The sequence below is a fragment of the Onychostoma macrolepis genome, chromosome 01 (genome assembly GCF_012432095.1).
Source record: "Onychostoma macrolepis isolate SWU-2019 chromosome 01, ASM1243209v1, whole genome shotgun sequence".
NCBI lineage: Eukaryota > Metazoa > Chordata > Actinopteri > Cypriniformes > Cyprinidae > Onychostoma > Onychostoma macrolepis.
In genome coordinates, this window is record NC_081155.1 from 10,109,985 (window position 1) to 10,254,163 (window position 144,179).

The following is a 144,179-nucleotide window of genomic DNA, read 5'->3' on the forward strand; positions in this document are numbered from 1 at the left end:
TCTGCAGCTGATTTCACCAGAGGAGGAACCAAGTCATTCCTTTCAAGTCACAAGCAAGTCTCAAGTCAAATCCCAAGTCCTCAAAGAGTTAAAGTTAATGAGATAATTAAGTGTCTAATTAAATTATGATTGTGCATTAATGATGAACACCTGCTATTATTGAGAATCACAGAGGATCAGATGTTGATGTTTTATTGGTTAAAATGATGCCACCATCATGGAGAGCAGTGTTTGCTTTAGTTGGGCTCTTGACCCTTTTAGTAAATCAAAGTAATTTGCTTTTAAGCAAGTGCAATATTGTTTCACAACAAACATTTGTGCATTGCTGAATCAAGAACTTGATGTAGCAGATTAGTTTGCGCTTTCTGCTTTTAAATAATTTAAATGAGCATCATGAAGGTGTCTTGCTTTGGTTTATTGAGTGATATTCAGCTATTACTGAATTTCAGGAAAAAAAAGTCCTACCAAACAAATGCTACTGTAGTGATTACATATGAAGAAGAACAGCATCAGCTCAGGCTTTTAGACATGAACACTTATCATATGATACTCAACGGTGGTGACAATAATAATTCATACTGCAGTGCATGATGGGAGTTTTTACTATGGTCTTACCCAGCATACATTGCAGCATGAAGAATTTTGTTGGTTGTCACCATTGTTGAGATTCATATTCTGGTTCATTATGTCTGCGTGCGTCTAAATAGCAGAAGAGTTAAGTGTTTATATGCATTAAATACAGTCGATTTCAAATGAATTCATCATAACTATTAGAACAACAAGTTCCTTGCACGCTATTTCACAAGATTGATTTTTCAAAACCTAAACATACAACACAAAGAATAAGAAAACAAACAATCAGTACAGCTGTAAAAGCATGGTTTCTCATTGTGCAGCCCTGATCTCTTTACTTTACAGCAACACATGTAATGCTGCAAAGAGAGATCTAACACAGGAGTCAAAGGCCAAGAGCCCAACTAAAGCACACACTGATCTCCATGATGGTGGCATCATTTTAACCATTAAAACATTAATATCTGATCCTCTGTAATTCTCAATAACAGCAGGTGTTCATCACTAATGCACAATCATAATTTAATTAGACACTTAATTATCTCATTAACTTTAACTCTTTGAGGACTTGGGATTTGACTTGAGACTTGCTTGTGACTTGAAAGGAATGACTTGGTTCCTCCTCTGGTGAAATCAGCTGCAGAGTTCATGGGTGGAATAAACACATGGCAGGACTTTTACTTTCTGACCCCTGGATTGTCCGCCTCTGACTATTTTACAATTAAATCCTAATCTAATCATGACAAACTATATATCGTTGGAAAGGTCTAAGACTCCTAAATAGGTATTTTACCACTTTTCTGTTAAAAATTATGTAGGAAAAGTAATAGATTAATTTATGACCAGAGGTGTCAAATCCAGGGTCAGAAAGTAAAAGTCCTGCCATGTGTTTATTCCACCCATGAACTCAGCAGCTGATTTCACCAGAGGAGGAACCAACTCATTCCTTTCAAGTCACAAGCAAGTTTCGAGTCAAATCCCAAGACCTCAACGAGTTGAGGTAATTAAGAGATAATTGAGAGACTAATTAAATGTTGATTGTGCATTAGTGATGAACACCTGCTGTTATTGAGAATTACAGAGGATCAGATGTTGATGTTTTATTGGTTAAAATGATGCCACCATCATGTAGATCAGTGTTTGCTTTAGTTGGGCTCTTGACCCTTTTAGTAACTGAGAATGGATTGCTTTTAAGCAATTGCAATATTGCTTCACAACAAACATTTGCACATTGTTGAATTAAAAGCTTGAGGAAGCAGATGAGCTTACACTTTTGGCTTTTATGTCACTTGAATGAACATCATGAAGGTGTCACTCTTTGGTTTATTTACTGACGTTCAGCTGTTACAAAACTGCAGAAATTTACTATTAAACAAATTGCATCGTAATATTAAATATTGGAAAAAATTAAGAATTATATTGCTCAGGCTTTTAGACATGAACACTTATCATACGATCCTCAACAGTGGTGACAATAATTATTCATACTGTGGTGTTACCCAGCATGCATTGCAGCATGAAGCATTTTGTTGATTGTCACCATTGTTGAGATTCATACGCTGGTTCTTGATGTCTGTGTGTGTCTGAGTAGGACTGGAGTTTAAATGCATTAGATTTAAAATTCTTTCTCTATAACTGCTACAGCAGTAAATTCATTGCGTACTGTGGTTTCACAGAGTTGTTTATTCAAAAGCAGAATATAAATTAAAAAAATTAAAAAATGTTGTATGTATATATATATATATACACACAGTATATTGGATGCAAACAGGTAAGCACCTAATGATTACCTCATCATATGAAAACAACTAACAGTTGCTCACTGCACAGCACTGATCTCTCCGCTTTACAACAGCACATGAATTGCTACAGAGAGATCTAACACAGGAGTCAAGGGTCAAGAGCCCAACTAAAGCAAACACTGATCTACATGATGGTGGTATCATTTTAACCAATAAAACATCAACATCTGATCCTCTGTGATTCACAGTAACAGCAGGTGTTCATCACTAATGCACAATCATCATTTAATTAGTCTCTCAATTATCTCTTAATTACCTCAACTCATTGAGGTCTTGGGATTTGACTCGAAACTTGCTTGTGACTTGAAAGGAATGAGTTGGTTCCTCCTCTGGTGAAATCAGCTGCTGAGTTCATGGGTGGAATAAACACATGGCAGGACTTTTACTTTCTGACCCTGGATTTGACACCTCTGTTTATGACAAGAGTGCACCTGAAAAAAATCTACATCATGACATGAATTCTGACCTTTGTCACAGAAAGTCTTCTTAGTTGCCTTTTTCTCTATCACGAATTAGAAATCATAAGAAATTATTTATCAGTAGAAAACTTAAAATTTCAAAATTCATCCTTTGAAACCCATTTTAAAATCAGACATTGCATTACCATGTAAATGGTACATTAAAATCATGTTACAAAATATTTTCATTCATGAATTATAAAAAAATTAAGTTTGGATAGTGCACTATAATGTCTCTGTTCAAAACTGTGGGTGACAGTTAAGGGGTTAAAGTACCAAAATGGACCCTTTAGGTACAAACATGTACCTTTTTGAAAGGGTACAGCCCCAGTGACAGCTTCTGTACCTTTATTTCTGAGAGTGTAGCAACAAGGAATTAATTTAAACAACAGAGCTAAGAATGAGTATTAAAACACTTACGCACTGCCGTCTGTCTCTTCTGGTGACTAATCGCCTTCTCCCGGGGTCTAACAGTGCCCGAACAGTTTAAATAGTTTTTACAGTCGCTGTGGTCGCTTTTAATTAGCACAACCACCAGCCAATCGCAGGGCAATGGCTCAAATCGAAACTAACACTTCGCACTTAAGTGCAGGAAAGGAGTTTAAGCTAAAGGGCAGTTATTATAATGATCAGTTAGTGCAATCAAAAATATAAACCACAACGAAAAAGCAGAATAGAAATAGGTAGAAAACGAACTATTCTTTCCTAGCAACAAGGAATTAATTTAAACAACAGAGCTAAGAATGAGTATTAAAACACTTACGCACTGCCGTCTGTCTCTTCTGGTGACTAATCGCCTTCTCTTAATCTGAACGTTTTAATTAGGACAGTTATTTAATTATACAGTATAGGGTCAAACAGTGTAATAATTTATGAATGATTTTAAAAACATAAATCACAAACATTTTGAACTACGGTGTCATTTATAAACAAAGAGAGACATCAAGAATTGGTGTATGAATCGGTGTATGAATCTCAACAATGGTGACAGTCAAAAGCTTCATGCTGCAATGCATGCTGGGTATCTAGTCTCTGTGCAGTGAGTGCACTTTGACCTTACACTGTGACCATAGTATGAGCTCACAGTGAGGACGCTGTGAGGTTACACTTTTAGTTCACATTTACCTCACATTGTGACCTCATCACGAGTATCCTGTGAGCTCATGGTGACATCACTGTGAGATCAAATTGTTGACTGGGATGACAGCTTTAAAAAAAAAAATCACACAGAAACATCTTACATACTGTCATTGTTGTTCTTGGCGATCCCAATGAGATCCATGTCCATAGAAGAATGTGTCGTCTCAAGTCGAGGGATTTTTTCTAAGGTGACCTGTGGTCCAACTATAAAGACTTGACCCTCTGATTAAACGCAAACATTGACATCTCACTGTAAGTGAACTCTTGTTTCATGATATATTTTCTTTTGGCATGTTTTTTTCAAGATGAGTGTTTTTTTTTTTTTCTGCAGACAATATGTCAATGTTGGCATCTGGTTAATTTAACAATTAGCAACAAAAGATACAGTGTTTTCTACTCTTTTGAAAAAAAGTTGATAACACTACATGATTACATAATGTATCTGCGTTTATCTTTTCTGCTGTCTACCCCACTGCTGCTCTCTTGAATATAAAGTCCCTGACATCATATAAAATCTCAGTTTCATCATCAATAATAACTTTCTCTACACTCAAAAAAATGATTTGGTCTAATTTGCGCCAGTGTTCATGTGTTTCCACACTACAGAGTGTTCAAGTAGAATTGAAGCAGTGCTGGAGTTAAGGAGATAATTATGTGATGATTGATCATTAATGATGAACACCTGCTGTTATCAAGAAGAATCACCGAAGGAAAGAGAAACACAAGAACTACAACTGACTTCAGCCACAGCTGAAAATGAAATCAACTGAAAAAAAAGAAGACATTAAATCTCTCAAGATCTGATTAAACAGCATCAGACTGACCAGATTGACTTTATTTCTGTCAGACTTCTAGAGAAGCTCTTATTGAGAATTAACAGAGGTTTAGATGCTTTATTGTTTTGTTTGAAATCACCATCAAAGAGACCAGTGTTTCCTTTTGTTGTGCTCTTGACCCTTGGTGTTAATATTATGCTGGTTGCTTTAATTGTGTGATCATTTAAAACACACTTAGCTTAACCAGCGAAGCTGAGTGAAAAAGAGTTGTGGGTAGATCTTGTCACTGGTCCCTGACCTCATTTCAAGTCCAATTTCTGATTATATAGACATTATACTGTTTTAGATTTTTTTGTAGCTTCATATTTTGCAGTATTGTAAATATCAGATAATTTTAATAATTTACAAATCACCTTGTGCACATAAAGTTTTCATCTGTATCAATACAAAGACTACAGACATCAAGAATCAGTGTATGAATCTCAACAATGGTGACAGTCAAGAAAATATTCAGATAAAACTCTGAACATCACAAAACAAGCTACTAAAAGTCACAACTATAACAGCATACGTAAATTAAATAGTAAGAATAAAAGAAAATAATCAGACAATTCAGCTGCGTTGTTTATTCATGCTGCAATGCATGCTGGGATACATGGGAGAGTCTTGTACTATGCTGCTACCCAGCATGCATTGCAACATGAAGCATTTTGTTGACTGTAACCATTGTTGAGATTCATACGCTGATTCTTGATGTCTGTGATCTTTGCATTGTTACAGATGAAACGTTTTTGAGCACAAAGTGATTTGTAAATTATTTAAATTATCTGATTTTACAAGACTACTACATCTGAAGCTATATAAAAAATCTAAAGCAGTACTACATCCATACAATCAGATGTTGGACTTGAAATGAGATCGGTGGATTATTTGCCCACAACTCTTCTTCTTTTTTTTTTTTTTTTGCCTTAGCTTTGCTGGCTAAGCGAAGTGTGTTCTATATAAACACACAATTAAAGCAACCAGTGTAATATTAACACCAACATGTCAAGGGTCAAGAGCCCAGAGCCCAACAAAAGGAAACACTGGTCTCTTTGATGGTGATTTCAAACAAGACAATAAAGCATCTAAACCTCTGTTAATTCTCAATAAGAGCTTCTCTAGAAGTCTGACAGAAATAAAATCAACCTGGTCAGTCTGATGCTGTTTAATCAGATCTTGAGAGATTTAATGTCTTCTTTTTTTTCAGTTGATTTCATCTTCAGCTGTGGCTGAAGTCAGTTGTAGTTCTTGTGTTTCTCTTTCCTTCGGTGATTCTTCTTGATAACAGCAGGTGTTCATCATTAATGATCAATCATCACATAATTATCTCCTTAACTCCAGCACTGCTTCAATTCTACTTGAACACTCTGTAGTGTGGAAACACATGAACACTGGCGCAAATTAGACCAAATCATTTTTTTGAGTGTACTTACCTACAGCAGGAAGAGTAAAACTGATGCTGTCATTTGTGTCTGTCAGCTTCACTAATGTAGAGATGAGTTTCTCACTAGCCCTTAACACAAAGTTTCCATTGGAGGCTAGTTCAGTTGGGTTTGCTGATGATAATGACTTGTGGGATTACAAATTTATTTAAATGTTTAATTTAGATTCCAATGTAATAGTGTACAAACTGAAGAAGTTATATACCTTGTATTTAGCATTTAAAATGGTGACATGAGTCAGATCACTACATCAGATGCAAGAGGTCCCTGCCAGTTCCTGTTCTCCTATTGTAAGTGAAATGAGCCAGACTCAAATCTTTTGTTCTGCAAATGGCTTTCGGAGCCCCCTGGCCCAGACATGAATCGTTAGACTGATTGGATTATCAATGCAATCGAGTGTTGTTGATTGGGTCTGTCTTTCTCATTTGCATGCTTTGTTTAAAGTTGTCACCCAGGTGCTTGGTCTCCATTCCTAAGCACTGCCCCCTAAAATGTATTTAAAACTACAATGTATCACTGCTTTAGTTTAGACTTGGATGACTACAGCGGCAGCGAGTTCTCAATAAAGAGTAACTTCTGGATGAAAGATATCCCAACGTCTCCTGGTCTCTGCTTCAGAGAAGATAAAAGTTCACAACAGATGGTGCCGTGACCGGATAGAGTTCCAGCTTCCTCACCTGAATCCAGATTGAAAACTTCAAGCTCAAACAAAGATCTGCTTCCAGACTGCATCTTTTGGAATCCAGCGAAAACTTCAAGCTGAACAAAAGATTTCAGACTGAATTTTTCTCTCAACTAAGGTTGTGGTGAGTGCTGTCTCTAATCCAAAAGAACCTTTAAGACCAGTACAAATTTAGTTATCCTCTGCGCCGACAGAGAAGAGTTAACAGACAGCTGTAGGGTTTGGTTAACTAAGTTTTCCTCTAAAAAATGTACTTTTAGAGATGAAGTTACCCTCTGTCCAGGCAGGGAAGTTTAGCATCAAGTGCTAATATTGTTTTATCCTCTGTTCTGTGTAGGCAGGGAAGATTGGCATTTACGTGCTAGTTATTTTGGTTTATCCTCTTTTCACAGAGAAGTTTAGCATTTCATGCTAATAATTTTGGTTTATCCTCTGTTCTTGTAGGCAGGGAAGTTAAGTGTGAAGTGTTGGTAATTTGGAAAGTTAACAATAGTTAAGCTGTGTTAACAAATGTACCCTCTGTTGATCAGAGAAGTTTTTAGTGTTTTTGATTGTGTGGTAACAAAGTTAACAATAGTTAAGCTGTGTTAACAAGTGTACCCTCTGTTGATCAGAGAAGTTTTAGTGTTTTTGATTGTGTGGTAACAAAGAAACTCACAAAATGGTTAGAAGGAATGCTAGGCTGATTCAAACAACAGAAAAGGATGGTCTTGCGACTCCATTGTGGTCAGATGGTGAATTCAAAACACTGTTAGGGGAACAAATGAACCTAATAATCACTGAGAAAGTTAGACAAGAACTAACGCAGAAATATGAGATCCATCCAGACAAGACTTGGTCTGTAGATGAGTGTAAAAAGGTGTTAGGAGCATGTATTCGCAAGAACAATGTTAAAGGCATTATCTGCTGCCACAGAGAATTTGGTTTAGCACTAGCTACACAACAGTCTCAGCGTAACTCAGAGCTAGAGAAACAGAACAATGAGCTTCAAGCTAGAGTATCCTCTTTGACTAAGAAATTGAACCGCAACAAAGCTTCAGAAAAAAATGATGTGGAAGAAGTTAGTCAACCGGATAACAATTATCTTGATTTACAAGCTTTCTTTGAAAGAGATGTAGCTCTCCAATCAGTAATTGATGTGCCTGTAGATTCAGTGAAGGTATGTGGCGTTAGATCTCAGGGAATTGAGGGAATTGAAAGTGTTGCTCCCAACTCTTCTGTTGTCCAAATACAAACTGTGGCCAAAGCGCTAGGACCTAAAGATATAGAGAGGCTATCCCAGAGCTTACCCTCAGCACGCACAGATTTTTCTGAATTTAGAAGAGCATTGATCAACAAAATGCGTCTCTACGACATGTCGTTAGCAGAAGTCACACAGCTGATGTCACAAATTCTAACTGAATCTGAATTCAACAGTTTTGAGTCTGCTGTTACTTCTGAACTACAACATGCCAGTAAAGGTGATTTGAGAGAAGGTGTTTTGAAAATTCTAAAGAATATCATGGGACCCAAAATAGACTGGTCCAGAATCACTAACTGTGTGCAAAGGAAAGAAGAAACTGTGAGTGAATACACTGAAAGGTTTTGTCAGTCAGCTGTAACTTACAGTGGAATAGTGGATGATTCTGAAAGTGTGCTTGATGACAAAGAACCACTAGTTCGAACATGGTTTGATGGCCTTTTATCAGAATACAGATCAGCTTTGCCGTTCTTAGATCTGACTACAGCGACGCGCAGCGAGTTCTCAATAAAGAGTAACTTCTGGATGAAAGATATCCCAACGTCTCCTGGTCTCTGCTTCAGAGAAGATAAAAGTTCACAACAGATGGTGCCGTGACCGGATAGAGTTCCAGCTTCCTCACCTGAATCCAGATTGAAAACTTCAAGCTCAAACAAAGATCTGCTTCCAGACTGCATCTTTTGGAATCCAGCGAAAACTTCAAGCTGAACAAAAGATTTCAGACTGAATTTTTCTCTCAACTAAGGTTGTGGTGAGTGCTGTCTCTAATCCAAAAGAACCTTTAAGACCAGTACAAATTTAGTTATCCTCTGCGCCGACAGAGAAGAGTTAACAGACAGCTGTAGGGTTTGGTTAACTAAGTTTTCCTCTAAAAATGTACTTTTAGAGATGAAGTTACCCTCTGTCCAGGCAGGGAAGTTTAGCATCAAGTGCTAATATTGTTTTATCCTCTGTTCTGTGTAGGCAGGGAAGATTGGCATTTACGTGCTAGTTATTTTGGTTTATCCTCTTTTCACAGAGAAGTTTAGCATTTCATGCTAATAATTTTGGTTTATCCTCTGTTCTGTGTAGGCAGGGAAGTTAAGTGTGAAGTGTTGGTAATTTGGAAAGTTAACAATAGTTAAGCTGTGTTAACAAATGTACCCTCTGTTGATCAGAGAAGTTTTTAGTGTTTTTGATTGTGTGGTAACAAAGTTAACAATAGTTAAGCTGTGTTAACAAGTGTACCCTCTGTTGATCAGAGAAGTTTTAGTGTTTTTGATTGTGTGGTAACAAAGAAACTCACAAAATGGTTAGAAGGAATGCTAGGCTGATTCAAACAACAGAAAAGGATGGTCTTGCGACTCCATTGTGGTCAGATGGTGAATTCAAAACACTGTTAGGGGAACAAATGAACCTAATAATCACTGAGAAAGTTAGACAAGAACTAACGCAGAAATATGAGATCCATCCAGACAAGACTTGGTCTGTAGATGAGTGTAAAAAGGTGTTAGGAGCATGTATTCGCAAGAACAATGTTAAAGGCATTATCTGCTGCCACAGAGAATTTGGTTTAGCACTAGCTACACAACAGTCTCAGCGTAACTCAGAGCTAGAGAAACAGAACAATGAGCTTCAAGCTAGAGTATCCTCTTTGACTAAGAAATTGAACCGCAACAAAGCTTCAGAAAAAACTGATGTGGAAGAAGTTAGTCAACCGGATAACAATTATCCTGATTTACAAGCTTTCTTTGAAAGAGATGTAGCTCTCCAATCAGTAATTGATGTGCCTGTAGATTCAGTGAAGGTATGTGGCGTTAGATCTCAGGGAATTGAGGGAATTGAAAGTGTTGCTCCCAACTCTTCTGTTGTCCAAATACAAACTGTGGCCAAAGCGCTAGGACCTAAAGATATAGAGAGGCTATCCCAGAGCTTACCCTCAGCACGCACAGATTTTTCTGAATTTAGAAGAGCATTGATCAACAAAATGCGTCTCTCGACATGTCGTTAGCAGAAGTCACACAGCTGATGTCACAAATTCTAACTGAATCTGAATTCAACAGTTTTGAGTCTGCTGTTACTTCTGAACTACAACATGCCAGTAAAGGTGATTTGAGAGAAGGTGTTTTGAAAATTCTAAAGAATATCATGGGACCCAAAATAGACTGGTCCAGAATCACTAACTGTGTGCAAAGGAAAGAAGAAACTGTGAGTGAATACACTGAAAGGTTTTGTCAGTCAGCTGTAACTTACAGTGGAATAGTGGATGATTCTGAAAGTGTGCTTGATGACAAAGAACCACTAGTTCGAACATGGTTTGATGGCCTTTTATCAGAATACAGATCAGCTTTGCCGTTCTTAGATCTGACTACAGCGACGCGCAGCGAGTTCTCAATAAAGATTAACTTCTGGATGAAAGATATCCCAACGTCTCCTGGTCTCTGCTTCGTAGAAGATAAAAGTTCACAACAGACTCTAAAATCTTCTCTGAAGTATTGAAGACCAGAGTCAAAAGGCTGGTCACAGTCTAATTCATTGACCAGAAAAATATAGCACTACATTACTGTACACGTAAATGTCAAGAGGGTGAGACAGCACGGCTATGTCAATCATGTAAAGTATGACTGAGAAAGATTTAATTATTTTATGATTTTTCTCTTAAAGACTTACATCCAAAGGAAGCACTTGAGCTGTAATGTTCTGCTCATGAAGATTTTGAAGACATTCTAGAGAAATCTGACTCTGAAATTACAATTGAACAACTCTGTGATTTTAATTAGGGATGCATCTGTACCACTTTTTCCTGAACGAGTCAGATACCAATACTTTTATTTTTACTGCTTGCTGATACCGATACTGATACCTGTATTTTCACTTATTATTATTATTTCTTTGCATTTGTTATCGTTTGAAAAGTGTCGTGATTTATATTCCAAGGAGACTCATATTATGCAATTAACATCAAGCAAACAAAACAGGTGCAGTGTGCGCACACATTTGTATTGGTGCAGAATGAGAGAGAGACATTTCACACAGGCTGAGATTTGCTTTTGCTTTAAATAAAGTCATGTTTGCCTGACGTTTAAAATTAATGTTGTTTATAGTGAATGTCCCCATATTTTTGTGCTACGAGTACAGGAGTGCAGTATCGGGGACGATACCAGTATCGGTATTGGTGCATCCCTAATTGTAATCACGATTTGCAATATTGATAGCAAACAAAGGTTAGTTTGTGCACAAAACCATAAAGAATAAATAAAAAGGCACATTCATATTTAAAATATCTGCCAGTGCACATCTTATTGCACTGCTCTTTGGATTATAATTGTCAGAAGCTGTGAGTCCACCTCTAAAATCTCAATTTCAGAAACTCAACTTACGGTGCATCTTTCCGGCAACGTTATATTCAACAAGTTGGGGTAACTCAAACCATTTGAGTAAACCGATTGCCTTCAAAACCTAACAAGTTAGGTTAACTCAACCCATTTGAGGAAACTGATTGCCATAAAACATTTAAGTTTCATAAAACTAACAATTATGAGTGCTCTGAACTTATTTCAGTTGAGTTCACTAAAATAAGATATACATTGCAGTTAAGTAATTAAGTGATTAATTAAGTGCTGATTGAGCATTAGTGATGAACACCTGCTGTTAACAAACAGAATCACTGAAGAAAAGAGAAACACAAAACCGACAACTGACTTCAGCCATAACCTTAGATGAAATCAATTGAAATAAAATACTTTAAATCTCTCAAAATCTGATTAAACAACCCCACAAACAGCATCACCAGCTCCACTTATTAATAACCAGACTGACTTTATTTCTGTCAGACATCTACAGAAGATCTTATTGAGAATTAACTAAGGATTTGATGTTGATTTATTGTTTCATTTGAAGTAACCATGTTAGAGATCAGTGTCTGCTTTACTTGGGCTCTTGACCTTTGACTTCTGTGTTAGTTGTTTTTTTTCTTTTCTCTAGTTGTTGTAACCATGTGTTTCTCGAACATATTTGTTACAACTCATAAGCCCAGAGGAAATGATTAGTAGTTATTATATATTTATAGTAGTAATCAACTATTAATGAACTGATCTCATTGAGAGTCTAATCTCTGATTAAACAGATGTTGTATTGATGAATAAAATGTCTTTGAAACTAAAAAATAAATAAATTACAGGCAAAATCTTTGACCTCGTTTTTAATACACTGCAGGTTTTGCAACTGTTTTCTCATCTTTCATTCGTTGAACTGTACTTACAAATGCACTTCCAGAGTTTTCATTTACGCTTCTAAAGTTTTCGTTTGCTATTCTGGCACAAAGCTCTTGTGGGGGAGGGGGGTTACAGCGGTGTGTTCTCATTGGCTACTGAGTTTTTGATTGACAGCTTCTTGACCTGGAAGTGAAAGCGTCAGTATCGTTGCGCCTGTGTGGATGTGAGCGTCAGTTAGCGGCTTCCTATTTCATTTTAATGATATAAAATGATATATAAAGATTTTTTATTATTATTTTATCAGTATTTTTCTGCTGCTACACTACATTGATGAGATGATTTCTTAGGAATAGCACAGATGAATGATATAATCACCATTATCATCAATCATAGTCGTTATCAGGATACTCACAGTAAGTTGTCTTGATTTAGTCCAATCACAGGACCTGGTTATCTACACACAGTTACAGTCTTCAATTAGATCATATTTTCTTCGATTAGTTCATATTTTCCCCCAGCACATAGTGTACAGTACTAAATTTACTCTATCTGACAATAACCAATGCTATTTTACAAGCGCGCTGTCAATCACTGCGCTGTCAACTTTAGCAAGGTAAGCCGTTTTACCATGCTTTTTCTGTTAATGAAAAAATAGTCAGATGAACTCGATGATAGTTCAGATGAACATTTCGGGGGGAAAGACAAACAAACTTTGACAAATAATGCCTAAATATATATCCAAATGCAAAACCTAATACATGCAAATAATTATGACTGAAAAGCAACTAGGGTATACACAGTCATGATTATATAGGCCTATACAGAGCCATCTAATGGTTACACAGCGGTATTACAGATGATTAATGGTACATAACTTTGAGGTATTTTAGTACCAAGTTAATACTAATATATATTAAATAATTATATTGTGTATTTATTTGTTTGAAATATTTTTAAGTTTGACATGTGCCATGGGAGTTCAAAGCAGTTTGTATTGTTAGACTATGATACATGTCCTTTCTCTGTTTCCAGGGAACGGAGCAACTTTTCCATGAACTTCTGATGCTGACCCAGAGGATGTAGTGATAGTACCAGAGATCCATTGCCCTCATCAGACAAGAGTTTTATTGTGTTCAGACACATCACCTTTGAATGACGGGGATCTTGATCTTCAGACACCTGATATTATGCAAATATTTTTACTTCTTTGGAGCTCTAGATAAAACAAACACTGTTCACAAGTACACAAGAGGTTGCACTTTATTCTTATTAGTCTATGCTGATCTTGGATTGGCATACCAACAGCATATGATTGTTAAGGGGATAGTTCAAAAATAAAATTATATATATTTTTAATTTTACTCACCCTCATGCTGTCTCAAATGCATATTACTGTACTTTCTTTCTACTGGACAGGTAAACACAAGTTAAGATTTTTAGGCAAATAATTAATCTCTGTGAGTCCTAAAGATGCTTTAAAAAGCACACACAGCGACCGTGACCGTAATCCATCTGACCTTAGTTTTTAAATCAGTATCTTTTGAAGTGAAACAACAGATAAGAAAAACACTAATAATATAAACTTTTGACTATTAATAATCGCTTCCACTCAACTGTCAAATGTGCATGGGTTACAGTTCACTTGTGTTATGTGGATTCTCAGAGATGGATTATTTTCTTAAAAATCTTTGTGTCAAGAAAGAAAGTTATATACATCTGGAATAGCATGAAGGTGAGTAAATGAAAGAATTTTCTTTTTTTGGCGTGGACTATCCCCGTAAAGACTGATATTGCACTCCAGTACATTACATACTCATTCACTGTTTTGTAACTTATACTGTAACAGGAACTGTTGAAAGGATCATTGCAGTGTTTAAAACATATGAATTTTAAACATTCTGTATGTTATGTTCTTGTGCATTTTGTGTGGTAATGTAAATTATAATAATACTGTGCATTATGTATACTATGCAGTTAGTGTTTTGTGGATTCTGGTCTTTCCTGTCACAACATAATTGCATCCAAGACTTTCACTTTGATACTTGTGTATATGCTATAGTGACAAAGAATGTAAATTTATTTGAATTAATTCATATTTTCATTTACATTCATTCAACTGGTTTATAAAAGTCACACTTGAAAGAGTTGATGATTGTTAAAAATGTATTTCCAATTTTAAATGTTAGATGATGATGTTAAGTAAATAAAATAACTAAACAAAATGATCAGCATGATAAAAACAATAGGCAGCAAGAACATTCATGAATATGTAATAAAATAAGCTTGATTGCCTGGCTGGAGTGAGACTTTCTTGACGCCTGAATATCACAGTATAGTATTATATTTCAAATGTAACAGCTCAACCTAATTAGACCCTATAATGCAAAAGAACCAAGAGCAATAAACACATATAATAAGAGAACACTGGACATTATACAATATTTCCAGTATTACAGTACTTTAATAATTAAACCTCAATATGACCTTTTCTCGCTTTTGCTTCCTAAAAGCTTATGTTGACAGAGTAGTAGCAACAGATTAATACAGATTGAATTCAAAAACAAAACTAACTTTAAATCATCAAAATGAAATAGGAAGCCGCTAACAGACGCTTCCAGGTCAAGAAGCTGTCAATCAAAAATTCAGTAGCCAATGAGAACACACCACTGTTAGCCCCACCCCCACAAGAGATTTGTGCCAGAATGGTGAACGAAAACTTCAGAAGCGTAAATGAAATCTTTAGAAGCATAAATGAAAACTCTGGAAGTGCATTTGTAAGTACAGATCAACGAATGAAAGACGAGAAAACAGTTGCAAAACCTGCAGTGTATTAAAAACGAGGTTAAAGATTTTGCCTGTAATTTATTTATTTTTTAGTTTCAAAGACATTTTATTCAGTTTCAATTGATATTTTCATAAGTTTCTTGAAAAAATACATTCATTTTATTTGGCACAAATCTAATTCCATACAAAAGTGATTCTAAGAGCCAGTGGTTCTGTGACAGTCAGTTAATAAAAAGGACTTTCTAAACAGTATGCCCACAAAAGGTTTTAATCTATGGATGCAATTAGACTCACAAAGACATCAAGAATCAGCTTATGAACCTCAACAATGGTGACCATTAAAAATAATAATAATAATAATTCTGCAATGCATGCTTAATAGTTAGTACAAAACTCATCCATGGCTCCCAGCATGCATTGCTGCATTTTTTAATTTATTTTTAATGGTCACCATTGTTGAGGTTCATAAGTTTGTTGATTCTGAGCTCTGGTTGCCATAGATTAAAACTTTTTGTGGACAAACTGTTTAGAAGGTCCTTTATATTAACTGACTGTCACAGAACCACTGGCTCTCAGAATCACTTTTACTATAATTAATACAACATTAATTTAACCAGAGACTAGACACACAATGAGTCTTCACTCTCCATGAGATCAGTTAACTTACAGATGATTGTCATTATAAACATACGATAATCAACTACCGATCATTTCCTCTGGGCTTTTGAGTTGTAACAAATATGTTCGAGGAACACATGATTGCAACATCCAGAGAAAAAATAAAACTAACACAGAAGTCAAGGGTCAAGAGCCCAACTAAAGCAGACACTGATCTCTAACATGGTTACTTCAATTGAAAATAAATCAACATCTAAACATTAGTTAATTCTCAATAAGATCTTCTGTAGATGTCTGACTGAAATAAAGTCAGTCTGGTTATTAATAAGTGGAGCTGGTGATGCTGTTTGTGGGGTTGTTTTTTATTTAGATTTTGAGAGATTTCATGTATTTTATTTCAGTTGATTTCATCTAAGCCTATGGCTGAAGTCAGTTGTAGTAGTTCTTGTGTTTATCTTTTCTTCAGTGATTCTGTTTGTTAACAGCAGGTGTTCATCACTAATGCTCAATCAGCACTTAATTAATCACTTAATTACTTAACTGCAAGTTTTAAAACTTACCAAGGGAAATTGGTTTACTCAAATGGTTTGAGTTAACCTAACTTGTCGGGTTTTACAGTGTACCTGCAATGACAGAAATCAGCATAAGGAGAATAATAAAACAAAACAACAAATTGTTGTTAGACAAAAAAGTCCCCATCCATTTGTACTGGGTTTAAACTTTTTTTTTTATATACCTGCTGTTTATTATTGAAATATTGTAAAATCAATTATCAAAAAAACTATAATTGATGTGGGCACAATGAAAAGCTGCTTGTGGAATTTTCTTCTTTTTTTTCCCCGCACATATGGACGTAAATGATCTAAGACATAAGTGTCTATAGACATAAACCTATCTCCTCTCAGTCTATTCACAAATTGTGACACTTAAGACAGCTTGTATTGTCAACCCAGATCCAGCTGCACATTTTAGAGTTGCCTTTTATTGTGACCAGCCTAAAACACACCTGTGCTTTATTCATGCTGTCTAATCAGCATCTTGATATACCACAACTGTGAGGTGGATGGATTAAAAATAAATAAAAGGCACAAAAAACTTACCTCTACCCAGGTGAAAAAGAAATATATTTAAATTGTGCTTTTTCAGACACACTTAATATATTTATATTATACTGTACTAATTGCATATTAAATGTATTATTTTGAAACAACTTTAAGTATATTAAGTGTATTTCAAGATGTGCTTAAGTTCAATTTTAATCTATTTGTAATATATTTAATATATTGAAATTGTGTTAAATTGGAACCACTTTAAGTATATTTAGTGCAATTTAAAGTGTATTTTTAAAAATACATTTAAAATGTACTTTTAATACTTCATGAACTACAGGTAAGGTAAATTTGAAGCATCGTTTTAATGTGCTTCAAGTACATTTCAATTGTATTTCAGCTTATTAGAAATGCATTAGCATTACAGTAATAGTATATTATATTATATTTATTAGTATTATATTTTTCAATATATACACACACGTACACTTTGATATTTAGAAAACTTTAATGTATTATATATTGTGTACATTACAAATATTCATGAAGTACATTAAAAAAAGTACAGCAGCATATATACTTTGGTGAAAAACAAAAAAACATACTATTAAATGTATTAAAAATCATTACTACAAACATACTCAAGTACATTTTAAAACATTATACAAAAAACAAATGAAAAAAAGACTGAAATGCTATGGAAGAGCCATCTTATCCATTTGTAGATCATTTCAGTTATACCTGTATTACTGAAAAGTAAAGAATTTTACATCAATGAATAAATAAAAATTACAATGCAATTTTCTGAAGAAAAAAAAAAACATGTAAAGTGAACAGATGTGTGTGCAAAGACTGAAGATGATAAAGTTCAAGCAACAGAATAGGGAGGGATGGAGGGGTTTTGGAGGTGGACGAGGAGATGGTGAAGGGATGGTGATGAGAGGATGACGATGATGCCCTGGCAGCTTAGATGGCGTTTGGCACATGGCACAGACCCAGAGCATCCCAGAGCTGACAACACACGGCGGAGTCGAGGGAGGGAGGAGCCAAGATGTAGATGGTGTGGCTGCCGACATCTGGGGGCCGACCGATGGAGACAGAGCTGGTGGATCCGAAGCCGCAGACTAAGGGCCAATGGAGCTGAGTGTCGTCGCAGGTTCCGGAGACCTGGGCACAGCCTAATCAGTAGTGTCTTGCAGCTTTAGAAAAAAAACAAAACAGAAACAAAATTAGATAACAGATTTTTACATGAATGACTGAAAAGAAGCACAAATTAGCTACCTGGAATGGACACATTGCTAACGTTTTTCTTCCAAGATTGACCGAATCCCCCTCTATTAGGCCTGATTCAAAAATCTCTATAACAGAGGTGATACGACATTAAAATATACTTACTATTCCTTTGCTTGTCTCTGCACTCAGATTTCAGTTTGTCTTCTATAGCAGCTGATCTGAAAAACAACAAATGTTAATATTTCTCACACGCACACACACAAAAAAGGCAAATGATGATTGATGATTTGTTTTCTATTTAAGAATGACAGAACAATGTACCTGGTCGGAAATATAGTCAAAAACCTTACCAGTCTCAGCAGTTTCAGATGTACTGTATGCTTTTATAAGCAGCCCTTCTTACAATTTAATCTTTGTTCTTATCTGTAATGAGAAATATATATATTAGAAAATAAAGTCATAAGGTTGTCTAGCTTGAACAAATATAGACACCAATCAACCAACACTACCACAGTTTGCTGATCAGCTCAAGACAAAGTAATTGTATGTTCATGTTTGGGTTTGGGTTTGGGTCCCCCTTGGCTAGGGGTGGGCGATGTGGCAAAAGAAAATCAAGATTTTTTTTTTAAATATCGCGATTCACAATATTATCACAATTCTTTGTCATGTTGGATTTTCTATTTTGCAAGCTGTTTGAGCATTAGAGCCAAACTAATTTCCCTATTATAAAGACAAGGCCTTTCAAGGTAACAAAATATAAAAAAGTATGGCAGATATTTAGGCCAAAGTGGGTGAAGATAAAAATCGTTGTTATTATTTTATCTTTGTTATTAAAAAATGAGAGGAAAGATACACATTACAAATACACATAATATACAAATAAAATAAACAGTGTTTTATTTTATTAACATTAAAGGAATAATTCACCCCAAAATTAAAATAGGCTAGTGTTTTATTTTTATACCTTCATTTACTCACTCAAAAGTTGTTTTAAACCTGAATGAGTTTCCTTCTTCTGCTAAACATAAATTCTATTTTGAAGAAGGTGGAAAACCAAACAGTTGCTGGTCTACAGTGTCTTCCATAGTATTTTTTTTTTCCTACTGTTAAAGTCAATGTGGACCAGCAACTGCTTGGTTACCCACATTCTTCAAAATATCTTCTTTTGAGTTCAGCAAAAGAAAGAAATTAATACAGGTTTGGGACAACATGTGAGTGAATAAATAATGACAGAAATTTAATTTTATGGTGAACTATCCCTTTAATTACAGTCGGCAACATGTTTAGTACTGTATGAAGGTAAAATGACGTCAAAAAGATTTGCATGCGCAGGGTAAGATTTGTGAAAGTGTACATAAGATAGCAAGCGTAAATTAATTTTGCATTCTCAAGAAGAGAGTTGTAAAAGTGCAAATTGCATTTCAAGCGTAAGAAAAAAGATTTGCAGCCTTTACTGTTTTTGTAAGTGTATATCAAGTATTGTGAAACTGAAACTTCATGCTAAGGCAAAATAAATATGATCTGTATTCTTCTGACTTTCATTTTTCCGCGCTTACACTTTTGGTATTTACACAAGTATTGCAAGCTGTGCCCAGTGTTTTGCAATTGAAAACAACCTTATCAAGAACTGCAAAACGGATTGACTGCGTAAAACCAATATGTGTGTAGAAAAAATCGTTGCAACTGTCTAAATGACTTCTTGCGTGCATAGAGCAAAATGTTTGCCAAATAACCCGCTGTGTACGCTCGCCTTTTGCGCTTGCAGTTTTGGCACGATTCTCTCACTGATTTCAGATTTGCAAGCGCGTGTGGAAGGCAGGACCTTCTTCTTTCAGCCAATCAGATGAAGCTCTTGCTGACTCTCGATTTACTCTTATCTGATTTGTTCAATAAAAACCCAGACGTGAGAACACATCTTTATTTTAATTTGACTCAGCGTCATTCTTATTTCGGGATGGTATTTTAATGCACAGATGTATATAAAAAAAAATCAATAAATAATTAATAATTAAACAAAAGTTTTTTCTCCCTTTTCAAATTTCAAATCACATCAAAAAAGCATTTATTTTCAATAAAATTAAGGAAATAATCAAAAGTTGTGAGGGAGGGCTTTATTGTCCCAATAAGGTGATATCCATTTAATAATTTGAATTAAAATTATAATTTACACTCAATAAGTTATTATTGCATACTGTTTTATATTGTAGTACAATACTGAGGTGCAGATAATTACCACTGTTTGCAATAAGTAGTTTAAATAGCAGAAAATCCTGCTATCACTTAGTGCAAATAGCTGCTGCCTTTCTTATTTTAATCTGTCCTCTGTCATGGTTCTTGTTTATTTATTTATTTAGTATAATTTTGGACATTTTTATTTTGCTTTGGCAATTCTGCATGTGAAACATTTAAGCCAATAAAGTAGTTTTAAATTCAATTGACTACATACAGTATATTTTCAGTGTCTGCATCCTATTTTATGCATGGTGCCTCCAAAAAACCAAACTGATAACAGTGATCTTTTTTTTTTATTATTATTTCAAAGAACAAAACAGAAAATATAATTGTATATACAAATATAGATTAAGACCATAGACTATAAACATGACACATGAGAAAGAAAAAAAAAAATTGCATCTACTCATTCTGAAATTCACCTCCATCACAATCAACAATCAACCGAGCAGTAGCCCTCAAATTCTTTGAATGAATAAAACCCATGCAGGACTCCCCTCCTGCCATTCTCGACATACCTAGGTGTGCAGTTTTAAATACGGTATCTCACTGCACCGTAGGCACTGGGTCTGTGAATACGGCACCGGCACTCCTGTCTGTATTGTGCAGAAAATGCACTCCAGTTCACGACACCTAATTTACATAAAATAACAAACAATATTAAATCATTTTCAGGAAAGGCAAAAGAGCCATACAAGGAAAATATTTTAAATGTATTTTTAAATATTATAGGATGGTGTTAGAAAAGAGTGTTGTTTGCTTTGTCTGTAAAGTACCTAAGAGATTTAATTTATAATCATCATTAACCAACTAAATTAAAAAGTTTGTCAAGTCAAAATTTAGGTTGGCTTGGCTTGAGAAAGCATAGCCTGGAACAATTTGAAAGTTTTACAGTTGAGGCAATACAGTCTATCAGGAAAAAAACAAAAAACAGATAGTTGAGATGAGACAGACAGAAAGATGAGAAGAGAGACAGACACTCAAATACTTTTTACAGTATTCGCTACATGTTAAGGAGTTAAAGAACTATCTGTCTAGCCATATGAAGTGTCACTGATAATGTCCCTAAAAAGTCATATGAACATGAAGGTAAATTTAAGAGGTAACACTTTACAATAAGGTGTCATTTGTTAACACTAGTTAATGTATTAATTAACATGAACTAACAATGAATAATACATTTGTTACAGTATCTATTAATTTTTGATAATGTTAATGAAAAAGATGACAAATATGAGAAACATACATACACATATACTGTGTATATATATATATATATATATATATATATGTGTGTGTGTATGTATGTATGCATGTATTTATTTATTTTTATTTTTTGCAATGCATGCAATTCATTACTTTATTAATATAAGTATTTCTGCTCTATTTTAATACATCTTTAAAGGCTAATTTTAGGCGAAATAAGACTTTTAAAGACCAGCACCAGAATCCCTGTCACTTCGAATACTAACACATATCATAAAGCATGTCATAAATGTTTGAAATCGCACACATTTGCAATGACACTGTCTATGATTAAGACCAAAGCATCCTTACAATTAAAAGTCAACACAAACGCACATTTATAAGAAAACAAAAGTAAGTAAAACCGAAAGTGAATGATCCATTATTGAACCGGCGTATTTACAGTAAATACATAGGTAACGAGGTACGCGATGGCGTCACCGCGCTACTGCGCATGCGTTTTATAGACATACCATACGTCCACTTTGCGCATGCGCGGTAAACACATACCTGACGTAGGTACCTGACGTCACCGCGCTACAGTCTGCAGCGAGGAGTACTTGGAACATTTTGCTCTATGCACGCAAGAAGTCATTTAGACAGTTGCAACGATTTTTTTTTCTACACACACATATTGGTTTTACGCAGTCAATCCGTTTTGCAGTTCTTGATAAGGTTGTTTTCAATTGCAAAACACTGGGCACAGGCTTGCAATACTTTTGGCTGTATTTGGGTGAAACAACAGCGCCAAAAGTGTAAGCGGAAAAAATGAAAGTCAGAAGAATACAGATCATATTTATTTTGCCTTAGCATGAAGTTTCAGTTTCACAATACTTGATATACACTTACAAAAACAGTAAAGGCTGCAAATCTTTTTTCACGCTTGAAATGCAATTTGCACTTTTACAACTCTTTTCTTGCGAATGCAAAATTAATTTACGCTTGCTATCTTATGTACACTTTCACAAATCTTACCCTGCGCATGCAAATCTTTTTGACGTCATTTTACCTTCATAGTACTGTCCCTTTAAGACCTGCACGCATCTAATATACAGGCACGCATGTGTTTCTCTCAGCTGTTTACCTTCATTTTAGACATACCCAGTCAACACGTGAGATCACGCGATGATCACAGTGACAACACAACATTCTCATACGGTGATACTCACAGTGTGAGTAATATGTGAGCTCATTGTGAACTCAAAAAGATGAGTGGGGTTCTTATTTCTGTCAGACATCTACAAAAGCGCTTATTGAGAATTAACAGAGATTTAGATGATGATGTTTTATTGTTTTGTTTGACGTTACCATCGTGGTGAGTAGTATTTGCTTTAGTTGGGCTCTTGACCCTTGACTTTCCAACATTGTATTTTTTGGGGCTGCTGTAACTGTGTTTGTAACGCACACTTGTTATGGCAAGGAAACCCAAAAAGAGACTGCAACCAGGTGATATTGGTTTGTTATTAATGACGACAACATGGTCATCACCTACACTCAATATGCTGTCTTGGTGAGGTTTTATTAATCTAAAGTTTCTAAATATAATAGCTCTGTGAGTCTGATAATAGTTTACAAAGGATTATAAAAGCATAAGCATCAAACATTATTAACTACCCTCTCATTTAAACAAAGAGAGACATCAAGAATCAGTGTATGAATCTCAACAATGGTGACAATCAAAAGCTTCATGCTGCAATGCATGCTGGGTACCTAGTCTCTGTGCAGTGAGTGCACTTTGACCTCACATTAGTATGAGCACGCAGTGAGGTTACACTTTTAGCTCACTGTTACCTCACATCGTGACCTCATCACGAGTATCCTGTGAGCTCATAGTGAGATCAAATTGTTGACTGGGTATCCAACTGAGTCTATACATAAACCTGGTGTGTTTTGACAGTATTAGCACAAAACATAACTTAGTTCAGTAATCAGGCGCTGTTTGACGGGCTTTTTAAAGTACGCGCTTTGGGTGTATGTGCTCAGAAAAGGCGCTCGTCAGAACAGCACACGAATGAATCGTTTAACCAGTCTCTGAAGCAGATGCAAATAATGTACTTTTGTGATTGCGAATATGTGCAGTGTCCCGTGAGAGTAACTCTACCGCTGAGTTAACACTGATGTGAATGTATGTGGCGTTGTACAGTATATGACGGAGGCGCCAGAACTGCAGCTGATAGAATGCGCGCTGAAGTACGATACTACGATATTTCTTCAAAAAAGCAGATCGTGGAGACATTTTTATAGTCCAAGATCAAAAATCGTCACATCGAACACTCCTACCCTCGGCAGAAATCGCATACCGGGGGCACCAGACCGCAAGGGCACTTTACCGTTGGACCTCAACCCTGATAGCACACGTACATCTCGGAGACGTCTATTTGATGTCTGCATTTACATCTGCAAGACGTATTTTTTAGGGTGTTTGCTCATCTGCAATACGTCTATAGGACGTCTCCTTTTAGATGTCAAATAGACGTCTATTAGATGTCTTTAAGATGTTTATGATTTAGAATGTATGTAAAACTGACATCTTACAGACGTCTGTCAGACGTTTATAGACAGCAGATGCTTTCCAGATCAAGAGATCTTTAACAGACATCTTGCAGACGTACGTGTGCTATCTGGGAAAGGGGCAGGGGCTCGAGCCTCCCTTGTGCACGCCACTGACCATGGCATAAACTGAATAATCAACGGCTAGCTGTGCATTAAACGATCTGAATGCACTCCGCTGCGCGTCGGGCGGTTCTTCGCCTCCACATCATGCATTCAAATCGTTTAATGCACAGCTAGCTAGCCGTTGATTATCCCTTACATATTTTCTAATTAATTTCATAATTCCCCCAAAACAATTTGAATTCTGCCATCACACCCTTAAGATGCTCCAAACCATCTAAGACTTTCGTTCATCTTCGAAAGAAAATCTGAGATATTTTAATGAAATCTTTGAGATGTATGTCCCTCCGATGAAAAGATTCATCAAAGATGTTCACGTTTCAAAAAGTTAATCGCAAAAAACATCACCAAAGTAATCCATATGAATTGCGTGGTTTACTGCAAGCGTCCTAAAGAGACACGATCGCTCTATATAATATAACACTGTTTAAATTTAGAATTATATTCACATTCAAGGGACATTTGCACGCACATATTTGATTTACGAAGCTCTCTGCTGCAAGCTCATTATCATACGAACCAATTAGTGATGTTACGTTCGTGAACGAATCTTTTAAGTGAACGAATCATTCTCGTTCACGTAATCCATTGACTCATATTTCTCGTTCACTGAAATTCCTCCGTCCGCAGCAGCGCGGCGCTATTAGCAGCGCATGCGCACATCAGTGAACCGGGTAGTTGTGTGGACTGTTTCACCCTGTCAAAGAATGACTAAACCTCGAGCCAATAGCCTTCGAGTATGAGATGTGACGGGAGCATGTGATTTGTTGAATGTAGTGAACAAATACGCCCATCACTGACCGAGTCGCTGTTTTGAGTCTGAACGAGAGAGAGATCTCGTTCGTGAACGAATTGAACGAACTGGTACATGAGTCATGACATGTCGTTGGTGAATGAGTTGAATGAACTGGTGCATGTCATTCGTGAACGAATTGAACGAACTGGTACATGAGTCATGACATGTCGTTCGTGAATGAATGTGTACTGGGTAGGTCGGTCATTTTAGCATGTGAGTCAGTCTCGTTCAGCAATCAGCTGAAAGTGGATGCAAAGTGCTGCAGGTACTGTGGCAATGTGCACATACGCTTGTTTATATATATTCATATTTAACATAGGCTACAGAACATAACTCCACGATTTATGAATGTGTAAAAGTCCGACCAAACAATTAAAAAAATACTTATGCAAGAAAACCTTGGTTACTGAACGAATCAGTGAACGAATCTGAACGAATCATTTTGGTGAACGAACTGAAAATGAACGAATCCCTGCAAATAATCAAAATTTCCATCACTAGAACCAATCAGAGCCGTCCAGTGGCTCTGGAACCAATCAGGTTTAGTCTGTGTTGTTTGAATTTAAACACAAATAAACGTTTTTTTTTTTTTCTCATTTCAGATATGATGTTGAAATCCTTGTGGGAATTTCAGAAATGTATATTAGAAAATAAAGGCATCAAGCTTGAACAAGTTTATAAACACCTAGCTTATTACAATTAATGTTTCATGTAATGAACAACAGCCGAATCAAAGTAGCATAACCCATATTAAACAACATATTTTAAATAAGTTTGTACATTGTAAATGTAAAAAATGTTTTTCAAAATATCATACTTTTCCAAATATTAAAATTATAAATACATAAATATTTAAAATATAACCATGTGTAGGCCTACTGCAATATAAAGTACATTAAAAACCTACTAGAAGTGTAATCATTTTATGTTCTTACATAAAATACACATAAAATATATTTTAAGTAAGAATAACATAAGTGTGTTTTTTGTAAATACACTAAAACGTAACTAAAAGTATGCTTGTGTTTAGTATATTCCTTAAAAGTGTAACTAAGAATATATTTATTACCAAAGTATTTCTAGTATACTTTTTAAAAACACATTAAAGGTATGCTTCTGTTTAGTATATTTCTTATAAGTATAACTAAGCATATATTTAATACAAAAGTACTTCTAATACACATTTTAGAAATATATTAAAATACAATAATTGTATATTTTTATATTAAGTATGTTTTAATGCATTTCAAATAAGCATGTTAGAAATACAAATGTATTATAAACATACTACTTGAATTTCAAGTATATTTTTAATACATTTAACATAACATCCTTTTCACCTGGGTAATAACACACAAAGTCATCATAAATCAACACATGAACCTCAACAATGGTGACAATAAAAAGTGTAATGCTGCAGTGCATGCTGGGTACCATAGAACAAAACTCCCAGCATGCATCACAGCATGAATAAATTATGCAGCTGAATTGTCCTATTATGTTCTTTAATTGTAACTTTGGTTCATGTATTTAATTTTATTTTTTGCTGGGGTTTTTTTTGTGTCTTTTAGTAGGTTTTTGTGATGTGCAAAATTGATCCGATTAGCTGAATATTTTGTCACCATTGTTCAGATTCATATGCTTATTGCTGATATCTGTGTGTCACTGCTGTTGTTTTTTTTTTCAAACTGATATTGTAACTCATGTTGTAATAACACAGAGTTCATGATGTGAAAGCATTAAATTACACAACTTCAGGATTCAAATAGTGTCAGTGAATCAGACCATTACATGATAACTCTAAAACCGTCAACAGCATACTATCATGTACTGTAAATGTGTTAGACACACTGTCACAGCAGTCAACGAAAAGCAGCAATTAATAATAAGAATTAAGATCCCAGCTAATGGAAACACCAGTCACCATTATAAAACAAACGTTAGATTTAAACTCCTGTTAATTCTCAATAAGAACTTCTGTAGATCTCTAACAGAAATAAAGTCAGTCTGGTTAGTAATAATTGAGGCTGGTAATGCTGTTTGTTGAGTTGTTTAATCCTCCTCGTCTTTTATCTTCAGCTGATTTCATTTAAGGCTGTGGCTGCAGTCAGTTGTAATTCTTGAGTTTCCGTTTGTCTCTTTTTTTCTGTTCTCTTCTTTCCTTCTGTGATTTTGATTCTCCCTTGTCTTTATCTAGAGACACAGACACACTCAATAACCTGGTCAGACCCACAAACATTCAGCCAAAACACTATCCAACAGAGGAAACATCAGGATACATTACCAGATGAGCTTGTCTCTGATGTGACTGTTGTATCAGTGCTGCTGATGTTAGAAACAGCTAAAAAAAAAAAAAAAAAAATATATATAAATATATATATATATATATATATAAAGACTGATAAATATTAATAAATCAATGCAAAACAATCAAAAAAGAACTAATGTAAATATACCTGCACAGTATGCTGTGTTGCAGATATTTGGACTAACCAGCTCATAGATATAATAATTGCCTGGACAGGCTTTGACTTTAATGGGAAAAGATCCGAAATAACAGCAATAATTGTTCCAGTGACCACAGACATCTCGAGTGACGACTCCGTCTTGAACTGTCGGATGTGCCTCATGAATCCATAGTGGGATAGAAGTACCACAGCTATCTTTTTCAACACATGTGTCTGGGATCTGAGCGCTCAGACTGTTAATGAAGAGGCGATACCAGCCGCTCCAGGTGACAGACTGGTCACACTTTCTGACTGAAGCATGTGTATTATTGATGGCTCTCAGAAATAAAGGTACAGAAGCTGTCACTGGGGCTGTACCCTTTCAAAAAGGTACATGTTTGTACCTAAAGGGTCCATTTTGGTACTTTAAAAGTACATATTAGCAGAGGCGGACAATCCAGGGGTCAGAAAGTAAAAGTCCTGCCATGTGTTTATTCCACCCATGAACTCTGCAGCTGATTTCACCAGAGGAGGAACCAAGTCATTCCTTTCAAGTCACAAGCAAGTCTCAAGTCAAATCCCAAGTCCTCAAAGAGTTAAAGTTAATGAGATAATTAAGTATCTAATTAAATTATGATTGTGCATTAGTGATGAACACCTGCTGTTATTGAGAATTACAGAGGATCAGATGTTAATGTTTTAATGGTTAAAATGATGCCACCATCATGGAGATCAGTGTGTGCTTTAGTTGGGCTCTTGGCCTTTGACTCCTGTGTTAGATCTCTCTTTGCAGCATTACATGTGTTGCTGTAAAGTAAAGAGATCAGGGCTGCACAATGAGAAACCATGCTTTTACAGCTGTACTGATTGTTTGTTTTCTTATTCTTTGTGTTGTATGTTTAGGTTTTGAAAAATCAATCTTATGAAATAGCGTGCAAGGAACTTGTTGTTCTAATAGTTATGATGAATTCATTTGAAATCGACTGTATTTAATGCATATAAACACTTAAACTCTTCTGCTATTTAGACGCACGCAGACATAATGAACCAGAATATGAATCTCAACAATGGTGACAACCAACAAAATTCTTCATGCTGCAATGTATGCTGGGTAAGACCATAGTAAAAACTCCCATCATGCACTGCAGTATGAATTATTATTGTCACCACCGTTGAGGATCATATGATAAGTGTTCATGTCTAAAAGCCTGAGCTGATGCTGTTCTTCCTCATATGTAATCACTACAGTAGCATTTGTTTGGTAGGACTTTTTTTTCCTGAAATTCAGTAATAGCTGAATATCACTCAATAAACCAAAGCGAGACACCTTCATGATGCTCATTTAAATTATTTAAAAGCAGAAAGCGTAAACTAAACTGCTACATCAAGTTCTTGATTCAGCAATGCACAAATGTTTGTTGTGAAACAATATTGCACTTGCTTAAAAGCAAATTACTTTGATTTACTAAAAGGGTCAAGAGCCCAACTAAAGCAAACACTGCTCTCCATGATGGTGGCATCATTTTAACCAATAAAACATCAACATCTGATCCTCTGTGATTCTCAATAATAGCAGGTGTTCATCATTAATGCACAATCATAATTTAATTAGACACTTAATTATCTCATTAACTTTAACTCTTTGAGGACTTGGGATTTGACTTGAGACTTGCTTGTGACTTGAAAGGAATGACTTGGTTCCTCCTCTGGTGAAATCAGCTGCAGAGTTCATGGGTGGAACAAAAATATGGCAGGACTTTTACTTTCTGACCCCTGGATTGTCCGCCTCTGCTAATATGTACTTTTAAAGTACCAAAATGGACCCTTTAGGTACAAACATGTACCTTTTTGAAAGGGTACAGCCCCAGTGACAGCTTCTGTACCTTTATTTCTGAGAGTGTACCAGCCGCTCTAGGTGACAGACTGGTCACACTTTCTGACTGAAGCATGTGTATTATTGATGGCTCTCCATGGATCATCCAGCACAGTGTAGTTGTAGCAGGGGTCAACAGAGGGATAAACTGCAATTAGTGTTACAAGAGTACAAGAGTATCACATCCCATTCAACAATTTGATTTCACAGTGATCTCACCATGAGCTCACAGGATACTCGTGATGAGGTCACAATGTGAGGTAACAGTGAGCTAAAAGTGTAACCTCACAGCGCCCTCACTGTGTGCTCATACACTCAAAAAAATGATTTGGTCTAATTTGCGCCAGTGTTCATGTGTTTCCACACTACAGAGTGTTCAAGTAGAATTGAAGCAGTGCTGGAGTTAAGGAGATAATTATGTGATGATTGATCATTAATGATGAACACCTGCTGTTATCAAGAAGAATCACCGAAGGAAAGAGAAACACAAGAACTACAACTGACTTCAGCCACAGCTGAAGATGAAATCAACTGAAAAAAAAGAAGACATTAAATCTCTCAAGATCTGATTAAACAGCATCAGACTGACCAGATTGACTTTATTTCTGTCAGACTTCTAGAGAAGCTCTTATTGAGAATTAACAGAGGTTTAGATGCTTTATTGTTTTGTTTGAAATCACCATCAAAGAGACCAGTGTTTCCTTTTGTTGGGCTCTGGGCTCTTGACACTTGACATGTTGGTGTTAATATTACACTGGTTGCTTTAATTGTGTGTTTATATAGAACAATTAGTTTAGCCAGCAAAGCTAAGAAAAAAAAAAAGGCAAATGATCCACCGATCTCATTTCAAGTCCAACATCTGATTGTATGGATGTAGTACTGCTTTCGATTTTTTATATAGCTTCAGATGTAGTAGTCTTGTAAAATCAGATAATTTAAATAATTTACAAATCACTTTGTGCTCAAAAACTTTTCATCTGTAACAATGCAAAGATCACAGACATCAAGAATCAGCGTATGAATCTCAACAATGGTTACAGTCAACAAAATGCTTCATGTTGCAATGCATGCTGGGTACCAGCATAGTACAAGACTCTCCCATGTATCCCAGCATGCATTGCAGCATGAATAAACAACGCAGCTGAATTGTCTGATTATTTTCTTTTATTCTTACTATTTTATTTTACGTATGCTGTTATAGTTGTGACTTTTAGTAGCTTGTTTTGTGATGTTCAGAGTTTTATCTGAATATTTTCTTGACTGTCACCATTGTTGAGATTCATACACTGATTCTTGATGTCTGTGGTCTTTGGGTTGATACAGATGAAAACTTTATGTGCACAAGGTGATTTGTAAATTATTCAAATTATCTGATATTTACAATACTGCAAGATATGAACCTACGAAAAAAATCTAAAACAGTATAATGTCTATCAGAAATTGGTCTTGAAACGAGGTCTGTGACCAGTTACAAGATCTACCCACAACTCTTTTTCACTTGGCTTCGCTGGTTAAGCTAAGTGTGTTTTAAATGATCACACAATTAAAGCAACCAGCATAATATTAACACCAAAAAGTCAAGGGTCAAGAGCCCAGAGCCCAACAAAAGGAAACACTGGTCTCTTTGATGGTGATTTCAAACAAAACAATAAAGCATCCAAACCTCTGTTAATTCTCAATAAGAGCTTCTCTAGAAGTCTGACAGAAATAAAGTCAATCTGGTCAGTCTGATGCTGTTTAATCAGATCTTGAGAGATTTAATGTCTTCTTTTTTTCAGTTGATTTCATCTTCAGCTGTGGCTGAAGTCAGTTGTAGTTCTTGTGTTTCTCTTTCCTTCGGTGATTCTTCTTGATAACAGCAGGTGTTCATCATTAATGATCAATCATCACATAATTATCTCCTTAACTCCAGCGCTGCTTCAATTCTACTCGAACACTCTGTAGTGTGGAAACACATGAACACTGGCGCAAATTAGACCAAATCATTTTTTTGAGTGCAACTGAATTCAGCCACAGCCTTAGATGAACTCTGAAATACAAGACATCATTAAATCTCTCAAGATCTGATTAAACAACTCCACAAACAGCATTACCAGCTTCACACATTACAATTTGACTTTATTTATGTCATATGTCTATAAAAATTATTTGAGAATTAACAGAAGTTTAGTTGTTTTATTGAAAACGTTTAGTTTGACCTCACCATTGTGGCGGTCAGGGTTTGCTTTAGTTGGGCTCTTGACCATCAAATTTTAATCTTAGCTTTTTTTCTGGCTGTTGTAGCTATGTTTGTAAAGCACATTTGTTGTAGCAAGAAAACCCAGAAAAATTGTGATTATTCGGTTTTGATTGATTATTGATAATGATATAATCATTATCTTTAAAGACATGGTGTGGGTATTTTTTTTTTGTTTTTTTTTTTTTGTTGTTTACAATCGCTATATGATCCTGAATGAGATGACAAACTTTTAGTACTACAGCAGCAATTAGACACACACAGACATCAAGAATCAGCGTATGAATCTCAACAACGGTGACAATCAAAAAAATAAATAAACAGATCATCTCTGAACATCACAAAACATGCTACTAAAACTCAACACAAAAAAAATAAAAATAAAAGCACATAGTAAGATTTAAAGACAATAAGTGGACAATTCAGCAGCATAATTTATTCATGCCGCAATGCATGCTGGGATTCATGGGTGAGTTTTGTACTGTGCTAGTACCCAGCATGAATTGCAGCATTAAGCTTTTGATTGTCACCGTTGTTGAGATTCATACGCTGATTCTTGATGTCTGTGTGTGTCTAATTGCTGCCGTAGTACTAAAAGTTTTGTGCATAAGACATTTTTACAATTTCTCAGTTGCAGTTTGTCATCTCACTCAGGGTCATGTAGCAGCTGTAAACAACACCAAACTAACAAATAAAAAATCCACACCTTGTCTTTAAAGATCAACCTCTGAATGAGATCAGTGAATCAATCCACTAGATAATGTTTACATCATTATCAATAGTCAATCAGAAGCACATAATCACACATTTTCCTGGCTTTTCATACTATAACAAATGTGCTTTACGAACACAGTTACAGCAGCCAGAAAAATGGTGAGGTCAAACTAAACGTTTTCAATAAAACAACTAAACTTCTGTTAATTCTCAAATTATTTTTATAGACATATGACAGAAATAAAGTAAAATTGTAATGTGTGAAGCTGGTAATGCTGTTTGTGGAGTTGTTTAATCAGATCTTGAGAGATTTAATGATGTCTTGTATTTCAGTTGAGTTCATCTAAGGCTGTGGCTGAAGTCAGTTGTAGTTCTTGTTTCTCTTTCATTCAGTGATTCTGCTTGTTAACAGCAGGTGTTATCTATAAGGAGAGTAAATATTTAACTAAACTGTATTATTTTGCACAAGAGAGATCTGTTAGTTTAATTTAGTTTAGTTTAGTTTTGCAGCAGAGTACATTACCAACTGTAGTCGTCGCCGGTGTGACAGTTTTGAATGAAAAGTAAAGTGTTAAAACATCTGAAAAATATTTATGACCATAAATTAACAACATTCAAAGGCCACAATGAAAGCAGTCAGCTAGCCAAATAAACACAGAAATGCAAGCTTGTACTTTGTAACATCTGCTTATGATCCTTGATGGTCGTTGGGACTTTATGTCTTAAGAGACCCTTTTAGTCTTTTGACATTTGCATATAATTCACAGCCTGGCCCCACATTCTACCGTTATATGGGTGCTAATTGCCAAGGGTTGTCCCCCCACTGTCAAAAAGATGCTAAACATCGGACTTCAAAGAGAACTAAATGACCCTCGGTACCAGGCCTGGCTGACCAGTGAACTACCCCCATGATTACAAGATACATGACACACACATAGAGGCATTTTCTTTATTTAGACCATAATTAATCAGTTACAAATGTATCTGGTATATGCATGTGTTGTTTGTATGTTTCCTTATTATATTAGCCTAGTTATCACTCATTATTCGTATTAGTAAGCTCTAAACACTCATATTCAGGTGTATGAATGTATCTCTGGTTTAATACCTTTTAGATGTCTCTTTCTTGATATCAAAATGATCTGCTCTTTATTCCTCACACAATGATGTACACTATGTGATGGTGAAATGCCAACCCATTCTCACTTCCAAGGCGTCAAAAACTGAAGCATGGTCAAACATATTTCGCATCACTATGAAGATGCCAAAAGTGCCCCAAGGCGTCAGTATATGACAAAATAGGAACTCCATTGCTTTGAATTGCTTGCTTTGTCGTCAGGTCAAGGCGCTTATGGAAAATAACGCATTCTCCTCCGTTGTTTTCAGTTGTTTGTCTTAGTTTAATGGTTTGCATGCATTTGTAAAAAATAGAAATAATTTTATATAAATTTATACTTTTATTGGAGCACCTAACCCCACCCCTACCCTAAACCTACCCACTTCTGAACAATATAAAACACATAACAGGAAAATATAAGTGCAGTCACAGGTATTTATTGCAAAAACTGACCATAAACAAGCAGTATAAAAGCATTACAAACAAGTCGTGTTGCATTCCAAGTCTTCTGAAGCCATACGACGTCTTTATGAGAAGAAAAGAGCAAAACATAAGGTTTTAATCGCTGAAAATGATCCCGCTCCGCTAACGTGCTCACATCTCATTCGAAAAGATACTCCGGTCCCGCAGCATGACGCAATCGGTCACGAGACACACAAGAGCCAATAGTATTTCACAACCAAGGCTGAAGTAAGGCTTCTTCTGGCGGCATTTTTTGAAGTGGTCCTGACCAAGCTTTAATATGTGACGAGTTGGGAGTGAGAATGGGTTGGAAATGCATCACACTATTTTTACTGTACTGTGGGGAAAATTACACCAGTCTCCAGATCAGTCGTAAAACATGCAAATGAGGTGTCAAGTGGGACAAAGAAACACTTTCCCGCTGAAACTATGTGCCTTGTTATTGGTCAAACTAACCAAAATGGGTGTTACAGGGAAACCAGATAAAACTTATCCCACACCGAAAAGAAAAGGCTTCTCTTTACTTTCGGTGCCCTGGAGACACACGTATCACCTTGGAAACCTCACGACTCCCCTTCCGGGGGGAGTCCGATCTTCTGGCAGTTTTAAGATCAGTAACTTTGTCGATTCACTTCGGACTAATCAACCCATGGCTGGAATGACGAAGCTTTCACTCCTAAAGGAATTCACCAGGAATCTAGGCATTATACATGCACCAGGATGCTTTCCTCAGCACCCACAAAACCCATGCAAGTAACCGCTTGTTAACTATTTAGATGTGCTTCTAGGCTTCGACCCCTTTTAATTAAGGTGATGTGATTATCTGATGGTTCTTAACAGGTTGTAGTTAGCTGATGTCTTAATCTTGCCATTACATCTCTCTTGTGCACGAGCGCTCCCTCTCTCTCTCTCTCTCTCTCCCCATGCCTTCCTTGCGTTGGCATCTATGTTTAATGTGTGTATGTTTGTGTATAGTTTGATGGTGCATGTTCCCCTGTAGTGTAGTTTAATAAACATCCATAAGTATTCACACTTGGTTGTCTGTGTCTGCTGCTCTCAGAACGAGGTCACTTTAACGTCCAGTCTTGTTACATGCTCGGGGAGCAATGTTTCAGTAAGGAAATTATTTGTCGTGGCCAGAGAAATAATTTTCCTTAGAGTCAATAGACGGTCCGTACTGCAGACGAACTAATCATTTTATTGTACTATTAATGCTACAGCTAATTCCTGAAGATGGATATATAATTGATAACAACCCAGTCAGCAAACAAATTTGGCCCAGATTTGGCATGCATCTGGCACAGCTGGCATTCATCCGGCACTGGCATACAGCATGTGGGCCAAACATGGCCCGGGTTTGGCAGAGATGGTACCGGGTTTAAGACGCATGACATGGGCCAGATGTCAAATGCAGTATTTGGCCCAGATGTCAAATACAGATATGTGGGCCACATAAGAATTGCCGATCTTGACCCATATTTAAAATCCATTTCAAATATTTTTGAGTAAAATGCCAATGTTTTCCCATACAGAAAGGTAATATATTCACATAAATGTGAAACTGTTAAATATATTTTTAAAATATATTTTTAAAATGCATAACATGAAGGTCATGTTGTGTGTTATTATGTGTTTACTTGTATGCAAAATTATATTCATGCCTCATATGATATTATATAATATATGATATTATATAGTATATTATAGAATAATATATTCTGTTGTTTTATATATATATATTCATATATTCATCTGCCATTCATCCGGCACTGGCATACAGCATGTGGGCCAAACATGGCCCAAGTTTGGCAGAGGTGGTACCGGGTTTAAGACGGCACACAAGACATGGGCTAGATGTCAGATGCAGTATTTGGCCCAGATGTCAAATATAGATATGTGGGCCACAAATATAGATATGTGGGCCACATAAGTATTGCCGATCTTGACCCACATTTAAAATCCATTTAAAATATTTTTGACTAAAATCCCAATGTTTTCCCATACAGAAAGGTAATATATTCACATATATGTGAAACACTGTTAAATATATTGAAATATTTTTTTAAAATGCATAACATAAAGCTCATATTGTGTGTTTAATTGTGTTTACATGTGAAATTATATTCATGCCCCATATGATATTATATTATGTTATATTATAGAATAGTATATCCTGTTGTTTTATTTATATACAACTGACTTCAAACAATGTTTTGCATTCACTGCTTTCATATTCTCATTCAATTTACAGTTTGATGTAGGCCTACTAAACAATACATTATGAAATTTCAGGACATTTTATTTTACTTTTGTACGATTTATGTAAATGCGTAACGTTGATGTGTTTTAGGCCATGCTGGCCAATCAGAAGCCTGAAAAAGTTTCAAGTAGGCGGAGATAACAGCGCAGGCTCCGACGTCACAAGCCAAAAACTCCGGTTTTGCTGTCTACATGATAACACTGCAACCGGAGTTTTTTTAAATCTTCACCCTGGCAGGAGTTTTCAAAATGTTCGGTTTCAGTGACCTGGTGCAGCGTTTGCGCGAGGACGAACGGCCAAAGCATAGAAAAAGCTGCTGTTTTGAAAATAACCGCGTTCGTGTGGACGGCCAATGAGCGCGCGCGTTGAGCATTCGAATCTCATTTAAACTGGAGCGGAGTAGGTTACCATGGTAACGGTGTCAACTCACTCAACTGACAAGCGGCAAGAGGCTGTCTCTCTCTGCTGTTTTCACTGCTTTCAGGCAAGTTTAGTCCCTAAAGTTACACAAATAATACATACAACTGTTCCTGACACTTTCTTACATGTTACTGACACGTTTCTGTTGAATCTTTACTTTACAGGAGTGGTATAGTGTCTTCAAAAAAGACCGTTAGCATCACAACCGTTAACTATAGAGGCTAACAATTAGAGGTAAGGTAACTTATACATTTGAGCTCTTATTAATGAACGTTTGAGCTTTTAAGCACCTTTTATGTGTAGATGAGCGGCTTTGATAGTTTTGTAAATGTTTTGCTGATGCTTTGTCAATAGATAAATGGAAGTCACTGTAAGCTAATTAATTTAACCTAAAAGTCTGCACTGTGGGGGTCAATCGGTGACATCACTTAAGCCGGGCTCACACTGTGCGATTTTTTAAAAGTCCTTTAGGATTGTACTTGTCAGACTGTACGAACATGATGATTATGTCACACTATGGGATCTCAGTTGTCATTAATGTCAGACTGTACGACAGTCAAGACGAGTTAACCCTTTAACGCGTACGATCACACCGGTGTGATCAGTCTTGGCTGGTCCCAGGAGCGTACGATCACACCGGTGTGATTGGAACTTTCAGTGAGTCACGTCATCAACTGCTGAAATTCAAATCTGTTTTCTGGCGCGGAGCCAGATCAGACGCGCGAGCGCTTGTAATATTATCACTTATTCAGTGTTTTCAACCATATAATGCTTATTTTAGATTTCAGACATTCAAATACACATAAGTACTAGCAAAGACATTTATAGTTTGTAAAATATGCGCTGATGTCTATGGAAGCAGCAATGATCCTTACAAATATAATCTGACGACATGTTTTTATTGATATCATATAAAGATTGTGTAGATACTTTAAAGTTTACTCTGCTCTTCTCCCAGTTTACTGGAGACTTACTTTAACGTGTTTCGGGAGGAGAGGATGAATTTACGTGTTGTAAATCCCACATCTGGATTCAGCGCGAACAAACATGGCGGCGCCCATCACCCGGTATAGATCAACTAACACGATCATTATAAACGTGTTTAATCAACCAAACACATTTACTTGCATATATTTCAGAATCGGAATATCAGATATTTAATAATATAGCGAGTATGTTTGTGAATATTAATAATAAAAAAAGGAAAAACGAAATAAAAGCAATCCATGTGTCATACAGCGCTATTACGGCTGCGGTGTGTCACATGACAAGCATGACGCGTCGCCATGGAAACAATAAGGCTATAAGTTCTAAAATAACGGTCGCCTAAAAAAAACTCACGCTGGGGGCTCAGATAGAATATTTTAAACTCACGTGTGAAAGGGTTAAAAACGGGTGCGCGCAAGAAAACTTGTCCGAAGTTTTGCATTATCAACCCATACACGTCCAGTGACAGTGTTGGCTGTCATGAAAAGTATATGAACGGCGGCAATACCGGCATGTTTAAGAAGAATAGTGTATGTATTCATACACACGCACATGAAAACAGCGGCGCAATCAGTGTTTATATAAAAAAGAAACATATCAGATGAATTCCGTGAGCGGAGGACGGGAGCGCCGGAGTTTATAGCTGATAGAATAATTCTCAAGCATTAATTATGCTCATAGCTTGCCTTGAAAAACGGAGACAGTTTGATATTCGTCGCAGGGGTAGTCACACTGCAGGACTGTGCGCCAAATCTTCTGACACTGCCAGAATTTCGTCGGAGGTGAAATTTGATCGTAACAGCCATTAATCGGCTGTCGGTGAACATGTCAAACCAGCGATTTTAGCCTAGGATCATAGGAATCTTTTAGGATTTTCAAAATTTGTCCCAGACGACCAAATCGTGGCCAAAATTGCACAGTGTGAGCCGGGCTTTACATGAACTAATGGGCGGAAACTATTTCAAACACATTTTGAACTTTCATTGCAAACAAATATTGATAAATTGTACTGTGATTTCAGGAGCGTCAGAAAAAAAATACCTAAAGCAGGGGAAGTTACAATAAAATTTGTAATGAGAGCTGCTGACAGAGATGCAGGAAACACAGGTGATCTGAGAAATCTTATTAAATAACTTTATATGAATTTTTCACAATATATTTCAACTATATCATCACCCAGTCAACATGTGAGGTCACGCGATGATCACAGTGACATCACACCATTCTCATAAAGTGACAATCACAGTGTGAGTAATATATGAGCTCATTGTGAACTCAAAATGTTGAGCAGGTTGAGAGGAAGCAGATCAAATATTAGTCACCGGGGGGGCATTCTACTTCCTGTTTCTCAACACTATCACAGAGATATCACAGTGCTCTCACATGATGAGCTCATGAGTGCACGCCCAGGTAACAGATTTCTGTTATAAGATACAACTGAAACATACGTTACCATCGTGGTGAGTAGTGTTTTCTTTAGTTGGGCTCTTGACCCTTGACTTTATAACATTATATATTTTTGGGGCTGCTGTAACTGTGTTTGTAAAGCACATTTGTTATGGCAAGAAAACCAAAAGAGACTGCAACCAGGTGATATTGGTTTGTTGCTGATGATTGCAAAGCAGCCATCACCTATGCTCAATATACAGTCTCGGTGAGGTTTTATTAATTAACACTTTCTAAATAAAATAGTTCTGTGTTTATATAGTATAGGATCCAGCAGTCTCATAATCAGTTATGAAGGATTATAAAAGCATAAGACACAAACATTATTAACTACCCTCTCATTTAAAAACAAGTGAGACATCAAGAATCGGTGTATGAATCTCAACAATGGTGACAATCAAAAGCGTCATGCTGCAATGCATGCTGGGTGCCTAGTCTCTGTGCAGTGAGTGCACTTTGACCTCACATTAGTATGAGCACACAGTGAGGGCGCTGTGAGGTTACACTTTAGCTCACTGTTACCTCACATTGTGACCTCATCACGAGTATCCTGTGAGATCATGGTGACATCACTGTGAGATCAAATTGTTGACTGGGCATGCATCTGTAAAACCTAAAAATATGAATTCTGGTATCTTAAGATTTTTTGTATGTTTTGTATATTATTATTATTATTGCATTTCACCTCTGCTGTAGTTTGTTTATTTCTAATAATCCTGACATTATATACTACATTTTGTTGGCTATGTGACATATTGTTCCTATTCTTCCATGCTGATGGTTGTGCTGCAGAGCTGGAGCGGAGCGGATCTCCTGTGGAAGAACATCTCCAAAGTGCCATGAACCATCTGACTAGTAAGTAAAACCTCAAACATTCAAAAGTTTGTCGAATATTTAAAAAAAATATATCAAATAAATATCAAATATTTCCCAGACAGCAAGCAGGGTCGGCCCAGATGTGGGCCGGATCTGGGCCGACACTATGTTGGAAACCTCACGCGAGCCTAAAAGATACTTAAAACTTAAAATATTATTTGCACTCTCGAAGACTGTTCATTATTCAGGGACATGAACACTTGAATACTGCAAAAATAGAGAAACTACCTTATTTAAGAATTTTGTGTTAATTGCGTGAACATAAAACAAATATTTATTTTACTGTTTTTTGTTTTGTATTCCAACGCACCTAAAAGCCAATTCACACTGCCATACTCCAACAGGGTGAACACACTGACCAAGCAAAACAAATAAGCATGTTTTTATAGTTTTTGTGAAAGTGTGAACTGACAATGCTGTATGTTACTGTAGGTGTGAGATTCATTCAACTTGGTTTGCTGATTAAACATGATTAAATATTTGTTCAGAATATTGTCGTTGTTGTGACTATTCATCTGGGAGGGGTGTGTATCAAATTGGTTATGGTTTTGTTGAGGCTGACATGTGGAACCCATCTGGTACAGCGTATAGGACCAGAACAGGGCCAGCTATGGTCATACGGGTATGGTCATACAGGACCTCAGATCCCACATAGCAATTTTTCTCTGGCCCACACAATCAGCTTTTGCTTGGCCCACATACCGCAATTACTTACAGTCCTAGTGTATACTGGATTCCAGACAAGGGCCACACATGGGCCAGAACTGGCCCAATTCAGGGCCAGTTATGGGTAATTAACTTGGCTGAGACTTGGGCCAATTATGGCCCATGTGTGGCCCTTATCTGGAATCCAGACCTGGTACACACTAGGATCTGGGCCAACACTATGTTGCTGTCTGGGCCAGAATAGGGCCAGCTATGGTCATACAGGTATGGTCCCACATAGCAATTTTTCTCTGGCCCAGCTCTGGCCCACATAGCAATTTTTCTCTGGCCCACACAATCAGCTTTTGCTTGGCCCATATACTGCAATGAATTACGGTCCTAGTGTGGACCAGGTCTGGATTCCAGACAAGGGCCACACATGGGCCATAACTGGCCCAATTCAGGGCCAGTTATGGGTAATTAACTTGGCTGAGACTTGGGCCAGTTCTGGCCCATGTGTGGCCCTTGTCTGGAATCCAGACTTGGTACACACTAGGACCGTAAGTCATTGCGGTATGTGGGCCAAGCAAAAGCTGATTGTGTGGGCCGGAGCTGGGCCAAAGAAAAATTGCTATGTGGGAACCCGTTATGATTAATTATGTTCATCACACTTAGAACAATATGCTACAACTTAAAGTTCCAGTTAACCCAAAATTGAAAATTGTCATTTACTCTCTCATCATGCCATTCAAAACCAGTATGACATTTTCTTTCATAAAATACAGAAGAATTATCTGTCTATACTAGAATTTCCTGTTATCCTGAGCCATCTTTTCAGTCTAACGGGTTTGGAGTGACATGAGAGTGAACAATTAAACTTCAACTCTGACCACCACATTAATGCCACAGATCAGTCATGTGAATGAAAGAAGTGGTCGTTGTTGTGAGTATAGCTGCTCTCCAAAGATAAATCAGTCACACTGCAGTTTCATCAATACACAGTAAAACCTCCAGTGTTAAATCAACACTCGGTGTATATATAATCCACACTCAGAGTGTTAAAAAAGTAACACTGAAGCAGTGTTAAAGTTAATGAGATAATTAGTTTAGTAATTGAGTGATGATTGAACATTAATGAAGAAGCATGCAATGCGACATGAATAAATTATGCAGCTGTCATAGTATTTTCTTTTAGTCTTACCATTTCCTTTTGTTTTGCTATTTTGTTGTGACTTTTAGTAGCGTGTTTTGTAATGTTCACAGAGGATCTTTTTATCTGAATATGTTGATTGTCACCATTGTTGAGATTCATACGCTGATTCTTGATGTTTGTATGATAATGCAGTTATAACTTTTTAGTGCCAATATACTTTTAAAAGTCTTTCAGATTAATCTTAAAACTGATGGATCAAGTGTTTTATTTTATGTGAACAAAATAAAAAATTTTAATCAATGACGATGCTCTGAATGAAATCAATAAAGAAATCACCAGCATTTAGTGATTTCCATAACTGAAGTCTAACCATCAACACCCAAATGCCATAACTAACATGTCTAAACAAACACACAGTCAGTCAATATAATTGTGATGTTTTAAGTCAAGGGTCAAGAGCCCAACTAAAGCAAACACTGACCTCGATAATGGTAATTCAAACAAAACTAAAGCATCAACATCTAAAGTCAGTCTGGTTAGTAACGTGTGAAGCTGGTGATGCTGTTTGTGGAGTTGTTTAATCATCTTCTGCTGAGATCTTGAGAGATTTAATGTCTTTTATCTTGTGGTGATTTCATCTAAGGCTGTGGCTGAAGTCAGTTGTAGTTCTTGTATTTCTGCTCATCTCGTCTCTTTTTTTTCTGTTCTTCTTTATCTTTCTTTCAGTCATTCAGTTTGTTAACAGCAGGTGTTCTTCATTACTGCTCAATCATCACTCAATTACTAAACTAATTATATCATTAACTTTAACACTGCTTCAGTGTTACTTTTTTAACACTATGAGTGTGGATTATATATACACTGGGAGTGTTGATTTAACACTGGGGGTTTTACTGTGTATAAATGAATACATGTGACCCACTGCTTCAGGAATTCTACAGGTTTTATCAGTGTACAGATATAAAAGCAAAATAACTTACACATAATAACAGAGATGATAGGCTGTGTTTTTATAAAATCTGAAACATGAAGAAAAATCCATTTAAAACAATTGAAAATGTTTGGATTGAGTTTGTGAGCATTACATTCATCACATGACCACAGTTCATGTAATAAAGCTTTTTAGGTCAGTGACAACCAACCTTTAAAGACAAGAAAAATACTCACCTTTATGAAAAGTAGCCATTGTCAGTTTTGACTGTCTGGTGTATTCTCTTTACAACAGTTACAGGAAAAACAAATTAGATTTGGCTCTGACGCATGACTAACAAAGGTTTGTTTCCTCTTCATTTTAAACTCACATGAAAAATAATTTGCATTTACAAGAGTCAAAACTGAGGAGAGTTTTAAACACTTATTGTCAAAGTATAGTGTAATAAAGGATGAAATTATGCTCTTAAAGAAGTATTTTCCCAGAAATCATAATCTAAGAATCATCTTAGAACAAACCGTTTCCCAAAAACATTATACCTGAAAACTGGTGTAGATCTACAGGTGATCTGGAATAATTCATAAAGACTTATACATCCATAAAATGTTTAAGGACTTACTGAAAGGTCAAAAGTCAAAGCCCAAATTACTCAACTGTAACTGCACACACATTCACACATCAATACATGCTTGATTTAGACACACTGATGAGGATCATTGAGCAGAAAGAAGATCGTACCTGATGTCAGATCCTCACCGTCACAAATGACTGCAAAACAATTTGTTGTGTTCAGATGTTTATAGAAGTTATCAGTCCATCACCCTGATAAGGAAATTTGACACCATGTCCACTGTTTCCTTCTCAAATTCAAATACAAATTACATAAGCTCACATTTCCAGTTTCTTGGCAGTGTATCTTCAAACTTTCCACAAATTGCCACGTGTGATTTTTTTATTTTTTTTTTTAAATTTGATTTCACTATATTTAGCCCCACATTTGCAGCTGCTTTTAATCGATCATTGTTTTTTGTTTTTTTCTCAGCTTAGCGCAGGAATAATAACAACATTATTTTTTACCTTCCTCGATAACAGGGACATTATAATTATCATCCATGCCTCAAATCTTAATGATCTCCTCATGTCATGAATAGAAAATATGCAAAAATCTTGTTATCTGATTCTATGGTTATTTAACAGATATACAGTTCCAATAGAAAAACTAGAATAAGTTGGAAAAAATCCTCTGTCCCTTCATTTAGTATGTGTACAGACACATTTTGCTTTAATTACAGCCATTAATCTGTTTGGATATGTCTGTACTAGCTTTGCAAACCTAGATTGAAATTGAGCAATTCTGCAAGGAAGAATGGGTAAATATTCTCCAGTCAAATTCCATGGTGAGCATGGTGGACTGCTCTCTTCAAGTCCATCTACAGTTTTTCTATGGGATTTATGTCAGGGCTTTTACTTGGCCACTCAAGGGCATTTACCCTTCCTACCCTTAAGCCATTGCATTGTTCTTTTGGCGGTATGTTTAGGATCATTGGAGAGTTGGAAGGTGAATGAACTGCCCATCTTCAGCTGTCTAGCAGAGGGATGCAGGTTTTCCTCAATAATTTGGATGTACTTAGCAGCATCCATTTGCCCTTTAATTCAATTGCCCAGTAACTGGTAGTACTTCCGTATGCTTGCAGGCATTTTTCTTCTTTACCCTTTGAGGACTGACTGAAACACTTCTAGGTGTATGTGCTGCCCCCATCAGTTACGGAGGAATTGCAGCCTTTGCACTGTAAAAAATTGCGCTGTAAAATAACGTTAATCTACTGGCAGCTGTGGTTGCCGGCATTGTACCGTTAATTTACATCTCTCTACTGTTAATTTACAGCTCTTAATTTTTACAGTGTGTTACCGTTATTATACCATGTGGTAACTCATTTCATTTTGGAAACCGATTGCTTCAAACCATTTGCGTTTAAATAAGCTAATGTTTACATGGTATTAGTACAGTGAACATATTTCTTCTTAGTGGGCTCAAATTAAATAATTCTTAACATAAAACCGCAAACACTTAAAGTGTAATGTTACATCTGGCTCAAAGATGTAACATAAAAGGGAGACGACACGGAGGAATAATTTCTAACATAAAATTTATATAAAGAATATATATAAAGAAGTTATAAAAGCAGTGATTTCCCGAGCTCGAGGTGTCAAAGGCACCTGCCAGTACCCTTTAAGTAAATCAAATTTACTAACATATTTCGCCGAGCCCACTTGATCAACGCAATCCTCCATCCTCGGAAGTGGAAAAGCATCAGGTTTGGTGATTTTATTAATTTTTCTATAATCCGTACAGAACCTGAACGTTCCATCCGGTTTTCTAACCAGCAAACACGGCGAAGCCCAACTCGAACAAGACGGCTTTGCGATATTATTCTTCAACATATAATGAATCTCTGACTCCAATTTTAGACGTTTTTCAAAAGGGGCACGATAAAAGCGCTGCCGTATAGGCAAAGCATCACCCACATCCACATTGTGCTCTATTAAATGAGTTTGTGATGGAACATCCCCAAACAATGAGGTAAACTCACGTATCAACTGTAACAGCTCTTCTCGCTGCAAAGCAGATAAATGGGACAACAACCTCTCCAAATCTTCCAGAGTCTCAGAATTTCTTAATCGAGGTTGCATTACAGCATCGTCTAGAATCTTAACCCCTTCGTTCTCTCCCACCTGAAACAGATCCTGCCCAATCGTCACAGGACTAACCACAACAGTTGATTTAACATCAGTTTGTTGACAATCACGGGAGAAAAAAGGCTTCAATAAATTCACATGACAAACTTGGGTTATTTTCTTTCTATCTGGAGTTGCGATTTCATAATTAAGATCGGACAATACACGTACAACAGTAAATGGTCCCACAAATTTTGCGCAAAACGGAGAGCCCACTAAAGGCAACAATGCCAGAACCTGATCCCCAGAATTAAACACACGCTGCTCAGAGTGACGATCAAACAACTTTTTCATCTTTATCTGCACTTTCTCCAAATTTTCCCGTGCTGCCTGACCAGCTAGGAATAAACGTCTTCTAAAACCGTTTACATATTCAAGCAGACTTTTTGGTGGCTGTTTGCCTTTTAACTGATCACCCACAACGGCAAGCGGACCACGCACCTTATGCCCAAAAACTAATTCGTTGGGACTAAAACCCAAACTAGACTGCGTGACCTCCCTTGCAGCTAACAAAAGCCATGGAAGTCCTTCCTCCCAGTCTCGATTTAATTCAACACAATACGCACGCAAGAGAGACTTAAGTGTTTGGTGAAACCGTTCCAGCGCTCCCTGACTTTGAGGATGGTATGCGCTGGAATGGTGATGTTGAACTCCCAACTGTTTTAAAATTTCCGCGAACATTTTAGATGTAAAATTCGTTCCCTGGTCACTTTGAATGACCTTAGGGATATCGAATATTGAAATAAATTGAGACAAGGCTTTTACAACGGACCGAGTAGTAATGTTACGTATCGCATAAGCCGCTGGATAACGAGTACTTTGACACATTATAGTCAAGAGAAATTTACTTCCCGACTTAGAGGAAGGTAAAGGACCAACACAGTCTACCAACAGATGCTCAAAGGGTTGTTCTACTGGAGGTATTGGATACAATGGAGCCGGTTTCAGTGGCTGATTAGGTTTTCCGGTCACTTGGCATGTATGACATGTTTTAATAAACCGCGAGATATCTTTTTTCAACAATGGCCAATAAAATTGCTGCAAAACTCGGTCGTATGTCTTTTTTACACCCAAATGCCCGGCTATATCGCCATGAGCCAATCTGAGTACAACATCTCTGAACTTCTCAGGTACAACAACCTGAACACATGACTCACCACCACAATCTTCTCTTTGGGCAAGCCACTTGCGCAACAGCATCGCATCATGAATAAAGTATCCAGTTGCGGCACTTTCCACATCCTCTGGTGGGAGAACAGTAGCAAATAAACCTTTCAAACCAGGATCATCCCTCTGAGCAACGACGAATTCTGCACGAGAAATTTCTAAGAGAGACAATCCAGGAGCTTCCGACTTAACCGGTACACAAGTATCATACAAGTTAACATCCTCAATCAACATTTTGGATTTAGACCGAGTCACAACAGAAGACGCATCCTCCAACAACTCACGACACCGCTGATCGGGAAAGGAAAACGGGGTGACAATCGGTGAAGGGGCCATCACCGGCCACACACTCTCACCAGCCAAGTTGTTGCCCAAAATGACCTCAACTCCCTCAACCGGCAAAGAAGGCCGCACTCCCATCGTCACTTCCCCGTTGACCAACTGGGACTGCAAAATAAAATTGTGCAAAGGAACAGACAGTGTTTGAAGTGCAATCCCTCGGATTAAAATATTCTTACCAATATAGGAACTGGATGAAAATGGCAAGATCAAATCCAAAATAAAGGACTCTGAAGATCCAGTATCTCGCAAGACTCTTACCGGTACCCTCTCCTGTCCCTCTAAAAGAGAAACAAACCCTTCCGACATAAATGGTGCATACCCGATGTTGTGTTTATTTTCAGAACAATTCCTTTTTTTCACGGGCAGATTTTCTGTACCACGTACAAATGGCACTTGCGGCAAGCAACTTGTTAAAAGCACAGACGCAGAATTTTTATTCTTACCACGTCCTTGTTTGCTTTTAAGTACAGGACATTCATTCTTCCAGTGTCCAACTTCCAGACAATAACGACACATGGAATCAGATGTCACCCTTTGAGAAGGTGAACTTCGATCACTTCGTTGTGACGGTTTAAGATAAGAATTTCCACTACTCCGATTTCCATAACTAAATCGATTCTTGTGAGTCAGAACAAAATCATCCGCTAACGACGCAGCTTCATTGGCAGTGCGAGGTTTATTTTCGTTAATATAGACTGCAATTTGATCGGGAACAATATTTTTTAACTGTTCAATAACCATCATCTCCCGTAACTCACTAAATGACTGTACGTTAGATGTTGTACACCAATGATCAAAATGGTTACTTAACTCTCGTGTAACCTCCACATGTGTTTGTCTCTCACTTTTCCTCCAAGTACGAAAACGTTGGCGATAAGCTTCTGGGACCAATTCAAAAGCTTTTAACACAGCAGATTTTACACTACCATACCTCTTTCTTTCTTCTACTGAAAGAGCAGTATACGCTTCCTGAGCTTTCCCCACTAAAACCGATTGAAGCATAACTGTACGGTCGGTCTCAGGCCATCCCCTTTCCTCTGCTATGCTCTCAAATAATGAGAAAAAGACGTCTGGATCTCTCTCATTAAACATAGGCACTAATTTCAAATTATTAATTATATCAAAAGAATAATCTGCGCGATCACTAGATGATCTCCCCTCACCCCGAAGTCTTAAACTCTCAAACTTTAATTGAAACTCCTGATTTTGTCGTTCTGCCGCTAATTTTTGCTCGTGTTTCATTTTCTCAAAATCAATCTCGTGCTGTTTCCTCACATCATCCAATTTACATTTTTCCATTTCTATCTCACGATCACGCATCTCCTTTTCATGCAACTGTTGCATTTTAATAAGCTCTTTCTGCTGCTCAAACGACAATCCAACAAATGAAACAGATTTTTGAGCTGCAGGATTAACCCCAGCTGTTACTTAAGCGTAATTGGTAAAATCTGAAGATCACTCAGTCTGCTTCTTATTATTTCTCTAGCCTCATCTTTTCTTAATCGCTTATCGACGACACCCAATTCATATCGTTCCACAATTTCCCACAACTGTTTTTTCGAACATAGATTTAATAGCTCATCTGAAGGAGCTTTACAAAATTCTTCAATTGATATCATAATGTAACAATCCAAGATTTAACAATCCACAGAAATTACACCAATTAACAATAGTCAACCTCCCTATAGCCTATTTCTAATAACAATTCAGCTCAGGTAATTCTTACGGTCAAAAACCTGTGCACCCATTCTCCACCTCCCCACTTAATCCTAACAAAACCCTCTAACTAACTACTCCTAGTCTTCATGCGCTCCCAAGAGTCAAGCCCTTTGAAGCACCCAAATACCGCTGGCGCAGAACCGAACAAACAGCTCGGAACCAACACCACGGCAGTGCACTCGACCCAGGAGACACACAAAAATAATAAACTAAAATAAAAAACGTTACTAAAACCTAACTGAGGAGTATAAAGAAATACACAGTCTTTAAACCGCAAGAACTTACCTTTTTAGAGCCGACCAAAATACGAACCAATGCTCCAACCAATTGTATGCCTCCTAATCTCTCAACCAATTAATTAAACAAAACATTTAACCAAGATCAAAACAAATTTAAATTAGACGAGCCCCCATATGTTACATCTGGCTCAAAGATGTAACATAAAAGGGAGACGACACGGAGGAATAATTTCTAACATAAAATTTATTACCTTAACTTAACCAAAAATAATCTCAAAGTCAGTATCAGTAATATTCATCAGTATGATACATAAGCGAATGGATGCACCAAGTGAAGTGTGGTCAGCAATAGTGAATGAATGCAAAACAAAACATAACGCCACCAATTGGAGCATGGCTCTGGCAAACTGCTCCAGCAACCAAGGAGCAGCGGCTCTGGCAAACTCTCGCACCAGGTTTAAGTAACAACCATGACGAGCATCAGGTGTGCTCCAATCACGCCTCAATCACTGAACCTGCCACAGAGAAAAGAAACAAAACACCCAAACCAACACACTCAATCCTAACAGTAATAATAAAGCAACCAAAACACGACATTTTCTCAAATCTTTGTAGATTATCATTAATTAGCAACAGCACATGTTTAGGTACTAAAATTCTTAGCAAAGAGACTGACATTGAATCAGCAACTCCACAGTTACTGTCTTTAAATACAGCAGCAGAACATCAGTGTTTGTGGCTCATCATTGACTGAAGCACAATTTCTACTCTCCAGCACAATGGTGACCCACAAAACTAAATTAAACTAACAGATCTCTCTTGTACAAAAACACATTAATACGGTTCAGATTAACATTTACTCTCCTTATCAGTTCATGACTTTGCATAACTTTATTTCTATAAACATTCACTAATATTTTAGTGAAATTAACTTGTTTTGTTTGGTAAATCTGACTGTTACGTTTTACGGTATATTGCTGTTTTTTCCTTGAATTAACGATAATCTACTGGCAGCTCTGGCTTCCAGCATGTTACTCTTTTTCTACAGTGTGTTGCCGTAAATCAATTACAGTTTATTACTGTTAAATTACATTTAATGCTTTTTTTCTTCAGCTTACATCTTTAATCCTTTAAACCCCACAACAAAATCCTCAGTATTAAGTGAACACATAATGTGTGCACACTACAGAGTGTTAGAGTAACAGTGAAGCAGTGAAGTTAATGAGATAATTAAGTGATTAAGTGCTGATTGTGTATTAATGATGAACACCTGCTGTTAACAAGCAAAATCACTGAAGGAAAGAGAAACACAAGAACTACAACTGACTTCAGCCACAGCCGAAGATGAGGATCTGACTAAACAACTCCTAAAACAGCAGAGGTGTATGAAGGTAAAATTACGTTTTAAAAAAAGATTTGCATGTGCAGGGTAATATTTGTGAAAGTGTACGTGACATTGCAAGGGTAAAATAAATTTGCATGCGCAAATAAGTTTTGTAAAGGTGTAAATCAAGTTATAAGCTCAAGTAAACAGGACTTGCATCATTGTACTATGTTTTGTAAGTGTAAATCATGTGTTGGAAAAACTGCAACTTCATATTAATTTGAAATAAATATGATCTGTATTCTTCTGGCCTACATTTTTTCTGCCCTTACACTTTTGGCACGTTCTTTGCGCTGAAACGCGGCCAAAAGCCTTGCAGGTCTGTAAACTGCAATTTGCAAGCAAAAACAGTGGTGTTAAGAACTGCAAAACGGATTCACTCTGAAGAATATGTCTCTGTGTGTAAAATAAAGCTGGTGTAAACAACGTGTTGCGTACGCAGGGCAAAACTTTTCTTGAAATAACCCAATATGCGCTGCACCGTCTTTCTTTTACCTGCATTTGCAGTTTTGGCACGATTCTCTCACTTATGCCGAGTTCACACTGCACGATTTTCAAACTCGTCGGATCGCTGTTGTTTTCACACTGCGTGACTATCTGGGGTAGCATTCAGTCGCTGCTGTGTTCACATTGCACGATGGATCGGCGACAGGGGCTTTCACATTGCACGATTTCACAATAGGAAGAATCGCTGACAACTCTGTCTGATCCGCAAACTGAGTGATCAAGAAATAACACGAGAACCTGCGTGCGTCAGCCCGTTGTTCTCGAGCGAGACTGGAAGTATTAAAAAAATATAGCCCGCAAATGGTCTGTGTGCTGATTTCCAGCTACAAAAATAAAAACAGATTATGCAGGAGGGAGATGCAGGGAACAGGGATTGTGTTCTGCAAAGAGTGGTAAATATTAATTTGCAGTAACTGTTATGATGTTGCGGCTGGTCAAGCGTTTGTGCTTGTTTCTGTATGATATAATTGTACAAATTAAAATAGTGATATGATAACTCCTCACTGAACTTCCCTCTGCCTTAATATTTTCTTAATTCTGCGCTTTATTAAATTCAAAACATTTTATTAATTTATTCATAATATTAATGTCTGAATATACAAGGTTGATATGGTCACGCAGGTTGGTGCATTAAACGCATGGCCACGAGAAATAAATGTTCTCTCAACACAAGAAGTCGTGTTCGCCGAATATGTCCCCTACCTGCCATCTTTTTGATCATTTTATCATGAAAATATGTTTTATTTCTTTAAATAACACGTGACCTTAGGCCTACATATAATTATCACAGAAACAAATCCACAGCTGAACCTCGGCAGTAGTGGTGTTTTCGTAATCCGCGAAACCTGAAGGAATCAGTTGAATGGATTGAACTCACTCGTTAAGACAGTGACTTGGCGCCACCTAGTGTTTGTTTTAGTTTCATATTAAACGTATCATTTAATTGATTGACATATTTCTGCCTTCAAATTTTAAAACATTAATTTCATAACATTTTATGCATTTGTAGGCGTATTGCAGTGTAAATGCATTCAGTAATGATGTCTCTGATGGCTTTTGTTGACACTGATTGGATTTTAACTAGTAACAGCCCTTTATTATTTTAACTGTGTTTATCGATTGGAATTATATTAATATTTTTTTTTAAATGCCCCTGGACATCAGTTTACAGGTTTGTTTCTGATGCTGTCAATGTTGTTTTTGGTTTTTGGTTACATTTAAAAAAATGCAGTTAGCTCAAAAAACTGAGGGCACACGACAGGCACTGTTTGGATGAGCATGATGCTTGTATGTTCAATGCATGTCGTGTGTGTTTCACTAGCTCCGTTCCCGTGGACACCTCTTGTTTGACCTAATTCTGGATATTTCCAGCCTAAGACGTGTGATTAATCCGTATCTAAAGCCGTGTCTACACCAAGAGAACCCATTATAATCAGTTGATGCGGTGACTGTCCACACGGGAAGAGGCGTGAGGCGACCAATACAGTAACCTCCTTCTATTCCGAATATTGGAAACATGCCTTGTATGCTTTGAAAGTGGAACCTAAAAAAACAGCGCGCATAAGAGAGCGATTGCACGCTTTTGCGAGCTTCAGCAAATGCGCGCGATCACAGATAGCCGGCTTCCCAGCCGAAACAACCCCCCACGTGAAACTGAAATAATAACGGTGATATAAGATTTTGGTCATATCCCCCATCTAAGTCATTCATCCCACACTATCAACAGGCTCGTCATGTAGGCTACACTTTTTGTACTTCGTTTGGGCACCACAAGGTGTCACTGTGGCCTCAAGCTTACCCCTCGACTACTCTGGCTCGATTGCTTTTCCTGAAGTAAAACACGCCCTCCTCATTACCCTACGGACAAAGAAATGTAATAATAAATGTGGAAAAAAATGAAAAAATACATAAGGAAATAAAATTATAAATAATTATTTATTTTTGCTTTTTTACTTTTCTTTGTGCATGTCTTTTATTTATTTATTTATTTCTAATTATGGCAGGATTGGCATTCCATAGATTGTAGCACGTTCTCAGTGATTTGCCGGTAGACGGCTGTTTTCATGCACGAGGTAAGCTGTCCGCTAAGCGCTCGCCCAAGTGGAAAAATTCGCTATTGCTGCCAGATCTCGACGGCCGAAAATTACATTGTGTTTGATACAAAACTAACCCGAGGAAATCATATGAAAAAAAAAAAAAAAACATCATAACTGTATATTTTCATGCTTTCTCAAGCAAAGCAAATTTTGAAAGTCCACACATAGCTGGTCATAGACAATGTTGAAGACGTTATTGTCAACAAGTGGTAAATTAATAAAAAAAAAAGGTTTATAAAAATGTATTTAAAATTTGAAATAACAAACATCAGGAAAAAAATAAGAAACAATACCTTTGTTTTCCGTATTGTGTTGCTTACAGTTAAAGTCCTTCTCTGATTTTATTGTTGTTTGCAACGTTACTGGGCAATATTATTATTATTATTATTATTAATTATAATATTTGATTTTATTTTATTTTTTATTTGTTATTTTCATGGTCTATTATTGGAGTAGTGTCACCCGGGTGGGAATTTTAACTCCTATTCACTGGGAATATAAAAATGAATGAATAAATAAATAGCTTAAATAAAATAAAATAATAATTCAGTCTATGCAGAGACGTATCGAGCGGGGGAATCCCCATCTCCCCACCCTCTGAATATTACATACGTGTAAACGTTATTTGGCGGTTTTTACTTGGGGAAAGCAGCTAGTTTTCTAGCACTGAAATAACTATGGATAAACCTGAAACTATAGACGAAGGATTGGAGATTAATTTCATTTACAAATAAAGTAGGAATGTGCATACTTTTAAATCGACACCTGCCACAGTGTTTTCTTTGAGTGTGTTTTAAAAACGATGAGGAGAGGAGAGGGGGGAGGGGTGTGTGGTCTTAATCTTAGTACTCAGCATGCCCAGTTAAAAAGGTCACCGCTCGCCGCTGATGTATATATATATGAGCTACACATCATAAACATCATGAAACGCATCTCTTCCATCTTTATTTGACCCTCTAACTCTAGCACTCTCAATTCTAATTCTATTTTATCTGTCTTTTTATTTAAAAAAAAACACACTTGACCCTCTATCAATTGCATATTTATTCTCTAACTGCTACTTTTCTTGAAAAACTAACACTAGCTTTCTTTTTTTCCTTCTATTCTATCTACTTGTTTCTTTAAAAAAAAAAACAAAAACAAAAACACCTTGCTATGTGTACTGCCTTAGGTTAACCAAGACTTGTCATAGCACTTGCATGTTGTTGCTCTTTTGTTGGTTTTGATTGCTTCCATTGTTCTCATTTGTAAGTCACTTTGGATAAAAGCGTCTGCTAAATAACTAAATGTAATCTACATTTCTACATAAATGCTATACCAGCCCTCATGGTTTTACTACAGTGGTAATCAATAAGCCATAAACCATGGTTAAATGATTGTGTATCTATATTTGTCTGTTTGTGCAGTGCATTAAAGTACCATTCCTGCTGCTGCGAGGACGATGCTGAGCCGAAATGACGCAAGTGACGTATTCCTGGCGCGTTATTGAGCCAATCAGATGATAGAAAACAAAGAGTCAACTAGAATCTCTTTGATTGGTTACAAGAAATAAGTCCCGCCTTCCCACTCGCGCTTGCAAACTCCAGTAATGCCGAGTTCACACTGCACGATTTTAGCCCGATTTTTCACTCGCCGACAGGTTTTGATAAATCGCCGACAAATGCCCGACATCGGAGGCAAATCGAAGCTCGTTCACGTGAGTGACAATCACGCAGTGTGAATTACCAAAGATGCGATCTGAGGGAATCGCCGACGCCTGTGAAATATTTGGCATGCTAAATATCTGGAGCTGTCGGCGATTCACAATCCTGCTGTGTGCAATGATTTCTGACTGAAAACTACATCACGATGACCTTCAGCCAATGAGAGACAAAGATACAGGGCAGAGGGAAGTTCAGTGAGGAGTTATCATATCAGTATTTTAATTTGTACAATTATATCATACAGAAACAAGCACAAACGCTTGACCAGCCGCAACATCATAACAGTTACTGCAAATTATTATTTACCACTCTTTGCAGAACACAATCCCTGTTCCCTGCATCTCCCTCCTGCATAATCTGTTTTTGTTTTTGTAGCTGGAAATCAGCACACAGACCATTTGCGGGCTATATTTTTTTAATACTTCCAGTCTCGCTTGAGAACAACGGGCTGACGCACGCAGGTTCTCGCGTTATTTCTTTATCACTTCTCGCGTGTGTTTTGTTGTGAAACGTAGTTTGCGGATCAGACAGAGTTGTCGGCGATTCTTTGTGAAATCGTGCAATGTGAAAGCCCCTGTCGCCGATCCATCGTGCAATGTGAACACAGCAGCGACTGAATGCTACCCCAGATAGTCACGCAGTGTGAAAACAACAGCGATCCGACGAGTTTGAAAATTGTGCAGTGTGAACTCGGCATAAGTGAGAGAATCGTGCCAAAACTGCAAGCGCAGGTAAAAGAAAGACGGTGCAGCGCATATTGGGTTATTTCAAGAAAAGTTTTGCCCTGCGTACGCAACACGTTGTTTACACCTTTGCAACAGCTTTATTTTACACACAGAGACATATTCTTCAGAGTGAATCCGTTTTGCAGTTCTTAACACCACTGTTTTTGCTTGCAAATTGCAGTTTACAGACTTGCAAGGCTTTTGGCCGCGTTTCAGCGCAAAGAACGTGCCAAAAGTGTAAGGGCAGAAAAAATGTAGGTCAGAAGAATACAGATCATATTTATTTCAAATTAATATGAAGTTGCAGTTTTTCCAACACATGATTTACACTTACAAAACATAGTACAATGATGCAAGTCCTGTTTTCTTGAGCTTATAACTTGATTTACACCTTTACAAAACTTATTTGCGCATGCAAATTTATTTTACCCTTGCAATGTCACGTACACTTTCACAAATATTACCCTGCACATGCAAATCTTTTTTTAAAACGTAATTTTACCTTCATACACCTCTGCTGTTTTAGGAGTTGTTTAGTCAGATCCTCATCTTCGGCTGTGGCTGAAGTCAGTTGTAGTTCTTGTGTTTCTCTTTCCTTCAGTGATTTTGCTTGTTAACAGCAGGTGTTCATCATTAATACACAATCAGCACTTAATCACTTAATTATTTCATTAACTTCACTGATTCACTGCTTCAGTGTTACTCTAACACTCTGTAGTGTGCACACATTATGTGTTCACTTAATACTGAGGATTTTGTTGTGGAGTTTAAAGGGTTAAAGATGTAAGCTGAAGAAAAAAAGCATTAAATGTAATTTAACAGTAATAAACTGTAATTGATTTACGGCAACACACTGTAGAAAAAGAGTAACATGCTGGAAGCCAGAGCTGCCAGTAGATTATCGTTAATTCAAGGAAAAAACAGCAATATACCGTAAGACGTAACAGTCAGATTTACCAAACAAAACAAGTTAATTTCACTAAAATATTAATGAATGTTTATAGAAATAAAGTTATGCAAAGTCATGAACTGATAAGGAGAGTAAATGTTAATCTGAACCGTATTAATGTGTTTTTGTACAAGAGAGATCTGTTAGTTTAATTTAGTTTTGTGCGTCACCATTGTGCTGGAGAGTAGAAATTGTGCTTCAGTCAATGATGAGCCACAAACACTGATGTTCTGCTGCTGTATTTAAAGACAGTAACTGTGGAGTTGCTGATTCAATGTCAGTCTCTTTGCTAAGAATTTTAGTACATAAACGTGTGCTGTTGCTAATTAATGATAATCTACAAAGATTTGAGAAAATGTCGTGTTTTGGTTGCTTTATTATTACACTTTAAGTGTTTGCGGTTTTATGTTAAGAAATATTTCTTCTTAGTGGGCTCAAATTAAATAAGTTCACTGTACTAATACCATGTAAACATTAGCTTATTTAAACGCAAATGGTTTGAAGCAATCGGTTTCCAAAATGAAATGAGTTACCACATGGTATAATAACGGTAACACACTGTAAAAATGAAGAGCTGTAAATTAACGGTAGAGAGATGTAAATTAACGGTACAATGCCGGCAACCACAGCTGCCAGTAGATTAACGTTATTTTACAGCTCAATTTTTTACAGTGCAAAGGCTGCAATTTCTCCGGAACTGATGGGGGCAGCACATACACCTAGAAGTGTTTCAGTCAGTCCTCAAAGGGTAAAGAAGAAGAAAAATGCCTGCAAGCATACGGAAGTACTACCAGTTACTGGGCAATTGAATTAAAGGGCAAATGGATGCTGCTAAGTACATCCAAAATTATTGAGGAAAACCTGCATCCCTCTGCTAGACAGCTGAAGATGGGCAGTTCATTCACATTCCAACTCTCCAATGATCCTAAACATACCGCCAAAAGAACAATGCAATGGCTTAAGGGTAGGAAGGGTAAATGCCCTTGAGTGGCCAAGTCAAAGCCCTGACATAAATCCCATAGAAAAACTGTAGATGGACTTGAAGAGAGCAGTCCATTGTTGCTCACCATGGAATTTGACTGAAATTGAGCAATTCTGCAAGGAAGAATGGGTAAATATTCTCCAATCTAGGTTTGCAAAGCTAGTACAGACATATCCAAACAGATTAATGGCTGTAATTAAAGCAAAATGTGTCTGTACACATACTAAATGAAGGGACAGAGGATTTTTTCCAACTTATTCTAGTTTTTCTATTGGAACTGTATATCTGTTAAATAACCATAGAATCAGATAACAAGATTTTTGCATATTTTCTATTCATGACATGAGGAGATCATTAAGGTTTGAGGCATGGATGAGAATTATAATGTCCCTGTTATCGAGGAAGGTAAAAAATAATGTTGTTATTATTCCTGCGCTAAGCTGAGAAAAAAACAAAAAACAATGATCGATTAAAAGCAGCTGCAAATGTGGGGCTAAATATAGTGAAATCAAATCAAATTAAAAAAAATAAATAAAAAAATCACACGTGGCAATTTGTGGAAAGTTTGAAGATACACTGCCAAGAAACTGGAAATGTGAGCTTATGTAATTTGTATTTGAATTTGAGAAGGAAACATTGGACATGGTGTCAAATTTCCTTATCAGGGTGATGGACTGATAACTTCTATAAACATCTGAACACAACAAATTGTTTTGCAGTCATTTGTGACGGTGAGGATCTGACATCAGGTAAGATCTTCTTTCTGCTCAATGATCCTCATCAGTGTGTCTAAATCAAGCATGTATTGATGTGTGAATTTCCCTCCACCCATGTGGAGTCTCCCTCCACCCATCCTCACCACTTTCTACAGGGGCACCATTGAGAGTGTGCTGACCAGCTGCATCACTGTCTGGTACGGGAACTGTACTGCAGCAGACCGCAAGACCCTACAACGGACAGTGAACACCGCTGCAAGAATCATCGGTGCCCCTCTCCCCTCCATCCTGGATATTTTCCTCACACGATGCTCCAGCAAAGCCAAATAGTATCGTGAAGGACTCCACACCCTCCCACAGTCTCTTCCAGCTCCTACCATCAGGAAGACGGTGCCGGAGCATCAGAGCCCGCTCTGCCAGACTGCTCAACAGCTTTTTCCCCAGGCTGTGAGAGCCCTGAACTCAAATCACCCCGCCCTCTCTGAACCCCCATACAAACCCCCTACCTCCTGTAACATGTAACGTGCAATTGAGTGTGCTACACACAGGTGAGTGGGCCTGTACAAACCACCTGTAGTAGCACACTCTCCTCCTCTATGCGCACGTGTCACTTTTCACACACACTGCTGTGTGTACACAAATCCCACAAAAAGAACTCCGTAATATATGTATGTTTACATGCTCATGCACTACAAAACATCCTGCACTGTTCCCCAGCCAGCTGCTTGAACTCAATGTTTCTCCTTGCACATGTACAGTACTTATCTGAAGCATTCGTATAGTTTGTATTTTTTAGTTTGTATAGGTACTTTTTTTATAGATTGTATATTTATATTTATAGTCAAAATCTATCAGTAGGATAGTTGTGTATAGGTTTATATTGTCTTACTCCATTGTTGTATGCCTGTATTAATGTAGCACCGTGGTGCTGTGAGGCACGACATTTCGTTCCACTGTATGCCCCCGCATGTAGCGGAATGACAATAAAGCTCAACTTGAACTTGAACTTGAACTTGAATGTGTGTGCAGTTACAGTTGAGTAATTTGGGCTTTGACTTTTGACCTTTCAGTAAGTCCTTAAACATTTTATGGATGTATAAGTCTTTATGAATTATTCCAGATCACCTGTAGATCTACACCAGTTTTCAGGTATAATGTTTTTGGGAAACGGTTTGTTCTAAGATGATTCTTAGATTCTGATTTCTGGGAAAATACTTCTTTAAGAGCATAATTTCATCCTTTATTACACTATACTTTGACAATAAGTGTTTAAAACTCTCCTCAGTTTTGACTCTTGTAAATGCAAATTATTTTTCATGTGAGTTTAAAATGAAGAGGAAACAAACCTTTGTTAGTCATGCGTCAGAGCCAAATCTAATTTGTTTTTCCTGTAACTGTTGTAAAGAGAAATACACCAGACAGTCAAAACTGACAATGGCTACTTTTCATAAAGGTGAGTATTTTTCTTGTCTTTAAAGGTTGGTTGTCATTGACCTAAAAAGCTTTATTACATGAACTGTGGTCATGTGATGAATGTAATGCTCACAAACTCAATCCAAACATTTTCAATTGTTTTAAATGGATTTTTCTTCATGTTTCAGATTTTATAAAAACACAGCCTATCATCTCTGTTATTATGTGCAAGTTATTTTGCTTTTATATCTGTACACTGATAAAACCTGTAGAATTCCTGAAGCAGTGGGTCAGATGTATTCATTTATACACAGTAAAACCCCCAGTGTTAAATCAACACTCCCAGTGTATATATAATCCACACTCATAGTGTTAAAAAAGTAACACTGAAGCAGTGTTAAAGTTAATGATATAATTAGTTTAGTAATTGAGTGATGATTGAGCAGTAATGAAGAACACCTGCTGTTAACAAACTGAATGACTGAAAGAAAGATAAAGAACAGAAAAAAAAGAGACGAGATGAGCAGAAATACAAGAACTACAACTGACTTCAGCCACAGCCTTAGATGAAATCACCACAAGATAAAAGAAGACATTAAATCTCTCAAGATCTCAGCAGAAGATGATTAAACAACTCCACAAACAGCATCACCAGCTTCACACGTTACTAACCAGACTGACTTTAGATGTTGATGCTTTAGTTTTGTTTGAATTACCATTATCGAGGTCAGTGTTTGCTTTAGTTGGGCTCTTGACCCTTGACTTAAAACATCACAATTATATTGACTGACTGTGTGTTTGTCTAGACATGTTAGTTATGGCATTTGGGTGTTGATGGTTAGACTTCAATAAAGAAATCACCAGCATTTAGTGATTTCCATAACTGATTTCATTCAGAGCATCGTCATTGATTAACATTTTTTATTTTGTTCACATAAAATAAAACACTTGATCCATCAGTTTTAAGATTAATCTGAAAGACTTTTAAAAGTAAATTGGCACTAAAAAGTTATAACTGCATTATCATACAAACATCAAGAATCAGCGTATGAATCTCAACAATGGTGACAATCAACATATTCAGATAAAAAGATCCTCTGTGAACATTACAAAACACGCTACTAAAAGTCACAACAAAATAGCAAAACAAAAGGAAATGGTAAGACTAAAAGAAAATACTATGACAGCTGCATAATTTATTCATGTCGCATTGCATGCTTCTTCATTAATGTTCAATCATCACTCAATTACTAAACTAATTATCTCATTAACTTTAACACTGCTTCAGTGTTACTTTTTTAACACTCTGAGTGTGGATTATATATACACCGGGAGTGTTGATTTAACACTGGAGGTTTTACTGTGTATTGATGAAACTGCAGTGTGACTGATTTATCTTTGGAGAGCAGCTATACTCACAACAACGACCACTTCTTTCATTCACATGACTGATCTGTGGCATTAATGTGGTGGTCAGAGTTGAAGTTTAATTGTTCACCCTCATGTCACTCCAAACCCGTTAGACTGAAAAGATGGCTCAGGATAACAGGAAATTCTAGTATAGACAGATAATTCTTCTGTATTTTATGAAAGAAAATGTCATACTGGTTTTGAATAGCATGATGAGAGAGTAAATGACAATTTTCAATTTTGGGTTAACTGGAACTTTAAGTTGTAGCATATTGTTCTAAGTGAGATGAACATAATTAATCATAACGGGTTGTTATCAATTATATATCCATCTTCAGGAATTAGCTGTAGCATTAATAGTACAATAAAATGATTAGTTCATCTGCAGTACGGACCGTCTATTGACTCTAAGGAAAATTATTTCTCTGGCCACGACAAATAATTTCCTTACTGAAACATTGCTCCCCGAGCATGTAACAAGACTGGACGTTAAAGTGACCTCGTTCTGAGAGCAGCAGACACAGACAACCAAGTGTGAATACTTATGGATGTTTATTAAACTACACTACAGGGGAACATGCACCATCAAACTATACACAAACATACACACATTAGACATAGATGCCAACGCAAGGAAGGCATGGGGAGAGAGAGAGAGAGAGGGAGGGAGCGCTCGTGCGCAAGAGAGATGTAATGGCAAGATTAAGACATCAGCTAACTACAACCTGTTAAGAACCATCAGATAATCACATCACCTTAATTAAAAGGGGTCGAAGCCTAGAAGCGCATCTAAATAGTTACCAAGCGGTTACTTGCATGGGTTTTGTGGGTGCTGAGGAAAGCATCCTGGTGCATGTATAATGCCTAGATTCCTGGTGAATTCCTTTAGGAGTGAAAGCTTCGTCATTCCAGCCATGGGTTGATTAGTCCGAAGTGAATCGACAAAGTTACTGATCTTAAAACTGCCAGAAGATCGGACTCCCCCCGGAAGGGGAGTCGTGAGGTTTCCAAGGTGATACGTGTGTCTCCAGGGCACCGAAAGTAAAGAGAAGCCTTTTCTTTTCGGTGTGGGATAAGTTTTATCTGGTTTCCCTGTAACACCCATTTTGGTTAGTTTGACCAATAACAAGGCACATAGTTTCAGCGGGAAAGTGTTTCTTTGTCCCACTTGACACCTCATTTGCATGTTTTACGACTGATCTGGAGACTGGTGTAATTTTCCCCACAGTACAGTAAAAATAGTGTGATGCATTTCAACCCATTCTCACTCCCAACTCGTCACATATTAAAGCTTGGTCAGGACCACTTCAAAAAATGCCGCCAGAAGAAGCCTTACTTCAGCCTTGGTTGTGAAATACTATTGGCTCTTGTGTGTCTCGTGACCGATTGCGTCATGCTGCGGGACCGGAGTATCTTTTCGAATGAGATGTGAGCACGTTAGCGAGCGGGATCATTTTCAGCGATTAAAACCTTATGTTTTGCTCTTTTCTTCTCATAAAGACGTCGTATGGCTTCAGAAGACTTGGAATGCAACACGACTTGTTTGTAATGCTTTTATACTGCTTGTTTATGGTCAGTTTTTGCAATAAATACCTGTGACTGCACTTATATTTTCCTGTTATGTGTTTTATATTGTTCAGAAGTGGGTAGGTTTAGGGTAGGGGTGGGGTTAGGTGCTCCAATAAAAGTATAAATTTATATAAAATTATTTCTATTTTTTACAAATGCATGCAAACCATTAAACTAAGACAAACAACTGAAAACAACGGAGGAGAATGCGTTGCCATTTTCCATAAGCGTCTTGACCTGACGCATAAAGCAAGCAATTCAAAGCAATGGAGTTCCTATTTTGTCATATACTGACGCCTTGGGGCACTTTTGGCATCTTCATAGTGATGCGAAAGACGTTTGACCATGTTCCAGTTTTTGATGCCTTGGGAGTGAGAATGGGTTGGCATTTCACCATCACATAGTGTACATCATTGTGTGAGGAATAAAGAGCAGATCATTTTGATATCAAGAAAGAGACATCTAAAAGGTATTAAACCAGAGATACATTCATACACCTGAATATAAGTTTTTAGAGCTTACTAATACGAATAATGAGTGATAACTAGGCTAATATAATAAGGAAACATACAAACAACACATGCATATACCAGATACATTTGTAACTGATTAATTATTGTCTAAATAAAGAAAATGCCTCTATGTGTGTGTTATGTATCTTGTAATCGTGGGGGTAGTTCACTGGTCAGCCAGGCCTGGTACCGAGGGTCATTTAGTTCTCTTTGAAGTCCGATGGAGAGACAAGATTGTCGATCTGTTTAGCATCTTTTTGACAGTGGGGGGACAACCCTTGGCAATTAGCACCCATATAACGGTAGAATGTGGGGCCAGGCTGTGAATTATATGCAAATGTCAAAAGGCTAAAAGGGTCTCTTAAGACATAAAGTCCCAACAACCATCAAGGATCATAAGCAGATGTTACAAAGTACAAGCTTGCATTTCTGTGTTTATTTGGCTAGCTGACTGCTTTCATTGTGGCCTTTGAATGTTGTTAACTTATGGTCATAAATATTTTTCAGATGTTTTAACACTTTACTTTTCATTCAAAACTGTCACACCGGCGACGACTACAGTTGGTAATGTACTCTGCTGCTGACTGTTGTTTAGTCTGGATATGCATGTCTGTAGCTTTTAACTGAACTGAATAGCACTGATCACAAATCCTACCAGTTCACATGCAGCCAGCTTCAGTTTTTGAGTCCTTTTCTCTGTATAAGTATTAACAGACTGTGCGATTACAGCAATCTTATAACATTGTTACAAATGCGGCATGGATCTAATAAACTTGGGTACAACATGTATGCGGACTATACAATGATGACACCTAGGGCTATGCCTATCACACTACTATAGAAGAATAAAACGTCATCAGCATGTGCTAGTGGTAAACAAAAGGAGCATGACGAATCACCATTTAGCAGCAGAGATGTTCACGAGTCTTTAACTTGGAGTCCGAGTAAAGTCTGAAGTCTTTAACCTGGAGTCCGAGGTTGAAGTCTTTGTCGCTGGAGTCTGAGTCAAATCTCGAGTCTTTGGTCACTTAAGTCATTTAATGGCTCGCTAAAAAAATCCCATTCATAATCCTCATGTATTGAAATTTACGAAGCAGTTTTATACCCAGTCAACACGTGAGGTCACGCGGTGATCACAGTGACATCACACCATTCTCATACGGTGATACTCACAGTGTGAGTAATATGTGAACTCATTGTGAATTCAAAATTTTGAGCAGGTTGAGAGGAGGCAGTTCAAATATCAGTCACCGGGTACATTCTACTTCCTGTTTCTCAACACTATCACAGGGATATCACAGTGCTCTCACATGATGAGCTCACGAGTGCACGCCCAGCTAACAGATTTGTGTTATAAGAACCTTCTCCAAACATACAACTGACTTCCAGACACAGCCTTAGATGAAATCAACTGAATTAAACAAATCACGAGCTTCACTCATTATTAACCAGACTGACTTTATTTCTGTCAGACATCTACAAAAGCGCTTATTGAGAATGAACAGAGCTTTAGATGATGTTTTATTGTTTTGTTTGACGTTACCATCGTGGCGAGTAGTGTTTGCTTTAGTTGGGCTCTTGACCTTTGACTTTATTACATTATACATTTTTGGGGCTGCTGTAACTGTGTTTGTAAAGCACGTTTGTTATGGCAAGGAAAACCAAAAAGAGACTGCAAACAGGTGATATTGGTTTGTTACTGATGATAACAACACCACCGTCATCACCTAGATTCAATATGCGGTCTTGGTCTTGGTTTTGGGAAGTCGTGGCCTAATGGTTAAAGAGTCAGACTCATAATCCAAAGGTTGTGGGTTCGAGTATCGGGCCGGCAGGGATTGTAGGTGGGGGTAGTGAATGTCCAGTGCTCTCTCCACCCTCAATACCACGACTGAGGTGCCCTTGAGCAAGGCACCGAACCCCCAACTGCTCCCCGGGCGCCACAGCATATAAATGGCTGCCCACTGCTCTGGGTGTGTGTGCACTTTGGATGGGTTAATTGCAGAGCACAAATTCCAAGTCACATCACTTCCATAATCGAAGAATTATGAAAGAATTATAAAAGCAAAAGACACAAAAAGTATTAGCTACTCTGATTCTTGATGTTTCTATTTGTGTTTAAGTGAGAGTGTATGCATCTCAACAATGGTGACAATCAAAAGCTTCATGCTGCAATGCATGCTGGGTACCTAGTCTCTGTGCAGTGAGTGCACTTTGACCTCACATTAGTATGAGCACACAGTGAGGGCGCTGTGAGTTTACACTTTTAGCTCACTGTTACCTCACATTGTGACCTCATCACGAGTATCCTGTGAGATCATGGTGACATCACTGTGAGATCAAATTGTTGACTGGGTAGGCTATAGACAAAATATATGATCTATGAAAAAAAGAGGTGTTAAGATGTAAGGTTAATGTACATCCACAAGATACTTATGTTTTAATGCATTCCCATGTTCAAAACAGTTTTTCTGTAATCAAATTCTATAATAAGAGTCCATGTCACATAAGGAAATATGTAACAAATATTACAAATCCATACAAATAAAGTATTTCTTTTTGATAAATGTCAGGGGTATTCAATTAAAGTTCCAAGAGTTGTGGCCTCTATATTTTCTTCCAAGCAAAGGTCCGGACAAAAAAAAAAATAAAATAAATAAAAATTTTTTTTACATGTATTGCACTTTTAAATTTAGATACATGCACAGCAAAAAATCCAGAGTGAAATTAACTCTCCTGGGAGTACATGTGAGACCACACTCAAGAGTGTGAAAGTGTTAAAATAAGAGTGTTAAATTAACATTGAAGCAGAGTTAAAGTTAATGAGATAATTAAGTGATTAATTAAGTGATGATTGACCATTATTGAAGACACCTGATGTTAACAAGCAGAATCACCAAAGGAGAAAATCTAAATTTTCATGTCACCATACAAGGCAGAAATATTTATAAGCGATGCAAAAGACTATGTACGCTAGCCATTAACATTACCATACTAAACATGGTAAATACGACCGCTTGAAGAAATCAGACGTCAGCTTCTCATTCTCTATAACAATCGTGTATTTATTTAGTAACATATTTACACATACATCTGCCATCTCGTCTCGAGACTTTAGCTCCGTGTGTGTCATAAAAATATATAATGGTTTTTGGATAGGATAGAAATTATCATTCTTACTTAACGGGATGTATACTGTGACTACAAATAAACAGAAACAGACTCTACTGAATAAGTAGGGTAGGCCTATTTGTCCTCTTTCTTTTGTGAAATAGTGGTTCACATTGCTGTATTTCTGTGTGACTAATTTTAAATCCTGATAAATTAATTCATTATGGTCAATGTATCACTTAATAGGCTATTGTAAAACATTGATGCTTTTGGATTTAAATATAACAAAACATGCAAACAAACGGCCGCTTTTATCATGTTTGTTTTGTGATTGCGCTATATTTCCAGTGACTTATTTCTGATTAGTTTTCTGATAACTTCTCTTTGTTGATGAAATGATGGGGTCGCGTGACGTTGTTCCAGAGAGGCGTGTAAAGGGCGGTTTTTAGTGAAGCACAGCGGAGCTTCTGGCCCGACGGTGGAAACGCATTGTGATTTTGGGCTCGGTGCTACAGGTCTGAGGCTATTAGCCCCGCCCGGCCAGTAAGAAAAATAACTAGATTTGCAGCATTGTTTCTGTTGTTGTTAAAATAACCGCGTCATAAAATATAAAATAACAGCTCTTAAAATATAAAATAACAGCTCTTAAACTTGGCGCTGGTACGTGTCTGGAGAGAGAGAAAAAGTGCACGGAGCTGAAAGGGGTTGAATTAAGCGCGTTTGGCTTTAGATAAAAATACTAGAGTATATAGCGCTGAAAGATATTTGCCATAAAGATATTTGCTTGTTATGTGATCTTCGCCGCTGTTTTGACGCGCTGCTCACTTAAAAAGGTGAAGGTGCTGCTGTTATGGCTCACGGACCAGATGGATGCCGCACGGAGTGCGGATGCGGTCCGCCTTTTGAAAATAAGTTATATAAGTATTTAAGGATAAAAGACTCGAGTCCTCGAGTCGAGTCATTTCAGGTCGAGTCTGAAGTCTATAAAAATGCACTCGAGTCCGAGTCACTAACTCGAGTGCCCATCTCTGTTTAGCAGTTGTACTTTTTATGTGTGCTAAACAATTTGGAAACTTCGAAAGGAGAAGAGAGAAGAGTTTGAGGTAAGCAGTTTTAAAATTTAGGGCCATGCGGCATTGATCAACACGCCATGTTGCATTTTAACGGTCTGGTCAGTAGACGTAGGTCGTAGCAGCAAACACACTGTGTGATGATCATGCTGAATTTCTGACACTGTCAGAAAATTATTGCAGGCTTTCTTGGGTCGCAAGACCATGACAAAGTAAAACCTCCAGTGTTAAATCAACACTCCCAGTGTATATATAATCCACACTCAGAGTGTTAAAAAAGTAACACTGAAGCAGTGTTAAAGTTGAGGAGATAATTAGTTTAGTAATTGAGTGATGATTGAGCATTAGTGATGAACACCTACTGTCAACAAACTGAATCACTGAAAGGAAACAAGAACAGAAAAAAGAGACGAGACGAGCAGAAATACAAGAACTACAACTGACTTAAGCCACGGCCTTAGATGAAATCAACTGAAGATAAAAGAAGACATTAAATCTCTCAAAATCTCAGCAGAGGATGATTAAACAACTCCAAACAGTATTACCAGCTACCAGCATGTTAGTTAGCTAAGGCTGTGGCTGAAGTCAGTTGTAGTTCTTGTATTTCTGTTCGTCTTGTCTCTTTTTTCTGTTCTTCTTTCTCTTTCTTTCAGTGATTCAGTTTGTTAACAGCAGGTGTTCTTCATTAATGTTCAACCCTCAAGAAACATTGATAATACGATGCATGTTGCTTTACTTAAAGGCAGTAGCTGTGTAGTTGCTGATGTAAAGAAAATCTCTTAGCTAAATAGCACATGTATGGGTGCTGTGGATAACTAGATATTATCTGCAAGAAATTTAATTTTGGTACTTTAATGGTTGTGTTTCATTCAGTTATTTTTGCTTTATTTATTTATTTTTTTCTAAGTAGACTCAAATGAAATATGTTCAAAGTATTAATATGTTCATGTTAAAAATATTAGCAGTTGGCTAATTTAAGAAAGTTACTTTCTAAAAATGAAATTAGTTAACATGAGTCTTAATTTAGTCCATGATATCTTTAAAGTAAAATACTGTTAGTTCTGCTTTCTTTCCTGGGTTATATCTGTGAAGTAATCAGAGAATCTGATCACATTGTATGTTTTATTTATTTTATTATTGCTATTTATTTATTTTTGGAGACATGGGTGAGACTTGAAATGCCCATCTTACTGAGAAATTAAAGAAGGTAATGTTGGGATTAGTCATCCCAGTCAACAATTTGATCTCACAGTGATGTCACCATGATCTCACAGGATACTCGTGATGAGGTCACAATGTGAGGTAACAGTGAGCTAAAAGTGTAACCTCACAGCGTCCTCACTGTGCGCTCATGCTAATGTGAGGTCAAAGTGCACTCACTGCACAGAGACTAGGTACCCAGCATGCATTGCAGCATGACGCTTTTGATTGTCACCATTGTTGAGATTCATACACTGATTATTGATGTCTCTCTTTGTGTTTAAATGACACAGTAGTTCAAAATGTTAGTGTCTTATCATGCTTTTGAAATCTTTCATAAATGTTTATGAGCACAAAGCTGTTATAAAAACTTTAGATCAATAACTCCTCACAAAGACTGCATACTGAATCTAGGTGATGGTTGCACTGTTATCATCAGTAACAAACCACCTGGTTGCAGTCTCTTTTTTGGTTTTCCTTGCCATAACGAATGTGCTTTTCAAACACGGTTACAGCAGCCCCAAAACATATAATGTTATAAAGTCAAGGTTCAAGAGCCCAACTAAAGAAAACACTACTCACCACGATGGTAACGTTAAACAAAACAATAAAACATCATCATCTTAATCTGTTAATTCTCAATAAGCGCTTTTGTAGATGTAAGAAATAAGAACCCCGCTCATCTTTTTGAGTTCACAATGAGCTCGTATATTACTCACACTGTGAGTATCAGCGTATGAGAATGGTGTGATGCCACTGTGATCATCGCGTGATTTCATGTGTTGACTGGGATGTATTTTTCCATGTATTCATTTGTATCTGAATTTGCATTAGAGGAGGAAACAATGAACTAGGGCTCATGTTTGACAGATAAGGATGATGAACAGATAACTCCTATTTAAACATCTCAACACACAAATATGTACTTAGTTAAACAACCAGTTGTGTGTCAGGTAAGATCTTTCTGCTCATAATGATCCTTGCCAGTCTCTGTAAATCAAACAAACTACAGCATGTGTTGATGTATGTTCATGTTTTGATGTGATCATGTGTTGATGTGTGATCATGCGTTAATATTTGTTCATATGTGATTTGTGTGTCGTTTCAGTTGAGTAATTACATTCATGTTCTGACAAGGTCAGGGCTCTTAAACCCTTTTGCAATCTTTAGAAAAGTATACATTTTGATGACAGGTCAAAATTGAAATAATATACACCATATAATACAATACCTACCCTTTTATTATCAATGCACTATACAACTACTCTTGAGCACACCACTCTTTTTTTTCCGTAAATAAAACAAAGATTGGAGTACACTGTAAAAAAAAAAATCGTAATTTTATGGAAAATAACTGTGATTTTTTTCAGGTTGTTTTCTTTTATTTTGAATTGCAGTCAAAACGCTGTAAAATTATCTCTGAATTAACTACTTGGCTGTTATTTTAAGGATTATGACATTAATGACAAATTACAATAATTCACGTTTTTAATACAGAAAAACTACTGTAGTTTTATACAGTACATTTTCTGTTTTCTTAAATTACAAACAAATGTATGTAAAATTACAAAAATAATCTGTAATTAATACATTAACAAAACCGTTAGATGATAAAATGGTCAAATGACTGGCAGCAACAGCTGCCAAACAAAAACCATAAAATTAAAGTAAAATATCCTTATTTAAATAATCTGACAAACACTGTTATTTTACAGGTATTTCCTGAATTTTTATGATCAAACACTTTCACTGAAAAACAAAAGACAAAAAACGGCCAAATGACTGGCAGCACAGGGTGCCAAACAAAAACTTTAAAATTAAATTAAAATCTCCTTATTTAAACAAGCTGACAACACTGTTCATTTACAGGAATTTCATAAATTATTACAATCAAACACCTTCACTGTAAAATTAACTAATTAACTAATTAATTAATTAAATGTTACATGACTGGCAGAAACAGAACATTAAACGCTAACAGATCTCTCTAGATCTCAGCATCTTCACTTATTACAAACCAGTCTGACTTTATTTATTTCATACAAAACTTCTTATTGAGAAATAACAGAGGTTTAGATGTTAATGTTTTATTGAAAATAATAAAGTTTGAAATCACCATTGTGGAGATAAGAGTTCGCTTTAGTTGGGCTTCTGACTCTTCACTTTATAATATCAGCTTTTCTCTAGCTGTTGTGACTTTACTAGCGAGAAATTACTCTGATCAGATAAACCTGGTTACTTATTGATGAGTTGATCATCATATAGTAGCCTGATCACATCATGAGTATTGTCTTTGAGTATGTTAGCATTTAATGTTTTTTGTTTTATTTATTAAATTAGTGTTTTTTATTTGTCTTTTTTTATACAGCGTTCTTGTGATGTTATGGCAGTCAGAGATCCATTTTTTTTTTATTATTATACAGAAAGTGTTTTGAAAGCTTTTTGATTCACAGAAACATCAAGAATCAGCACACAAATCTCAACAAAAAGCTGGTTTTGTGACGATCAGAGCTGATCTGAATATTTTGTAGATTGTTACCATTGTTGAGGTTCATATGCAGATTCTTGATGTCTGTGACTCTATGTGTTCTCACCTAAATCATTTTTTCAAACTACCTTACAAACTTTCAAAATATCAAAGCAGGGCCATATTTCAAGCAATAAAATTGTAACACCACAACAAAGTGAAATTAATAAATTTAACATGTTCAGACATTTCTAATGAGACTAGTGAGTTAGGCCACTACACAATGACAAAACCATCATCAGCATGTAAACCACTTCATCTGATCAGATTTTTTCTTGCAGGTTTTGCTATAACAAACACACAGTTAGAGCAGCCAGAGAAAAAAAAACATTGTTAACAAGTGAAGGGTCAGAAGCCCAACTTAAGCAAACGCTTATCTCCACAATGGTGACTTCAAACTTGATTAATTTCAATAAAATATTGACATCTAAACCTCTGTTAATTCTCAATAAGTTTTGTATGAAATAAATAAGTCAGACTGGTTTGTAATAAGTGAAGATGCTGAGATGTAGAGAGATCTGTTAGTGTTTAATGTTATTTTGGGATTTAAAGGGTTTCTGTTGTGTGTTTTGTGGGTCACCATCGTGCTGAAGAGTAGAGTGTGTGCTTCAGTCCAGGAGAAGACCAAGTGACACAGATGTTATGCTGAATGTAGTTTTATTTAAAAGCAGTAACTGTGGAGTTGTTGATGTAGTGTTAGTTATTCGCACGTATGCTGTTGTTAGATGATGGTTAACTGCAAAAAAAAAAAAAAAAATTCACAGAGAATGTTTCACAATTATAATCCAGACACTACCTGTAAAGTTAAAAAAAAAAAAAAAAATTAAGAAAAAACAAGGATGTTGTACCTTAATTGTACAGTTTTTGTTTGGCAGCTGCTTCTGCCATTCATTGACCGTTTTTAAAAAAATTAATTTCCATTAATGGTAAACGCTTGGCACCCTGTGCTGCCAAGCATTTCACTGTTTTTTTACATTAAATTTTTTTACAGTGTATAAAGAAAATACTATTTCATATTTCGATTTTTTGTCATTTTTGTGAAGTTTACTAGCAATTTCTGGGAGAAAATTGCTTCTACACTGAAGTTTTCTTTTTTTAATGCACTTGTATATCTACAATTTTTTTTTTTTTTGAGACAATTTGTGATTATAGAGGATAATGACCTTCTTTGTGATCTGTTTAGGCTTACTGTTTAGGCTTAAATTTTAAATAATTTAACTTTTTCAGAAGTATTTAATTGCCTACCAAGAAAACAAAAATCTTTGTCAACTTTTCAATCTTTTTAACCTATGAATGTTTCAAACTTTCCTCACTTGTAAATTCATAAATTCATAAATTCAATGGAATTTTTCATGTGTGAAAGAAACAACCAGAAGTCATGCATCGGTGCCAAGGAAAATTAGTTTTGTTTTTTCCTCAGATCTTCAAAGGAAACTCCTCCTCTGATCTGGCTTTTAGATAAAGAGAAAACACCAGCCTATCAAAATAGGCAATGGCTTCCTCTCTTCATAAAGGTGATTTTTCTTGTCATGATTGTCATGTAATGACTAGTTCATATTAGGGGTGTCCCCGACTAAGGATTTTCATAGTCGAATCGGAATTTTCGAATCTTGCCGATAGTCGACTGATAGTCGAATCATATGTTTGGGGGGCGGGGCAAAATACATTACCAAGAGTCAAGTCAGACATTCAACAGTCATAAATACTGTCGTTAATACACAGGGAAAATGTGTAATGGATGCCTCGCAGATACAAACGGAGTGAATAATGTTTTATGTTTTGATTAAAAGATAGTTAACATTAAACGTCAGCGAAACCCTAAGAATTCACAACATTTTTTACAATAGTGCTCTCATTATAACGTTATGTATATGACAGTTATTAATGTTCTGTATTTCTGTTTTGAGCTGGGCGCGCTGAATGACCAGCAGAATGAAGCATTTGATAGCAGGTTTTTAAATCAATGGGATTTAACTCATTTATCTCATATAAAATACGCTTCATTATTTATACAACATAATTATATAATAGTTATAATAACAACTTATAGGCTATATGCACAAAACGCCCCGATGCATGAACGTGCACTCTCAAAAAGGATGTGTTAATTAATAACACATTTTTTGTGTTATGACCATTTTAACACATTTTGTGTCATTTTAAGTAGGGATGGGCAGATGAAGCCTCATTAAGCTTTTCAGCTTTTCAGCCAAGTGGTCCCCAAAAGGGTTAATTTCTGGAGCCTCCATTTGCTCACCATACCACCTGGTGGCCAAAGAGTGTAAAACAAGCAGATATATTACAGACAGAGGTGTAAAGTCCAGGGGCCTCATTTATAAAGCGTGCGTACGCTCAGATTTGATCTTAGAGTGTGCGTACACTTAAATCCATGCCAGCGCTCATATTTCTAAAAACGGTCTTTGACGTGGAAAAGTGCTTAGCGTCACATCAGGGTCTGAGCAGACGTACGCACTTTTTATTGTCGGAGTACTGCAGGTTTTTGAAAATGTAAGCTGTTCTTGCAGCTCGCTGTTCTAAATTATGATGATTGGTGATATTTTATATGTTAATGACATTCATTAGGAGGCGTTTACAAGGCAGAGAGTTGAAACCATTCAATTGTGCGCAAGTTAAAGATCATTTGCGATTCATAGATTTCACATCTGAAAGAGAGGCGTACGCGTGATTTCTGTTCGTACATTCATTCTATGAATCGCTCGTACGCAAATCTAAGAAATGATCGTAAGATCAAATTTAGGATGGTTTCTGCAAAACATTTTATAAATGAGGCCCCAGGGGTCAAAAAGTATAGGTCCTGCCATGTGTTTATTCCACCCATGAACTCAGCAGCTGATTTCACCAGAGGAGGAACCAAGTCATTCCTTACAAGTCACAAACGAGTCTCGAGTCAAATCCCAAGTCCTCAAAAAGTTAATGAGATAATTAAGTGACTAATTAAATGATGATTGTGCATTAGTGATGAACACCTGCTGTTATTGAGAATTACAGAGGATCAGATGTTGATGTTTTATTGGTTAAAATGATGCCACCATCATGGAGAGCAGTGCTTGCTTTAGTTGGGCTCTTGGCCCTTTTAATGACTGAAAGTACTTGCTTGTAAGCAATTGCAATAGTGTTTCACAAACATTTGTACATTGCTTGAGGAAACAGATGAGCTTACACTTTTGGCTTTTATGTCACTTGAATGAACATCATGAAGTTGTCTCTCTTTGGTTTATTGGCTGACAGTCAGCTATTACAGAACTGCAAGAAATTACTATTAAACAAATGCCATCTTAATGCTTAAATATTGGAAAAAAAGAACTATGTTGCTCAGGCTTTTAGACATGAACACTTATAATATGATCCTCAACAGTGGTGACAATAATTATTCATACTGTAGTGCATGATGGGAGTTTTTACTATGATTTCACCCAACATGCATTGCAGCATGAAGCATTTTGTCGTTTGTCACCATTGTTGAGATTCATATACTGGTTCTTGATGTCTGTGTGTGTCTAAATAGCACTGGAGTTTAAATATTTACGTTGCATAGATTTTAAAATTAATTCACAATAACTGTTACAACAGTACATTCCTTGCATACTGTAGTTTCACAGGGTTGGCATTCAAAACCTGAACATATACACAATAAAAAAAATAAAATATTTATATAATCCTGAGGATAACCTATGAGAACAACTAACAGCTGTTCACTGCACAGCACATGCAGTGTTACAGACAAAGATCTAACACAGGAAGTCAAGGGTCAAGAGCCCAACTAAAGCAAGCACTGATCTCCATGATGGTGGCATAATTTTATCCAATAAAACATCAACATCTGATGCTCTGTAATTCTCAGTAACAGCAGGTGTTCATCACTAACGCACAATCATCATTTAATTAGTCTCTTAATTATCTCATTAACTTTAACTCTTCGAGGACTTGGGATTTGACTTGAGACTTGCTTGTGACTTGAAAGGAATGACTTGGTTCCTCCTCTGGTGAAATCAGCTGCTGAGTTCATGGGTGGAATAAACATATGGCAGGACTTTTACTTTTTGATCCCTGGACTTTACACCTCTGTCTGTAATATATCTGCTTGTTTTACACTCTTTGGCCACCAGGTGGTATTGTGAGCAAATGAAGCCTCCAGAAATTAACCCTTTTATGAACCACTTGGCTGAAAAGCTGAAAAGCTTCATGAGGCTTCATGAAGCTTCATTTGCCCATCCCTAATTTTAAGTTGATCATGTGTAAAAAGAAAGAGAGAGAGAGAGAGAGAAACAACACAATGTGTCCAACACAATATGTGTTAACTATCATCCAATCACACTGCTGCCTACATCACTCCACAAACTGTTAACCAAATTCGCGCCTCTTTTTTCATTGGTGGATGACGTGGATGCACTCAGGTATATGGTCAGATATATGGATTTCCTTACTAGAAAAGTAAAGTTCTCAGAGCGTTCTCAGAAGGCCCCACCGGTGTCAACAACGGTCCCAGAACATTTCCTGAGATGGTCATGATGTGGAGTTCTTTAAAGGATTGGGCAGAGGTGGGACCAAGTCAAGTCTAGTTAAAGTTAATGAGCTAATTAAGAGACTAATTAAATGATGATTGTGCATTAGTGATGAACACCTGCTGTTATTGAGAATCAGATGTTGATGTTTTATTGGTTAAAATGATGCCACCGTCATGGAGATCAGTGTTTGCTTTAGTTGGGCTCTTGACCCTTGACTTCTTGTGTTAGATCTTTCTCTGTAGCAATGCATGTGCTGTTGTAAAGCAAAGCTGAGATATTAGCTGTTTTTATGTGATGAGGTAGTCACCATAAGGCAGCTTGATTACGATCAAAACAGCTTTTTTAAAAAAAGATGTCTTTAGGTCTTGCATAATGAACCCTGTGAAACTACAGCACGGAAACAAAGTGCTGCTCCAATAGTTTAAACTTAAAAATTTGAACTCCAATATTATTTCGACACACACAGCCATCAAGAACCAGCATATGAATCTCAACAATGTGACAATCAACAAAATGCTTCATGCTGCAATGCATGCTGGGTAACACCATAGTAAAAACTCCCATCATGCACTGCAGTATGAAACATTATTGTCACCACTGTTGAGGATCATATGATAAGTGTTCATGTCTAAAAGTCTTTCAATATTAAAACATTACAGTGCTATTTGTTTAGTAACAAAAATGTAATGTTAGCTGTAACCGCTAAATGTCAGTCAATAAACCAAAGACAGATCCCTTCATGATGTTCATTCACCATAAATTATGAACAAAAATCATAAGTTACTCTGCCGTTGCAAGGTTTGTTTCAACAATACACAAATGTTAGTTGTGAAACAATATTGCAATTGCTTAGAAACAAATTACTTTGAACTAGTAAAAGGTTCAAGAGACCAACTAAAGCAAACCTGGACCACAATTATGGTGGCATCATGATTTTTCTTCTGGTTGATTCCATCCAAGGCTGTGGCTGAAGTCAGCTGTAGTTCTTGTGTTTCTCTTTTCTTCAGTGATGTTAATTGTTAACAGCAGGTGTTCATCACTAAGGCACAATCATCATTTAATTAGTTACTTAATTATCTCATTAACTTTAACTCTTTGAGGACTTGGGATTTGACTTGAGACTTGCTTGTGACTTGAAAGTCCCACCTTTGGATTTATGACACATTAGTGTGTTAAATATTTTAACACACTGCCTGTGTTAAGAAGAATAACACACTGGTTGTGTTAAAATTGAATTAACACAAAATGTGTTGTCCTTAACTAGACACACAGGTGTGTTAAAATATAACACAGGTTGTGTTGTTTTTAACACATCTGTTTTTTTTTAACACACTAATGTGTCATAAATAACACAATTTGTGTCATAGATGTGCTATGCTTAAAGGTGCACTATTTAAATATTTGAAGAATATCAACCTATGTTAAGAAGAATAACACACTGGTTGAGTTGAAATTAACACAAAATGTGTTGTCCTTAACTTGACACACAGGTGTGTTAAAATATAACACAGGTTGTGTTGTTTTAAACACATCTGTTTTAAGAGTGTGTCTGCGTGGATCTGAACTCCTTTTGTGGACGCGTTCTTGACGCAACAACGTGCAGAAACACGGGAACTAAACTCTAAAAATTCAGAGCGTTTTATTATAATAGTGTTCTCATTATAATGTTATGTGTATATGACAGTCCTAGTCATAGTCATTAATATTCTACCTGATCGAAAAAAATCCAGTCTTTCACTCTGCGTCTTGTTAAAGAGCATCAGATGCTCCTCTGTTGGTCACGGATTATGGAAAGTGAAACTTAAATTTATAGGGGTGGTTGGATTTATTCACACACGTTAAAATATTTATTTATTATGTATTAAAGCTTTTTTCTTTTAAGATTCTTATTTACAGCATTATCATAATAGGCTGTATATTAACTTATTGGGAGAAAACTGGTAGTTCTATGTGAAATCAGACATTGAGCACCTCCATATAGCCAAAATGACATGATCATAACACCCCGCGAATATTCGACTGTGAGATTGGGAGTCGAATCAGCATTGCATCGTCGACTATTCGGGGACACCCCTAGTTCATATGCAGTTATATGATATATTTTTCTCAAACTCAAAATTGCAATACAATCCAATGCATTGTTTCTTTTGTTGTTTCATTTCTTTCTACATTATTACATTACAGGTTTTATAAGAGCACTGACTATCATCTCTGTCATGCTTTGTGAGTATAAACTGTGTGTTTTTGCTTTTGTGTTTTCACACTGATGTAATGACCAGTTACACTTCACATCACTTCATGTGTGTTGATCAATCTCCCCAAATATCCATATGCTGTTTGGAAGGTGTCAGATTGTGTATGTAACACATACATGATGATGCTTGAGATGTTAGTCAGAGCATCTGAAAGTGTTTGTTCTTCAGATTTCAGTTTTTCATTGTTTTTCAGTTTATTACCCAGTCAACAATTTGATCTCACAGTGATGTCACCATGAGCTCACAGGATACTCGTGATGAGGTCACAATGTGAGGTAACAGTGAGCTAAAAGTGTAACCTCACAGCGCCGTCACTGTTTGCTCATACACATGTGAGGTCAAACTGCACAGAGACTAGGTACCCAGCATGCATTGCAACATGAAGCTTTAGATTGTCACCATTGTTGAGAGTCATACACTGATTCTTGATGTCTCTCTTTGTGTTTAAATGACATAGTAGTTCAAAATGTTTGTGTCTTATCATGCTTTTAAATCCTTCAGAAACAATTATAACACTGCTGGGGCCTATACTGTATAATCACAGAGCTATTATTAAAAACTCTAGAGTAACAGTTTCTCACAAAGACTGCATACTGAATCTAGGGCACAGTTACAGCAGCCCCAAAAAATATAATGTTATAAAGTCAAGGATCAAGAGTCCAACTAAAGCAAACACTACTCGCCACGATGGTAACATCAAACAAAACAATAAAACATCGTCATCTAAATCTCTGTTAATTCTCAATAAGCGCTTTTGTAGATGTCTGACAGAAATAAGAATCCCGCTCATCTTTTTGAGTATCAATATGCTGTCTTGGTGAGGTTTTATTAATCTAAAGCTTCTAAATATAATAGCTCTGTGATTATGCAGCATATGATCCAGCAGTCTGATAACAGTTTACAAAGGATTATAAGAGCATAAGCATCAAACATTATTAACTACCCTCTCATTTAAACAAAGAGAGACATCAAGAATCAGTGTATGAATCTCAACAATGGTGACAATCAAAAGCTTCATGCTGCAATGCATGCTGGGTACCTAGTCTCTGTGCAGTGAGTGCACTTTGACCTCACATTAGTATGAGAGCACAGTGAGGGCGCTGTGAGGTTACACTTTTAGCTCACTGTTACCTCACATTGTGACCTCATCACGAGTATCCTGTGAGATCATGGTGACATCACTGTGAGATCAAATTGTTGACTGGGATGGCTGCTAGTAATGTACATTTGTAATGTATAATTCATGATTGGTATACTTCTGCTTACCATTATGGTGTAAAATTTTGCTAATAATAAATAAATATATGAAAATGTATTCAGCTGCACTTCTGGGTAGATTTTAAAATAACACGTAATAAGAAACGTTCATTTAAAAAAAAAAATAATTATTATATATATATATATTCATTAACAGCTAATCTCTCTGTGAACCCCTGCAACAACTACACTGTGCTGGACGAACCAAGAAGATCCATCAATAATACAAATTTCTTACATTCATCATCCTACAATTGTGACGACTCAGTCACCTGGAGCGGCTGGTATCGTCTCTACCTTAACGGTCTGAGTGCACAGATCCCAGACACATGTGTCGCATGGGGTCACTGTGATACTGCTACCACACTGTGGATTCGTGGTGGACACCCAAAAGTTGAGGATGGAGTTGTCACTCGAGATGTCTGTGGTCACTGGCACAATTACTGCTGCTATTTTTGGTCTTTTCCTATTAAAGTCAAAGCCTGTCCAGACAATTATTATGTCTATGAGCTGATTAGTCCAGCTGTGTACTGTTCAGGATACTGTGCAGGTAATTATATCAACATATTTACTTTTTTACACATTTATGATATATGTGCCGCTGTTCATTAATCACTATTCATCCAAACTTTCAGATATTAGCAGCATTAACATCAGCTCTACAGCCGTCACACCAGCGACCATCTCAACCGGTAAGCTACATGCTGTGTCTCTATTGCAATGCAGAGGTCTTCAACTCTGCTCCTGGAGGCCCACTGTCCCACAGAACTTGTCTCCAGCCCTAATCAAACACACCTAAATGAGCTAAGCAAGGAGTTCACTTGAAAGATCATTTGAAAATTACCTTTGAATGTGTGCTGAAGCTGGTTGGAAATAAGCAAAAACATCTGAAATCATCTGTTGTAACCCATAACTTTTTAAAATAACTGTCCACAATACTAACTGTAACCTGTAGTAGTAACCTGAAGTAAGGTCTGTGTAATCCCACACTGTAAAACCCGACAAGTTAGGGTAACTCAAACCGTTTGAGTAAACCGATTGCCTTAAAACATTTAAGTTTTTAAAACTAACAATTATGAGTGCTCTGAACATATTTCAGTTGAGTTCAGTTAAGTGATTAATTAAGTGCTGATTGAGCATTAGTGATGAACACCTGCTGTTAACAAACAGAATCACTGACAGAGAGAGAAACACAAGAACAACAACTGACTTCAGCCATAGCCTTAGATGAAATCAACTGAAATAAAATACATTAAATCTCTCAAAACCTGATTAAACAACCCCACAAACAGCATCACCAGCTCCACTTATTAATAACCTGACTGACTTTATTTCTGTCAGACATCTACAGAAGACCTTATTGATAATTAACTAAGGTTTAGATGTTGATTTATTTTCAATTGAAGTAACCATGTTAGAAATCAGTGTCTGCTTTAGTTGGGCTCTTGACCCTTGACTTTTGTGTTAGTTTTTTTTTTTTTTTTCTTCTCTCTGGTTGTTGTAATCATGTGTTCCTCAAATGATCGGTAGTTGGTTGTCATGTATTTATAATGACAATCATTTGTAAGTGAGCTGATCTCATTGAGAGTGAACATAGACTCGTTGTGTGTCTAATCTCTGGTTAAACGAACGTTGTATTAATTATAGTAAAAGTGATTCTAAGAGCCACTGGTTCTGTGATAGTCAGTTAACAGGAAGAACTTTCTAAACAGTTTGTCCACAAAAGTTTTAATGTATGGCAGCAGTTAGACTCACACAGACATCAAGAATCAGCTTGTGAACCTCAACAATGGTGACCATTAAAAAAAAAAAAAAAAAAATCATGCAGCAATGCATGCTGGGAGCCATGGATGCGTTTTGTAGTGATGGTGAAATGAAGCTTCATGAAGCATTAAACTTTTCAGCCAAATGGTTCACAAAAGGGTTCATTTCTGGTGGCTTCATTTGCTCACAATACCACCTGGTGGCCAAAGATTGTCAAACAAGCAGATATATTACAGACAGAGGTGGATAGTCCAGGGGTCAGAAAGTAAAAGTCCTGCCATATGTTTATTCAACCCATGAACTCAGCAGCTGATTTCACCAGAGGAGGAACCAAGTCATTCCTTTCAAGACTCAAGTCCTCAAAGAGTTAAAGTTAATGAGATAATTAAGTGACTAATTAAATTATGATTGTGCATTAGTGATGAACACCTGCTGTTATTGAGAATTACAGAGGATCAGATGTTGATGTTTTATTGGTTAAAATGATGCCACCATCATAGAGATCAGTGTTTGCTTTAGTTGGACTCTTGACCCTTTTAATAATTGAAAGTGGTTTACTTTTAAGCAATTGCGATATTGCTTCACAACAAACATTTGCACATTGATGAATTAAAAGCTTGAGGAAGCAGATGAGCTTACATTTTCTACTTTTAAGTCACTTGAATGAATCTCGACAATGAGGACAATCAAAAGCTTCATGCTGCAATGCATGCTGGGTACCTAGTCTCTGTGCAGTGAGTGCACTTTGACCTCACATTAGTATGAGTACACAGTGAGGGCGCTGTGAGGTTACACTTTTAGCTCACTGTTACCTCACATTGTGACCTCATCACGAGTATCCTGTGAGATCAAATTGTTGAATGGGATGTGATACTCTTGTACTCTTGTAACACTAATTGCAGGTTATCCCTCTGTTGACCCCTGCTACAACTACACTGTGCTGGATGATCCATGGAGAGCCATCAATAATACACATGCTTCAGTCAGAAAGTGTGACCAGTCTGTCACCTGGAGCGGCTGGTATCGTCTCTTCATTAACAGTCTGAGCGCTCAGATCCCAGACACATGTGTTGAAAAAGATAGCTGTGGTACTTCTATCCCACTATGGATTCATGAGGGACATCCGACAGTTCAAGACGGAGTCGTCACTCGAGATGTCTGCGGTCACTGGCACAATTATTGCTGTTATTTCGGGTCTTTTCCCATTAAAGTCAAAGCCTGTCCAGGCAATTATTATGTCTATGAGCTGGTTAGTCCAAATATCTGCAACACAACATACTGTGCAGGTATATTTACATTAGTTCTTTTTTGATTGTTTTGCATTGATTTATTAATATTTATCAGTCTTTATGTATATATATATATATATATATATTTTTTTTCCAGCTGTTTCTAACATCAGCAGCACTTATACAACAGTCACATCAGAGACAAGCTCATCTGGTAATGTATCCTGATGTTTCCTCTGTTGGATAGTGTTTTGGCTGAATGTTTGTGGGTCTGACCAGGTTATTGAGTGTGTCTGTGTCTCTAGATAAAGACAAGGGAGAAAAGAGTGTGCAATGTGCAAATGCAGTTTATTGCCATTTGTATGAAATAAATCCCAGATAGCAACATATTGTCAGCACAGATCCGGCCCACATCTGGGCACATGAGGAATGATGATCTGGCCCACATGTAGCGTGGAATGATGGAACTTGGGCGGACCGCTCCTGTTTGCCAGATCTGGGCCAAAAGCAGGCCATAGCAATGCCACATGTCAGCCAAGAGCAAAGAAATAAACCACACTGGACCTTATCTGAGCCACAAAATCTTCATATATTATTTATAGAGTCCTCTAAGCTTGTCTAAGCTTGTTAACAAGCAAAATCACTGAAGGAAAGAAGAGAACAGAAAAAAAGAGACAAACAGAAACTCAAGAATTACAACTGACTGCAGCCACAGCCTTAGATGAAATCTTAGATAAAAGCCTTAGATAAAAGACGAGGAGGATTAAACAACTCAACAAACAGCATTACCAGCCTCAATTATTACTAACCAGACTGACTTTATTTCTGTTAGAGGTGTACAGAAGTTCTTATTGAGAATTAACAGGAGTTTAAATCTAACGTTTGTTTCATAATGGTGACTGGTGCTTCCATTAGCTGGGATCTTAACTCTTAATTGTTGGTTTTCGTTGACTGCTATGACAGTGTGTCTGACACATTCACAGTACATGGTAGTATGCTGTTGATGGTTTCAGAATTATCATGCAACAGCCTGATTCACTGAAGTTATTTGAATACTGAAGCTGTGTAAGCTAACACTTTCACATCATGAACCCTGTGTTATTACAAAATGAGTTGCAACATCAGTTTGAAAATATAAATAAAAAAACAAACTTCAGTGACACACAGATATCAGCAATCAGCATATGAATCTGAACAATGGTGACAAAATATTCGGCTAATCGGATCAATTTTGGACATCACAAAAACCTACTAAAAGACACAAAAAAACCCCAGCAAAAACTACAAATTAAATACATGAACCAAAGTTAGAATTAAAGAACATAATAGGACAATTCAGCTGCATAATTTATCCATGCTGTGATGCATGCTGGGAGTTTTGTACTATGGTACCCAGCATGCACTGCAGCATTACACTTTTTCTTGTCACCATTGTTGAGGTTCATGTGTTGATTTATGATGACTTTGTTTGTTATTAGAGTTATTTTTTTGTGCCTTTTTTTTCTTTTTAATCCATCCACCTCACAGGTGTGGCATATCAAGATGCTGATTAGACAGCATGATTATTGCACAGGTGTGTTTTAGGCTGGCCACAATAAAAGGCCGCTCTAAAATGTGCAGCTGGATCTGGGTTGGCAATACAAGCTGTCTTAAGTGTCACAATTTGTGAATAGATTGAGAGGAGATAGGTTTATGTCTGTAGACATTTATGTCTTAGATAATTTACGTCGGGAAATGTATGTGCGGGGAAAAAAAAAGAAGAAAATTCCACAAGCAGCTTTTCATTGTGCCCACATCAATTATAGTTTTTTTGATCATTGATTTTACAATATTTCAATAATAAACAGTATGTATATATATATATAAAAGTTTAAACCCAGTACAAAAGGATGGGGACTTTTTTGTCTAACAACAATTTGTTGTTTTGTTTTATTATTGTCCTTATGCTGATTTCTGTCATTGCAGGTATGAATATATCGTTGCTGGAAAGATGCACCGTAAGTTGAGTTTCTGAAATTGAGATTTTAGAGGTGGAATCACAGCTTCTGACAATTATAATCCAAAGAGCAGTGCAATAAGATGTGCATTGGCGGATATTTGAAATATGAATGTGCCTTTTTATTTATTCTTCATGGTTTTGTGCACAAACTAACCTTTGTTTGCTATCAATATTGCAAATCATGATTACAATTAGGGATGTACCAATACCGATACTGGTATCGGCCCCGATACTGCACTCCTGTACTCGTAGCACAAAAATATGGGGACATTCACTATAAACAACATTAATTTTAAACGTCATGCAGACATGACTTTATTTAAAGCAAAAGCGAATCTCAGCCTGTGTGAAATGTCTCTCTCTCATTCTGCACCAATACAAATGTGTGCGCACACTGCACCTGTTTTGTTTGCTTGATATTAATTGCATAATATGAGTCTCCTTGGAATATAAGGCACAACACTTTTCAAACGATAACAAATGCAAAGAAATAACAACAACAACAACAATAATAATAATAATAATAATAAGTGAAAATACAGGTATCAGTATCGGTATCAGCAAGCAGTAAAAATAAAAGTATTGGTATCTGACTCGTTCAGGAAAAAGTGGTACTGATGCATCCCCAATTAAAATCACAGAGTTGTTCAATTGTAATTTCAGAGTCAGATTTCTCTAGAATGTCTTCAAAATCTTCATGAGCAGAACATTACAGCTCAAGTGCTTCCTTTGGATGTAAGTCTTTAAGAGAAAAATCATAAAATAATTAAATCTTTCTCAGTTATACTTTATATGATTGACATAGCCGTGCTGTCTCACCCTCTTGACATTTACGTGTACAGTAATGTAGTGCTATATTTTTCTGGTCAATGAATTAGACTGTGACCAGCCTTTTGACTCTGGTCTTCAATACTTCAGAGAAGATTTTAGAGTCATTATCATCAGCAAACCCAACTGAACTAGCCTCCTATGGAAACCTTGTGTTAAAAGCTAGTGAGATACTCATCTCTACATTAGTGAAGCTGACAGACACAAATGACAGCATCAGTTTTACTCTTCCTGCTGTAGGTAAGTAGAGAAAGTTATTATTGATGATGAAACTGAGATTTTATATGATGTCAGGGACTTTATATTCAAGAGAGCAGCAGTGGGGCAGACAACAGAAAAGATAAACGCAGATACATTATGTAATCATGTAGTGTTATCAACTTTTTTTCAAAAGAGTAGAAAACACTGTATCTTTTGTTGCTAATTGTTAAATTAGCCAGATGCCAACATTGACAGATTGTCTGCAGAAAAAGAAAAAAAAACACTCATCTTGAAAAAAACATGCCAAAAGAAAATATATCATGAAACAAGAGTTCACTTACAGTGAGATGTCAATGTTTGCGTTTAATCAGAGGGTCAAGTCTTTATAGTTGGACCACAGGTCACCTTAGAAAAAATCCCTCGACTTGAGACGACACATTCTTCTATGGACATGGATCTCATTGGGATCGCCAAGAACAACAATGACAGTATGTAAGATGTTTCTGTGTGATTTTTTTTAAAGCTGTCATCCCAGTCAACAATTTGATCTCACAGTGATGTCACCATGAGTTCACAGGATACTCGTGATGAGGTCACAATGTGAGGTAACAGTGAGCTAAAAGTGTAACCTCACAGCGTCCTCACTGTGAGCTCATACTATGGTCACAATGTAAGGTCAAAGTGCACTCACTGCACAGAGACTAGGTACCCAGCATGCATTGCAGCATGAAGCTTTTGATTGTCACCATTGTTGAGATTCATACACTGATTCTTGATGTCTCTCTTTGTTTTTAAATGACAGCGTAATTCAAGCTGTTTGTGTCTTATGTTTTTAAAATTCTTCACAAGCGATTACGGCACTCCTGGGTCCTATACTGTATGATCACAGAGCTATTATTCAAAACTTTAGATTAATACCTCCTCACAAGGACTGCATACTGAATCCAGGTGATGGTCGCACTGTTATTGTCAGTAACAAACCAATATCACCTGGCTGCAGTCTCTTTTTGGTTTTCCTTGCCATAACAAATGTGCTTTACAAACACAGTTACAGCACTCCCAAAAAATTTAATGTTATAAAGTCAAGGGTCAAGAGCCCAACTAAAGCAAACACTACTCACATTGATGGTAACGTCAAACAAAACAATAAAACATCATCATCATGGGGCACGAGGGATGCACGCCTACACTCAAAAAAATGATTTGGTCTAATTTGGGCCAGTGTTCATATGTTTCCACACTACAGAGTGTTCAAGTAGAATTGAAGCAGTGCTGGAGTTAAGGAGATAATTATGTGATGATTGATCATTAATGATGAACACCTGCTGTTATCAAGAAGAATCACCGAAGGAAAGAGAAACACAAGAACTACAACTGACTTCAGCCACAGCTGAAGATGAAATCAACTGAAAAAAAAGAAGACATTAAATCTCTCAAGATCTGATTAAACAGCATCAGACTGACCAGATTGACTTTATTTCTGTCAGACTTCTAGAGAAGCTCTTATTGAGAATTAACAGAGGTTTAGATGCTTTATTGTTTTGTTTGAAATCACCATCAAAGAGACCAGTGTTTCCTTTTGTTGGGCTCTGGGCTTTTGACCCTTGATATGTTGGTGGTAATATTATACTGGTTGCTTTAATTGTGTGTTTATATAGAACACACTTCGTTTAGCCAGCAAAGCTAAGAAAAAAAAAAAAAGAGTTGTGGGCAAATGATCCACTGATCTCATTTCAAGTCCAACATCTGATTGTATGGATGTAGTACTGCTTTAGATTTTTTATATAGCTTCAGATGTAGTAGTCTTGTAAAATCAGATAATTTAAATAATTTACAAATCACTTTGTGCTCAAAAACTTTTCATCTGTAACAATGCAAAGATCACAGACATCAAGAATCAGCGTATGAATCTCAACAATGGTTACAGTCAACAAAATGCTTCATGTTGTAATGCATGCTGGGTACCAGCATAGTACAAGACTCTCCCATGTATCCCAGCATGCATTGCAGCATGAATAAACAACGCAGCTGAATTGTCTGATTATTTTCTTTTATTCTTACTATTTTATTTTACGTATGCTGTTATAGTTGTGACTTTTAGTAGCTTGTTTTGTGATGTTCAGAGTTTTATCTGAATATTTTCTTGACTGTCACCATTGTTGAGATTCATACACTGATTCTTGATGTCTGTGGTCTTTGTATTGATACAGATGAAAACTTTATGTGCACAAGGTGATTTGTAAATTATTCAAATTATCTGATATTTACAACACTGCAAAATATGAAGCTACGAAAAAATCTAAAACAGTATAATGTCTATATAAGCAGAAATTGGACTTGAAATGAGGTCAGAGACCAGTGACAAGATCTACCCACAACTCTTTTTCACTCGGCTTCGCTGGTTAAGCTAAGTGTGTTTTAAATGATCACACAATTAAAGCAAGCAGCGTAATATTAACACCAAAATGTCAAGGGTCAAGAGCACAACAAAAGGAAACACTGGTCTCTTTGATGGTGATTTCAAACAAAACAATAAAGCATCTACACCTCTGTTAATTCTCAATAAGAGCTTCTCTAGAAGTCTGACAGAAATAAAGTCAAACTGGTCAGTCTGATGCTGTTTAATCAGATCTTGAGAGATTTAATGTCTTCTTTTTTTCAGTTGATTTCATCTTCAGCTGTGGCTGAAGTCAGTTGTAGTTCTTGTGTTTCTCTTTCCTTCGGTGATTCTTCTAACAGCAGGTGTTCATCATTAATGATCAATCATCACATAATTATCTCCTTAACTCCAGCACTGCTTCAATTCTACTTGAACACTCTGTAGTGTGGAAACATATGAACACTGGCGCAAATTAGACCAAATCATTTTTTTGAGTGTAGAACTGAGCTCCGTCTCAAAAGTCCGAAATTTCGAGTTAATATTTTTACATTCAGAAAGTAATTCAGAATAGTTTACTCTAAAGTATCCCTGGAAATGTCTGGACCAAAATCCGTCAAGAACAAACCATCTCAAGATGAGACGACGTTGAAATAGAAAGGCAAAGACGTGCCGATTGAAGATTCACCGAACTCATCTATTTTGATGGCTTTTGCAAGATCAAGAGGAGAGGTTTGCCAAAAAGGTTAAATTGGCAGTAAGAGAAGTAATGGAGGAGGTACTCTCTGGAGAAATCCAAACTTTAAAGAACATGATTGAATCCTCGAACTCAGCAGTCAACGAATTGAAATCGGTAAATCATTACAAGGGCGTATGGACTCTATGAATGCAAACGTGCGTGCGGTTAAACAGGAGGTTAATACGCATCAGCAAGAGATAATGAATCTCCATGACAAAATGGTTGAAATGGAGGATCGATCGCGAAGGTGTAATGTTCGACTCGTGGGCCTACCTGAGGCAGCGGAAGGTGAAAACGCCGTTCAGTTTCTTCAGGAACATTTACCGAAGTGGATCCCTTCCCTCCAGGGAGGTGGAAAGATAGAAATCCAGCGGGCTCACCGTATCTACGGTAGTCGAGACAAGACAAACCGCCCTCGAACGCTTATCTTCCCGCTTCTCCGATACCAGGATAGAGAGAGAATTCTTAACGGAGCCAGAGCACCCCAGTCCGAAATAATACATGGCTCGTCCAATCTGTTATTTTTCCCGGATTTTAGCAATGAAACGGCTCTGAAGAGAAGATCGTTTGACAGTGTGAGAAGGCAGTTTGCAGACATGGGTTTGCGTCCGTTCCTGATATATCCAGCAACTTTGAAAGTGAAGTTCAACGGAACACTACATCACTTCAAGAACGCCGACGATGCAGGGAAATTTCTGCTGGAATTGGATCATGCCTCACTCTCAAGGATTGATACACCGAGCACTTCGGTGTCTTTATTTCCAACCTCATTTGATGACCAGGAAAACCCTTCCAACGTCATTTCAGAATCTAGTTAATCGGTGCAACTGAATTTGGTAAGCAAAATGGCCGTTGTCTAAATAGGTCTGATGGGCTATGCTAATATTTCTGATGTTCGTTTGGACTCGGACCTGAGACGTGTTGCTTTCGACAGCCACAGGCAGTAGAACTTTTAGTTTTGTTTAATTTTTTCCACCCAAAGAGAGAGAACTCTTAAGTCTTGTCTCTTGCGGATGGACAGTAACGTTCTATTTCCTTTTGTTAAGTGTTCTATCGCCAAAGCCTTGCAGTTTTTGTGTAAGTTATGTCCACTGTATATCATTTTACTATTTTTGTGTTCATGTCTTAATTCTGTGGAGGCCCCTCGATACTTTAAAAGGCTGATCTTTAAAACCCATTTATGAATATACCTCTTAATGTAATGTCGTGGAATGTCCGCGGCCTAAACTCGCCGATTAAACGAACAAAGTGCTTAGAATTTCTCAAACGCAAAAAGATCTCGATCGCTCTGATCCAAGAAACGCATCTAAAAACGAGTGATATCCATAGATTTCAGAGCAGATGCTACAAATGTGTAGTTCATTCTTCTGCATCAAACAAATCTAAAGGTGTTGCTATTCTGTTTGATAGGAAATTAGGAGTAACTATTGATAAATGTGGAAATGATAGTGAAGGACGTTTTTCGTATGTGGCTGGAACAGTTCATAATGTGAAAATTTGTTTTGCATCAATATATTGTCCAAATATACCTGATCCCAATTTTTTCAATGCGACCTGTGCCACTCTCTTAGACATGCCAGAATATTTGATGGTAGTTGGTGGTGACTTCAACCAAGTCTGTAATATAACTTTGGACAGATCAGCAAATATTAGTTCTGGTTTCGATGCACCTTCCGGAATTAACACATTTATTACTGAACTGAATATTATTGATGCCTGGCATCTACGATATCCGCTAGTGAAAAACTATACTTTCTTCTCTTGTAGGCATAAGACATTTTCCAGAATCGACTACATTTTTGTTTCGCCACAATTAAATCAATTAATCACATCTGTAGATATTCTTCCTATCATTATTTCAGGTCACGCACCTGTGTTATACACTTTTGAGCTTACACGGAATCCTGCTAAACGTGCACACAGGTGGCGCTTTAATACAACGTTACTTCAGAACTCAGAGTTTCTGAAGCAATTGAAAGTCAATCTCAAAACGTTTCTAGAAATTAATGAGGAATCAGTATCATCACCTCAAATACTCTGGGAAACAACTAAATGCTTTATTAGGGGCGAAGCCATCGCATTTGCTTCTTATATGAAGGCGTCCAGAAACTACAGAATTACACAACTAGAAGAGGAAATTCAAGTATTGGAATCAGATCAAAAGCGTCAGTTTTCTGAGCAAAAACAAGAATCCCTTTTAGCTTTGAAATTTGAATTAAATAACTTACTGAAATCTAAAGCAGAATTCTCAATCCACCGTACAAGAGTGACTTACTATAGTCAAAGTGAAAGCTCAAGTAAACTTCTAGCTGTGAAAATAAAGCAGAATGAGTCATTTTCTATTATTAATGCAATTGAAACCCCATCAGGACCTGTTACCTACGATGCAGAGGAAATTAATGATACTTTTAGACTTTTCTATTCCAATCTTTACGAAGCTGAGTCATTTTTTGATCCAATTGCTCTTAAATTGCACCTTTCAAAGCTTAATTTACCCTCGTTGTCAAATGAAGAAACAGAGTTTCTTGATACACCTCCCACTATTACTGAATTAAAAGATGCTTTGTCTTCAATGAAAAGAGGTAAATCTCCAGGATTGGATGGTTTCCCTCCAGAGCTATTCCTGGAACTTTGGGACAGTATTGGACCACTTCTCCTAAATTCTATCAATCAGGCTCTTAGCATCGGTTCGTTTCATCGTGATCAAAACACCTCACTTATTTCAGTGTTGCTTAAGAAAGGCAAGTCTCCTCTGAATTGTGGTAGTTATAGGCCGATATCTTTAATTACAACAGAGTTAAAGCTTTTTGCTAAGCTTTTAGTCAAGAGGCTAGAATTATCTGTAAGTAAACTAATTCATTTCGATCAATCTGGGTTTTTAAAAGGGAGACTTGCATCCGATAATGTCAGACGTCTTTTGCACATTATTCATGCATCTGAAAGGGATGCGTTACCTGCAGCTGTCTTTACTTTAGATGCGCAAAAGGCTTTTGATAGGGTTAGTTGGGAGTATCTTTGGATAGTTTTGGAGAATTTTGGCTTCGTTAAAACTTTCATATCTATGGTCAAAACACTTTATACTAATCCTCTTGCAGTTGTATTAACAGGTAATATCTTGTCAAAACCATTTCCTCTGCATCGTGGTATCCGTCAGGGCTGCCCACTCTCCCCCTTACTTTTTGCTCTATCAGTTGAACCGTTAGCGCAGTCGATTAGACTAGATTCTTTTATATCACCCATAGTTATACAAGGAACACAGCATAAAATTTCTCTTTACGCAGACGATATACTACTATATTTTACTAATATACACGTTTCCTTACCCCAAATAATAAAAGTATTCACCCAGTTTAATCATTTCTCTGGCTATAAAATAAATTGGGACAAATCCCTTCTAGTACCTTTAAATGCCCCGGCGAAAAGTCTTTTATTACTACCTATTCCTCATATTCAATGGCATGATACGGCATTTACATATTTGGGTCTAAAAATAACAAATTCTACTAATATATCACGTACAAATTATGACAAGCTTAAACTTGAAATTTTTGCTGATTTGCAGAGATGGTCTAACCTTAAAATGTCATTACAGGGCAGAATTTCAATAATAAAGATGAATGTTCTTGGCAGGTTGAACTTTCTTTTTTCTATGATTCCATTACCCCCACCTGTAAATTATTTTGAGGAGTTGCAATCTCGGATAACTAATTTTATATGGGATGGTAAAAAACCACGTATCCGTCTGAATACTCTTCAACGGATGAAATTATCTGGAGGTCTGGCACTACCTGACTTTAAACTGTATTATTGGTCCTTCCAGGTAAAGGCATTCTCAACTTGGTGTGATAAAGACTCTGTTCTCCCATGGTGCCAGATAGAACAAGAAATTGTAAAACCTCACAGAATAGAAGATTTGCCCAGATGTCTCTAATCTTTGGTCTCAAGTAGCGGTATTTCTTGAGGACATTTTGGAGTTCCCAATCCCTAAACTGCTTACTTTATTTTTATTTAATGATGACTCATCATTTAACATTTGTACTAATTTGGCTTCTAAGAAAATTATTTTTGCTGGTTTAACAGCTGCAAAAAAAACTATAATTCATTCTTGGTTTTCTCCTGGACCCCCGTCAATAAAAGAATGGTACAACTACTTTAGAGATATTGTTCTTATAGAAAGATCATTGGCTATCATTCATAAAGCACGAAGTTCAACTTTGGATGTTTGGGATAAAGTTATTGCTGTACTTTTGAAACCACCTGTCTTCCCTTAGAAGTAGTACATGATGTAATTGGGTCTCAACAACGTTATAAATGATATTGTATTTTATTTTGTTATATGTATCAGTTTTATTTTCTAGTTTCAAGGCTTTGGCAATTGTATATAGTTTGTATGTTGTTTTTGTATTTTTGAGTACACATGGATATGTATATTTGCTATGTAACAAAGAAACGTGTACAATTTCATGTTAAGTTTAATAAAATGTTGATCACAAAAAAAATAAAACATCATCATCTAAATCTGTTAATTCTCAATAAGTGCTTTTGTAGATGTCTGACAGAAATAAGAACCCCGCTCATCTTTTTGAGTTCACAATGAGCTCACATATTACTCACACTGTGAGGATCACCGTATGAGAATGGTGTGATATCCCGTGTTGACTGGGATACCATCACCACTATTGTTATTGTATTGTTGTATTTCATGTAAGCTTCTGTTTCTGTCTCACAGGATCAGCTGCTGTGGGTTTCATGAGCTTCAACACGATGGAGAATCTACTGAAGCCAGACTTCTTCAACACATCAAACCACCAGATTAAAACCATGATGTCTACTGTGATCTCAGCTACTCTTCCCAAAACCACCAACACTACACTCACCAAACCAGTCAACTTCACCTTCAGACACATCAGAGTGAGAGACTGAGATGTGCTTTTGTCCAACCTGAGCACCGATGAATATCTGAAAACATCTAAGATTCTGTGTTTTAATATTTTCTTCTGTTTTCAGGAGTTTGATCCCAGCGGTTCTCTGTCCTGTGTGTACTGGAATATCAGCGAGTGGATTGTAGATGGTTGTTCTGTTTTAAAGACCAACAGCAGCTACACTGTGTGTTCCTGTGTTCATCTGTCCACATTCGCTCTCATCATGCAAACCAGCCGCCCACCAGAGGTACAGAACATTTCTAGTGAACACTGAAGAGCAGCACAGATGTGGCACTCATGTTCTCTGACATGTTTTCTCAGAGCGACCCACTGCTGGAGCTGTTGAATTTGGTGTGTGTGATCGTGGGGCTGGTGTTCTTCACTTTGGCCCTGTTGACCTTTGCCCTTTGTCAGTGGAGTCCTGGAGTGAATAATGTGGCTCGAATCAACATCTGCATCAGTCTTCTGCTGGCTCACCTTCTGTTCCTGCTCACACAGCAGTTCCTGAGCCTCATATGGCCTCAGCAGGTGAGAATGATGAAGGAGCCCTACAGCTTAGCACAGCCTCACTGAGAATCATCATAACCGTCTCTCATGGTCTCCAGGTGTCGTGTGCCGTGATCTCAGGCCTTCTGCACTTCCTCTTTCTCTCCGGCTTTGTGTGGATGTTCATTGAAGCTGTGCTGCTCTTCATCTGTGTGAAGAACCTATCACAGATCAGCTCCAAAAAGAGGGAGGTGCTTAGCAGTGGATTCCTGTGTGTGATTGGATATGTGGTTGCTCTGGGTGTGGTGTGTGTGTCTATTGGTCTGGTTCCTGATGGATACGGCAGTGAACAGTGAGTTGTTTTTTTTCCAAGTTAATTTGTTTAGAAAAAAAAAAATTAAGAACTCAGGGCTATTTTCTGCTATCTGATAAAATACATTTTATAATATAAATTTTTGATTCAAAATTGTCATCATTCAAAAATAAAAGGGCATTTCTACCCTGGTTTTACCCCTGTGATTCAAACACTCTGTTGGAAGGGGCTTGTCTGTTATGAGCCTTTGGAAATGCCCGTTGCTTTGATTGGCCAACATATTTGCATATGAAATATGTATTGAATGTGGAGCGCTCTCAAAATATTTTCTTCGTTTTTATTTTTACAGCTGTTGAGATTAACTAATCATGGAGAGTGTTGATTATATCATTATATTTAAATGTACTTCCATCGCAAGAAACGTTGCAGCGATGAGTATTTTGACATTCTCATCATTGCAACTCGAGTTTTGCACTCACAAATGCTTTCATCATAACTAACAGGGCAAACACAATGTTTATAAATGATTCATTGTCCAGTGTAGAGTGTGTTACTGAATATAAACTCGCGCTGTGTGACTGACAGCTATAGATTGACAGTGATTATAAAGAAGTAGAAGGTGGGCTTTCATTGCACTATAATAGCATAATGTGACAAAATCTGAAACGTCATTTTCTGAGCCTGGTTTCAATAACAGCTGTTTTGGACTAACGGTTTTGAGCTCGGAAACTCACAGGATGTTTTTATGGTACAAAAGACCCTTTTAAATGTGTAATATTTCAACAGTCATTGTGGGGAAGTTGTGGCCTAATGGTTAGAGAGTTGGACTTGTAATTCAAAGGTTGTAAGTTTGAGTCTCATGTCCGGCAGGAATTGTAGGTGAGGGGGGTGAATGTACAGTGCTCTTTCCATCCTCAATATCATGACTGAGGTGGCACTGAGCAAGGCACTGAACCCCCAACTGTTCCTGTGTGCCGCAGCATGAATGGCTGCCCACTGCTCTGGGTGTGTGTGCACTTTGGATGAGTAGTCCCAGAGTGCACCCTGGATGATGGGGTGGGGCAACACATGTTGCTCCACCTTCAATTTCATTGGTTTATAATACAGCAGAGTTTATTGGTGTAGACGTTTGCGCATGAGCATTCTTTTATATATATACGTTTTTATGAATGATCTACGCTGTTTGGCTGTACTACAGACATATTAAGTGCTAACAACAGTGATTTTAGTTAGAATCAATTAGCAAATGTGTGTTTTTTTTTTAAACATGACGAATTAGTTAGATTAAGTTCCTATCAAACTCTTGGTGGCGGCATCTCCGAGTACTTCGGGCAGAACAGAGCTGTGTAATATGAGCTGCTCACTAATTTAGTCTGGGGAACAAATTCTTAATTTGTGGCCATGATATAGTCCTACCTATGCTATAAATAGCCTCACCTATGAGAAATATTAATTATGTTTCTGTGTGATGAACGTAAATAGTGGTCCTCAATCTCAACAGATGGGTTGCACGTTAAATGAAGTCAGATATTATTGCACCTTTCACTGTACACGAAGCAGACATACTTAAACATTGAGCAGTTTTAGCTGGGCGATGTTAATAAAAATTATCAACTGTTTGAGATTTAGCTGTTTTGTATAATGTATATTTATATGTAGTCTATATTCTTTATTTTAGGATCGGTGGATAAAAACTTGATGATAATTCACTGTAGTTCAGTAAGACATAGGAAAAACCCGCAAATGGTTTTATTTTAAAGAACAACTGCGGTGACAAATAAGACAATAATACCAAATAGTCCATCAGCGTGAACTGGGGTTTTATGTGTGGATAATGGGAATAAAAACCTTGCTTTTTTTTTTTTGCATATAGGCCTATTTTAAATGTTTTTGTTTACTAAAACAGCTGTTATTAAATCTGACCTACAGCAAATATTATCATTAATGTGCTTTAGTGCGTATTTAAGCAATAGCCTAAATGTTAATTTTCTCTGCAACATTTTTATTTATACTTTTATATAGGCTATATGCACAAATTAAATTACTGGTTTTATGGCTCAATCCTTTAAAAAGAACCAGGAATCACTATACTATATTACGCTTACTGATTTTAGATTTTTAGTAGTTATTATAGTAAAATATTTATAAATAAATATTAATCACAGAGAAGATCTCTTTTACTCATTAAGAGTGCTCACATACCTATTGCACAGATTTACAGCTCTCAGTGATTTAATATTCAATATTTATGCAGGTGTCACGAATCCGATCTATGAACTTCCGTTCGCTCACCACCAGAAGTCACTCACTCACCACATTGACTCTCACAGCACACATCACACTGGACTCAATTTCCAATCATCCATTGCACTGATTGCACACACGGCTAATTGCACTAATCACACGCACACCTGATCCTACGCACACACTGATTACATGCCTTATTTAAACCCTGGACTTTCTTTCCCTCACTGCAGAGTATTGTATGCACTTATCCCTCTCCTAGCGGTAGCTACTATGGAGCCCACTTAGATGTCTTAGTCTTGCCTGTTTTCCCGTGTTTGTTTTCTAGCCCGTGTTCCCTGGATTAACCCTTGCCTTGCTGTTTGGACACTGTTTGCACCTCTCTTGGATTCTTGTTCGTGTACCTGGTTTATCTCTCTGCCTTGCCCCATTGGATACCATTCGCCGATCATCGACCCACGCTTGCCCTAGGATTACTCTTTGTCTTGTCCCTGCCATACCTGTTTGCCATTGTTTCGACCCTGCTTGTATGTATGACCATGCCTTTAAATAAAAGCTTGCACATGGATCCGCGCGTCTCGTCAGCCACCTTACAGCAGAACTATATGGGTACAATGATCGAGTGTTAATAACTGAATATAAATTAATCCCGTACACAGATTATAACACACACACACACAATGAGGGTGTGGATATATAAATAATTGGATTTTTAATATCTGATGTCACGGACACTTATTTACTATAAGATAGGAACCTTTAAAAACTGTAAGAGAATCAATATAGGCTCAGATATTTTATTAAGATATAAACAAGGAAACATTGAGCTTGCCATGAAAACATTTTATTAGCACTTTTAACCTACAAGTTTGTGACGCATTGAGCAACTTTGGCTATAACTCATCTCTTTAAACAACAACAAAAACGCTTGTGCGTTAAAACGTAAAATCAGCCGCTTATGTTCGTGTTTGTCCATTTCTAAAATACAGTAAATTATCATAATTTGCGTATAAAATCCCAATTTAGTCTAGTCTGAAGAACCCGGAGGTGCTGTCATCAAGAGTTTATTTGTAAACGACTTCATCTGACAAAAATTTCCATGGTTACTAAACAGATAATAATTAAGATAGAGTTAGCACATAATATTTCTGTAATATGCCCAAATTAAATACAAAATCATACACAAAGGAATGTGCATGCTCATGTCTACACCAATACGATTTGTCTGTTATAAACCAAAGGGAATTGGGGGTGGGCGGAGCGACACGTGTCAACCCGCCCCAATGTGTCACCCCGTCCCATCGTCCAGATTGCACTCTGGAGTACTTGCTTTGGATGGGTTAAATGCAGAGCACAAATTCTGAGTATGGTTGGCCATATGTCATGTCACTTTTCACTTTCAGTCAGCATAATAGCATTATTTGATTATTGTATTTGTTTTCCTCTAAACAGCTGCTGGATTAAACATGATAAAGGTTTTATCTGGAGTTTTCTGGGTCCTGTTTGTGCCATACTAACAGTAAGTTCTAGTTACAGACATTTGTCACATGCTAAAGTGTCCAGAAAAAATAAATAAATAAATAAAAACAGCTGATAATTTCTTCATTTTTCTGCAGATGAACATGATTCTCTTCATCAGCATCATCATCACTATGAATTCAACTCTCACAAAACTGAACGCTGAAGTTTCACAGATAAAACAAACAAAGTAATGTTGTTTAAACACTTTATTTAGTCACATACTCAGCAAAGACACATTTACTCTCTTTATCTGTTTCTCTGCAGGATTATGGTGTTTAAAACACTGGTTCAGTTTGTGGTTCTTGGTTGCCCCTGGATTCTGGGTTTCTTCACTAATGGCAGTAAGGTGCTGGAGATCCTCTTCCTGATCTTGAACTCCCAGCAGGGAACCTTCATCTTCCTGATCTACTGTGTCCTCAATAATGAGGTCAGACGTCACTCAGTTTACCATCAATGAAACTGTTTTTATTACTGTAGTTTTCACTGAGGTCCTGTTCTTATTTTGGTAATCTGTGATTTTAGAGAGGAATGCAGAAGCAGTTGTTTAAAATGTTACTCTTCCATTTTCTTTCTGTGTCAAAATTTTCAAATGAGCCAAAACTATTCACACTCCAACTGTAAGAAAATATATATATATATATATATATATATTTCAACAGACCTGACCTGATCTGCTCTCTGTTTGTTTGTCTGTCTGTCAGTATATGGAAGAAAATTAAAGCATCTGTATTTATTTTTAAAATGCAAATTTGATCTATTAAAGCCACCTAATTTTTACAAACAAACTCCATTCTGGTTCATGAGTTTCAGAGGTTAAATTGATCTCATGAAGTCGCTCAGCTCCTCTCGTCTCATTCTTGTCCAGGTCAGGCAGCAGTACAGGAAGTTCTTCAGATGTCTTTACTCTGGACACAAAAAACACTGAGAACTACAGCATCATGTTCAGGAAGTAAAAAAGTACTGCTAAAGTGCCATTATTAAGCAGGTGATTTATTATTATTATTATTTTTTTGTAACAATGCAAATGTCATAGTCACTGCTACTTTCTGTAAATTACATTAAACAAAATGTTATGTAAGTGTCTTTTTAATAGCTGTTAATAGTATTGATGGAAAGCTCATAAACTATGAGTTATTTAGTCTTTTTTTTCAACTCTCAGGATTTTCATAGTGAAGGGTGAAAAACATACTTTTGCAGATTCTTCAAAATAATCAAACTTAAAGTCCCCCTGTAGTGACTTTTATGAGTTTTTTTATGTTGTTTATTTGTCTGTGTGGTGTTTTCAATATGCTTTTAGACAAACATGTGCCAATCCAACACCATTGCTGAGTAGCCTATTTTCTCCTTAAAAATGTAGTTTCCCAAAGGCTGTCCCAGAAATGCAGTTCGAAACAGTCTTCGGTTTGCTACATCACAAAATTCAACAACCAATCCCAAACAGCAACATAGTTTTGGCCCAGATCTAGCCCACATCTGGCCCGTGTGAAATCCATGCGGGCCAGATGTGGGCTGGATCTGGGCGGACACTGCTTGCTGTCTGGGATCACTCAAGGGATAGATTTCTATCACTAGCATGAAAAATATACAGCACAAAACCAAAAATAAATTAGAGCAAAAAACCCAAGAAGTAGTGTTTTAATGTGAATTTAGAACTTGCATTATAACCCGCGGCAATAGCGTAAAAGTAGCCTGGAGTCAGACCCACCTCTCTCGCATCGGCGTCTGCACTTCACACGCGTTGCTCGCGGGCGCGAATTGAAATCACAAACAGCTGCATTCAGTCTTAACGGGATTTTAGGACACAACATCATCAAGTAAGAAGCTTTAACGAATGTTACAGCATTCACTGTAGTTGTCCGCTAATAAAAACATAGTTTTATCAGTCATTATCCGTATATGCCATTGTTTAGCATAGGTGGGACTTTCAAGTCACAAGCAAGTCTTCACGTCATATCCCAAGTCCTCAAAGAGTTAAAGTTAATTTCTGCTTTACAACACCACATGCATTGCTATAGAGGAAGATCTAATGATGGTGGCATCATTTTAACCAATAAAACATCAACATCTGATCCTCTGTAATTCTCAGTAACAGCAGGTGTTCATCACTAATGCACAATCATCATTTAATTAGTCACTTACTTATCTCATTAACTTTAACTCTTTGAGGACTTGGGATATGACTTGAAGACTTGCTTGTGACTTGAAAGTCCCACCTCTGATTCATATTGCATATATTTTTGTTTGTCGAGCTCAGAAAGCTGACTTCTGTATTTTTCTGCCCATTTTACTTTTCATTACTTTATTCATATTCCTCATACTAAATATGTAAAAAAAAATATATATATATATATATATATTTTCAGTATGGAGGCCACAGGTTTTATGGGTATTGTGATATACATTTAAAATGAAACTATAAAAATAACTAATTCAGCAGAGAATGTCTAAAATTGTGAATTTTTATATGTATTCATTCACTTGGACTTGGGTTTATATTTCCTCATCAGGATGATGTACATTTGTATAAACATCTCAACACAGAAATAAGCACATAGATGTAGATATTTTAACCACTTTGATTCATTTTTCCTTTCTTTTAACTTTTTGCTCAAGCTTATGTTACTGCTCATCTCATAAAATTTTCGGAGAAAAGAAAATGCCCAGTTTTCATCCCAAATATCTTAAATTGTGTTACGAGTATCCCTTTAGCACAGCATATCTTTTCCATCACCTCAATTGATGTATGTCTAAAAAGAAGGAGAAGCCTAAAACAGGTCTGAAACCTGGCCCTAGGGGTCTAAATAAGTTAGGCCCTGCTGGGCTTGGTCTGAAATGCAGGGCATCTCTCTCTAACCCCAGAACTGAATTCAAGACAAGTCTTTATTATTATTATTTTGTGTGTGGCTAAGGGATTATTGTGCTCTCTATCTGCTTGTTAAATCTGAGATCACATTGTGTGCCATAATCTCATGCCTTCTGCACTTCCTTTTTGTCTCGGGTGTGTGTGTGTGTCTATCGGTCCGGTTCCTGAAAGCTATGACAGCGAACAATGAGTTGTTGTTGTTTTAAGTTTCAAATTTGATTATAAGGAAATAATGCAGCTCTGAGCTTTTGTGACATAGTCACTCACATGAATAAAATATTTCCACAATCAACCCCTGTATTTGGTGGAAAAAATCATTCAGTTGTTATATTGTTTTTTTCTCCAAACAGCTGCTGGATTAAAATGTATAAAAGTTTAAAATGACATTTTCTGGGTACTGTTTGTGCTATACTAGCAGTGAACGCAATTCATATTTTCCATTGTTTTATTTTTATATTATTTTTTTAAAAGCAAAACAATGTATTTTTTTGTATATGTATTAAAAGGAATAAAAAAATATGTAATATAAATGGCGAAAAGTATTTTCAGGATGGATGGCCACAGGTTTTATGGGTATTGTGATATACATTTAAAGTGAAAATGTATATAACTGTAAAAATAACTAAATAAACAGATAATGTCTCAAAGTCAAAGTGAGTCTGTATTTTCATGCGGCTTGACTTTTTGGATTAAAATACATGAATGACTTTTGTTCGGGCCACATTCATGTTTTCCTGTATTATTTTTAATGAATTTTGTTGCAAATGCATATCTTAATAAACAAAATAATTAACTATAATAATTGTTTTAAACACGCTTTACTTTTCACAAAAGAAAAGCTCCATAATTGACTGACTCTAGTTTGAATACCCTAGTTTGAAATATGAAATACTAATTTAAGCCATCATCCACAACATTTCTGAATTTAAAATATAACACAAATAACCCTTAGATCTGTATGTGCACATTTGCTGTTATTTTTTACAACATGAGTCAATAAACCAAGTTTGAGGGATGGATGACTTGAATGACTTGAAATGACCATCTTATTGAGGAGGTTAAGAGAGGAATGTTGTGAAGCTGAGAGAACAAAGCAAAACAATCAATTACCAGCAGCTGCCAACATTACAGCAACTATCACAGTCCACTTGAAGTCCATGGGTCAAAACTGATTTAAAACAAACAAACAAACAAACAACAACAACAACAACAACAAAATCATATTTAATTACACAGGATGCTGTAAAAGGTCACTAATAATACACTTCATGGGAACTGGACATATGAACTATTGTTAGATCTACATTTGTATTTGAATTTGAATTTGAATTTGAGAAGGAACAGTGAGCTCCTATTTTCCAGGATGATGAACAGATAACATATCAATAAACAGCACACACAAATATTTTCTTCAGTCATTTGTGTCAAGTAAGGGTCACTTACATCAGCTTTCATGAGGTAAGACCTTCTTTCTGCTCATAATGATCCTCATCAGTCTCAAACAGCATGTGTTGATGTGTGTTAATATGTGATCATGTGTGAATTGTGTGCTGTTTACAGTATTTATCCTCTGAATTGTCAATGGCTTCCTTCCTTTATAAAGGTGAATATTTGTTTCATGATTAGCATTTAAAGGTTGATTCACACTGACCCCCCAGCATTAATCTCTGTTATGATGTGTAAGTATACCCAGTCAACAATTTGATCTCACAGTGATGTCACCATGAGCTCACAGGATACTCGTGATGAGGTCACAATGTGAAGTAACAGTGAGCTAAAAGTGTAACCTCACAGCGCCCTCACTGTGAGCTCATACTAATGTGAGGTCAAAGTGCACTCACTGCACAGAGACTTGGTACCCAGCATGCATTGCAGCATGAAGCTTTTGATTGTCACCATTGTTCAGATTCATACACTGTCATTTAAACACAAAGAGAAACATCAAGAGTAGTTAATAATGTTTGTGTCTTATGCTTTTATAATTCTTCATAAATTATTATGAAAGTGATGTGACATATGGCCAAGTATGGTGACCCATACTCGGAGTTTGTGCTCTGCAATTAACCCATCCAAAGTATACACACACCAGGAGCGGTGGGCAGCCATTTATGCTGCGGAGCCCAGGAAGGGCTCAAGGGCACCTCATTCGTAACATTGAGGGTGGAGAGAGCACTGTACATTCACTCACCCCACCTACAATCCCTGCCGGCCCGAGACTCAAACTCGCAACCTTTGATTACGAGTCCGACTCTCTAACCATTAGGCCACAACTTCCCAAGACCAAGACTGCACATTGAATCTAGGTGATGACTGTGTTGTTATCATCAATAACAAACCAGTATCACCTGATTGCAATCTCTTTTTGGGTTTCCTTGCCATAACAAATGTGCTTTACAAACACAGTTACAGCAGCCCCAAAAAATATAATGTTATAAAGTCAAGGGTCAAGAGCCCAACTAAAGCAAACACTAATCACTATGATGGTAACATCAAACAAAACAATAAAACATCATCATCTAAATCTCTGTTAATTCCCAATAAGCGCTTCTGAAGATGTCTGACAGAAATTAAGTCAGTCTGGTTAATAATGAGTGAAGCTGGTAATTTGTTTATTTCAGTTAATTTCATTTAAGGCTGTGGCTGGAAGTCAGTTGTATGTTTGGAGAAGGTTCTTATAACAGAAATCTGTTAGCTGTGCATGCACTCATAAGCTCATCATGTGACACCACTGTGATATCACTGTGATAGTGTTGAGAAACAGGAAGTAGAATGTCCCCCAGCGACTGATATTTGATCCGCCTCCTCTCAACCTGCTCAACATTTTGAATTCACAATGAGCTCATATATTACTCACACTGTGAGGATCACTGTATGAGAATGGTGTGATGTCACTGTGATCATCGCGTGACCTCACGTGTTGACTGGGTAATCTCTTAAGTATAAACGTTCATAGACATAAGCAGACTCATACCTCTCAAAACCTTTTCTTCTTTCTTGCTCTTGAATCTTCAATCAGATTATCAAATGGCACAACATACAGTTCAAATGACTGAATACTATTGGTTTATATATTATTATATGTATATTATTATATGTTATTATATGTATATTCTTTTCAATTGATGGTGCAATGAAAAGCTCAAATGCTGGTTTTATATCTTGGACATGGCTAACAGCAAATCTGGTGGGCCCTGGAACCATTTAGATGACATTAGTAGCACTAAGCTTACCCTGTCATTCAAGTGGGGAGTGGGACTATAATAACTTTCCATTTTTGGAAGGTAATGTGTCTGCTGGTGGTTGAGAGACAAGAGAAGGATCAACACTAGGAGTCTTATTCTCACCTGAGGAGGATGCCTCATAATCAGGGTCCTTCTCAGAATTTTCGTCTGTCTCAGACACACTCTCTTGTCACTTTCACTGTCAAAAAACTGGGACAAAATCTCATTGACAGAAAACCTTTGCTTAGAGGTCATCTTCAATAGAGAGAGAGAACATAAAGAGAGAGCACAGAGCACAAAGAGAAACGGTTCAGAAGGCTTCTGTGTAAGCTTTTATATGTTTGAATATGCTGTTTGTCACCGTTGTTGAGATTCATACTCTGATTCTCGATGTCTATGTGTGCCTAAAAGAAGGATTTTTAGAGGCTATTTACACTAAGTGAAAATAGCAGTATTCTTTAGTGATATGCTATTTACACAGTGCAAATAGCTTTAGATTATATTTATTCTATGTTAAAACAGCAGGATCCTGCTACTTATTGGAAATATTGAAAAAAAGGGTATGATTAATTGTGGTGAAAACATTATTAGAGAAAAACATTACTTATTGCAAATAGTGGCAAATAGTGGCAATTTTGCACCTCTGCATTGTAATACATTATAAAATAGTATGCAATAACTTATTGAGTGTAATTTTTTAATTTTATTTCAAATTATTAAATGGATGCCACCTTATTGGGACAAAAGCTCTCCCTAACCCTCCCGGATACTTTATGTTCAACTTTTTGATTATTTCCTTCATTTTTATTAAAAAAATAAATGCTTTTCTGATGTGATTTGAAATTTAAAAAGGGAGAAAAAAAGTTCGCCAAAAGGCAGATTCAAACCCTGGTCGATCGTGTCAAAAGAAGTGTAACACACGCTTTACCATCTACACCACTGTATCTGACAATTGACAGCCGTCTTTTGCAAATTTGACTATCCCAATCATAAGTTTGTGGGTGGAGTTAGTGTAAATAGCCTCTGCCAACAACATGGCTATTTACACTTAAATAGACACTCCAATTTTTTTATTCCCAACAATTAAACAGTTGCCCACAGAAAAAAACAGGGGGTGCTGCAGCACCCTCAGCACCCCCACTTCCCGCGCCCCTGCTGTTATAACTCAATTACAGCAGTCAAACAAAATTTAGTATTAAGAAGTCAAGGGTCAAGATCCCAACTAATGCTAACCTTTGGTGATTCTGCTTGTTATCATCAGGTTTCTTCAATAATGGTCAATCATCACTTAATTACCGTATTGACCCGAATATAAGACGACCCCCTTTTTCCAGATGTACCTTTTGGAAAAAGGCTTTTTGAAAACCAAATCTTGTTTTGTTTTGTTTTTTTCTCTCTCTGTAAAACATTTGTTCTTAAATTATTTTCATATTCCATATTTTTCCTATTTTAATTTTTGTTTTGAAAGTATGGTAAAAACTGGTAAAATGTACCAACAATGACATTTAAAAATACACACTTTTTGATATACTTTTTAATATAAAAATAACAGGTAGCCCATCTGAATTATATAACATTTAGGCTATCCATCTTATAGTAGCCTACCAAAATTTTATTAACAGTAGAAGTGAAATCTTATTGTAGTCTTCAAATCTGGGTACTGTCTTATGTTTTAAAATCACTTACTGAGGAAGTTTGGTCCCATCAGGCTAAAATGACATACAAGACTCATGCCACTGTAAGCTTTTCTTTTTCTTTTGTTTTCACTCGCGATCTTTATAACACACATTACATTACATTACATATTTCATGGCACACTCGTTTTATGCGTTTTTGGCGCCACCTATTGTTGTGGGTGTATTATTGACATGTCAAAGTCTAGACAGCCGAATATAAGACGACTGCGTTTTTTACAGATGTATTTCCAAGAAATAAAACATCATCTTATATTCGGGTCAATACGGTAATCACCTAATTATCTCATTAACTTCAACACTGCTTCGGTGTTTATATGAGTCCACACTCAGAGTGTTAAATTAACATTGGGCATTTTGCTGTGCAGAGTCTGTGGGCCTGTTCTTTGAACACTGATCTTTAGTTCTTATTTTCTATTGATTGGCTGGGCATTCTAACAGCTTTATTTTCTTTTTCTGATACCAATCGAGAGTTCCCTTGGCTGTGTTTGGAATCATTGTCACCCTGGCTTCATCTTCATCATCCTGGTACTGTAGGTGTTGGGACTGAACCAGCTAATATTAATTTCCATGGACTAGTGATGGGTCGTTCTTGAACGATTCATTCATTTTGAATGTGACTCGGGAAGAACGAGTCGTCTCAGGGAGTGATTCGTTCAGTCGCGCATGCGCAACATCCTATAGGGTCTGTACTGGAATTAGTTCACCTGTTTCGAGTCTTCGGGTTTGAGTCGTTCGTTCATCACGTGACAGCCTCATACACTAACCTATGCAGTCAGAGCCGGAAAGAGAATTGATTAGTTCACCTCCCGAGTCATCAGGTTTGAGTCATTCGTTCATCACGTGACAGCCCCATAAACTAAACCAATGCAGTCAGAGCCGGAAAGAGAATTGATTAGTTCACCTCCCAAGTCTTCGGGTTTGAGTCGTTTGTTCTTTTGTCACGTGACGTGACAGCTTTGGGCAGAGAAATTAGTTAATTTACAACCTTCCTTACAAATGGGTGCATAGGCATAATAATAATAATAATAATAGTACAGTTATGTGATGCATTTCTGGTCTCAAATTATTGCTTTTCATTTCTGTCACGATGGTTCTTTTCCATAATACTGAATGTAGTAATAAAGATAATAAAGAGTTGGTTATGTTTTAATTTAATTATTATTATTATATATATATTTTTTTTTTTTGCAGTCTAATCTTCATAAAATACAATACCTTGTTGTATTTATGTCTTTTGAGTTAACCCTTTAGATTAGACTATAGTGTTACTGACTATACTTTTGTAACATATGACACTTTAGACATTAACACTGTGTACACACTCTTGAATTGTTTTTTATTGTTTATTTTGTGCCAGAAAAGCTTTAGCAAAGAGGATAACTATTCCAAAATGAATTAAAACAATTTAAATAAAAAATACAAGAAAATTTAAATATACTAAAGCCACAGAGCCAGATCATAACCTTAATATTTTAAACTAACATTAATCATTCATATTCAAAATGTTATTTGCTTTCACTTTATGTCATTGTGTCCTTTTTGACCAATCTTCTTATACAAATATTAGACCAATATGTCAAGTCTGCCTAGGAAAACAATTATACCAGCAAAGTCAAAATTGGAGTAAAAATGAACAAACTATAAGTGCTTTGTAATTTTAGGCTTGGATTTTTTTATTATATAGTTATATTATATGTTTATTGATAGACAAAGACAGTGAAAGGACAAATCAATCAATATTTTATTTATAACAGGGTTTTATTTATTTATAAAATAACACAGCTCCTCAAGAAACAGTAACAAAAACATAGTGACAGAAATGAACAGACCATTTTTATTTATAGGAAAATGCTTATTACACATATTTTTATAATTTTATGATAATTCTTAAATATGATACAACATACAAAAAATACAGTTTTACTTTATAGTATTTTACTGATCCGGCAAGTGGTCACGTGACAAAAGAACGAACGACTCAAACCCGATGACTCGGGAGGTGAACTAATCAATTGTCTTTCCGGCTCTGACTGCATTGGTTAGTGTATGAGGCTGTCACGTGATGAACGAACGACTCAAACCCGAAGGCTTGTCAGATAAGAGGTGAGGTGAGCTAATCAAGACCCAGGTAAACAATGAATTAATCTTTTCTGTTTCTTATAGCATTATTGTTTGTATTGTTTGTAGTGTGATCAATGTTTGCATAAGTAGTAGATGTGTTAGGGAAGTAGCACATAACATTTTAATTATATTTTGCTAAAATGAATGAAATGACTCGAAAAAAGATTCGTTCATTTTGCTGAACGAGACTCAAAGGTCCGAGTCAGTAAAATGATCCGAACTTCCCATCACTACCATGGACTAGGAGGCAGGATTGCTTTCTAATTTCTGATCGATTTTAGCTGGCGTCTTGGCTTTCTATTGCCTTTTTGCACCTCCCTTCCTTCATGTGTTCAATACTTTTTCCCTGTGTCATTCCATTTTATTACACATAACTTAATTTCTGAACTTATTTGTTTTGTTTGATTTTTATTTATAGATTACTTGGGTTGTTACCGACATCTGGTGAACATTTCAAGTCAACAGCAGTTTTAGAAATATATTTACTGAGAAAAATGATGATGTGTTCAATACTTATTTTACCCGCTGTATATATATATATATTAGTGCTGTCAAACAATTAATCGCATTCAAAATAAAAGTTTTTGTTTACATAATATATGTGTGCGTACTGTTTATATTTATTATGTATTTATAAAGACACACACATACACAAATTAAGATATTTTTGTTTGAATCTGAGAGCTCTTAGCCCGGACAGCAAGGGTCCTTACACGATCAAGGTCCAGAAAAGTATGTCTCACGACGTCATGTACTGTCGTGAACGCACGTCCACAAGAGAAACCGTAGAGATGAAAATGTGGAATAAAATCGTTATTTTGGTTTTCTTTGCGCAAAAAGTATTCTTGTGGCTTCGTAAAATTACAGTTGACAGACTGATGTCACATGGACTACTTTGTCTATCATCTTGGTACTTTTCTGGACCTTGTTCGCGTAAGGACCCTTGCTGTCTATGGGAGGGTCTGACAGCTCTCAGATTCAAACAAAAATATCTTAATTTGTGTTCCTAAAATGAACGGATGTCTTATGGACTCTCAGAAATAAAGGTACAGAAGCTGTCACTGGGGCTGTACCCTTTCAAAAAGGTACATGTTTGTACCAAAAGGGTCCATTTTGGTACTTTAAAAGTACATATTAGTAATATGTACTTTTAAAGTACCAAATGGACCCTTTAGGTACAAACATGTACCTTTTTGAAAGGGTACAGCCCCAGTGACAGCTTCTGTACCTTTATTTCTGAGAGTGTGGGTTTGGAACGACATGAGGGTGAGTAATTAATGACAAATTTTAATTTTGGGTGAACTATCCCTTTAATCGCGATTAATCATTTGACAGCACTAATATATATATATATATATATATATATATATAATTTTATATTTTAATATATAGTATTATGAATATATAAAATTATACTGAATATGATAAAATTATAGCATGTAATAGTGACCTCAGTACCCAGTCAACAATTTGATCTCACAGTGATGTCACCCTGATCTCACAGGATACTCGTGATGAGGTCACAATGTGAGGTAACAGTGAGCTAAAAGTGTAACCTCACAGCGTCCTCACTGTGTGCTCATACTAATGTGAGGTCAAAGTGCACTCACTGCACAGATACTAGGTACCCAGCATGCACTGCAACATGAAACTTTTAATTGTCACCATTGTTGAGATTCATACACTGATTCTTGATGTCTCTCTTTGTTTTTAAATGAGAGGGTAGTTAATAGTGTTTGTGTCTTATGCTTTTATCTCTCATAACGGATGAGACTACTGGGTCCTATACTTTGTGATCACAGAGCTTTCATATTTAGAAACTGTTGATTAATAAAACCTCACCAAGACTGCATATTGAGTCTAAATGATGACTGTGTTATCAATAACAAACCAGTATCACCTGATTGCAGTGTCTTTTTGGTTTTTCTTGCCATAACAAATGAGCTTCACAAACACAGTTACAGCAGCCCCAAAAATAAAAAGTCAAGGGTCAAGAGCCCAACTAAAGCAAACACTACTCACCATGATGGTAATGTATGTTTTACTTGTATCTTATAACAGAAATCTGTTAGCTGGGCGTGCACTCATGAACTCATCATGTGACACCACTGTGATATCTCTGTGATAGTGTTGAGAAACAGGAAGTAGAATTTCCCCCCGGTGACTAATATTTGAGCTGCCTCCTCTCAACCTGCTCAACATTTTGAATTCACAATGAGCTCATATATTACTCACACTGTGAGGATCACCGTATGAGAATGGTGTGATGTCACTGTGATCATCGCGTGACCTCACGTGTTGACTGGGTATCACCCAAAACAAATGTGTGTAAAATGTTGATATTGCTTATGTTTCATAAAGCTAAAAGAGCCTGAAGAACACCGGTGCTGCAAAATATGTAGAGGACATTGGAAAAATGTCATCATTATTACCTTTGTAATAGTTTTAATTAATTTGTATTTGTTATCTTTTTTTCCCCCAGATGTATTGGCCTCTATAACTAATCCACAAACGTCAAACGCAGTTGGTAATGTATTATGCTGTGTCATTTTGGCTGTAAATGAGCAGATCTGTAGACTGGTGTGTTTTGCTATATTATTACATAAATCTTGAGAAATCATGTTTCTGGTAATTGCAGTAATATATTTAGGCATTATTAAAGGATATGAAGGATTCTATATGTGAACGGCTATTAGTAATGTTAATTTGTATTATACAACTCAAGACATGTTAATTTCTTGTATTTTTGTCTTTCTTTTTTTCTTCATAACAGCAAATCTGTCTGACCCCTGCTACAACTACACTGTTCTGAATGAACCATGGAGAGCCACCAATAATACACATTACATGCATGAATATCACAAGTGTGACACCATTGTCACCTGGAGCGGCTGGTATCGTCTCTTCATTAATGGCCTGAGCGCTCATATCCCAGAGACGTGTATTACAACATATGGCTGCGGCACTCATGTCACACTGTGGATACCTGATGGACACCCAACAGTTGAGGATGGAGTCATCACTCGAGATGTCTGTGGTCACTGGGACAATTACTGCTGCTATCATGGGTCTTACCCCATTAAAGTCAAAGCCTGTCCAGGCAATTATTATGTCTATGATCTGGTTAGACCAACTGTGAGCTATTCAGCCTACTGTGCAGGTAATTATATTTACATGAGCTCTTTTTACACATTCACACATTTGTGTCTCTGTTTATTTATCACTATTCATCCAATCTTTCAGATGTTAGCAGCATTAACAGCAGCTCTACAGCCGTCACACCAGTGAGCATCTCAACTGGTAATGTAACACACTGTGACTGTGTGATCTTTAATTGGGCTTTTGAGCCTTGACTTTATAATGTTAGTTTTCTGCTGTGTGTTTATGAGGCATGTTTGCTACGCCAAAGAAAGACAAGGAAAAAAACTGATGTTGATATAATCATCATGTAGTGACCCGAGCAGGAGGTCTTCAACCCTGTTCTGTGGGCCTGTTTACACCTGGTCATTTCATGCATTTTCTCTGATCGTTTAGCTATCCGATCGTGAAATGACGAGGTGTAAATGCCCTCCGAAATGCTTTTGGGATGCTTTTAAATCCGATCACTCAAACCAATACAGGAGGTGGTCTGGGCCGCATTCCAGACGAAACTGGACGCGTGTCCAGTTTCCAGTGCTGATCTTTCCAGTGCTGATGCCACACTCTCTCCTGTTGTGGTCTTTGATCTTGAAATTAGCTGATATTTTTATATCCGTTTATATCCGTTTTGCAAAGACACATTTACGTGGCCAAGTGTAAATGGAAAAGTTTTAATAAATCAGATAGATATCCGATCAGACAAAATGCATGAAGTGACTAGGTGTAAATAGGCCCTTTGAGAGTGACCTTCCTGAAAGATTTCAGCTCCAAACCCAATAAAGCACACACTGTAAAAAAAAAAAATCCATAAAATTTATGGTAAAAAATCGGCAGCTGCGGTTTTAACTTAAATTTACAGTTAAATACTGTAATTTCATTAACTGATATAATGTTAATATACCAACCTATTGAAGTACTGAAATCTGTTTTGTACCTTTGAAATACACTGATAACCACCAAATGCAGGTGGTGATGAGAAAGTCACATGATGAACCAAAGTGTAACCCAGGTTACTAGTAGATAGAAGCAGACACAGAGATAACATAAAATTTAATAACAGATTATATGTATTAACAACACTGAAACCGTAAATATGACTGCACAAATGAATTAATTATGTGGTCGGTGTCGTGTCATAGCTGTGTCGGTGGAGTCAGCGTGGGGGAAAACGAACGTTACCCCCTCATTGGAAAAGCATGGTGTTGATCCAGAATGGTGTACATAAAATAATTTCTGCTGCCCGACAGAGCACGGTACATCGAAAAACTGAGCCGTATTGGGTCGGACTGTCCGTACGGTATCTGTGACTGGACAAAGGACCCAACGAAATGGCCAGAGGTGTCGTTTCCCGACACTTTTTGTTACCTGATTGAGTCTCCAGGCAGGAGACAGCTTTCTACAAGCCTATACGTGACAGCTTGTGAAAGTAAACATTAGTCGTTTTGTTTTGCTTAATCTTAATAAAGTGATAAAGACCTATTGACAAAACATAGGTAACATTAAAGGTCTACTGAAGTGCCTTGAAATGCATAGCATTATGTGGTGTGTGCTAAACGTCTTGCCTAATCATTTTCACAAATACACGCCATAAAATAAAAAGATATAAAATAACATGAAAATATCCCTTACGAAAATTAACCGTGGTTACAACCAAAAAAAAAAAGGGTATTATAGGTAAACCATGGTAAAAACAAATTAAACATGTTTTGCTACACTAAGCATAGTTTAACCATGGTATTTGTAGTAAAACTGTGGTTATAGGCTACAACTGGTAATAAAAACGCCCAAAAAGCACGGTTAGCCTATTATAGCCTACATTTACTATAGTAATACCATCAGGGCCGCCATACTGGCCAAATGGGTGCCCTAAGCAGGATTGCATTGTTGTGCCCCCCTCGGGCCACTCCCTCAAATATTATGAAAGTAAAAAAAAAAAAAACTCTAGGGGTTAAAATAGAACTTTAATCAAATATACAAGTAAATAAATAAATAAATAAATTGTATTATTTACAAATTACAACTGTAGCTCTAGACAGTTACCTATGGCTATGACCTTATTAATACAGTTGTCTGGTTGATTCAATAGTCTCAAGCATTCAGAAATCACGCCAAAAAAAAATTAAGCAGTTTTACTATGATAAAACCATGGTTAATTTTTGTGAGGGCTGTGATGTCCACATGCTTTTGTTGAAGAAATTATAGAGACTGTGTTATGGTGGCCAAAAATGACAGATTAAGTGGATATTTTAATTAAATGTTTGGTCAATAGCCTAAACAAGGATTTGATCGTCCTGTAACTATAACAGCAGTAATTACCAGGCCTTTGGCTCCCTTTGCAGGTATCTGTATAACATGTAATGTAGCCTACATAAAATGCATTATATAAAAACAATGAGTAAACAATTTAAGTCATTTTAAAGGCTATTGTTGGCTTAGGTCTGTTTTTATAACCAAAAAATAAATAAATAAATAAATATCTTAATATTTCTTTGTAAATTATTATTTGAAGTAACAAAACCATGGTTAATTTGCGGTTACCATGGCTACAAGGACAAAGATTTTTTGTTTTATTCGTGCTAAATCCATGGCTACACTGTAAAGAATTGCTGTAAAATTTACAGTAACTTACTGGCAATTTTGGTTGCCAGTAAGACTGTAAATTTACAAGAGTACTGTAAATCAATAATTACAATTGTACTGTAAAAATACAGCAAACTCTTGCATGCTGTAAAATTGTTATGATGGTGTGTAAACATTTGGTAAACTTATTTCATTTGATTCTACTAAGAAGGAACATTTCTTAATATAAAACTGCAAACACTTAATTTGTAATAGTAAAGTTAATAAAAACATGACTTTAACTCAAATCGTTGTTGTTTATCATCAGCTATAGCACACATGCATGTGGTAAAGCACTTAACAAAGAGATCATCACTGTATCAGCAACTCCACAGTTACTGTCTTTAAATAAAGCAGCAGAACATCAGTGTTTGTGGCTCATCATTGACTGAAGCACAGGCTCTACTCTCCACCGCAATGGTGACTCACGAAACTACATTAAACTAACAGATCTCTCTTGTGCAAAATAATACAGTTCAGTTAAATATTTACTCTCCTTATAGATAACACCTGCTGTTAACAAGCAGAATCACTAAATGAAAGAGAAACAAGAACTACAACTGACTTCAGCCACAGCCTTAGATGAACTCAACTGAAATACAAGACATCATTAAATCTCTCAAGATCTGATTAAACAACTCCACAAACAGCATTACCAGCTTCACACATTACAATTTGACTTTATTTCTGTCATATGTCTATAAAAATGATTTGAGAATTAACAGAAGTTTAGTTGTTTTATTGAAAACGTTTTGTTTGACCTCACCATTGTGGCGGTCAGGGTTTGCTTTAGTTGGGCTCTTGACCCTTGATTGTTAATCTTAGTTTTTTTCTGTCTGTTGTAACTGTGTTTGTAAAGCACATTTGTTATAGCATGAAAAGCCAGTAAAATGTGTGATTATGTGTTTGTGACTGACTATTGATAATGATGTAATCATTATCTAGTGGCTTAATTCACTGATCTCATTCAGAGGCTGATCTTTAAAGACATGGTGTGGATATTTTTTTGTGTGTGTGTTTACAGTCGTTGTATGACCCTGAATGAGACGACAAACTGCTGAAAAATTTTAAAAATGTCTTATGCACGAAACTTTTAGTACTACGGCAGTAATTAGACACACACAGACATCGAGAATCAGTGTATGAATCTCAACAACGGTGACAATCAACAAAATAAATAAACAGATCAGCTCTGAACATCACAAAACATGCTACTAAAACTCAACAAAAAAATAAAAAATAAAAGCACATAGTAAGAATTAAAGACAATAAGTGGACAATTCAGCAGCATAATTTATTCATGCCGCAATGCATGCTGGGATTCATGGGTGAGTTTTGTACTGTGCTGGTACCCAGCATGCACTGCAGCATTAAGCTTTTGATTGTCACCATTGTTGAGATTCATACACTGATTCTTATGGAAGCCCGTTTCCGCCACCTTGAGAAAAAAATATAATTCTGTAAGTCATAATAATGAGATACTTTCTCATAATTATGACTTAGTTTCTCATAATTATGACTTAGTTTTTCGTAATAATGACTTCGTTTTTTCATAATAATGACTTATTTTCTTGTAATAATGACAAACTTTCTAGTAATGACTTATTTTCTCGTAATAATGAGAAACTTACTCGTAATGACTTATTTTCTCGTAATAATGAAAACTTTCTCATAATAATGACTTATTTTCTCGTAATAATGAGAAACTTTCTTGTAATAATGACTTATTTTCTCGTAATAGTGAGAAACTTTCTCGTAATAATGACTTATTTTCTCGTAATAATGACTTATTTTCTCGTAATAATGAGAAACTTTCTCATAATAATGATTTATTTTCTCGTAATAATGAGAAACTTTCTCATAATAATGACTTATTTTCTTGTAATAATGACTTATTTTCTCGTAATAATGAGAAACTTTCTCGTAATAATGACTTATTTTCTCGTAATAATGAGAAACTTTCTCATAATAATGACTTATTTTCTCGTAATAATGAGAAACTTTCTCGTAATAATGACTTAGTTTCTCGTAATAATGATTTATTTTCTCGTAATAATGACTTATTTTCTCGTAATAATGAGAAACTTTCTCATAATAATGACTTATTTTCTCGTAATAATGAGAAACTTTCTCGTAATAATGACTTATTTTCTCGTAATAATGACTTATTTTCTCGTAATAATGAGAAACTTTCTCATAATAATGATTTAAAATCTCATGAGAAACTTTGCAATTACGCATAGGCCTACTACATGCGCCAGTGTTGCTGATGCGGACCTCCGTGTGATCCATGGATTTTAAACAAATAGAGCAGTATTTCAGACGGGGACTAACAAATCGTGAAATACTAACTCTACTGAAAGAGGTACATGGAGTCAAAATTAGCAATTGCACCCTTGAGCGAATATTGAGCAAACACCAGCTTTGGAGGAGGAAGAACAAGACTGATGAAGCTGATGTTGCAGCTTTCATTCAGCAACAACTACAAACATCAGGGCAGTCACATGGTTACAGGTGGATGCATCAGAAATGCTGGCTCAATGGAATTATCACAGACAGAGAGACCGTGCGGGTGATTTTACGTTTGCTAGACGGCGAGGGAGTTGATCTGAGGTCTAGGAATCGACTTCGCCGGCGAGTGTATTTCAGCCGTGGACCTAATTATGTGTGGCATATCAATGGATACGATAAATTAAAGCCATACGGAATAGGTATAAGTGGTTGCATAGACGGGTTTTCAAGAAAATTAATATGGCTCGAAGCTTACAGAACAAACAATGATCCTCGGGTTATTGCTGGGTACTTTATGACAGCTGTCATATAAGCAGAGGGTTGCCCTAATATGGTGAGATTGGATCTCGGTACAGAGAACGTCAGTGTAGCAGAGATGCAGAAATTCCTGCATCATGGAACGCATCCCGACTCTGCTTACGTCAGTTTTGGGCCAAGCACCAGCAATCAACGGATTGAGAGATGGTGGCTTACACTAAGAAGTCAGTGCATCCAGTTTTGGATGAACCTGTTCGACAATCTAAAGCAGGATGGACATTATGCGGACACTTTCCTGGACAAATGTTTGATCCAATTCTGTTTTCAAAACTTAATACAGGTAGGCCAAGTCACGTTTTATTTTGTTCACTTGAATTTAAGTGTATTATAAACATGTTAACTACAAACCTGTTGACTACAATTACTTTGTATCTCACAAGCAGTGTTGGGTTGATTATGAAATGCAATCTGGTAGATGGCATAACGCGCTATAAATGTAGTGCAAGACTTTTGAATGAATATACTGAATAGTAACTCACTCACTAAGGCAGTGGTTTGTCACCACCTACTGTCGGTTTTAATCTTGTGTTTAAATGTATAATTTATTTTTTTAATCATTTCATATTACTTGTAGGGTTTGATACATAAATATAATTTTAATTTAGCTCAAAGGGAATCATTTATGATTTTATAGGTAACTTGAACAGAATCACTGTTCTGCGGCTGATCACTGAGTCGGCAGCGATTCACTGAACGAGCCGTATAACATCAACTCTGCACTGGATATTAAAATCCAAAATATAGTGAACACACTATTAATAAGCACAGTAACAAGATTGGCAGATTAAGACATTAACTTGTAAGCACAAAACACAAGATACTTCTCTTTTGAATATAAATAAGACTTTATTTATATAAACCTAAGACAAACTAATCTAACATGAACACACGCATTCACACATTCACACGTTGCAGAAAGAGAGAAAGGATGAGTTTAGAGAATGAGAATGTGAAATCCCAAGTTTATAGCAATATGTGCTATTGCATAGACCTGAACAAACCATCAATCACGTAATTAACCCTCGCATTGAGTTTCTCAATGAGGCTAAAATTTATATTAAATGCACCAGTTCAGTTAGAATCTGGAGTTGTTTTACTTGCGTTGCCTTGTGTTACAGGGATTCCCTTCTGTCTTCGTCGTCGTTGCAGGAAAGGGGTTTTCCCGAGTTGGTGATTGGCTGGAAGTTCAGTAGTCTTTGAAGTGATGTCTTGGGAAGCCAATGGTTTGGCGTTGGCTGAGGATGGTCTTGGAGTCAGTTGCTGGTTGAAGTTTGAAGCGGGTGCAGTCGGAGCTGGACTTTGCGGCAAACTTAACTTTTGAACACGAGACTCAACGGAAAGAAAAGAAACTAAAGTAAAAGAATAAAATGAGTAACGAGACTAGGTGGTTTTTCCTCTCATCGTGGTGTTAAGTAGCAACTGGCCTGTAGGCCAGAGCACGCTCAAAGAGCGCTAAAACAGCGTCAAAACGCGGTGGCGAGAAGAAGAAGAGAGAAGGGAAGAAGGGGGATTTGATGGTGTCCTGAGGTTTTAAACTCGGCTTTTGGACACATCCCATCTGGTGTCTTGACCAATTAGATAGGCTATTATCTTAGCTAGGGTTGTTCCTTCCATCATAAATCAGCATGTTATCTGGTCACATGGTCTGACTTTTCACACTCTTGCAAAGTATAATTTCGGATGTGATTTCTATAACCAGAATATGATACATTTGACAAAGAATCAGTTGGAAGAAACGTTTCAAGCTAGAATTGTCAAGCTCATACATACCAAACATGAATAAACCTTAAAGTCATTCAATAGTTATTAAAAAGACATACATAATATGTGCTTAAAACATGATAGTCTAATGTGTGGTTACATACATAATACAGTGTTATGTCTAGCAATGTCCTTTTAGGATGGTTTTATGTGCATATGAAAAGAAAGTCTCTGTATAGTTCTGTGGAGACCAAAAGACATGTTCTTTGGACAGAGGAATTTCAGTCTGGTTCTTTGTCTTCTATGTGTGGGGGAAAAGTCAATCTAAAGAAGCTTGTGATTTATCTTGTGGAACACATGTGATGGCCATCTCTTTGACCATTAATCTTGATTATTTACCCCAAATTTGACGATCTCCTTCCTCGTTGGACTTATCAATAAGTGTTCTTTTGTCTTAAATGTTGCAAGCTGTTCTGGAAGAGGCTTGTTGGTTAGGCTTGCTCCAGAAATCGGAGATAGGAATCTTTACGATGTTGTCCTGTTCTCCTGGAATTTCAGCTCCTCATGTTTCGATGTTCTGAATGAATCTTAGTTTTGTCTGACTCGTTCTGACGCTACATACCCCCCTTGATTGGCGATGTGTCGAGTTGGAGACATCGGCAAGCACTGGATAAACAGAGGCAGAAGAAGCAGACACAAACACAGCAAACAACAAGACAACACCTCCATGACAGTTACTGTACTGGTGCAGGGCATCAGGTTATTCGGGTACAGGCGGTTATATTTAATTGGTCAATCTAGTTCGGTAAACTGAATAGTTTAGTTCAATTTTGGAAATTGTTGTTCTAATTTAGTTTAGTACGTTGATTCTTCAATCAAATTTTGTGATTAGATTTGTTTGTTTCTTCTAAGTTGTCTTAACTTAAGAGTGTTCACCTTTAGTTTCTGGTGACATCATTTGTAGTAAAATGACTTGACCTATCGTGCATGGATATTAGGTGTAGTGAGTCAATCCTAATATCAGACCTTTGACCCTTGAAGGGTGTCTAGGTTTTTCACCTACTAAAGAAAGAGGGGAAGGAAAAGGATAGGTAAAGAAGAACAAAACAAAACAAAGCTGCTGTGGGTTTTCCTAGCATGGTTTGCAACTACTGTTGAGCTAGGATGTCATGTGCAGCTAGGAAGTCATGTACCTTAACTTAGTGTCAGATGTTCTAACTATGGTGAGGGTAGCTGCATGTTCCTTCATGGTGGTGTATGTAACTTTATGTTACGCTAAAATTTGGATATTCTACTTGTGGGAAGAATATGTTTGTTAAATGTGTTATCAGTGGATGTGGTACCTCTGGGTGTAGGTAATGTTGTGTGTGTTACTGGTATAGTGTAGGTGTGGTCAGATCTGTTTCAGTCTGTGTTGTCTCCCCCCTTTTCGGGTATGTCAGTGAAGACGGGCTCTCTGCATCCTTGGCTTGGATGAGGGCGTGTCCATGATCTAATGGGGGTCAGTCCAGAAAGGCAGGAAGTTCTTTAGCAGACAGTCGGAGGTAGTTTGGCATGGCTGTGTGAAGCTGGGATGCAAACTTCTTCTCCTATGTTGCATTCCTCTTGTGCTGCCTTCTGGATGTGACAGACTTTCTGACCTTCTGTGCTTTGGTGGTTGCTGTTGCACAGACAGGAATGTGGTTCTTGGAGTTGGAGTTCATTTACCAGTTTGTTAGTGAGTGATGGGTGACTGAGGTGATGTTCTCTGGTACCTCAGTTTTCATCAACAGTTGGCCGTGAGAGACGTGCTCGTTCGGGGTGGTTGTTGAACAGGTGCTTGTCATCTCTGATATGGTGGTGTACCATGTGATCACCGGCCTTCCGTTCTGTCGCTGGTCACAGCGAGCATGACTCAATTTTGTAGTCATCTGTGTTCAGCTTATCTTGAAGGAACTCTTTCAGTCGTCTCATGACTTGTTCCATGTCTTCTGATGGTAAGCTGTCTTGTTCTTGTGCATACTCAGCGCTGTGCACGTCTGAGTGGTGCTGAGGTGGGTTTCGTTGTTGCTTACCCACACGAGTTGCTCTTGGATGAGTCAGGCGATTACTTTTGGATGTCTGATCTTTTGGGTTTCTTGAGAAGCGTGGCTTGTCCCATGGATTTTTCCAGCGGTTGGGCTGATAGCTGTCGTGGACATAGGGGTCACGTTCTCCGTGCTCTTGATGGAAAACTCTGGCATTGTGATGCAACTGGGTGTCGTCCAGTGCAAGGCTAGAGTCTTTGGTGACAGAGTTCAAGAGTGTGGAGGTTTTGTTACCTTTCTTTGAGGCCATCTTCTGCTTGTTGTAGGCCTTCTGTGTTAGGTCACGCAACTGTTGGATGGTCATGGAGCGTGGACAGGCCATGACGCCTAGATGGTGACTGACTCCAGGGTGCAGATTTTTTAGGAAGAGGCTTTTGAAGTTCACATCCTCTTCAAGGTCAGGTTCGTTGTGTGCACCAAAGTAAGCTTGTCGGAGTCGGTTGTAGTAAGCTTGTGGAGTCTCTTGTCGACCTTGTTTGGTTTCCAAGGCAGTTAACAGTCCATGTTCGGACTCTGGGTCTGTAAATTCTTTAATCAGGACCTCACAAAGTAGCTGGTAGTCTGACTTTGTTCGACTGGGCTGGACTGGACGTTGCTCTAAGGAGGTACAACCTGTCTCTGTCAGTCACATGAGGTCTCATTTCTAGATAAAAGTCGATATCTTGCAGATGAGCCTCGATGGTGTGGCCCTCTGTGGAGTTCGGGTTGAACTTGCTGATGTTTTTAGACAGCTTGTCGAGGTCTTTGACGGTCATCCCAAGTGCAGCTCCAAGGTCTGCTTGGAAGGGAGGTTTATCTTTGTTGACAGGAAAGAGTTCTGTGGCGAAGGCAGGTGAGGTTTTGGGTTGTGGCCCTTCGCTTCTTTCGTTGCGTACCAGTTCTTGGACGTGGGACTCGGCTCTGCTCAGCAGTGGTGAGGCTGAGAAATGTTTCTCTTGCCTTGGCTCTTGTTTCTGCTCATAAGCATGTTTGAGTTCTTTTCTGACCATATGGAGCTCATGGTTGGTATCGTCTAGTTGTTGGGTCAGATTGTCCATTTCAGTTTTGTACCTTTCAAGGTGGTCTTTCAAGCTACTGATTTCAGCATTCTTGTTACTGATGTCATTCTTGGCTTTCTCTAGTAGCTGTTCAGAATACTGGAGTCTGTTTACCAGGTCTTTCTGGGCAGCTTTTGCATGTTGTTGGTCAAGCTTAGCTGCTGTCAGGGCTGCTTGGAGCTCCTTAACTTGTTCCGTTGTTTCCTGCTCCCTCTCGTTGGGTGCTTTGGGTTGATCTTGAACTTTCACTTCCAGCTTGTCTATGCGGCGTTGAGCACATGTCAGCTCCTCTTGAAGATGGGTGATGTGCTTGTCTTTGAGCTTCAGCTGGGTCGTGAAGGCATAGCTTAGGAGCTGGTGATTTTGACTAGCTCCTCGTGGTTGGTGTTCTGGCTCGAATCTTGTGTCAGAAATCTTCTCAGAATTAGGATTATTATTAAAAATAATAACAGTTCAAGGGTCTTGGGGTGAGGCTGTCTGTCGTGCCTCTGAGCCAAGTGTTCCCATCTTCCCTTGGGCAAGGGGCTGCAGTCTGCGGCATGTTAGCACGCTGGGAGAAGAGAGACTGACACAGATCTGTGTGGAGTAGAAACCTATGTGTGGTGGGACAACTAAGTGTTGTGTCAGTGATTTTGAACCACTAGTGTAGTGTGGTGATGACTGTGTTGGTCTCAGGGTATCTAGGTAGACTAGAGATGTGAAGACTTCGTCACTTCTAATGAGGAAGAGGAAAAGAGAGAAAAGGTGAAAAACAAATTCAATTAAAGAATCAATTCCTTTTTTTTCAAATGAGGAAAATTCTTTTTTTTCAATTAAATGTTATCAAGGAGGCAAACAATATTATTAAATCTCTGTTTTAGACAAACGAATATAATAATAATTATGATATCTCTTTCTTAGTCTGACAGGATTGACAACATACACCTTACAGTTGGACCGCTCACCAGGGAGGCTGCGAGGCAACGGTTGCCCAAAACTTCTCTCTATTAAATTGATCTCAGCGTTAGATGAGATGTTAAAATTTGGATTATGCGTTTTCAAATGTGGGAAGGCTAGGAAGAACGAAGAGGGTTTGATTACAATCAAATTCTTAAGGATGATTCGCCTTTTGACAGGATTGTGTATTTCATTCACTTAGAATCGATTGATGGTTCTTACAGGTCCCTACAAATGTGAAAAGTGAAGAGGAAAGAAAGCAGAAGGGAAGGAGACAGTAGATTAAGTGGATCGGGTCCACTAGCAAGTTGTTATGCCCGACTACGAGTGGAGCGTTATTTTCAGTTGCTGCACAACTAATAACAAATAAATAAATTTCGGTGAAAGAGATTTGTCTCTCTAATTTATTTGAACTCGTAGTGAGGGATAACAATGTCTCCTATTAAGGCTCAGGTTTGTCGTTCCCAAGCTAGGATACACAGAGGAAAGAAAATGGTAAGACAAAGTAAACTTGAAAAGTAATAAATGGGTAAAATAAGCAAAAAATGAAATTAAATAAAGGATGAACTCTTTAGTTTTAGTAACTAAAAATAGTGGCTAAGTCTATAACCAAAACAGGAAGAAAGAGGGTAAAACGCAATAAAGTAATGAGTATAAGTCTAAATAGAATCTATTGATATGGGTAATAAATCAATTAGGTAGAATAAGTTTAAAACTTTCAAAGTTCAAGGCTTATTTGTACCTAAAATGATTAGGCCCAAACGAGAATACTAGGAGTAATGATCATATGAAATGATCTGAAGAGAAATTTGAATGATTCCAAATAAATTTAATGTTTTAATCAAATTTGAATTTGACACAATTAATAATTGTGAACTAGTATTTCCCTCTCTAGTAAAATGCAAATAAGTGGTAAGAAGTGAGAAATTAGATAAATAAGAAAGAGAAAGACCAACAAGTGTATTAGTTTAGATGTTTAAAGGGTTAAACCACTTTAGCTTTTCAAACACACACACACTGTATTCAACCACTGGATACTAATGCTAACTTCTAACCTTTGAGGCTAATGGCTTTAGCATAGGCTTCAATGTAAACACAACCGTTTCGTTAGCTTAGCAACAGTATGGAGTTTGTTTACAATAGCTTCGATGTGCTCGCGTGCGCAGTTCAGAGTTGCTCGAAGTAGGTTAAGACTTCCGTGTCACGATCGTAACTGTGGCAACCAAAACAAACTCTAGTGGACTAGCACGTGAATGTTGCACTGCAATTACAGTTAAGCATGTTACATGAAATGTCGGCGCATTTCAACACTGTACAAATAACAACACCGCTTTTAGTTGGTTCTGCGATGTGGCGCTTAAACTCAGTTCGTTCAGAGTTTGATTAAACTTTATTCGAATCGCCGCCGTGCTGCATTCGAGGAAAACAGGGATCAGATCATAAAAGCCTGTGCCAGTTTCTCTGGACACATAAACAACAGGTTTGCTTCGCTGTTGGCACAAAGTTAACTTTAACTTTATCAAGCTTATAGCATAGATGATCTGACAATGGAACACGCACTGAAAATCAAACTATGAATAATAAGGCTTTGATCAAATAGAATTGAGGAACACGCTCAAAACTAATTTTATCCACCGATTTATTTCCTTTTAATTATTGCAGTTTCGCTCCGTTCTACTAACAGTAACTGAGATTCAGGAGTATAGCTATTGAATGACCTGGAACTCGCAAGACATCAATTCAGCTATAAAACAAGGCATTACAGAAAAGAGGAACACGCTCAATTTCAACCTTATTGTACAGTCTCAGATAACTTTAAGTTCACTTACTGCAGTTGAACAATGCAGAGGCGGACTCAGGTTACAGCCTTCTCTGCGTTCATTCATTCATTCAAGCAGGCGCGCGCTGCTGACGTCACACACACACACCCTAGTCTCGCTCAGAAGCGTCTCATCTTTCATCCACAGCAATGGAAAAGATTAAATAACTTGGTTTATGCTTACAATTTAGATTAATCTGCCCGCATTCTCCACCAATATTATGTAGGGTTTGATACATAAATATAATTTTAATTTAGCTCAAAGGGAATCATTTATGATTTTATAGGTAACTTGAACAGAATCACTGTTCTGCGGCTGATCACTGAGTCGGCAGCGATTCACTGAACGAGCCGTATAACATCAACTCTGCACTGGATATTAAAATCCAAAATATAGTGAACACACTATTAATAAGCACAGTAACAAGATTGGCAGATTAAGACATTAACTTGTAAGCACAAAACACAAGATACTTCTCTTTTGAATATAAATAAGACTTTGTATGGATCTGAAATCAGGATAACTGTCATAGAAAACTGACAGCTCCAGGATACATCCACATGTGTGTGCAACTGGGCGTCGTTGGAATCCTTGAATTGTTGTAAAGTTAATGATGATAGTTTTTCCCAGAAAAAGATCAGAACCAGTGCAGAATCTGAGAAACCGTGAAAGACCCTGTGTGTCAGATTCCCGAAGGTAAGTGGTTAAATACCTCTGAATCTCCCTCTGCTGGGCATTCATGTTTTCTGGGAAAGAAAGCGACTTCAGAACTTTTCTCACAGTGGGCTGCAAGTTTTCATACACAGAGGAGATTTCATCAAGATGGCTGATAGCAGCAGAAAGTATGTTTGCCCACTGCTCAATGACATAGGCCGGCTCTTGGATGAGTTTTTTGTGGGCAAGTTCTTGTAAGATTTCCTCTGCATTGTCCTCTGTTGGTATTTTACGACAGCTATGGCCATCTAAAACTTCAAGTAGTTCTTCGTTGTCCACAGTGTTGAAGTCAGATTGCCATGCTTCAAAGAGTGCTCGTTCTGATTCTGGAACAAATTTCAGGAAATTCTCGATGACACTGCTTTTAGCACTTCCAAAAGCAGCCTGCTCCAGGATTACTGGAGCTATTTTTACAGGAATACTTTTCCTTTTGCCATCCAAAGGCAATTATACGGCCTACACTTTCCCAGTGTATTTGCCCAAAATCATGCCGGAGGAAAGGCACCTTGAAAGAGCTGCCCATAGTGCACTGTTCATAAAACTCATTCCAGAACTCGGAAAGACAGTCTCTTACAACTCCTCCTTCATCATGGCCCTTCTCAAGTTTTCCATCTGGTGCAATAAGTTGAATTTTTATTTCACACCCGAACACACTTTCATCCAAAAAATGACCAATGAGTTCTGGGAGGACATGACCGCGATGGACAACTAAGATCCTCTTTATTTTTTCACTATGTACAATGTCGTTCAGAGGTGAGACAGGTATTGTATCATCCAAACTTTGGTCCTCCACATTAAAAATGTCTTCAGTGACAAATGTGATAGTGTTGCTGTCATCCAAAGCATTACCATCTAGGTTGGAGGAATGTATCTCTGTGGAATAAGGCAAAGACATCTCTGGTTCGATGGTGCTCCCGATGTAAATCACATCTGTATTTTCAGATCTTTCCGCTGGCATTGTTGTTGGGGAGCTGTTCAGTTCTTGTGTAGTCAGAGCCACATCAATTTCCTGTTCCACATGTTCAAGTTACTTTTTTTCTTAGTTGTGAGATAGAACCGTAAAAGTGGCAACTTGGTGTCTGCATAGAGGTTTCCAACTGTAACGTCTTCATCTACAGACATTTCTTTGTAATCCTTTAAATCTACCTCAAACTCAGTGATGTCTCCCTCTGTGCTTTTTCCATCTGCAAAAAACAGCTTGACTGCTTGCTGAATCAAATCTGGTTTCTTGGATTCTTTGGAGACATCTACTTTTCGTGTGCCACCGCCCTTTCTTGTTCTCACTTGTCTGAAGATGTCACTTTCTGCATCGTAATTCATCCATCCTAATTCTACCTTTCTCATAGTCTTTTGAGCATTCCTTGTTTTGTGTTGTTGGCTTGTTGTGACAGAATCATCACACTTACGTTTTTTGGATAATTTAGATTTCAATCGCTCAAAAAGTTTTGATTTTCTGTTATTGGGGTCATTCCTGTAACTGGCTTTCTGTCTGCAAAATCCCAAAATGGCCAAACGATCACCGTAAGATGGAAAGTATGTCTTTAGCTGCTCATCTGTCATTAGTTCGATGACGCTGGTATCAACCTAGAAAAAAAGGTAATGCAGTTTTTGATTTTGAGTTTACATGTTATCACACAATTTTCCCTGACCAATGGTTGGGTACAAAAAATATTTAGCTGCAGTTATTGCTGAAAAATCAAGATCAGTCAGATCAATTTTCTTAATAAATAAATGACAAAGAAAATATTCTTGTCTCATTTGTTTGATTAGGTTCTCTTTGTCTACTTTCAGGACTTGTGCAAAAATCTGATGATATTTTGGGTCATTTTTATGCATAAATAAAGAAAATTCTTAAGGGTTTACAATTTTTAAAGCAGCACTGTATTTATTTATGTATGTATGTGTGTGTGTGTGTGTGTGTGTGTGTGTGTGTGTGTATATATATTTATACTCATCATTTATATATATAATTCAAAGTGACATTAGTTACATAGTTACAGAATCATACATTTATTCATTTTTATGGACCCTTATCACAGGCTGTGATGAAAAGAGACTGTGAGACTGTTTCCAAAATTGCTTCTCATATCAACAAATCATGTGAATGAATGCAAGCGAAGTCGGTCTCAGGGGTTTCAATGTATGGGGTGTGAGAGCATGTCAGGCAAGCACGCAGAGTAATAATAATAATTAATTATTGATTACTAATTTGAATCAATAAATTATAACAAAAACAAATCCTTAAAAATGAAAGGAAGTAGGTTTTTGCGATCACATCATTTTAAACCAGTAAACTCCTGGAAAATCCGAAGATCTAGTAAGTGAATTCAAACAGTAAGTTCAAAACAGCGCTAAATGCAGAGAAAACATGGACAATTTCACCAGAGATTGGGGAGAGAATAGTGACTTAGGCTACATGTAGATGTCATTAAATTATTATTTTCAGCATGTATTTGGCTTAAAAGCAAGAGTATTTTATAATAGATGCTGGCTGAAGGTTTTAGATTAGACGGTGGTCAGTGGTTTAGTGATTCTGAATGAATCCGTATTAGTACAGGCGGTTTAGTGGTCTTTGGCGTCTCCTTATGGTCCTGTTTGGTATCGCAGCTTGATTGTGGCACTATACGTACATTTTGAATTATGAAAATTAATTTATTATTTAATTAGTATTGTTTAATTAATAATTAATTAATTAAACGTTTTCAATACAAATAAGCACAAGTCAAACTGCGATACCAAACAGGACCACAAGGAGTCGCCAAAGACCACTAAACCGCCTATACTAATACCTCTTTTTTTCACTTCAAGAACTGTATACATAGGCTATAATCACAAATTTAACAGTCAATATGCATTGTCTCACCTTTTCTTGTTCCAGTGTCTCAATTGTTTCCTCTGGAACATTCCTCTGTCACAAGAACTCAATTAGATCATCCATGCTGTGTAGACAAACGTCAGTTTTCATTCTATAAGGTTTCATCCAACTGACAAGTTCGATTACCAGTATTTACTGTTTACTGAGTGTTTAGCAGTAGCAGTTGATGATTAACAAACGCGACAGAAAGCACATCATCAAAACTTAGTAGCCTAATCGACCATTTATCTCTCAGTGAACGACAACTAGGCCAATCGCCTTTCACGAAACCGACGCAAACGTTTCTTATATGTTACAGTTTAACTTATAATAACTTTAAACAATGTTCAGTTGTTCTTATGAAGGCATACTTACTTTCAAAACAGTTGATCCGGTCTTCATGACATGAACGTGAACGCCTCGCTTGTTGCCCGCCTGTTCACATTGCGCATGCGCAGATTAAACGATAGAAACGTTCTCATTATTACGAGAAAATAAGTCATTATTACGAAAAAATAAGTCATTATTGCGAGATACTAAGTCATTATTACGAGAAAGTTTTTCATTATTACGAGAAAATAAGTCATTATTATGAGAAAGTTTCTCATTATTACGAGAAAATAAGTCATTATTACGAGAAACTAAGTCATTATTACGAAAAAATAAGTCATTATTATGAGAAAGTTTCTCATTATTACGAGAAAATAAGTCATTATTACGAGAAACTAAGTCATTATTACGAGAAAGTTTATCATTATTACGAGAAAATAAGTCATTATTACGAGAAAGTTTATCATTATTACGAGAAAATAAGTCATTATTACGAGAAACTAAGTCATAATTATGAGAAACTAAGTCATAATTATGAGAAAGTATCTCATTATTATGACTTACAGAATTATATTTTTTCTCAAGCTGGCGGAAACGGGCTTCCATAGATTCTTGATGTCTGTGTGTCTGTGCTATATACAACCCAGTCAACAATTTGATCTCACAGTGATGTCACCATGAGCTCACAGAATACTCGTGATGAGGTCACAATGTGAGGTAACAGTGAGCTAAAAGTGTAACCTCACAGCGCCCTCACTGTGTGCTCATACTAATGTGAGGTCAAAGTGCACTCACTGCGCAGAGACTAGGTACCCAGCATGCATTGCAGCATGAAGGTTTTGATTGTCACCATTGTTGAGATTCATACACTGATTCTTGATGTCTCTCTTCATGTTTAAATGATAGGGTAGATAATAATGTTCGTGTCTTCTGCTTTTATGATCCTTTATAACTAATTATGAGACTGCTGGATCCTATACTGTATAATCACAGAGCTATTATATTTAGAAACTGTTGATTAATAAAATCTCACCAAGACTGCATATTGAGTGTAGGTGATGACTGTGTTATCATCAATAACAAACCGACATCATCTGGTTGCAGTCTCTTTTTGGTGTTTCTTGCCATAACAAATGTGCTTTACAAACACAGTTACAGCAGCCCCAAAAATATATAATGTTATAAAGTCAAGGGTCAAGAGCCCAACTAAAGCAAACACTACTCACCACGATGGTAACGTATGTTTCACTTGTATCTTATAACAGAAATCTGTTAGCTGGGCGTGCACTCATGAGCTCATCATGTGAGAGCACTGTGATATCTCTGTGATAGTGTTGAGAAACAGGAAGTAAAATGTCCCTCGGTGACTGATATTTGAGCTGCCTCCTCTCAACCTGCTCAACATTTTGAATTCACAATGAGCTCATATATTACTCACACTGTGAGGACCACCATATGAGAATGGTGTGATGTCACTGTGATCATCGCCTGACCTCACGTGTTGACTGGGAATGTTACGATCTTTAAAGATCTAGGGATTGGAATGCAACATTATTATTCAATATTACTGGGAGAATGGAGATTGTAGAAGAAACCAGGCAGAAAGAACGCTTAATTCAATCAGAAGTTTTTAATTTCTTTAAGCCTGAGCCACTAAACAATGTGTGAGCTATATACAATGCATAATATATAAAGCAAAAATAATAAGAATACATTAATACATTAGGAAAACCTGAGGAACGAAGGAGGCGTCAAATCAACAAAAATAATAAAACATAAATATTCTAAACTAAGTCCCCAAAACCCTCTTAACCTAACTAACCAAAGAAAAATGCAGAAAACAAACTCGACATCTTCGGCGTATACGACGCCACAACTAAACTACACTAACTACAAACAAAAATACAAAAGAGACGCTCACCTCTCATCTAGTGTGTCTAACACTTGTTAACTGCGGGCAAGATGTATCCTAGGGCGCGCACTACGCTAACCTGTTCCTCATTTCCCCATTCAAAGAAAGAACAGTAATTATTATCAACACTCCGCTCAAAATTGCGATAACACAGCAACAAGTATTAAGCTCACACATATGTGATACGAACGCCGAAACAAACTAATTCAAAACACCTGAACACACACACACACTGAGCTATCCAGCGTGACACGCCGGGAGATCTTTAAACAGCAGGGTGACTTCGGATTGGCTGCAGGAACAACGCCTTTAATGAGGATTGACAGCAGTCTCCTCCAACCAGCAGAGACCTAAGAACAATGATGACAGACTAGAGAACAGATTGATAGAAATAAGAGAAAAGAAACAAAAACACACGCGGCACGTAACAGTCTAATTATTGCCGTAGTACTAAACGTTTTGTGCATAAGATTTTTAAAGTTTTTCAGTAGCAGTTTGTCGTCTCATTCAGGGTCATATAGCAGCTGTAAACACAAAACTAACAAATAAAAAAATCCACACCATGTCTTTAAAGATCAGCCTCTGAATGAGATCAGTGAATAAAGACACTAGATAATGATCATATCATTATCAACAATCAACCAAAAGCCCACAATCACACATTTTTCTGGGTCTTCTTGCTATAAAAAATGTTCTTTACAAACACAGTCACAGCAGCCAGAAAAAAAGCTAAAATTAACAATCAAGGGTCAAGAGCCCAACTAAAGCAAACCCTGACCGCCGCGATGGTGAGGTCAAACGAAACGTTTTCAATAAAACAAATACACTTCTGTTAATTCTCAAATCATTTTTATAGACATATGACAGAAATAAAGTCAAATTGTAATGTGTGAAGCTGGTAATGCTGTTTGTGGAGTTGTTTAATCAGATCTTGAGAGATTTAATGATGTCTTGTATTTCAGTTGAGTTCATCCAAGGCTGTGGCTGAAGTCAGTTGTAGTTCTTGTTTCTCTTTCATTCAGTGATTCTGCTTGTTAACAGCAGGTGTTATCTATAAGGACAACTAAGATCCTCTTTATTTTTTCACTATGTACAATGTCGTTCAGAGGTGAGACAGGTATTGTATCATCCAAACTTTGGTCCTCCACATTAAAAATGTCTTCAGTGACAAATGTGATAGTGTTGCTGTCATCCAAAGCATTACCATCTAGGTTGGAGGAATGTATCTCTGTGGAATAAGGCAAAGACATCTCTGGTTCGATGGTGCTCCCGATGTAAATCACATCTGTATTTTCAGATCTTTCCGCTGGCATTGTTGTTGGGGAGCTGTTCAGTTCTTGTGTAGTCAGAGCCACATCAATTTCCTGTTCCACATGTTCAAGTTACTTTTTTTCTTAGTTGTGAGATAGAACCGTAAAAGTGGCAACTTGGTGTCTGCATAGAGGTTTCCAACTGTAACGTCTTCATCTACAGACATTTCTTTGTAATCCTTTAAATCTACCTCAAACTCAGTGATGTCTCCCTCTGTGCTTTTTCCATCTGCAAAAAACAGCTTGACTGCTTGCTGAATCAAATCTGGTTTCTTGGATTCTTTGGAGACATCTACTTTTCGTGTGCCACCGCCCTTTCTTGTTCTCACTTGTCTGAAGATGTCACTTTCTGCATCGTAATTCATCCATCCTAATTCTACCTTTCTCATAGTCTTTTGAGCATTCCTTGTTTTGTGTTGTTGGCTTGTTGTGACAGAATCATCACACTTACGTTTTTTGGATAATTTAGATTTCAATCGCTCAAAAAGTTTTGATTTTCTGTTATTGGGGTCATTCCTGTAACTGGCTTTCTGTCTGCAAAATCCCAAAATGGCCAAACGATCACCGTAAGATGGAAAGTATGTCTTTAGCTGCTATCACAATAGGGCTATACAACAGTTTAACCATCTGACTATACATATACTATAAATATTATAACTACTATACCTAGTTGACTACACGTACACAAACTGAGACTGTACAAGAACTTTACATAAATACTGTACATGAAATAGTGCTAAAGAGATATTTGTACAGGAAATATATATTTTTTACATTAAATTGTTCAGAAGAGAGATTTTGTGGGAAGCAGCGCATAGTGCAAAAGAGTTAGTAGTGCAATGCTCCAGTAAACATTATTTTGTAGTGCAATATTCAAGTAAACATATATTATCTTATTGAGTCTTTGTTGCAGGGAGTGTTTATAGAAAGTGTCTAGTGTGCATATAGTGGGACGAGTGCGTTACTACAGGTGGTTTGTATAGCCCACTCACCTGTGTGTAGCACACCCAGAATTGCACTTAGGAGAAATTTGTCATTAGTTATTTATAGTTGGGGGGCTGAGGTGTTCATGGTTTCAGAGCGGGGACAGGGAGATTGGAGTTAAGAGCTCTCACAGCCTGGGGAAATAAGCTGTTGAGCAATCTGACAGAACGAGCTTTGATACTCCGGTACCTTTCCTGATGGCAGGAGCTGGAAGAGGTTGTGGGAGGGTGGGTGGGGTCCTTCACGATGCTGGAGGCCTTGCTGGAGCATCGTGCAAGGAAAATGTCCAGGATGGAGGGAAGAGGGGCACCGATGATCTTTGCGGCAGTGTTCACTGTCCGTTGTAGGGTCTTGCGGTCAGCAGCACTGCAGTTCCCATACCAGACAGTGATGCAGCTGGTCAGCACACTCTCAATGGTGCCCCTGTAAAAGGTGGTGAGGATGGGTGGAGGGAGACTTGCCCTTTTCAGCCGACGGAGAAAGTAGAGGCGCTGTTGTCCCTTCTTGTTGAGTGACGTGACGTTGGTGGTCCAGGTGAGATCCTTTGTGATGTGCACCCCCAGGAATTTAGTGCTACCGACTCTCTCCACGGTTGAGCCGTCGATGGTCAGTGGGGGGTGGTCAACAGAGTTTCTCCTAGGCTTCGTAGCTATCCAAGAATCCAAGATGGCAGCACTGTGTTTGTCTTGTCTGATCTGCTGAACTGCAGTCTTTTTTTGTAGATTTAAATGTTGCGTGTTTTATTTTAAGAAGGTGTTTTAAAATTGGGCTCTATCCTGTATCGAGTCTGGAATAAAGTCAGACCTGTTTTAACGGACTTTTAATTACCTACAACCTGTTCTGTGTTGGGTGAAGCGTGCTTACCTGTTGCACTATCCTGGGTCGCCATCCATCACTACGTTTTCGCTTTGGAAAGCGTTTGCGTTAATAACGGCGATCGGAAATTCACGGCTGTTCCTTGAAGAAACCCCCGGATATTAAACTAACTGGAGCTCACAGACCATCGCGGCGGTGGGGATACTTGCAGTTAAGGTCGGTGATGTTTTTCTCGCCTTGTCTGATCTCTCCAGCTGTGGCTCGCCCGTAAACGAGGCCTACATCTTCCACACTATCGCTCTGCTGTCTGCTCTTCTGTTGGGGTCGTGGAGCTGTCTGTGCGAGCTTGTTTCGGAGCTTGTCTGTGCGATTTTCACTTCAACGCTGGTATCATGAAGGTGCTGCTTTTCTGTGCGGTAATCTATATGCTCGGACTATGGGACATACCAAGGATGACGGAAGACAAAGCGATTCAATTGTCGCGTCTCCATATGCATCTCCCATCAAAACATACGGACACTACCTTCATATTTCGGGTTGTTATTAATTCCGTGTTAATGGATACAGGGATAAAGAACTCACTCATCTTTATTTTCATCCCTAAGAATCCTCTTTTCTTGTCGAACTCTATATTGGACTCTTGTAATGAACAATGTAGTTCTCCACCAAAAAATCTAAGGCAGCGATATCTAATAATGTTGCTGCTCTTAATGGCCAGTATTAATCCAAATCCGGGTCCAGTTGGAATTGTTTCAACTCCTTTGGATTTCTCAAATAGATCAGGCCTTGGCATTGTACACTTAAATGTTCGTAGCCTGTTGCCAAAATTAGATCAAGTACAAATATGGGCCAAGACGACCAAAGCAGATATTTTGGTTATCTCTGAGACATGGCTTAAAAAATCAATCTCAAATCATGACATTGCATTAGAAGGGTACAATGTGTTTCGAGCTGATCGTAAAAGTAAGGGGGGTGGGGTTGCTATGTATATTAAATCAAAATTCCATGCAACTGTTTTAAATCAGTTTCTCTCCTAAACAGTTTGAGTTTTTGGCTATCGACCTGGAATATGGAAAGGATTGTCATTTTTGTATAGTTGGCTGTTATAGACCACCTGCAGCTATCAGTGATGCTCTCACTTCACTGTCAGCTATTTTAAGTGACCTGCTTTCTAAAGATCTTGTATTAATGGGTGATTTGAATTGGAATTGGTTGACATCAAACTCAGATCAGTTTAAGGCATACTGTGATTCTGTGAATCTTACTCAACTTATTGAATCGCCTACACGACCTAATTATAAGAACCCAAGCAAGTCCACTCTAATAGATATTATATTAACAAATAAACCACATAAATACACCTATACAGGGGTTTTTCCTGATGACGTCAGTGATCATTGTACTGTAGTTGCTATAAGGAATTGTAAAATTCCCAAAGTAAAACCTAAATTATTACAAAAGGAGTTTTAAATTGTTTGATATTCAAGGGTTTCTGCATGAGTTGTTTGCATCTGATTGGGATAGACTGCTTTTAATATCTGATGTGACCATTGCATGGCAGTATTTTCACACTTTGTTTTTGAAGATTGTGAACAAGCATCAGGATATTCAGAGTAAAAGGCCGTGATAATCCATGGTTTTCAAATGAATTATCCGAACTCCTTCATGAAAGAAACTTGGCTTGGGCCACAGCGAGGAAATTGGGCATAGAAAGAGATTGGGTAGCATTTAGAAAATTGAGAAATAAATGTACAGCTCTTATACGCAGATCAAAATCTGAATATTATCTAAATGAAACCTCACAAAATTTAAATAATCCTATTAAATTTTGGAAAACCATCAAATCACTTTCTCCTTCTACGTTATCTAATGATTTTCCTAAACAAATTTTAGTAAAAGATAGTCTTATTACTAATGGGACAGATATGGTAAATAGCTTTAATAAGCATTTTATCTCTTCAGGTTCTATTTTTAATGAATTTTCAGTGAGTGATATATCAAACCCATCTCCTCTTCGGAGAGAAGATAGCCCTACTTTTAGCTTTTCGCCAATCTTAAGAAGTGAAGTTTTAAAGGCCCTAAAAAATCTGGACATTAAGAAGTCTGCAGGGCCTGATGAAGTTGAGCCATATTTTTTGAAAGTAGCTGCTGAGATCATTGCTGGCCCACTAGTTCATATTTTTAATTTATCATTAGAACAGAATGTTGTCCCTGATGTCTGAAATCTGCTCTGGTCGTACCCTGTTGAAAGGTGGTGATCCAACCAACTTAAATAATTATAGACCGATTTCTAAGCTATCAGTTGTAGCCAAAATTTTAGAATCTATTGTTAGTGAACAGTTAAAGGAATTTTTGGTTAGTAATAGCATTTTGTCTAGGTTTCAGTCTGGTTTCAGAAAGAATCATAGTACGGTAACTGCCACTATGAAGGTTCTAAATGACATTACCTGTGCCTTAGATAATGGAAGATCATGTGCTGCGGTGTTTATTGATTTGACTAAAGCTTTTGATACTGTCAATCATGGTATTCTTCTATCGCGTCTATACAGTATTGGTCTTTCTGAAACCGCATTAGGTTGGATTAGGAACTACTTAAAGAATAGGTGCCAAAGGGTGCAAATTAAGGGGTCTTTTTCTGATAGTCTCAGTATTGAATCTGGTGTACCACAGGGGTCCGTTTTGGGTCCCCTGTTATTTACACTATATATTAACAACCTTGGTGATAACCTATCAGATGCATGTATTCATTTATATGCAGATGATACCGTAATTTATTGTTCTGCATCCTCTATTGTTAGTTGTATTTCTAAGTTGCAGGACACATTTGTAATAGTTCAGCACAACCTTCTTTCTTTAAAACTAGTTTTGAATGATAAGAAAACAAAATGCATGTTTTTTTCTAGGAAACATAAGTGTGAATCTTCTCCACCACCTCTTTACACTCTGCAGGGCAAATCTGTGGATTTGGTCTCCTCCTACAGATACCTAGGCTTTGTGTTGGAAGAGGACTTATCATTCAAGTTACATGTTAAACAATTGCTATCTAAGTTAAGGCTACAGCTGGGGTTTTATTTTCGAATAGTGCCTGTTTTTCACAGTCTGCTAAGAGAAAGTTGGTGGAAGCTACCTTCTTACCTGTATTAGATTATGGAGATGTTTTTTATAGAAATACTACTAAGGCTCTTTTACAATCGTTGGATTCTGTTTATCACTCTGCTCTAAGATTTATAACTTGTACAAATTATACTACTCATCGTTGTGCACTGTATGAAATGGTTGGTTGGCCTTCACTTCACTTAAGAAGGTACAAGCATTGGCTTATACTTGTGTACAAGGCCATAGTTGGCCAGCTTCCTCTGTATATGATTAGTCTATTAACTGTCAAAAATCAAGGGTATAATCTGCGTTCAAATAGATATATTCTTTTGGATGTTCCCTTGATGAAGACAGAGTTTGGAAAAACTGCTTTTATTTATAGTGCACCAACTGCTTGGAATGAGATTCAAAGGACATTGAAACTTACTGTATTTATTTCAATCAATGAGTTTAAGTTATATCTTAACCAATCATTCAAAACTGTCTGCACCTGTTCTTAACTTTGAATTTTGCATTATTGTTGTGAGTGTGTGTGTGTTATTAGGGTTGTGATCATTGTTTTATGTATTTAATCTTACTTTGTTTGTTTTATTATGTTTATTGTGTGCTGCTACCTTGGCCAGGGCTCACTTGTAAATGAGATAATTATCTCAATGTGATTTTCTTCCCTGGTTAAATAAAGGTATAATAAAATAAAAAAAAGTCCATCACAACCTCTTTTGTCTTACCCACATTGAGGGACAGGTTGTTAGCACCACACCATTCAGCCAGCTGTGCCACTTCCTCTCTGTAGTGCGTTTCATCGTTGTTGCTGATGAGGCCTACCACAGTTGTGTCATCAGCAAACTTGATGATGTGGTTGGAGCTGGACTTGGCAGTGCAGTCGTGGGTCAGCAGCGTGAAGAGCAGCGGGCTGAGCACACAGCCTTGTGGGGCCCCTGTGCTCAGTGTGGTAGTGCTCGAGGTGTTGCGGCCGATACGGACTGACTGAGGTCTTGCAGTTAAACAGTCCAGGATCCAATTACAGAGGGAGGTGTTAATGCCCAGCAGGTTTAGTTTTAGTCACAGTTTCAGTGTACTCCTGTAGGTCTGTGTGGTTGTTGTAGGTGGCCGCCTCTTTAAACATGTTCCAGTCTGTGTCCTGGAAGCAGTCCTGCAGTGCTGAGGTAGCATTTTCTGGCCATACCGTGATTTGCTTTTGAACCGGTTTGGTGAGTTTCAGAAGTGGTCTGTATGCTGGGATTAGCATAACAGAGATGTGGTCCGAGTACCCGAGGTGGGGGCGGGGTTCAGCTTTGTATGCATTTTTCTCTATTGTATAAACAAAGTCCAGTGTGTTATTTCCCCTTGTTGCAAAGTTCACATGTTGGTAGAACTTTGGCAAAACTGTCTTTAAGTTTGCGTGGTTGAAGTCACCGGCTATGATGAAAAAGCCGTCGGGGTTATTTGTTTGTTGTTCGCTGATGGCTCTGTACAGCTCGCGAAGCGCGTCCTTAGCGTTTGCACACGGGGGGATGTAAACCGCGACAATAACAATGGCCGTGAACTCCCGCGGCAGATAGAACGGTCGACACTTCACAAACATAAACTCCATCAGCGACGAACAGTGTTTTGATACTAACGCAGCATTGTTACACCATTCTTTGTTGATATACACACACAAGCCACCGCCGCGAGTCTTACCAGACAGTGATGAATCTCTGTCCGCTCGGTAGCAGGTTAGCCCGTGCAGCTGAATGGCGGAGTCCGGGATGTTGTTCTTTAGCCATGTTTCAGTGAAAACAAACACACAACAATCCCTTGCCTCATGCTGTGTAGACCGACTGAGATGAATTAAGTCCAGTTTGTTTTCCAGAGAGCGAACGTTTGAGAGCATGAGTGTTGGAAGAGCCGGTCTTGAGGGGTTAGCCCTTAGCCTGGCTCGTATACCTCCGCGCTTACAGCGCTTCCGTCCTCTCTCACACCGCTTGCGACGCCGCCTTGTGCGGGTAGCGTCAGTAGGCGAGGCTGCGGTCTCGAGGTCCGACTCCAGCAGTAAACAAAGGCCTCGTAGCTTCTCAGTAGCCGCCGGCGAGAGTTTGTGTTTGAATGTGTTGTCGATATCCAAAAGGCTTTGGCGATCATAGATGTATCCCGGAGTGATCTCCCGATGAATTAGCGGTAAATTGACATTGTTTGGAGACGAACAGACGACATTAAAAGACATAAAAGCACCGTCTTTGGGACCCGGAGAAGCCGCTGCGTCTGAGCACGCCGCCATCTTGGATTCATTTTTTTATCATTATATAGAAAGTGTCTTGAACGGAAGCGTTTTGATTCACAGAAACATCAAGAATCAGCACATGAATTTCAACAATGTTGACAATCAACAAAAAGCTTGTTTTGTGATGATCAGAGCTAATCTGAATATTTTGTAGATTGTTACCATTGTTGAGGTTCATATGCAGATTCTTGATGTCTGTGACTCTACGTGCTCTCATCTAAACAATTTCTTCAAAATACTTTGCGACCTTTAAAATATCAAAGCAGGGCCACATTTCAAGCATTAAAATTGTAACACTACAGCAAAACGGAATTAATAAATTTAACATGTTCAGACATTTCTGATGAGGCTGGTGAGTTAAATCAGTATGTAAACCACTTCATCTGATCAGAATTTTTCTTGCAGGTTTTGCTGTAACAAATGTGCTTTAGAAACACACAGTTGCAGCAGCCAGAGAAAAAAAAACATTGTAAAAAAGTGAAGGGTCAGAAGCCCAACTAAAGCAAACGCTTATCTCCACAATGGTGACTTCAAACTTGATTAATTTCAATAAAACATCAACATCGAAACCTCTGTTAATTCTCAATAAGAAGTTTTGTATGAAATAAATAAAGTCAGACTGGTTTGTAATAAGTGAAGATGCTGAGATCTAGAGAGATCTGTTAGTGTTTAATGTTCTTTTGGGATCTAAAGGGTTTCTGTTGTCTGTGTTTTGTGGGTCACCATTGTGCTGAAGAGTAGAGTGTGTGCTTCAGTCCAGGAGAAGAACTAGAAACATGATGTTATACTGAATTTATCTTTATTTAAAAGCAGTATCTGTGGAGTTGTTCGCTTCTCGGTCTTTTGGCTAAGATCTCGCGGTCTGGTCGGACGATTGGGACAGCGATCGCTTCTTGCAGGACCGTTAGGCTCGTGTGTGGCTTGTCGCACGGGTTCTCACTCCTCAAGAGGGAAATTGACAAGCGGCTTTTATCGGATTTGACTCTGTCTGCTGAGAATCTACTCTTTTAAGGTAAGAAGGTCTTAACTTATTTATTGTGTTAATTTATTGGTTGGTTTTAGCGTATTTATTGTGTAATTTTATTGTCTTTTTAGCCGCTGCGTGCGGGTGGTGTCTCCACCATGTCGGCTGCCCGTGCCGGCGTGCGGAGGCACCACAGCGTGCGTTTCTTTTTTAAAGAGGTCGATGGTAAGCTCCTGGGGATGTCACGTCTTGACTTCTCCAGGAAGCTGATCCAAAAAACCCTCGATTTTAAACCTGAACAATTGAATTGTTTGATGACTCTTCCCTGGAACAAAGGTTTTGATGTTAGTTTTAGATCTGCTGCTTTGTTGCAAGATTTCTGGCAAAGGTTTGATGCTTGTAAGACCCAGTTCTCCATGTTCTCTGTTGAGAAGCTTTCTGACAATTCACTTAAAACAGTGATTGTTCGGATGTTCAATGAAACAGTGAGTGGAGATGATATTGCTGTATGGCTGGGTAGATTTTGCACGGTCCGCAGTCAACCAGTCAAGGTAGTAGACGAAGACGGTATCTGGAATTGCGCTTGGAGAGTTCCCATCAAACAATGGGAAGATCCAAGCGGATTCCAGGGTCTAAGTCAGATACCTTCAATGATTGTGTTGGGAGAGAACCGAGGCTACATTCACTATCAAGGAATGCCCAAATTGTGCAGAAAGTGCGGCAAAATGGGACATTTAGCCGATGCATGCCAGGAGTTAATATGTGGGAAGTGTAGAGGAATTGGTCATGTCTTTGAGGAATGTACCATTGGCAGGCGGTGTAATCTTTGTGGTGACACAAACCATCTCTACAGAGATTGCCCTAAGAGTTTTGCCAACAAACTGAAAGGGAACAAAATGGCCGCCCCACCGGAGGAGCAAACAAGCAAACAAAGAGAGGAGGCGGAGCCTGAGGTTTTGGCGGGAAAATCGTTTTTTCCGCTGGCGGGAGATTCGAATTTCCCGCCGGCCTCAGGGATTGGGCAAGAAGGAGGAAGTGGGGCGGCCACAGGGGAGGAGTCAGAAGTTTCAAACGAAAAGGAAGAGGTCACCATAGGAGAGGAGAGCGGGGAAGGAACTGACTCCTCCCTTGAAACTGTGTCGGAAATCAGTGAGAAATCAATTGGGAGTGAAACTGAGAGTTTCCTCCCAAATGCTCAGGTGCAAAAAAGATCTGCGGGATCTCCTCTACTGGAAACAGAGGAGAAGAAAGCTAGGGCAGCACATCGCCTAGATAGTTCCAACTCGGAAGATCTAGAGCGTTTGTGGCGCCTAGAATCCCCAAATGAGGTTTCGTTTTTGTATTTTAAGCTAAGATCATCGTCACCAAAGGAGTCGCAAGAGGTTCTTTCTGTGGCACCTGAGGCGCCGAGCACTTGCCTCCCTGATCCCAGATTGTCTGGGGAAAAGGAAAGGCAAGTGCAACAAGACGTTACATGATTTTAAACGATTTTAATGATATCTCTGTAGTTTTATTCTTTTAAATATGTCGTCTTTTATAGTTCATACCCTTTTTACCCTACTGCTCATGACTCTCACTATCTCCACCATCAATGTGAGAAGTGTGAGATCCCACATAAGAGCACAGAGCATTTTATCCTTTTTAAAAACCGTTAAATCTGATGTGTTTTTATTGCAAGAGTGTGTTTTACCCTTTTTAAAAAATTACAGGAAGTGGGAGGAGACGTGGACCCAAGGCCCCTCCATTTGGAGTGGGTCAAATTTTAACAGGAATGATGGTCTTGCTATTTTAATTAACAACCCCCATATCTTGGTAAAGGGGAGCACAGTGGTGAGAGACGGGCGGGCAATTTTAGTAAACCTGACCTTTTTAGGAAAAGACTTGAATGTTCTTAATGTATATGGTTTTACTGGGAAAGAACAGAGGTATGAACTTTTAGAGGACCTGCAGCCCCACATGCTAGGTAGGGCTCCCCTAGTGGTGGCAGGGGATTTTAATTGTGTTTTATCTAAAAAAGACAGGAAGAGGGTAGGGGAGGATTTTAAAGTAGACAAAACATCGGTTTTATTGCAAAATTTAGTCAAGGATTTTAAATTAGTGGACTGTTTTAGAACACTGCATCAAAGAGAGGAGGGCTACACCTGGTTTAGTGGTGATGGTACCAGAGCCTCTCGAATTGACTATGTTTTTACAAGGGACTTCCCGCCAACCGATGCAAGATTGAACCCCCTCTTTTTCTCTGATCACATGATGCTATCTTGCACCCTTTCATTTCCCAAGGGTGTGACCATAGGAGGAGGGCTGTGGAAGCTGAACTGCTCCCTATTAGAAGATGAAGTCGCTAGAGAGTATAGGGAGCAGTTCAGCCAATGGCAGACCCTCCAAGACTTTTATGAGACACGAGCACAGTGGTGGGAGATGGTAAAGGACCGGACAAGACAGTTTTTTAGGAAGATAGGGAGGGAAAATAAGAATAAGGAAAAGCGACGCATGATGGGGCTGCAAAAAAGACTGCAGAAATATTTTAATCTTTTAAACAGCGGATTGGATTTTACAGAAGAGATTAAAGAAGTTAAGAAAGAAATGTCAGTGTTGTCGGAAGCCCAGAGTAGAGGTGTGATTTTAAGATGTAAGGAACGAGAAATAGAAGGAGAGAAATGCACCAGATACTTTTTTAAGAAAATTTTAACACAGGGTGGGTCTTTTACAACTTTAAAGAATTTTAGTGGGAGGGAAGTAAACAGCACAGAAGAGATTTTAAGGGAAACTGAAAACTTTTATCAAAATTTATATAGTTCAAAAGAGGTCCACGATAGTGTTTTAAAGGAGGTTTTAACCTTTTTAGATAAAAAGGTAAATAATCCAGATGTGCTTTTATCCCAGGATTTTACACTTTTAGAAATACAAAAAGCTTTAAAAGGTTTTAAAAAGGGGAAGTCACCCGGCATGGATGGACTTCCCCTTGAGTTTTACCTGATTTTCTGGGACATTTTAGCACACGACCTATTGACAGTTTTTAAAGAACTTGAGACTCTCGACAGCCTTCCCGACAGCTAGTAGGGACAGTTAAACTGGTACACAAAAAAGGAGACAAGACTGACATGAAAAACTGGCGACCAATTACACTTTTAAACTTTGATTGTAAACTTTTTAGTAAGATTTTAGCGACACGGATGTCGACTGTTTTAGAGGATGTGATCCACCCGGATCAAGCTTGCGCTGTGCCCGGAAGAAAGATAACAGACAGCCTAGTGCTGATTAGAGACACCATCTGTTATGCGAGAGACAGAAATATTCGGCTAATAGTCCTAAATTTAGACTTTGAAAAAGCATTTGGCCGAGTCTCGCACCAGTACCTTTTTCAAGTACTGCAAAAAATGGGGTTTCCAGAGAGGTTTATAGCCTGGGTGGGACTGCTGTATGAAGGCATAGTCAGCAAAATCCTTGTAAATGGGCATCTTTCCAAGGCTGTGAATATCCACAGTGGTGTCCGTCAGGGGTGTCCTTTATCTCCTCTTCTGTACGTGGCTTGTATTGAGCCACTGGCACAGATCTTGAGAAGGGACAAATGGATCAAAGGACTTCACGTTCCTGGGACGGGCGGACTGACAGCCACTTGTGTTTTATATATGGACGACGTGACCCTTTTAGCCACGGACGTTTTATCAGTACGAAGAGCAATGGACTTGACTGACTGGTACGGTCGGGCCTCGGGGGCTAAGCTCAACCGAAGCAAATCCGAGGCCCAGCTCTTCGGGCCGTGGGAGGGAGCGGACATAGGTGGACTGGACGTGACTTTTAAAGAGACCGATTTTAGAATTTTAGGGGTGAAATTCGACAGAGAGGGAGGTGGAAGGGAAAACTGGACTGACTTGCTAGGGAAAGTTAAGCAAAGACTGGGGTTCTGGGGACTAAGACAGATGACTTTTGAAGGCAAGGTTTTAATTTTTAAATCGGTGATTTTACCCCTGATTTTACTTGTCTGTTCTGTTTTTAGTCCACCCCGGAGATTCTTGGCACAGCTGGAGAGGGCGGTGTTTTACTTCCTGTGGGGGTCCAAGTGGGAGCGCCTAAAGCGAGAAGTCGTGAAGAGAAAACCGGAGAATGGAGGAAAAGGCCTCCCAGACCCCCACCTGTTTTTAGGCAGCCGCTTCACCGCCCTCCACATAAAGTATGCTGTGACCCCATCCAAAGATAACAAGACGGCAGCCATGACACGGTTTTGGATGGGGTCTTATTTAAGAACCCTAAAGATTTTACCCGTTGACCTGAAAACACCAGTGTCTTTTAATTTGTCAAAAGAGTATTGTTTTATCAAAAAGTTTTTAAAGAGATACCTTTTAGAAAAAGCAGAAGTCACCATTTTAACTAACCACAAGCATCTCGTCTCTCTTGTGCAGGATCGGGAACCGGTGAGTCCAATTCCAGGCCTCACACTAGGTGAGGCCAAACAAGTTTGGAGGAACGCTTCTCACCCCGCTCTCCAGAACCGGCATAAAGACCTATCGTGGATGGTGGCTCATGAGATCCTCCTGGTCAGAGCGGTTATGCACTCCAGAGGCATGGCCAAAAACGCGATCTGCCCTCGGTCCGGGTGCAATTCCCCGGAGACCGTCCGACATCTGCTCTGGGAGTGCGGCGCCGCGCGGGCCCTGTGGGCCAAGACCGGCCCCCTGTTTTTCCCGTGCCTACCAGCGGGTGGGGCCCAGTTAGGGTACCAGCTCGCCATCCTTGGGGTGGGCCGGGGCTTGAAGGACTTAACAGCACAGGAATTTACCTCGCTCTGGCTCACCCTCAACGTCATCAAGGATGCCATCTGGGCCACCAGAAACCTGCTGGTGGGGAAGCGCGTTACGGTACCCCTCCATGCATGCGAGCTAAAGGTAACAACAATGCTGCAGGGGTACCGGACGGCGATATTCGGACGAGGACCGCTCCTGGCTGCCCGTAGATGCACCCTCACCACTCTGGCTACGGGAACAGCGGGCCAGCGGGCCGGAGGAGAGGGGATCTCCGCTGAGCCCATAAGGCAACAACATCTCACGCGCCTGTTCTGGAGAGCGGGGTGAAGACAGATTGATAAGGACTCACCCCCGGTCTTGCACAACAGATGACTTTTAAAGTCTTTTAACTGGTATATTTTATTGTGTTTTAGAACTGGACTTGGTTTTTATTACAAAAAATGAGATGCTTGTTTTAAATTGCCTTTTACTTTTGAGATACTCACACCTTTTAACACACATACACACAAAATGGACATTTTAACAAGACACACAATGGTTTTAATTGGTTGTTTTTAGCAAAATTGTATTTTTCTTTTAAACCATGTGTATTTGTTCCTGCTTGTTTGTTTCTTTTAAATGTGTGTTGAAAAAATGAAAAGAAATGTGTGAAAAATGTTCAAAATGAAAATGGTGACAATAAATTTTTTCTCAAAAGAAAAAAATCTGTGGACTTGTTGATGTAGCGATAGTTATGAGTTGTTGCACTTATGCTGTTGTTAGAGGATGGTTAACTGCAAAAAAAAGTTTCACAGAGAATGTTTCACAATTATAATCCAGACAATACCTGTAAAGTAACAAAAAAAACTAAGAAAAAAATAGGA

General features: G+C 37.5%; 1 protein-coding gene across 1 annotated transcript; it reads left to right on the forward strand.

Annotated features, from left to right (window-relative positions):
- The first annotated feature begins 36,668 nt into the window (after window positions 1-36,668).
- LOC131543566 (adhesion G protein-coupled receptor E3-like) lies at window positions 36,669-98,271 on the forward strand. The gene is made up of 21 exons (XM_058781043.1): window positions 36,669-36,741; window positions 38,516-38,601; window positions 39,733-39,795; window positions 72,043-72,136; window positions 77,333-77,371; window positions 78,818-79,210; window positions 79,296-79,352; window positions 81,327-81,710; window positions 81,811-81,867; window positions 83,619-83,650; window positions 84,316-84,387; window positions 84,531-84,720; window positions 85,053-85,169; window positions 92,527-92,708; window positions 92,805-92,966; window positions 93,041-93,247; window positions 93,325-93,557; window positions 97,215-97,281; window positions 97,379-97,470; window positions 97,548-97,710; window positions 98,149-98,271. Exons 4-21 carry the CDS (start codon window positions 72,115-72,117, stop codon window positions 98,206-98,208), a joined length of 2,529 nt encoding a protein of 842 aa, XP_058637026.1. The 5' UTR covers window positions 36,669-36,741; window positions 38,516-38,601; window positions 39,733-39,795; window positions 72,043-72,114; the 3' UTR covers window positions 98,209-98,271.
- Window positions 98,272-144,179: the final 45,908 nt, after the last annotated feature.

Excerpts from the sequence above, each read along its gene's own strand:
- LOC131543566 (XM_058781043.1), top strand. The coding sequence starts at position 72,115 with ATGGCTTCCTCTCTTCATAAAG. Across the intron at positions 92,709-92,804 it reads TCACCTTCAGACACATCAGA|GAGTTTGATCCCAGCGGTTC; the intron begins GTGAGAGACTGA and ends TTCTGTTTTCAG. Across the intron at positions 97,471-97,547 it reads TCACAGATAAAACAAACAAA|GATTATGGTGTTTAAAACAC; the intron begins GTAATGTTGTTT and ends GTTTCTCTGCAG.